This window comes from Chrysoperla carnea, chromosome 1 (assembly GCF_905475395.1).
Source record: "Chrysoperla carnea chromosome 1, inChrCarn1.1, whole genome shotgun sequence".
NCBI lineage: Eukaryota > Metazoa > Arthropoda > Insecta > Neuroptera > Chrysopidae > Chrysoperla > Chrysoperla carnea.
In genome coordinates, this window is record NC_058337.1 from 38,055,150 (window position 1) to 38,199,328 (window position 144,179).

At 29.3% G+C, this 144,179-nt stretch overlaps 15 protein-coding genes and 1 long non-coding RNA gene across 19 annotated transcripts; 9 read left to right on the top strand and 7 right to left on the bottom strand.

Moving 5' to 3' along the window:
- Positions 1–9,228: 9,228 nt before the first annotated feature.
- On the top strand, positions 9,229–34,967 carry LOC123304808 (flocculation protein FLO11). The gene is made up of 8 exons (XM_044886406.1): positions 9,229–9,263; positions 28,482–29,582; positions 29,642–29,829; positions 30,545–31,173; positions 32,195–32,431; positions 32,491–32,709; positions 32,773–32,989; positions 34,631–34,967. Exons 1-8 carry the CDS (start codon positions 9,229–9,231, stop codon positions 34,792–34,794), a joined length of 2,790 nt encoding a protein of 929 aa, XP_044742341.1. The 3' UTR covers positions 34,795–34,967.
- A 3,233-nt stretch (positions 34,968–38,200) lies between these two features.
- On the top strand, positions 38,201–41,029 carry LOC123305190 (palmitoyltransferase ZDHHC23-B). The gene is made up of 4 exons (XM_044886832.1): positions 38,201–38,484; positions 38,546–39,160; positions 40,522–40,698; positions 40,761–41,029. Exons 1-4 carry the CDS (start codon positions 38,354–38,356, stop codon positions 40,975–40,977), a joined length of 1,140 nt encoding a protein of 379 aa, XP_044742767.1. The 5' UTR covers positions 38,201–38,353; the 3' UTR covers positions 40,978–41,029.
- Positions 41,030–42,319: 1,290 nt separating this feature from the next.
- LOC123305680 (coiled-coil domain-containing protein 134-like) lies at positions 42,320–44,555 on the bottom strand. Its single transcript, XM_044887465.1, has 3 exons — positions 44,472–44,555; positions 44,135–44,378; positions 42,320–43,069 (listed from the first exon to the last, which is right to left on the bottom strand). Exons 2-3 carry the CDS (start codon positions 44,265–44,267, stop codon positions 42,504–42,506), a joined length of 699 nt encoding a protein of 232 aa, XP_044743400.1. The 5' UTR covers positions 44,268–44,378; positions 44,472–44,555; the 3' UTR covers positions 42,320–42,503.
- Positions 44,556–44,692: 137 nt separating this feature from the next.
- LOC123305120 (something about silencing protein 10) lies at positions 44,693–48,050 on the top strand. The gene is made up of 8 exons (XM_044886744.1): positions 44,693–44,778; positions 44,839–44,962; positions 45,234–45,402; positions 46,138–46,268; positions 46,332–46,458; positions 46,521–46,635; positions 47,326–47,836; positions 47,900–48,050. The coding sequence occupies exons 1-8, from the start codon at positions 44,747–44,749 to the stop codon at positions 47,987–47,989; spliced, it is 1,299 nt and encodes a 432-aa protein (XP_044742679.1). The 5' UTR covers positions 44,693–44,746; the 3' UTR covers positions 47,990–48,050.
- On the bottom strand, positions 47,976–50,883 carry LOC123305122 (INO80 complex subunit C). Of its 2 annotated transcripts, XM_044886748.1 has the most exons (5): positions 50,534–50,568; positions 50,304–50,440; positions 49,766–49,871; positions 49,640–49,707; positions 47,976–48,150 (listed from the first exon to the last, which is right to left on the bottom strand). In XM_044886748.1, exons 2-5 carry the CDS (start codon positions 50,325–50,327, stop codon positions 48,019–48,021), a joined length of 330 nt encoding a protein of 109 aa, XP_044742683.1. In that variant the 5' UTR covers positions 50,328–50,440; positions 50,534–50,568; the 3' UTR covers positions 47,976–48,018. The 2 variants fall into 2 exon arrangements, with proteins under 2 accessions (XP_044742683.1, XP_044742682.1); XM_044886747.1 differs by lacking the exon at positions 50,304–50,440 and having other exon boundaries at positions 50,534–50,883.
- A 44-nt stretch (positions 50,884–50,927) lies between these two features.
- LOC123305121 (triosephosphate isomerase) lies at positions 50,928–52,278 on the top strand. 2 transcript variants are annotated; one of them, XM_044886746.1, is made up of 3 exons: positions 50,928–51,057; positions 51,296–51,800; positions 51,860–52,278. In XM_044886746.1, the coding sequence occupies exons 2-3, from the start codon at positions 51,334–51,336 to the stop codon at positions 52,137–52,139; spliced, it is 747 nt and encodes a 248-aa protein (XP_044742681.1). In that variant the 5' UTR covers positions 50,928–51,057; positions 51,296–51,333; the 3' UTR covers positions 52,140–52,278. The 2 variants fall into 2 exon arrangements, with proteins under 2 accessions (XP_044742681.1, XP_044742680.1); XM_044886745.1 differs by having other exon boundaries at positions 50,942–51,113.
- Positions 52,279–53,584: 1,306 nt separating this feature from the next.
- Positions 53,585–54,248, bottom strand: LOC123305287 (RNA-binding protein 8A). Its single transcript, XM_044886963.1, has one exon. The coding sequence runs from the start codon at positions 54,169–54,171 to the stop codon at positions 53,677–53,679; it is 495 nt and encodes a 164-aa protein (XP_044742898.1). The 5' UTR covers positions 54,172–54,248; the 3' UTR covers positions 53,585–53,676.
- A 1,437-nt stretch (positions 54,249–55,685) lies between these two features.
- On the top strand, positions 55,686–58,036 carry LOC123304889. Its single transcript, XM_044886449.1, has 3 exons — positions 55,686–56,023; positions 56,083–56,150; positions 57,900–58,036. The coding sequence occupies exons 1-3, from the start codon at positions 55,686–55,688 to the stop codon at positions 58,034–58,036; spliced, it is 543 nt and encodes a 180-aa protein (XP_044742384.1).
- A 2,944-nt stretch (positions 58,037–60,980) lies between these two features.
- Positions 60,981–61,868, top strand: LOC123304018 (10 kDa heat shock protein, mitochondrial). 2 transcript variants are annotated; one of them, XM_044886326.1, is made up of 3 exons: positions 60,981–61,134; positions 61,344–61,508; positions 61,576–61,866. In XM_044886326.1, the coding sequence occupies exons 1-3, from the start codon at positions 61,123–61,125 to the stop codon at positions 61,714–61,716; spliced, it is 318 nt and encodes a 105-aa protein (XP_044742261.1). In that variant the 5' UTR covers positions 60,981–61,122; the 3' UTR covers positions 61,717–61,866. The 2 variants fall into 2 exon arrangements, with proteins under 2 accessions (XP_044742261.1, XP_044742260.1); XM_044886325.1 differs by lacking the exon at positions 60,981–61,134 and having other exon boundaries at positions 61,198–61,508; positions 61,576–61,868.
- Positions 61,869–62,998: 1,130 nt separating this feature from the next.
- Positions 62,999–63,694, bottom strand: LOC123305444 (39S ribosomal protein L20, mitochondrial). The gene is made up of 3 exons (XM_044887157.1): positions 63,534–63,694; positions 63,370–63,480; positions 62,999–63,308 (listed from the first exon to the last, which is right to left on the bottom strand). Exons 1-3 carry the CDS (start codon positions 63,618–63,620, stop codon positions 63,039–63,041), a joined length of 468 nt encoding a protein of 155 aa, XP_044743092.1. The 5' UTR covers positions 63,621–63,694; the 3' UTR covers positions 62,999–63,038.
- Positions 63,695–64,503: 809 nt separating this feature from the next.
- LOC123305403 (transcription initiation factor TFIID subunit 10) lies at positions 64,504–66,193 on the top strand. Its single transcript, XM_044887107.1, has 4 exons — positions 64,504–64,733; positions 65,456–65,520; positions 65,599–65,713; positions 66,071–66,193. The coding sequence occupies exons 1-4, from the start codon at positions 64,605–64,607 to the stop codon at positions 66,176–66,178; spliced, it is 417 nt and encodes a 138-aa protein (XP_044743042.1). The 5' UTR covers positions 64,504–64,604; the 3' UTR covers positions 66,179–66,193.
- Positions 66,194–67,308: 1,115 nt separating this feature from the next.
- Positions 67,309–68,057, bottom strand: LOC123304909. Its single transcript, XM_044886462.1, has 2 exons — positions 67,408–68,057; positions 67,309–67,345 (listed from the first exon to the last, which is right to left on the bottom strand). The coding sequence occupies exons 1-2, from the start codon at positions 68,055–68,057 to the stop codon at positions 67,309–67,311; spliced, it is 687 nt and encodes a 228-aa protein (XP_044742397.1).
- Positions 67,947–69,749, bottom strand: LOC123305455 (EKC/KEOPS complex subunit Lage3). The gene is made up of 3 exons (XM_044887168.1): positions 69,592–69,749; positions 69,391–69,519; positions 67,947–68,221 (listed from the first exon to the last, which is right to left on the bottom strand). The coding sequence occupies exons 1-3, from the start codon at positions 69,615–69,617 to the stop codon at positions 68,086–68,088; spliced, it is 291 nt and encodes a 96-aa protein (XP_044743103.1). The 5' UTR covers positions 69,618–69,749; the 3' UTR covers positions 67,947–68,085.
- Positions 69,750–70,685: 936 nt separating this feature from the next.
- Positions 70,686–75,982, top strand: LOC123304918 (solute carrier family 35 member E2A-like; the record flags this gene model as incomplete). The annotated part of the gene is made up of 5 exons (XM_044886473.1): positions 70,686–71,186; positions 71,263–71,398; positions 71,996–72,298; positions 74,275–74,481; positions 75,814–75,982. Coding segments are annotated over exons 1-5 (1,023 nt in total), but the record flags the coding sequence as incomplete, so codon positions are not given.
- Positions 75,983–78,316: 2,334 nt separating this feature from the next.
- LOC123291544 (adenylyl cyclase 78C) lies at positions 78,317–91,778 on the bottom strand. The gene is made up of 13 exons (XM_044871903.1): positions 91,640–91,778; positions 91,415–91,567; positions 89,521–90,260; positions 88,618–88,842; positions 88,185–88,282; positions 85,826–86,013; positions 85,237–85,528; positions 82,896–83,136; positions 82,699–82,825; positions 81,829–81,935; positions 81,304–81,766; positions 80,157–80,316; positions 78,317–79,153 (listed from the first exon to the last, which is right to left on the bottom strand). Exons 1-13 carry the CDS (start codon positions 91,761–91,763, stop codon positions 78,652–78,654), a joined length of 3,420 nt encoding a protein of 1,139 aa, XP_044727838.1. The 5' UTR covers positions 91,764–91,778; the 3' UTR covers positions 78,317–78,651.
- On the top strand, positions 86,963–96,306 carry LOC123291632. Its single transcript, XR_006534967.1, has 4 exons — positions 86,963–87,620; positions 90,539–90,540; positions 91,887–91,895; positions 96,293–96,306. It is a non-coding gene; the product is annotated as an uncharacterized LOC123291632 (long non-coding RNA).
- The last annotated feature ends 47,873 nt before the right edge of the window (positions 96,307–144,179 follow it).

A 144,179-nucleotide genomic window follows, 5' to 3' on the forward strand; every position in this document is an offset into this window, starting at 1 on the left:
ATTTGTTAAAAAGAATTTGAAAAGGCGTGGTTTGAATACTTTAAATATATTATAAAATAAGTAAAAAAAAATGCATAATTAAATAGGTATTATATTTGGATAATCTATGCAAGATTTTTATCGCGATTAAATAAAATCGTGGGAGGCCAAACATAACAAGCAATTAGAGTAATAAAATGTTTATAGAAAGCTTAAATCTATACACAATTTTCATTCAGGACGCCCTAAAATTTTATTTGAATCGGACCAATCAAAGCAATAATTCTTTTTTTTTTTTAGCTCACTGAATCGTTCTTATAATAAACTTCGTTAAATTTTAAAATTGTTTTTTGTTTAGCGAATAAAATAGTGATTCATTTTCCAGGATCAACATTTTTCCATATTTTTTCCTAGCTTTGGCACTAATTTTATATTGACAACAATTGAGATCATAAAATTGAATATTGTGTATCTTTTGTCACTAAAATTAAGTACTATATTTTAATTACTTTATACTTGAATTACTTGGTGTCTTTACTTCAAACTAATTCTAAAATTATTTGAAATCAAAATATTTTAGATTCATGTGTCACAAATATGAAATATTAGGTAATAGAAAGGAATATGGGACGCGGGGGTGATTCGTTGGTCGTCAGCTTCTTTCCACCTAGGAGCTCTCAAAGGAAAAGGAACTATTATAGCATCTAGATATGAAACTTTCATTGGAGGCTAGACTAAGGGTTTCTGGCCTTGGCAACATACCTATTTTAATTCAGTTGGAAATAAGCAAAAATATGTCCAACAAGCCCATGGTATTCAAATTTTCGTGTCACTATTATGACAAGGTAATATAATAATAATAAAAAAAAAATTTTATCAGCTTTAATTACTCAAAATTTTAGCTTTAAAATACGATCAAACATTTTTAATTTAATTATCTTAAAATTCAAGGAAAATGTCTTGAACTAAAATTTCTGCTTGCTTCATAGCTTTGAATAGTTTTAACTTCCTTGTTGCGGGAATTAATGTTTTGGTGAGGTAATTAGAAAAAAAAGAAACGTATTTTTTTTTTTTCCCAAAATTTAAATACTTAATTGATTCTCGACTTGCGTCGAGAACAAGAAGTCAGCCTCAGCCAAAATTCCTCGCAACCCCCAGAACACTCAGATTAATATTTACCATATCCAAAAAAATATTAAACCGTGTTACTAAAGGGAAACATCCCGGTTTGAAACATTCAAAAAATAAAAATGTGTTTAAGATTTTTACTAATGTTTAAAAAAAACCGAAACAGATCAATTTATGTGCTAGGCCCAAAGATAACGCCGAAGGCGATTACCCCCCAGAAAGTATTAACAATACAAATAAAAAGTCTACGTTTAAAATAAAAAAAAATATAAAGTTTGTTTATTTCATTAATTCAAAAAATATAAAATGTTTTACATAACGTAATTGAACTTGAAACTTACATGAAATTTCACATGTTGAATTTAAAGCCAAAATACAAAGTTTTTGAAAAAAACATCTTTCGATATAACTTTAGAAAAAAATTAACATATCTAAATATATAATAAAATGTTACCTGTATGTAGTTTGTGATCACAGTGAATACAATTCCATAAAATTACATTTTATAAGGAATTGTGCTCACAAAAAAAATTCTAAACGCCACAAAAAACATACAAAGGAAAATAATATAAAGTTACACAATTTTTAAATAATTACAGAATGTCTCTTTTACATTCTGTATAATTGCGTGTTTTCAATAAACGACATTTAACAAAAATATATGTATAAACTGTCGTATTCAAAAAATATAAATTCTTGATAAGAATTAAATAAATAAATTATAAAAATTAAATAATTTAATTATTGCCACACACTAAAGGTGTGTTAAAAAAAAAGAGTATCCATCTTGGAATAAATAATTTAAATTAATTATTCCAAGATGTTTTCCTTATGACGCTTAAAATTTAAAAAGGGTTATTTTAAATCAAATTGCACTGAGCTCTGTTCGGGTGACTGGTGACAATTTTTAGAACTAACAGTTGCAAAAAAATAAATAACAAAGTTGAAAAAAATAAAGTACAGTCACCGACAGAGTAAACTTTTCAATTCAGTATGCACCGTCACAGACAGATTTAAAGTTTGATATTTTACATTATTGTTGCATAATTTATTACTAATTAATTAATTATAATTAGTTTGCCAACAATTTGTAACACTCCCCCGCCCTAAAAAAATTCGAAGAATAAAGAAAAAGAGAATAAAGCGGAGAGAGAAAAAAAAAAAAATTAATTTTGCACTATTTGTGGTTGATAGGGCTTCAGATGACTAACATGCACACGAGATAAAGTATTATCATTCTCGTCAAAAAGCTCGACCGACACTGGTCCAGTAAAACGTAAAATTCTTTTTGGACCTGAATATCTAGGTTGAAATTTACTGTCAGTATCAAAGGTCGCACGATACTTAGGAAGCTTTACACAGACTATTTGATCCACCCTGTATTTAACATCTACAGTATTACCTTTACGTTTATTTATAATTTGATTCATTTTAACTAATGCTTGTTTAACCTCTTCATGCGTTGGTGGTTTATCTGCCGTAAAATAATTATAAGTTTCTAGCCCTAAATCCAAGGTGTTATTTAAACGTCGTTTAAAAAAAATTTCGACTGGAGAAGTTCCAATAGAAGTATGATAACTATTGTTATATTGAAAAGTAAAATATGGTAAAACTTTAGTCCAAGCTTTATGCTCCAAGGCATATTGCTTTACAATACATGCCATATTAATTTTTAAATTTCTATTTAATCTCTCTGACATATTAGCACATGCGTGATAACTTGAAATATAAGCTGCTCTAACACCATGATTGAATAAAAAATTTTTGTATTTTTGAGCCACAAAACATTTGGCATTATCACTAACAACACATGCAGGGTAACCAAATTGCATAAAGGTTTTATGAAGAAATTTAATAACAATTTCCGCAGTTGCCCTACGTGTAGAGTATGTAATAGTAAATTTACTAAATGAATCAAGAATAACTAAAATATATTTCATTCCACCATCCAAAGATGGAATTAAAGGACCGATAAAGTCTATGTAAAGCTTATCCCAAATACCAGTGGGAACCGTTGACTTTGTGTGCACATTGGTATTTTTATTATAAGGTTTAAATTGTTGACAAACTGTACAATTTTTAATAAATTCTACAACTTTTTTATATAATAAATTATGATAAAATCTTTTGGCAATTTCTCTATAAGTTTTAGTTACAGCACCATGCTGACCATATAAAGAATTATGATAATATTTAATGACATATTCAAGCATTGAATCTGGTAGAACTATTCGTTTCAATTTATTTCGTCCAACTTCGCGCAGCAAAAGACCGTCTTTAAGTGAAAAGTTATTAACATTATGGCCATTTTTTAATTGATCCATTATGAATTTACACTGATTACAATTCTCTTGTGCAAGCTTAATTGAAAGAAAACCCTGAGGTTCAGTAACTAAAGTATTTAATAGAAAAACCGGGTCGTTTTGTAAAGATTCATCCTTGACCAAATTATTATTGTCAACTAAAGATGGATCTTCACCCGAATAATTACTACCATTATCATTTTTTAATAAAAAATTATTTGTAGAGAAATTACCATTCGAAAACAATCTAGATAAACAATCTGCTGCAGTATTATCTATGCCCTTAATATGTTTCGGTGTAAAATTGAATTTTGACAGTGTCAAAATCCATCTCGAAAGTTTGTTAAATTTTTGTGGTGAATTAAAAAGATACACTAAAGCATTGTTATCGGTTTCTAAGAAAAAATGTCTATCGACAAGGTAGTCACTAAAAGTATTTAATGAAAAAATTACAGCTAAAAGCTCTAACTCATAAGCGGAATATCTCATTTCAGCGGGATTTAATTTTCTAGAACAATATTCAATTGGGTGTAAATTCCCATTAATATTTTGTAATAAAACGGCTCCTAGGCCAACAGATGACGCATCCGTTCTCACAACAAAGGGATATTTATCGTCAAAAATAGGAAATTTCAAAATTGGTGCAGACGTTAAAGCTTTTTTTAATTTAGAAATAGCCTCGACATGTACATCAGTTATTTTAAATTGAACATTTTTCTTTTTTAATTCATTCAACGGTGCAACAATAGAACTAAAATGCTCAATATAGCGAGCAAAAAACGCTGCCATTCCGATAAATTTTTGCAATTCCTTTATATTTTTTGGAATTGGCATGTCACAAATAGCACTAATTTTGTCAGGATTAGGACGTCTACCTTCTGATGATATAATATGGCCAAGAATTTTTAGACGTGCCATAAAAAATTTATTTTTATTTGGATTTAAAGTTAAATTAAGTTTTTTAAATCTACTTAATACCTGGTTTAAATGAATTTTATGATCATCAATCGAGCTTGAAAAAACTATAATATCATCGTAATAAATTAAGATACACACATTCAACAAATCGTTAAATTCTTTAATTAGAAAACGATATAAGCATTGAGAACTAATATTAAGTCCAAACGGACAACAAACAAAAGAAAATTGTCCCCATTGCGTATTAATAGCAGTAATATCTCTGCTCTCTTTACTCAAGCTACACTGGTAGTAGCTCTTTGACATATCCAAGGTAGAAAACACTTTTGCGCCTCCTAGACTAGAAAATACGTGATTGATCGATACATTTGAAATCGGATCAAACACAATTTTTTTATTAACGAACCTATAGTCAGCTACCATGCGAAAACCATCCTGTTTTTTAACAAAAAACACAGGAGATGCATAACTAGACTGGCTAGGAACTATAATATTTAATTTCAAAAGCTCATCCAAATGTTGCTTTAAGAGTAAAGATTTATCTTTTGGTAAAAAATATGCAGTTTTATAAACTGGTGTATCATCTTTAAGTTTAATATGATATTCATAATTTTTTGCTCTCCCAGGAATTTCAGAAAATACTGACTTATACTTTTTATATAATGAATCCATAAATTCTTTATCCTTTTCTGACAAATTTAGTGGTAATTCACAAATAATATTAACGAAAAATTGTGTGCAATTTTTTTTAAAAGGAATTTCAATATTTCTAAATGAATTAAAAAATACTTTGTTATTACATAAATCTAAAATCATACCACATTTGTTGAGAGACGGTGCTCCAATAATCATATCAAAAATGGATTTTTCCATTAAGTAAAATTCTAAATTCCAGCTGAAATTACTAATCTTGACGTGTAACGTAACCTTCTTCTTCATAGCTACATAATTTGATCCCGGTAATGTAACAGTAATTTTTTCATCTTCATAAATAACTTTCTTAATTTTTAATTTACTAAACATTTTTCTAGAAATCACATTTATAGTTGATCCCGAATCTAAAAGAGATAATATTTTAATATTGTTCACAGAAACATAAATTAAGGGCATCGATGATGCATTTATTGAAGAATTTAATGTGTGGCATGGTTCAAGTTTTTTGAACTTGATGTGTCTCTATTGGCTAATTTTATACATTGTTGAATTTTGTGTCCTGATCGTTTACAATAAACACAAAATATAGATTTACTTTTATTTAAATTTGATTTTGCTATCTGAACAGAAGCTTTTTTATCATTTTGCCCTGTAGTTTCAGGCTTAAGATCCTTAACATTTTGAACATTTTGAACATTTTGTTCAATATTAACCAAACTAGAATTTTGATCATTAAAACTATTCTGTATTCTATTTTGATACAAGTTAAATTTATTAAATGAATTTTCTCTTGTTATAATTTCTTGTAAATTTCTTACAAAAGAATTTAAGGAAACTAAAGTTTCAGGAATTGGAAGCAATTTAATCAAATTAAAGGTTTTCTGATTAACATGGGCAAATATAATTTGTATAACTATTTTAATGTCCTCTTTAGGCATTAGTATTTGCGAGTATTTCAAAATATCAGTTACAAAATCAGAAAACTTTTCATTTGGAAGTTGTCTTCTTCTAATGTATCTATCAATTGCAATTTGCAATTGTGCAGGAGATATATACTCAGATAATAAAATGTTTGAAATATAAGTCCAAGTTTTATTATTTGAAATTTGCTTTGACCAAAAGTGTTTTGCATTTGAATTACATTTTGTAATTAAAAATTTAATAAGAGAATTTTCATCAACTAAACTTAATGAAACAACACTATTGGTTTCAATAATAAAATTAATAATTGAACTTGTATCAAATAAATCTAAAATTTTAATGTTATTTGTAAGAGATTCAAATCTAAATTTAAAATCTTGAGATTTCTCTTTACTTATCTTGGTATTTAGTGATGAAATAATGTGTGTTAAATGATCTACATGAATATATTTTGCCGCTTGCGTATCATACGACGTTGATGGTACCGGATCAATTAAACATTGTATTGTCTCATCCTTTTGTTGAACTGATACTTGAACATCTTTGTCAACGACATTAAAATCCGTTTGTATTCTTTTGTTGTTGTATTTTTCGTCTTTAACAGGTTTTGGAAAACCACGAAAATCTTCGTCGTCAGACGACATTTTTCCCTTTTATTTGATTTCCTCAAAAAAAAAATTAACGAAACGAAAACAAAAAAAGAAATTAGTAAAGTTCAACAAAGTAAAAATTACAAACGTTTGAATTAATTTTGATGAAATATGAACTTGTTTCAAAATAAATATTCATGTAAATAAAAAAAAAATTTTTTTTTTTTTAAAAATAGCCAATAAAGAAACATACAAAAAAAAACTATGAAATAAAATTTGGATTTACAACTTAAATAGTAGACCAATAAAGGTAATCAAAATAGCAATATATTTTAAGATTACATAAAATGTGTAAAAAAACAAAAACAAAATCTAATTAATTCAAACTAGTCAATGTTATATAATTGGATTTATAATGTCAATTCATTGAACAAATACCAAAAAAAAATATTAGATATTATTTTAATAAATATCCAATATTATGTAAAAAAATTTTTTTTAATTTTCAAAATTTCAAATTTATATACGAAAATATTCAACTTACGTGATTCCACAAACTACATACAAGAAAACTTTACTAGTCAAAAAAAATTTAGAGAAAATTAAACGTAGATTTCTTTAAAGTAATGTAACCAGATATAACGCAAAAAACTAAAAAAAGTGTTACGCTCACTACCAAATGTACGAAAATCGTAGATCGCGGAGCTCTGCTAACAAGTGTTGCGTAAACGTAGATCTCGAAGTTACCATTTAACGCTCTACTACCAAGTGTTAACGAAATTGGTAGTTAACGCTCTCGCTACCAAGTGTTGCGGGAACGTAGATCTCGAAGTTACCATTTAACGCTCTGCTACCAAGTGTTGCGGGAATTAATGTTTTGGTGAGGTAATTAGAAAAAAAAGAAACGTATTTTTTTTTTTTCCCAAAATTTAAATACTTAATTGATTCTCGACTTGCGTCGAGAACAAGAAGTCAGCCTCAGCCAAAATTCCTCGCAACCCCCAGAACACTCAGATTAATATTTACCATATCCAAAAAAATATTAAACCGTGTTACTAAAGGGAAACATCCCGGTTTGAAACATTCAAAAAATAAAAATGTGTTTAAGATTTTTACTAATGTTTAAAAAAAACCGAAACAGATCAATTTATGTGCTAGGCCCAAAGATAACGCCGAAGGCGATTACCCCCCAGAAAGTATTAACAATACAAATAAAAAGTCTACGTTTAAAATAAAAAAAAATATAAAGTTTGTTTATTTCATTAATTCAAAAAATATAAAATGTTTTACATAACGTAATTGAACTTGAAACTTACATGAAATTTCACATGTTGAATTTAAAGCCAAAATACAAAGTTTTTGAAAAAAACATCTTTCGATATAACTTTAGAAAAAAATTAACATATCTAAATATATAATAAAATGTTACCTGTATGTAGTTTGTGATCACAGTGAATACAATTCCATAAAATTACATTTTATAAGGAATTGTGCTCACAAAAAAAATTCTAAACGCCACAAAAAACATACAAAGGAAAATAATATAAAGTTACACAATTTTTAAATAATTACAGAATGTCTCTTTTACATTCTGTATAATTGCGTGTTTTCAATAAACGACATTTAACAAAAATATATGTATAAACTGTCGTATTCAAAAAATATAAATTCTTGATAAGAATTAAATAAATAAATTATAAAAATTAAATAATTTAATTATTGCCACACACTAAAGGTGTGTTAAAAAAAAAGAGTATCCATCTTGGAATAAATAATTTAAATTAATTATTCCAAGATGTTTTCCTTATGACGCTTAAAATTTAAAAAGGGTTATTTTAAATCAAATTGCACTGAGCTCTGTTCGGGTGACTGGTGACAATTTTTAGAACTAACAGTTGCAAAAAAATAAATAACAAAGTTGAAAAAAATAAAGTACAGTCACCGACAGAGTAAACTTTTCAATTCAGTATGCACCGTCACAGACAGATTTAAAGTTTGATATTTTACATTATTGTTGCATAATTTATTACTAATTAATTAATTATAATTAGTTTGCCAACAATTTGTAACATCCTAGTCTAAAGAGAAGTTATTGTAATGGGTCTAATCAAAAAAATCGCGGTTTTCAACATGTCTTACAATATTCAATTAGAAATAGCCACCACAACATAATTTAGATGATTCGAAAAGAAGTACAAACGTTCGGTCCAGTCGTTTTTTGTCTAAACAAAAGACTGAAAATTATTAAATTCGGGATATTTTTGAAAAAAAAATTTCTGGTATGCTTCTCAAGGATAATTTATAAATAAATACTTTACTGACCTATAATCATAAACTACTTCAAAATATTAAGGGAACAAAATTTTCACACAAAATTGTACCTAAATTTCAAACAGCTGTATATCTCTGCGAAAAATTATCGAATATGGACCAGCAATCGCTCATTTGAAGACTTATACTTTCTCGTTTTGGAATCTATTGCTCAAAAATTTGTATCGCTCATTGCCGCTTCGCACGGAGGGTTGAAATGATGAGAAATGTTATCCCTTTTTATATGAAGCTTATAGAAGCGTCTCAAAGTTTTAAAATTAATATTACAACAAATTTGATATCAAATCTGTAGCAAATCTGTATCACAGATACAGCTGTTTAAATTTAGGTATAATTTTGTGTAAATATTTTGTTCCCTTAATAGTTTGGAACAGTGTATAAATGTGTTGAAATTATGGACCTCAATGTCCCCCGATCCACCAGATCCATCACACGGCTTGTTAGCTTTGTTTTTAAGACCAGAACATAGTAATCTATCAGAAATAGGAATGAATGTTAAATGGAGTAAAATTGTAATATTTTCTCCTATTTATAAAGCTAAAATTTCCAATAATTAATGGTGGAAACGTGGTGGAAACTTTCATGATAAACTTAGTAAATTTTAATACTCACCTCTAAAAAAAAATTTTAATAAAAAAAAAACGACGCTTAATGATCAATTTTAATTTGATTAAAAATAACGAATATGTATGCGTCAGTCTTTTGACGCATACTTTAAAGTTGAAAACAGTAATTAGATTCAAAGAATAGCTTAAAATGTAGAAATTTGATGGAATTAACTGTTGAAAGTTTTTTAATGACAATCATTAAAGCCAACCATCTCTGTATTATTTTTGCATACCTTTAACGATAAATGTGATATTGAAATGTAATACTAATTGCAAAGTATTTGTGAAAATGACTTAATTTGTTACTATCCTTAATTATTATGTGATTTATAAAGTTATGCGATTGACTGAAAGATGCTGAAAAAAATAATTGTATTAAAACTTGACTTCAACCAAAAAAATATATACAGATTTTTGACTACTTTAAAAGGAGAAAAAAGAAAGTTTTTTTACATATTATTTTAAGAAGATACTTAAAAAAATTCTCAATAACAAACTAATAGATTCAATCAAATCATATTAATAAAAAATAAAATATTTGCATGTTTTTTTTTTATTAAGTATACATACTATTATTTATTATTTTTTTATAATAGATTAAAAAAAAATGCTTCTCACACGATAACATTACAATAGATACTGTTGTTTGTAAGATTATTAATTGTTTTACATAGTCTATTTAGTAAATAGAATAATAATTATAAGAAATATTACAATATTTATCATTAATATGCATCAAATTATATTAACAGCGTGAAAACTCTTACAAGATGAATGTGCATCATATAAAAAAACACGGAAATAAATATTAATTGCAGTGTTTATTTAAAGTATTTACTATCTATTTTAACTTACATTTATAATTTAATAAACTATTTTATGTTTGAAAAAATAAATAATATTTAGATTCTCTAGAAATTCAAATTTTCTATAATATAGATACAGTGATGAGAAAAAGTTCAGTAACCCGCAAGAACCTCCTTTGGTGGTATTTTTTTTTTTGGCGCTTAATGTAACTTAAACAAGTAAAAACAAACAATTGACTTAGTTAATTATTGAAATATCATGTATAGAAAGTTTTGATTACTCTATCACATTACACATACATATATACATGTCACGCACATATAAGTGATATATCCATATAATACATACTATACAATTTGCGCATAATTTGTGCTCTCACGGGTTGGCAGTGATGTTTACGAAAAAATGTTTCAACCAAAAGTTGTTTATTTTTTTATAAGAACCATTTTTTACATTTTAACTTTTGTTCTATCTCTAACGGCTTACAAGATGGGTCCTGAGGACCCAAGCCCCAATTGACCTATGTTGCTTCTTTAAAGACTCGACCTCATTTTTACGTCCTCAGCACGCTATAAAAGTTGTAGCTTGATATCTCTTTTCGTTTTTGAGTAATCGTGATGGCAGACGGATAGACAGACAGACGACAGACGACAGACAGACAACCGGAAATGGACTAACTAGGTGATTTTATGAACACCTATACCAAAATTTTGTTCGTTTCATCAATATTTTTTAGCGTTACAAACTTGGGACTTAATTTAGTATACCTTAGTATATTTCATATTCATGGTAAAAAAGTACTAAACCGACTGGTAGAATATCCGTAAATTCACTTTTTTTACAGAATGAAGATTTTTATTAAGATGTTAAGAATAACCATCCTCTTGAGAATCGCTAAATTCAAAATTGTTTTCCAGTCAATTAAAATTATATTCGCTATCAGAGGATAGGCCGAGCAGATTTAAGCACAATCGACTTTAATCGTTTGTCTACTCAGACTTATGTATGAGGATTCGAATCCAGGCAGCGACAGTGTGAACAATTTTAATTAATGGGGCAGTAAAGTTGATCACACTGTCATCAATTGGATAAGAATGAAGTAACCGACTGTGATAGACGTATATGTCAGAGGAACTGAGGTTAAACCTCATTATTAACTAACACATTGTAATTCATATATTAAAACATATATTTTAACGTTAAAAATGTTTTAACAAATTTCATTGAAAGAAAGAGAGTTTCTCTGGGATGTTATCGAACTATATTAAGCAAAATCTACTTGAACGTATACTCTACTATTCTCTACTTAAAAGTCTAAACGACATAAGAAAGTTCAGTTCCTTTGAACAAATCGATTTGAGAGTGTAAAATTTCAAGCACGTTCATAGCATAACTTAAAGATTATTGCCAAAAAGTCTATGACCTTCTCTACTGGCGTAGGACAGGTAAATCGACCGCAGCGATGATATCTTATAATATTTGTAATAAATCATGCGTTTATTTAAAATATGACTAATTCTTGTAAATCGTATAGTAAATGTCAAATTAAAATTATTGAAAAATAACAATTAATTTAAATTATTGTTGCATTAGAAATTGTGAAAATAAGACACGAAATTGCATAAATAATATTTTTTAAATGTAAATTAACATAGTTATTTATTTAAATTTGTTAGGAAATAGTTAAAAATTTCAATGTAAAAAAAAATAATCTATAGACCATCCATACAATTACATTAATAAAGTAGTGTGTCGTTACTATGATAACTCCTGAAATATAACTCATTCACCGAGCGAGTATGCATTCTTGTAATTGGTCTATCCTATCAGATATCGTTGATCTCAATCTTTTTTTACAAGATATATAACCTGCAATAAATAACTATGTTTGTTCATTTGGAATCTTTCAACTTAATTTTGAAGCAAATAACTTCAAACGATTGAGATGAAATTTTGCATGCACGCTTAGTTTGGATATCAATGCATTTTTATGGTGAACCTCATTTGATTTTTCCATCGGTTCCACCATATTTGGTATAGTTGGCTTTATTAGTTTTAAATTAAAAATTTAAATAAACAATACTTTTTAAAGGTCAAGCTTTTATTACACTAAAAAGTAGAAAATAATTATTTCCTTGAGTCTTATACATGACTATCTTCAAAAGCTTGAGGCTGTTCGAATAATCCTTGATATTTTAAAGTATAAGTGACTCATAGAAATTATTATTTTCTACTTTTTAATACAAAATCAGCTTACCGTTTAAATATTGTTTTTATTTTTTTTGCCGTTAAATTTTATTTTTTTGCATTTTTCTTTGGTTTTAACTATTATAATATCGAGCTGTTTTAACTTTTGTTTATTCAGTTTTTATTTACTTTATTTTTGTATAGGAGTATGAACCAAAAATAGAAAAAATAATTTTTATAAATTCAAAAACAAGTTTGGTTAAAAATTTTCTCTTATTAATGTTATTGTTAAATTTAATCAGAATACAAGACAACACCACACAAATTGTGGGTTTAAACTTTTTAAATGTCTTGCATACTTTCATGTACGTATGTATATTGACAGTATGTAAAACATATGTAATATTATATGATATTAGTACATTTTAACTAATCAACGCTTTATAAATAACATAATACAAATTATACGTTCCAGTATAATAGACATAACAAAAATACTACATAAATTTAAAATATTAAATATTTAATTTGTAATAAAAGTAATTGTTTCAAATAGGTAAATTTTTTCTAAAAGAATGCAAAAAAAAAAGTTTCCGACACGCACTGAATGCATTGTTTAGCTAATGGCATTTTCATAAAATCTAATAAGAAGATATATAATATTTTAAATCAATACTAAATATAAACATATCATAGTTATCAAATTATATTATAAAATATAATAACGATGTATTTATTAAGTAGGTTGGTGTTGGAGAAATGTTTTAAGGAGCTAAAATTTGTGACATGTGTGACAATTGCATGGTTTATAAATGGTAGTTATTTTATATATTTTTTATTATATGTATATATATAAAATTATAAACTGATACAACACTTTTATTTCCTCTACATTTGGCTGAGGAAATCGGTGTTTCCGAAATATTCGGTTTTAAGCGGACCTCCTCCGGCCATGCGGTCAGGTAAAAATTTACTCCTTTTATTGATTAAAAGTCGCAACTAAAAAGAAAAACTGCTGAAAGAAGTTAAATCTGGCCATGTGGTTATAGGTTCATTTGCTACTCGATGACGTCTAGTTAGGAAACGAGACAATTTTTTTTAAATTTATTTCCTTCCAGCAGCCCTAAACTGAATATATAGAAAATCCCAGGTTTTCCAGCTAAGCGTAATAGAAACAAAAATCTTATCTATCCTCTATTACTCTATGCACGAAGATGTAAATCAGCACAAGTTGCTAAAGGAAGGCAGAAAGAGGCATTTAGTTCCTCCTTTCCAAAACATGCAAAAAATTTAACTCAGTGTCAGTAATTTATTGTGGGCTTTATAATTTCCGCTCAAACGATCGAACCTTGTAAGCCTTTTAGATTTTGCATCATTACTCGATTTCACGAATCCCTTGAATTGAATTAATAATAATTTTTGTTTGTTCGTCAAACTATACCTCTCTTAGCGAAAAACCCCCTTGTATCTGAACCGTAACTATGTAGGTACTGTGTAGTTAACGAAATAACAAAGTTACTTTACGATAAATTAAGTTTGAATATGTAGCAGTATTATAAAAAAAAAAAACTCTAAAATTAAAAGTTCTTACACTATCGACTAAAAAAAAAATTATACCGAAGATTAAACAAGTTCAGTTTAGGCAATTTTTTATTATTAACAGATTTAATTTTCATCTTGGATGTGGTGAACCTGAAACAGTTTTTATTTGGGAATATTCCTGAAAATTCTGTGTGACATTTCCTCCCACAGGATGATAGATCAAAACCAAAGGTCTCATGAACATACGATATTTTTTAAATATTGAAGGTGTTGGGCGATATCAAAAAAGTTCCCTGTACCATGGATATACATTTGTGAACCATTTTAATCTATCATGGCTAATAGCTCGTTTTGTAGTTATCAAAAATTCCTGAGTTTCATGAGGGACATCATGATCTGGCATGAAATTGGATCTAATTTTCCGAGTTGCTTTAATAGTCAATTTAGATCCTAAACGGTAAGAGATAAAATAATACTTTATTTTATTCAAAACATTTTTTCGAAAGGTTTGCCTTCGGAAGAAATGCGGCTAAAAATCTGTCATTAATTAATCGAACAATAGAAGATATTGTCCTATGTATTTTGGTCTACAATTATTGATAGACTCTTAGCATATTTACTTTCGATTAAATGCAATAATGACATATTTTAAATCTCATTTCCTCCGAAAGCTAAAGATTTTCGAAAAAATGTTTTAAATAAAAAATGTTAGTTTTATTATGAGGATCAACTTTCTAATTTGAAATGGTATTCTATCTCTTACAATTTAGGATCTAAATTGACTATTAGAGCAACTTCAGAGAACTAGGTCCAATCTGATGTCAGCACATGATGTGCCCCATCAAACTCTGCTACTTTTGTTTAGGTTATTTTTGATTGTTTATTAAAAACCGAGCTATAACCATAATATATTAACACAGTAAATCCCGTATACTTTTTAATACTAACTAATTTTAATTTTAGAATTCGAAATCTATTATTTTATAAATTTAAAAATCGTAAATGTAGTAATATTCAATTAAAACTTATCAAATTTAAAAAACTTTGTTCATTTGCCAAAATTTATTTATTTTAAATAATGATTTTTCATGACCCTTTTCGGGAACTTAAATCTTTTTTTTTCTCATAGGGTTATGATTCTGTGAATCAGCCATCGAGTTCTGTTGTGATTTTATGAGTCGACCAAGTATATAACAACTTATTGCACTCACAACCTTGGCGTTCTTAAGCTAAATATCTTATAAAATATCTATAAATATCTGCATATTATATTTATTCATCTTCGAAAGTCACAAATAAATATGTACGTGTTTTATTGTTTTTAAAATCTTAAACCTTAAGTAAATGTGTTTAAGAATGACCTCGATCTAGTTCCATAAGACAATCATTTTAATACATTTAATAAATTATGTCATTAAATTATTACCTGTTCGATTTTTTTGTTTTTTGAGTCATAATTGTTTATTTCTATCCTCTGAAGAATAATAAATTATCTTTCAATGCTATAGAAACGTTAAATAATTTTGCTTTTGATCATATAAGCTTAAAATAGAGGTGAATGAGAGAGTTAGAGGAGAGTAAATATAGATACTGCCTAAATGCGGACACTACTGTAAAAAGTGAACTAGCTATGAACTACCCGTTCTCTGGGCAACTGCAATTTTAAATACAAAGATTATTGTTATAACCTTCACTTCAAATACTGGCACTTACCCTCTTTTTGTTCACAATTTTGCTCACAAGACAAATCATCAAAATCGGCCCACGCGTTTGGTCTCTAGTGTGCCACATAGGAACACACATACATTATTTTTCACAATATGGCGTCTGGTGACCGCTATATTGATTTTCGTTACTGCCATATCTTCAGTAGCACTTGCAAGGTTTAGACAAATCGATTGATGTTTGAATCATCAAAATCGGCTTACGCGAGGGTGGGTTAATTTGGTCTCTATTGTGACATATAGGACGCCACATATACAGACTGATAAACAAATTACCACTCCTTTGCGTAGCTCAGTCGAATAAAAACAGAAAACTGAAGAATAAATCCATAAACAGCCATAAGAAGAATAAATCCATATGGCTTAGTATTTAGCCACGTCTCTGTTTTCATATTAAGAAGTCAAATTTCATTTTAGAAAAATTTTCGGGGAAACAATGGCCGCTATTTTATTCTACATGAATCTTTTTATTTTTTTATAAAGGTAAATAAGCACTGATATTCAACATTGTCTATATAGAGTATTTCAACAATTAATTCAATCAATTGGTTATTTTCACTTGTTTTTTTTATGTTGTCAACTAAACTTGAAACAGGATGTCGTAGCTTCCAAAAAATTATTATGCTACTTTACAATTATTATTGAGTGAAAGTTAATTTTTGTAAATAATAATAACTTGTTAAAGCATAGTAATAATTATGATAAGCTTGATAAAAAATTTGATTTACTTCATACTATTATATTGCAAAGCAGCATAATAATGTTTTGGAAGCTACGACTTCCTGTTTCAAGTTTACACTAAGCTACACATCTAAATATCAATATAATAATTAATGTTGAAGTAATAATTTAGCACTTATTCGCACCGTGCGTGAGTTTTATTGGAGGCGTTACCATGATAACGATACACTACTTTAATTATAGAATTGTATGGGTGCATATATAATTGTATTGATTGCATTTATGACTTACATTGAAAATTTAATATTATTGCCTCACAAATTTAAATAAATAATTATGATAATTTACATTTGAAAAATAATATTTGTGCAATTTGATTTCTTATTTTCACAATTTTTAATGCATTTAGTTTAATTAATTAGTGTTTTTCAATAATTTTAATTTGACATTTTCTATAACATTAACATGTAAAGAATTGCAAATTAGTCATAACAGCCTCCTTTATCGCCAAAATTTTTCACTGGAAGCGCTAGAATCGATTTTATTGTCCCTACCATGACTACGCACACAGCGAATGAATAATGGCAGCACTCACTTGAGCAGCTTGTTTTTTCTAATCATTTTCAAAAAATTTTGCTTTAAATCAATAAAAAATCAAATTATGAATAATACAAACAATAAAACACATACACAAATATACGAATATGAATCAATAATCAATAATAAAAATTGGGTTACATATATTATTTTAGTCACCTTGACAGTGAAAGTGAATAGGTATTATTACTTTTTACTTTTTATTAAGATTTATAAGTTAAGATTTTCTCTTCACATATCTAAATATGTGACGTAGATATACATATGTATGTATATGTATGTAAGCATCTTACAACTACATAATGATAACTTTCTTTTAAAAAGGAAAGAAATGGAGGAAGGAAGGTCACTTTTTTTAACAGTTTTTTTTTTTTTGTATAGGGTGTGTCACCAAGATGCACTTTAATAAAAGAAACATACATTTTAACTATGTTTTAATTAATTTTTACTACCAATTTTTTTTTATAGAGAGATATTCTATTTAATTGAAATGGTTTCAAATTTTAGATTTATATACAATTTTTATAACATTTTGATACATATTCGTCTACCTAATATTCTAAAAAATTGAAACATCCAATTTGGTGCAAGCGCTAGTAAATTGAATTAATTTTGAAGACTTGTTACACACGAGTACATAATGTAAATATCATAATATAGGTAAGATGTAATATAACAAGTGAAAACAAATAATTGACTGAGTTTATTGTTGTAATACCATGTATAGACAGTATTGATAATGGAATCGTTTGATTTTTTTACTTCATGTAAATAGATAGCCACACAAAACTGATATTCCCATATAAGACATACAATATAATTTGCACCTGATTTGCGCAATCAGAGGTAAACAGTGATGTTTGTGAAAAAATGTTTCAATCAAAAGTTGTTTATTTTTTTATAAGAAACATTTTTATATTTAAACTTTTGTTCTATCTCTAACGGTTTACAAGATGAGTCGTTCCGATCCAAGACCCAGTTAACCCATGGTGCTCATTTACGAACTCGAACTAACTTTTTACGTCCTAAGCACGCTATAAAAATTTCATCTCTTTTCGTTTTTGAGTTATCGTGTTGACAGACACACGAAGAGACAAACGGACAGACAACCGGAAATGGACTAATTAGGTAATTTTATGAACACCTATACTAAAATTTTGTTCGTAGCATCAATACTTTTAAGCGTTACAAACTTGGGACTAAACTTAGTATACCTTGCATATTACATATATGCACGGTATAAAAAGTATAATGTACTCGATATACGGTGCCTGTATTATTGACCTTGACTTTCAAAATCATTTAAAGGTCAACTGACAGATAGTGATGAAAAATAGTTTCAATTAAATTATTGTTCTTTAGTAGTAGAACAAATTAGCCAAGATTTTAAATAAGTATAAAAATAGTTTTCGGAATAATGTTTCCATTAGAAGATACATTTGTTCTTTTATAAAGACCAAGTTTATTATTTAAATTTTTTTTCTACCTCATTCTAGTATCACAAAATTTTGTTACTTCATAAACTTACTTCCACAAAATATTTTTGGATTCTATTTCTGCGGAATGTCTGCGTGCTTTAAGATATTCTGAACAAAAATTGTTGAGTATTTTTATGAGTAAAAACTCCTTTAAAATGTTCCTGTATGTCTTATCAGCTATATTCTTTAAACTCAACTTTTCAATTTTTTTTTTTCTAAAATCAATCAATTCTCGAGTTATTCAGGGATCCTGGCTGTTTTTTTACATTTTATATATCTAGGCTTGTAACCTCTAAGTCGTGAGATAAAACAGAATTTTCCATAATTAAAAATATAAAATTAAATACGCCTATCCTTCAAATAATTTAAAATAAAAGCAACTCAAAACTATTGATATTATCTAAATATGAAAGAAAATATTAAAAAAATATCTTTATTTACTGAGCTCTGGAAGATTTGTGCTAGCAAATCCTTTCCAGCCTTCTTGGTGTAGTTTGTTCAGATATTATTAAATAATATAGGATCAAACTACACCGACATCAAACCATCAATCTGTTTGATTTTTGGTATAGGCCACTCTGTATATGCCAAGCCCAGTAGTATCAAGGGCACGTTGTTTAACATAATGATTAAACTGCAAATTATTATAAACATTTCACTGCAGTATTGAATTCGTATTGATTATTAAACAGCAACTAAATAATTTTTTACTTTCATTTTTAGGAAATGATTTTTTTTCATTAGGCATGGCGAAAGCCAAAATGAAGCATTATCATTTTAGTTAATGAGTATATGAAATATTGAGGTAGTACTGTTTGAATTGATAGGCTTAGATTATTAGATTGTGTTATTCTTTTTTTTTTCATTAGCTATATTATTACACAACTGAAGGCATTTTTTTAACCCTCGAATTAAAAAAAGGGGTGTTATAAGTTTAACCGCTATGTGTGTGTGTCTGTCTGTCTATGACATCCTAGCGCCTAGCGGTTGAACCGATTTTGATTTTTTTGGTTTTGTTTGAAAAATAATTTAATGGAGAATGTTCTTAGCAATTCGTAACCGAAAATAACTAAAAATTGGCGATGATATTCCAAATTGGTTCAGTTTGGAAAAAGTTTTAAGGAAAAAGGCAATTTAATGAAGAGTGTTCTTAGATACGTTTCAAATGCGATTTTAGGGTTCCGTAGCCGAACAATTTGTCGGGGGTTTATTTAATTTTGTGAAATTCACTTGTACCTATTTAAAAAAAAAATGATGTAGGTATACGCCTCGTATATACTGTATAAAATGCTCAAAAATACGAGCACTCATCGCAAATGAAACTATTTTTAATAAAAACGAAAAATCCTCCGAATTATTTTCCTAAATCAGTATTCTCAGCATAACAACCTTAAAATAATGACCTGACCTCATAAAAAAACTATTTATTTTGGCTGAAATTTATTTTGAAATAAGATCCGAATATTGCGGTTGTTTCCTTGTGCCTCGCAAACAATTGACTGAATTAATTGTTGAAGTACCATGTATAGACAGTATTGATTACGCAATCGATTGTTTTTTTCCCTCATGTAAGTAAAAAAAGATAAACAAACACATACATAATATATGTATAAATTTAAAATATAAACAATAGGTTGCATATACATCCTATATAATGTTTCTAAACTAATTTGCGCCCTCGCGGGTAAATAGTGATGTTGACGAAAAATTTTTTTTTTAAATTTTTATTTTTTTAAATTTATTTTTTTATAAGGAACATTTTTTACATTTAAAATTTTGTTCTATCTCTAACAGTTTACAAGATGGGTCCTACGAAAGACCGTGACCCATGTTGCTCATTTACGAACTCTACCTCACTTCTTACGTCCAGTACGCTATATAATTTCAACTTGATATCTCTTTTCGTTTTTGAGTTATCGTGTTAACAGACGGACGGACAGACAACCGAAAATGGACTATTTAGCCGATTTTATGCACACCTATACCAAAATTTTGTTCGTAGCTCCAATATTTTTAAACGTTACGAACTTGTGACAAAATTTAGCATACCTTGATAGGTACCTTGATGTATAAACGTCAAAACAAAGCCTTTTCAAAAAGTGGGGTCAAGGCCCCATAATATTTACCGGTATATGGGCTATTCATTTACATTGAAGGTATATACCACTAAAAGTGTTCAAAAAAATTTCGGCTGAATAATTTAGCTTACGTTTATGACACAATAATCTGATTTACATTTCATTAAATAAAATCTGTTTATTTCGGGGTCAAATTTAAAATAAAAAACTGTATCAAACATTTCCGCAATTAAAAGAGTATGAATGAAAGTAAAATGATTATAAAAACTCTTAGCTCAGTGTCAACTAGATAGTAATTTCAATACTTGATTTGGTATAATAATTATAATAAGTAATCAACATAAACTAATTATATGTATTGTATACGATATAATACAATATTATGAGCATACAAGATCTTTCATTTTGAAAAAATCATAAAACAAGTGAAAATAAATAAATTTCGATTTTTGTCCCAATTTCCTAGATCAATTTTTTGAATTATATAAATACGTATTTCGACTACTAAGTAGTCATCATCAGTATGAATTAGCTGCTCATGCAGTCTGTCCCCAAATTTGAAACGAGCAACATACACAATAAGAGTAATTACGATTAGCTAATTCATACTGATGATGACTACTTGGTAGTCGAAACACGTATTTATATAATACAAAAAAATTGATCCAGGAAACTGGGACAAAAATCGAAATTTATTTCGAAATATCCTAGAGTTTTCCTTTATTATCTTTGATAATATTTATAAGTGAAAACAAATAATTGAATAAGTTAATTGTTCAAATACCATGTATAGACTGTGTTGATTACGCAATCGTTTGTTTTTTTACGTCATGTAATAAAGGAAAGAAAGATGGCCACTCTTAGATAGCCACACAAACATTACCGATATTCCTATATAATACATACTATATAATTTGCGCCTCATTTGCGCTCTCACGGGTCATGTTTATGAAAAAATGTTTCAAACAAAAGTGTTTGTTTATTTTTAATAAGGAACCTTTTTTACACTTAAACTTTTGTTCTATTTTTAAAGGTTTACAAGATGGGTCCCACGGACACAAGACCCAAATGACCTATGTAGCTCATTTATGAATTCGACCTCACTTTTTACGTCTTAAGCACGCTATAAAAATTTCAGCTTGATACCTTTTTTCGTTTTTGAGTTATTGCGTTCACAGGGGGGCGGACGGGCAACCGGAAATGGACTAATTAAGTAATTTTATGAACACCTATGCCAAAAAATTTGTTCGTAGCATCAATATTTTTAAACGTTACAAACTTGGGACTAAACTTAGTATACCTTGATATATATTACATATATACATGGTATAAAAATAAACCCATATAATTAAATCAGGTGAAAGACGCAAAAAATAATTTACCATGATACAAACTATTCTTTTTCTTTTTTTCTCGAAAAAAATATATAAATAATTCCTAATTATAGGTAAACAGGAAGAAATTTGAGATAGTGACATTCATTTTTGTATAAGCAGGTTGTTTGGCACTCACATCAAATTTTTAATTAAATTTATTGATATTGAAAATAAAAACTTGTTCTAATTATAGTTTTAAAAAAATGGTATTATTAATAATCATATTAATTTCCGGTTAATTAAAAATTTTACATATTAGAAAAATTACAATTAAAATTTTGGTTATTGAACATAATATATAGAAACTTAAACTTGTTTAATGGAAAACATTTCAATAGATGGGTACTTAAGATGCGTGATTTACTTTTAAGTAACTATCGAGAGTAAATGGACCTACTTGAAAGTAGCTATTGGAGAATAAACTTCCAATTCTCAGGCGGTAATATTATTTTGAGTTACAATTTAAAAATTTTCATGACTTTATATTCATATTTATCTGATGGCTCGAGGGCTTGGTTCTTGCATAGCGCTAAAACTTAATTGCATGCCTTCTTTTTGCGTCAGCGTTTAAAAACTATTTTCTTTAAAAAATGTACATTTTAGTTTTTATAGCATTTTTTTCGAAAATTTGGTTTTTCAAAAAAAAAATTTAAATTTATTTACCTTTAATTATAATTTTGTTATGGATGACATATCTAATACTTAAAAATAATCATATTTTAAACATATGTACATATTTACATTGTTTTAAGGAAATATCAAATAAAAACCGGAGATTATATAATTAGACAATATAATTTTATTAAAAAATGTTAAATGATTTTTACATAAATTATTTAATTTTTATGATAAATAAGTTATAAATATATAAATTTTATTATTTGTATTATTAAAAAAAAACAAAATAAAACAAAATAATCAAAACTTCTTTTTTGTGTGTTTTAAAGTTATTTAAAAAAAAAGGGAAAGTCATTTATTTATTTTATAATAAAATATAACTAATTACATCGTGTTTCATACATAAAACAACGTAATACAAAATTGTTTGATTAATAATTTTTATATTAATTTGTAGACGTTTTATTCAGTAGTGAATGCTTTTCCATCGATTCCACCAAAATGTTATTAGCTGTTGTAAATTAGTTTAATCCCAGCTTTGCTCAAAATGATAAATCAAAAAAACGGAAGCACAAGGCAGTAGTGTTAACAGGCTTTAATTTATCTTTATTTTTAAATAAACAGAAATTTTTACAAAATTGGCCTATTAGGAATTTTTCTGAAAAAAGTAAATAAAAATTAAAAAACAAATTTGAAAATCCGTTGGAATAGGAATTCCATAAAATCCGTTCTTAGTGGACGTCTATGTCACGAAAGAAGCAAGTATGCGAAATTTGAAATTTGAAGTTAATCAGACCGATAGTTTCAGAGATTTCGTGATGGGTAATATATATATATATATATATATTACCCATCACGATGTAAACATTTAGACATTTACATGTTAGTGATATAAACATTTTTTTATTGGATTCTAATTACCAAACTCTACATGCCACTAAAAGTTTACTTTGTATACAAAAATTTAATAGTTGGTGAAATAATCTATTTTAAATATATATATATATATATATATATATATAAATATATATGAAATTGGTGAAATAAATAGATTATTTCACCAACTATTAAATTTTTGTATACAAAGTAAACTTTTAGTGGCATGTAGAGTTTGGTAATTAGAATCCAATAAAAAAATGTTTACATCACTAACATGACCTCATCGTAATAATTTTGGACCTTTTCTGTCCAGAAAAATGTTATGTTGATTGCAAATATCCTTAAAACTGTTTGAAATAGAACAATAATTGTATTATCAATCATCATAAATCATTATAAATTGTCGTACTTTTCCCAAGAACCGTGAAAAGCGCGATCAAATATATGTATCTGACATGTATGATTAAGACAGTTAACATAAAGTTTTTAAAAATATTGTACGTTGATCGTTTAAAAAAACGCTCATACCAATCTATAAAGATACATATAATATACAGAATGTCCCATGACTCATGCCCATCGAGTTAAGAGCATTTTCTTCGAACAATTTTAAGTCGAAATTGCCTTATATCCTTCTGTCCAAAACCCAAAAGTCAAGAAGTTAAGGACACTATTAAATTTAATCATTAAAGTAAAGTAGTGTAATAATTTATTAATTAAAAATTTTCAGGTGTCAAATTTTCACAATGGCGTATCTTAGCCAATTTTGATGCTCGAAAGTTGATTTAAACGCGCAAATGTGCAGAATTACATCAGCTATAGCTTTTGTATGAAAATTTTTTATTAATAAAACATTACTACTTTTCCAGTCAACTTCATTGGTTAAATATAATAGTGCCCATAACTCCTTAACTATTGAGTTTTGAACAGAAGTACATAAGGTAATTTAGACTTAAAATTATCTAAAGCATACGTCTTTAAGGCATGCCCATCGAGTCATGGGACACCCTGTATATATTATATAATATAATTATGATGAATTGAATCACAGATATTAACAAATTATTATAATTTAAACTAACTTTTTTTTCTTCTGTCGTAAAAACAGTATTGTTAATGAATTTCAATAATATTTTATCGAAATAAATTATTTTTTGTTATTTGCAAATATTTGTGCATGATGACATGTAAAATCCAGCAAGGTAGAGCCGGATTAAGAAGTGTTTTGCCCGTAGAAAGTTTTAAAATTAAGAATTCACAACCCCCTCTCCCACCGTAATAAAAAAATATAAAAATAGAGACTTTTTCTTTAGTTCTTTAGTTTAAATTCTTTAATTTTTTAGAACATGTACGCTCGCGACGATTGTTAGGGGCAGTTCTTCGACTCGAGCCATCGTTGTTGAATAAGAATACTTATTTATAACTTCGTCTAAAAAAACAGACAGTCAAAAAAGGATGTAAGCCATTTCTGGCTATCAGCCATTAAATCGTTAACGATTACATTTCTCTATTCATAATAAATACTTACCCATATTCTAGTACTCTACCCATATTACTATTTTCGAATTGTTCTTACATTTAAAAAAAATAAGTAAAAACAAAAAATAAATGTAGGTACGTACCAATGTAAATTTCATGAAAAACATAATTTTTTCATTACCAAATTAAAAAATATTGTAAAAAATTAGAATAAATACAAAAAATGAAAAACATAAAAGCGGAAGAAAGCTTAAATTAATGAGATATTGATAAAAAACAAGATTTTTTAAATACTCGAATGAATAAATCTTTGAATTATAAATAACTTAAAATATTAAAAATGATTTCGATATTTTATACTCAAAAAAAATACATGGAAATTCTGAACAACTACCAAATGAAATTTAAAAATTTCAATTTTTACGGTTGCTTACTATATTTGCTATAATTTTAAGTTAAAACCACTTTTCCAAATGATTAATATTTTTTGTTTAAAAAAAATTTCTTAATATTTATATCATTCTGTACCAAGGTTGGTGAAATTTAGGTCACAAAATTATTATTATGGCCAAAAAAAATGTAATTTTATCTTAATATAATATTGATTAATGACTACTATCTTTTTCATTAAATTTTTTTAATTAAACATTGGAAAACAAACGAAATTATAAAGGCAAGTTCATTGAACTTAATTGATTCTTCCAGTGAATTCATTCAATCAAAATAATGAATTGTGTAGGTTTTAAACAAAAAAAAATTTATAAATATTAAAAGTATTTCAAATGATTTCAGACAGTTCATTTATAAAAAACCAATTCTAAAAATACCAATGAGTTGAGAGTCGATAACCTGAAACAACTTTATACCATCATGAATTTGCAATCGCCAACTTATGGGTAACTAAACCCACTGGAATTTTTTTTTAACTTCATTTAAAACACACATGATGTAAATTTATGAAATTTACATTTGAGACATGTTCAGTTTAAAATTTATAAACAATTTTTAGTGTAAAATTTATTGAAATTATTTGTAATTTTGTACACATTCTAATTGTAGCCACCGAAATCAAGTAGTAAAATTTATTATTAACTTTAAAGTTATAATTATGGAATAAAAGGTTACTTCAGGTATGTTATAAAAACCACGATTCTGAAGAGAAAAATTATTTTAACGAAAAATTTTAATAAATCTTCTGGATCGAATGTTAAATGAAATTAATTTAAAATTACTCTCGTTACAAATTTCAACATTCAAATCATTTTTTTAACTACCCAAGATGACTTTAGATGAATATTAATTTATTCATTTCAAACAACAAATGATCTTTTTTCAATTTCAATTAAAATGTCAAGTAGAAAGTGTAGACAAAGTTCTGATCGTTTTTTGCTATGTTTGTGGACAATTTACATTTTCAAAAAAGGAAGATTCAATACAGATTCATTAAAAAGTGCATGTCTTCATTATCTCCAGCGGTCACCAGGAGATTTTTTGTTAATTTTTTCTGGCTAACTTTTTCCTGAATAGACAATAGTTAACAAATTTCAACTGGGGTACAAAAACCTTATAACTCAAGTGTTATGAAAAAACCTCATTGAAATCGGTTTATCCGTGTAATACTTGCAATATCCTAAACAGTTATGTAGCAATAAATAAAGTTTATAAAAAAAACTTTTAACAAAAAGAAAACCGATTTCAAAAGAAAAGTTTTTCCAAAACAAATTAAAATGCACTAAAAAGTAAAAAAATAGCGATAATAAAATGTAGTTAAAATTATTGTTATTTTTGGAGTCGGTGTCAGCCACAGAAACAACTCTGACAGAACAGTTTGCAACATTAGCTTGGCTGACACCGGCTCCAAAAATAACAATAATTTTAACTACATTATATTATCGTTATTTTTTACTTTTTAGTGCATTTTAATTTGTTTTGGAAAAAATTTTCTTTTGAAGTCGGTTTTCTTTTTGTTAAAAGTTTTTTTTTTATTTTGTGATTTTTAGTGAATCTGAAGTGCACTAACTAATTTATCACTAAAAAAAAGAATCATCGAAATCGGTTGGCGTGATATTGAGTTATTCATCCTCTTGTCGTGCATACTGAATGCAAACTTAAGACTTTTATGATTTTCAGGAATATATCAATTTATTTCATGTAAGCAAGCATTTATTTGCGCCTCCGCCATATTCATTCAAACTTACATGATTGAAAGACAATAATTTAGTAGGGGAATGTGTAGTACCTGGAATCAAAATTTCCATTTATGAGTTTTTAAATTATTTTTTTAAACATCCCAATAGAAAATAAAATATCTTCTTATATAGAAGAAAAAAGTTAGTTTTAGGGGTGTTTTTCCTATTTTCGAAGTTATGATTAAGATATTAAAATAAATATAAAAATAAGTTATAGCCTATATCCTATTCTGATATACCTATATAACTATAATACTGTAAATAACCTAACCCTAACTTGAGAAATGATTACGTCAAGTTTAATTTTCGCGTCAAAATTATTCTATGTCCATTTTCAAAGTCCCATCTATCTCTAAACCGGAAATAATCAAAATTGGTTCAGTAGTTTAGGCGTGAAAACGTTACAGAGTTACAAACATAGTTTTGCATTTATAATATTAGTTAGGGTGTCTATCAAAATTTCAAATTTAGAGTAAATCAAGTATTACCAAAATTACGTATTTATCTTGCTTCCATTAGTGTAGAAATGTGGGAGTGTAATTCCTAAAAGTCCTACAAATTAAGTCAATGAATTAATATTATTCAAAACTTTCTTTGGTGAGTTATTTAGTTCAATAAAACATTGTTGACAAATACAATTTTAATGTCATAATGGAAAACCCCATTTCAAAACTGTGACTTCAAGGTAACGCCCAAACGGAATAACGCAATAAATTGATTCATTTCATCACAATGTTGAATTAACTTCTTTTGAGTAATACTATTAGACCTATTACCCAGTACCTACAGTACACAGTTTTGATCTTCCAGAACAATACAAAATTTTGGGCTTCTTCCTAATTTAAACATTTTTATAGAAGTGTCATAAACTGATATTTCAAATTATTGATTATAAATCTTTAAAAGATGGGTGTCACTTTAAGCGAGTCTATATTTTAGTAATAGTTTGTCACCAGGAGCCTAAAGAGTCATAATTTTACACTTTTGGCAAAAATTCGCCTTTTTTAGATATTTTACCTTTTATTTTATATGAGCGCAAAGGCGAGAGAAGCACTTTGAATAATTAACACTTTAAATAATTTATATACAAGTGTTGCTTCATTGCGCTCATACAATGAAATTCTTCAAGTTTCGTGGAATTTTTGAATTAATCCGCATTATTTTTCATTAATAATGGTTCTAAGATTAATATATTAAAAAAGAAACTTAGAATTTCTCGAAACCTAATTCACTTCTCTTATTCACACCTATCCTCTCTTCGTTGGGTTATAAAATTTTCTCATTAAAATTATCTTTTAATTAATCATTTCATCTAATGAAAATATACCTTTAATTTTACTTTTAATACATGTTTTTTAACGATAATTCTATGCAATTAGAGCATAAAAATAATAATTTTCTTTGTTTCTTGTTACAGATTAAAATTATTAATTATTAGCGCAATAATAGTTATATGTCTATCAGTAATCGACACCTCAAATGGGTCACCAGTAGATTCACAAATTATTACAGAACCAGAACCGGGCCAAGAATATGTGTTCGTTCAAACATCACAGTCTGGTGCGAGACCCATTAAACGTAAAGATAAGAAAACTGTATCCGAATCGAAAATAGAAGATAGCGAACGCTTTGAAACTGGTCACAAAATACCAACATTTTTAACGTTTCAAGAAAAAGAAAACGTTGAAAAAACAAAAGTGAAGCGTGCCGCAGTAGATATCCCGGGGGCAATAAAAATTGATGCATCCAAATTAATTGAAAAATATCGTGATATTTTAGAATCAACAACCAAACAAACTACAGATGTTGATTCAACAACAACCAATATAGTTTTGACCACGGGTGGACCAGCAACCAAACGCTCACTTGAAATTATCCATAGTAAAAACAAAAAGGGAGGAATTCTTGAAGCTGGTAGCGTTGATTCAGATGCAAAATTAACAGGAAGTGGTAGTGATAAACAAACTTCTAGAATTCAAATTAAAAAAGGGCCTAATGGTCAAGACTATGAATATGAATACGTTTATTATTATTACGATGAAGATGAACCATCACCTGGAAAAGAATTATCAAAAACTAAAGAAGAAAAAATAACAAACGCACATGATGGACCTGCAAGAAACTCGATAGCTCCATCTACATCACGTGGAAATTCAAATAAAAATAGATACCAAACTATTGACAGAAGTAATTCAAACTCACCCAACTTGAATGCAGAACCAGCTAGTAATGAAGTTGTACCAACAACATCAAAATCTCAATCAAAATCACGAGGCAGACAAGTCCCATCTGATGAAGATGTTATTTCTGAAGAACGCTTACCCCCAAATACACGTTTTCCACCACGTTCACGTAATTTAAGTACAACACCATCCTCAACAAGTACTGCCACCGAAGTATCAGAAGAACATAAACCACCACATATTCGCTCTAGACAACGAGGAAGACCCGCAGTTGTACAAGAACAAACTGAGGAACCAGCTACCGTTCCAAGTCAACAAACATCAAGGCAAAGGTAATTTGCAAAATTTTATTCACTTTATTTTGATTTTTCATATCATTTTTTGTTTTCAGAACACGACCAAACGTAAAGCGACCATCATTAGAACTAGTGGACAGTGCTAGTTTCAAAACTCATGCTAGTGACGCAAGTGTTAGCCAATATAAAGAACTTTCTGCTTCTCGTGATGAATTAAATCAAGCAAAATTATTAGGTGAAAGTGATGCACAAACCGCAACATCTCGTAGTTTTGATACTGCTGGTAAATAGTTTTATTATTCATATAATTTAGTATCGCCATGTAAGTTGATTCGCCTTTTTCCCTAAATACTAAAAAATGTTCGACAATTTTCAATTTTTGCAATTTATTGACTGAGTTAATTGTTAAAATTGTCATGTAAGTAAAGAAAGAGAGCCACTCTTACGCACAAAGTAAGATGAGCATCTCTCTTCTCACTTCCTGAGTGAACATTTATATGGAATAAACAAACACATACAATATATTCAATAAATGTATACTTGATACAATATAATACATACATTCCATATAATACCTTATTTGTGCCCTCATGGGTAAACGATGATGATTACGAAAAAATGGTTCAAACAAAAGTTGTTATTATTTTAAAAAATACATTTTTTACATTTAAACTTCTATCTCTAATGGTTTATAAGATTGGTCCGACGGATCCAAGACCCAATAATTGACCTTGTTACTCATTTATGAACTCGACCTCACTTTTTACATCCCGAGCACGCTTTAAAAATTTCAGCTTGATATCTCATTCGTTTTTGAACTATCGTGTTGACAGGCGGACAGACGGACTATCGAAAATGGACTAATTAGGTGATTTTATAAACACCTTTACCAAAATTTTGTTCGTAGCATCAATATTTTAAAGCGTTACAAACTTGGGGCTAAACTTAGTATACCTTGATATATTTCATTTACACATGGTATAATTAATGAATTTCAGATGATGTACCAAGAGCTCAATCACTCGATGACGATGACAGAGAACGCTTCGATTCCAAAGAAGAGAAATTGTTTGACAGTTCAACAACAGAAAATGCAATAATTTCAACTACATTGACTGATGATGAAATGACAGCAGCTATGGATAAGGTAGCCTTAGATTTGTATGCGATTTTACAAGGAACACAAAATATGATTCAAGAAGATGACACCAGTAGTACTGATAACTCAGATAGTCCCACAACTGAATTAGGTAATTCTGCAACTGAAGAAGGTAGTTATTCGACAACCGAACTATTAACAGAAGAACCAACCACACCGTCAACGACAACAACCACAACCACTACAACACAAGCAACAACTACCACGACCACAACTGAACCAAGTACTCCTCCATTACCAGGACGTGGTCGATTCAGAGGCCGTACAACAGCTTCAAGTCGATTTAGGCAATCTACATCTACTAGCACTACAGAAGCTTCAAATGATGTTACATCTAAAGGGTCTAGATTCAGTCCAGGAAGAACAAGTTTTGGAGGTAGAAATCGTATCAACGCTCGTACAACTTCTGAAAAACCAATTGAAAGTGAAATCACAAAAGAATCAGCTTCAGCCAATAACAATGCACGAGTAAGTCAATATTGGTGTAGTTCCCTCAAAAATAAATGAGAATACCCGATATTACGGTTTCAAATTTTAATGATTCTGTTAGAACTTGGCAAAGTTAGACGAAAAGGTTGAGTGCAATGTTACTTAGTTTTCGGGATATTGATGCTTGTAATTTGGGGCCATCCATAAATTGCGACTCACCTTTTTTACAATTTTTTAACCTTCCCCCCTCCCCTTTTGTCACAGATGGTCACATTTTTTAAGCTCCCCCTCCTTGGTGTGACGTCACATATTTTATAATTTAATAGAAATAATTAAAATAAAACAGCAGTTAAAAGTTTTTTTTTATACCTACCTTAAATTCTTAATAAAAGTCTTTAATAAAATCAACATCAAGACAAATATTTTAAACAATAGACGTAACAAAAGATTGATTCAGTTAACGATAAACGATTGATTACCTTAATAAAATCTTCAAATTTTCGTTTATAAAATTTATAGTAGGGGAGAATTTAGAAAGGGAGCATAATAAAAACTTGATTTTTATGGGTTAGTTTTTTTTTTACAAATAAATTTTGTGTTTATATTTTAAATTTTAACATGTGACGTCACGTTTCTTATAATAACCCCCCCCCCAAATTATCATGTTTATCAGAGGAGTACCAAGGGGCCAGAGTGCCAGCTCTCTATCCCTGTTCTAGAGATTGTCACCCTCCAGAACTTATTACGAATTACGATTGAGATAAACTAATTTGTCTCTCTTCTTCTCTTCAAGAAAAAAATATCCGATATTCCCTTTTAGGCCATTAACTGGATATGCCCCTGGTTGTTAAAAAATAAATCATTCATTTAAAAAAAAATCAGTAAGCTAGCCGTTTGTAAATGCAAACTTAAACATGTCAATTCTATAAATTTAACACCGTAAAAAGTATAACAAAGAATTTTAATCAGTGTTATAAATTCTTGTTTCAAAATGATACTAGTAAATGCAACCTTAATCACTCGAAGTTTTTCTCCAAAAGTAACACTTTTTCTATAATAGCCATCAATCGGAGGTAACCGTTCCCGATTTGGATCTACAAGAGGTCGTGGATCAACCACTACTACAACTGTTGCGCCAAATTCAGATTCATCAAACTCAGTATCTTCTCCAGTTCGTCCATCTTTAACACGACCAAGGCCTAATTTCAATCTTAGAAGACGTGGTGGACCATCGTCAACTACCGAAGCCTCTACATCTACAGCGAAATCTGGTGACGCTGAAGAATCTAGCACTGAAGTATAAAATGCATTTTAATTTTTACTATCATTTAAGTAACTATCATTTTATTTTTACAGGCACCTGAATCATCCTCAACAACTGTTCGATCGGTACGTCCAAGAATTAGTGGATCAGCTAGACCATTACGACCTGGACCAAGAATAAATATTAATTCACGTGGACGAATTGGTGCAGTCACTACAACACCATCATCGACCACAGCAGCCATTGTCTCTGATGATAACGAAAAAGTTGCAAGTGAAGAAGTTTCAAATGTGGAATCAGAAAGCAATGAAGTGGGTGCAAATAATGGAACTTGTTAAATTAATATTACAATCTAACAAATTTATTTCTAACAGAGCGGTGAAACTACTCCAACATCCACAACCACAGAAAATGCACTGCAAAGATTACGAAATCGAGCTAGAATCAGTGTGAATGCAAATAAACCTAAAGCACCAGCACCAGCTCCAGTTGTCCGAAGAACCAATCCATTACTTAGTCGGCGAAAACCAATTGGTGTACAAGCAGAATCAACTACAGAAGGTCATTCTAGCGAAGAAAGCAGTAGTGAAGGTAATTTAAAAGCATTTTTATTGTCATAAGTTTAAAGATGCGAAATATTTCCATAAAACAAGATTTATTAAATTAAACGACAATGTGATTTTTTCTAAACAATAATATATATTTATAAAAACTAACTGTTAAAGTTAAAAAACAAATTTTATATATTGAACAGTAGCATTTTTTTTACCTTGGATAAGGCCAACTTTTAAAAACAACCAAATACAAGCTTTACAATAATTTATATTTGAACGAAATTTTTCTTTAAATCGTGTAAAAATATTATCGTGTAAAAATATTAATATAGTATGCACAAAACGTATACTGCGACACTTATTCTAGCTGACTTTTTTTCTGTTTCTTTTGAGTGGGTATATTTCTTTTGATCGATTTTTTATTTCACTACCTATGAATCGATTTCTTCGAGCTTTTCGCTTTCACATTCGCATTCTGAAACAGTTCAATACAGCAAAAAGTAATCTTAAAATGAAAATTGGAATATTTTAAGTTCAATATGTAGAAAAATTACCCTCCTACGTCAAATATATTTTTGGAAATTTACAATTTTAGTAACAGTTATTATAAATACAGATTTTGTACATTTAGTTGATTGGACGTAAGAAAAGACGATGTAAAATAAAAAATTTCGCTTGAATTATTTCATCCGTTTCATCAATATTCATTAAATAAAGATGTTACACACCGATGTCACATTATTTTCAATAATGTACAAAACGCATTAATTAAAATCTGTTCATTTCAAAAATAGTCAATAATAAAAAACTTGTATGTTTTTTAATTTAATTTCTCTTCTTCGAAAATTTACTCTTAAATTCTAAGAAAAAAAAAATTCTGTTTTTTCATGTAATTTTACAATTGAAATGGCTTTTCTAAACTATAAATTCAAACGTCAGTGACGTCAACACATCGTTTTTCGCAACGCCATCGCACGGAGAAATTATAAAATAACATGTTGAGTAAATAAATAAATGGTTTGTTTCTAAACTTGATGTCAATATAATCTAACGTAATTTTCCATAGAAACAAGCTGCAAAATATGAATTTTTGCGTAATTCCGCTTGACTCACTGCCTCAACGATTTGTTTTTAATGGTCGAATAAGATAAATTAGATAAATACATTGATTAATTTTTTATAAATAAAATAAGTACCCACTCATGAAAGTATACTGCCGTCATAATTTAAAAGGCCCTACTCCAATAATTTTCGAATTTTTTTTAACGTTTCTAAATCTGTAGGTATAATTAAAAAAATTGTATGCCATTATAAACAGCTCAAATCCGATACAGTTAAGTTAGTTTTGATAAATTTTATGGAGGTTCTAATTCCAGTTTGAGATTGTTTTGGATGGTCCTAGATCAGTTTTTTTGTAAAGTAGTTTAAAAATCAATTATATAAGAATAATAACACCAAATTTTAGATATTAAAACAACTTTTACCCATCAAAAGAATTTGAAAAAATCAAAATTTTGTGTAAATAAGTAAAGAAATTTGTTTTTCTTATCTACTGTAAAATTTTGTTTTTTGAGATAGGATCTTTTAACTTTCGACGGCGATATATTATACTTTGCCGTTAACTCATCTAACTTAAAAATAAATCAAGCTAAAATGAAACTATAACTGATTTCTACAGATAAAGTACAAAATGAAGTAACAGAAAATCCACTAATTGAAGAAGCAAATTCAGAACAACCAGTTGAGATCTCATCAGTGTCAAGTACCACAGAAGCACGAGGTTTGAATGGATTATTAGCCGGAAGAAGGAGATTAAATCGCCGTCCAGGAACTATTTTATAAATTAAATATTAAATAACTAATTAACAAAAAACAAACAAATTAATTAAAAAAATTTTTCTACTTTCTCTCTCATATAAATATTTTGACCATTATATAGATAAAGAGAAACGTTTTGTGATTTCACATCCATTATAATTTCCTAAATATGTACTTTAAATATATAATTGTATTAAAATGATTTTAAAAAATAGATAATAAAATTCAAAAACATTTCCTTTTGGTTTTTAGAAATTTTTATGAGATAAAAATTTAAATATTATCGTTACAATTTGGTTTTCTAGTCGATAATTTTCAAAAATACAGATATTCAATAAAACGTAATTTTAACCATAAATGTAACGATCTAGTCTCATTTTAATACGAAATACTAATTAATGATGATGTGATTATTTTATGAGAGACAAATTGAAGTTTCAATCCTAATTGTCCGTTTTTTTTCTGTGGAAATTTCGATCAATACCTTTTCTCAAAATAAATATAAATATAATGTAGAAATATTTTGTATCATATAATGACATACTTTGGCATTAAAAAATATTTATTTTTCTTATATATAAATCAAATATTGTTTATATTAGACACTAAATGAATTTGAGAAAAAAAAATTGAATTTGTTACATATTTTTAAAATAAATTCGTTAATTTATACATGTTCGAAAAAAAAAATTCGTTGGTTATTTTTCCACCCCAATCTGTTGATCAATGTGCCATAAGCGACCGATACAAAATTACGCCGCTTTTGGGCATTTGATTTACCATAAATTTTTTTAAGAAACGTTTAATCAATTTTTACTTATGAAGGTGGAAATATAATCAAGTTTGTATTAAATTTTTTTAATAAAAAATTAAAATAAAAATATTTAAAAATTACAATATGATCTTATTATTATGAATAACCTTTCAAGAAAATCTCATTTTTAGGTACCTTAATGAAAATTACATCTTCTTTTTATTTTCCTGATATTTTTATTAGATTCATTTGTACATCACATTGTTAGCTTTTGGGCCACTCTAGCTATTGGCTCAAATGAAGGCAAAGCATAAGAATTTTTGTCCAAGACATGGAGTAAATCTGAAAATTTTGGCTTGAAAATTTCACAAATTTAACAGTGCCTATATTCATCATATCTTACAGAATTATATACACAAAGTAGTAACATTATTGTCGGTAAAGAAAGTGTAGACGAAAATAAAATTCCATTCCCAATTTCAATTTGGGTGTGGATATTCACGCATGAAATGGATTCAACATAGGCCCAATGATCCTAAATCAATAATATAAAAATAAAATCGAAAAAATAAATGAATAAAATCGTCTAGAAGTGTGGACAACATCCAAAATAAGGTGTAAATAACTTTTTATTAAAGCTTATATTTGGGAAGCAATATTTTTACCCTGATGGTTACTTTATAAAACACCACCCTCTGTCACCTCATTTTTTAAATTGAAATTGACATTAATCTATATTGACCCGGTCAATTTAAACATATATCCGAAAGTACAAAAGTTAGCACCCGGATGAATTTTAGTAGGATTGTTCAAAACACCATCATAAATGAAATCTAAAAAGTCCTCATCGATTCAAAGTGTGGAAAAAAATTTACGTGGGGTCAAAAGTCACAAAACAATAAAATTAGCTTAGACAAAAATTGTAGATCAGATAATTAAATATAAAAAATGACCACATACTTTTTTTCCTAAGAACCACCGTTTCTGAGATATTACGATTAACAAAATTGAAAAAGTAATCGTCATATTATGATGCACACGTTTCCACGCCACCTCATGGTCGCAGATTTCTGCTCTTTAAGATATTCTGAAAACGCATCTGCTCTTTCAGTACTTGCTTTGATTAGTCTTTTCACACACGTTCAACAGTCACAATTTCACCTTCAGTTAAAAATTTAGCACAAATAAAACGATATTCTAACAAAAACACGATAGAGGTAGTTTTTTTAACAAATCAGCTTTTTTAACGTGATTTCCCCAGAAATCCAGTTCTTCATTTGTTATATAACTGGAGGTGAAATTGTTACTGTTGAACGTGGTATGAAGACAATAATCAAATGCAAGTACTGAAAGAGCTGATGAATTTTCAGATATCTTAAAGGGCAAAAATCTGTGACCATACATGTGAAGTTTCGTAAAAATTATACTCGAATGTTTTCTATTGTTATTTGTTAATAATAGTAACTATTCAGAGGATAAATTTTGGAATACTGACATAATGTGTTCTACTGTTTTACTATATTCATCAAAATGCGCGAATAATTCAAAATGAAGTTCTGTCATCATATTCTCATTTTCCAATTATGTTTATTTGTATTGTTTTTTATGTAACCGTGCATTGACTATGGGAATCAGTGTAATAATATTCACTTAATGGCTGAATTTGGAATGTAAAATGTCAACTAAGAAATGGAAAATGTATGAAAATAAAACTTCGAATAACTAGAAAACGAAGCCGAAAATCAAAAAATTGTATCCTATATTTTCGTTTTATTTTAGCTAAATATATAAGAATCAGTTGTCAAACCGAGTCGCCGCAGTTATTGTACACTAGCCAAAAATATACATTGAATTTAGGGACAAAAAAACATCCATTGAATGTCAAATTTTCATTACACTAAATTTTTTACATAAAACATCTTGATTTCTCTAAACTTTTTCGCTTTTTGACTTAAATACTTATCACGTATCACTTTACATTTTTTCTAACGAATCTACAATGGATTTGACCTAAGCAATTATCTCAGATGTTGGCACGCTTAAAATCTATATAACTGATCTTTGACACTCAGTCTATATAACTGTAATGTCAATGGTACGAATGCACCTATACTGCGTGAAAACCTTTTCCAAATATACTAATTGGAATTGGAAACAGAGTGAGAACCACCTCTCAAAGAAGATTGAGATGGATAATAAATATATAATATATCTTAATATACAATATAATATCCTGGTGCGTATTTAAAACATAATAATTGCCATTTATATTATTTAATAATTAAACTTTACTAATCTGTGATACACGTCTACTTTAAAAATAAAAACATTTCTTGCAAATAAAACAATATCTAATCATTTTTTAGAACTTTAACACAGAATTAATTAAACAAAGAGTAATTATTGAAGCGGCTGATTTCCGTCAATACGATCATGCCAATTGAATACCATGCTCTGGTATAGTGTTTCTCTGTCAGCTGTCTGAATATTGTATTGTTGTCTTTGTTAATTTTTTCTGTGAACAAATGTACATACTTCGTACACTTTGGGCCTATCTAGTAATAAATGATCTAAGATCAAAACATGCATGTTTTATTGGTCTATATTTAATATGACTCTGTGGTATGACTAGAATATAACCACAGACCTATGATAAATATTTGTATGTAATGCACATGACCTGTAACTGTCAATATTTCTTTTCATCAGTATTTTTTCTGTTTTTTTACCTAAATTCGTATTTATTATCTATGGATCAAAATAAAAATAACAAGAATTATCTGTTACTATGAATTGGTTGTTGACTATGAAAATCACAAAATATTTCCAATGCTTACTATAGATTATTGGGATGACAATTCTCCACTATGTTGTTGTGAATACTACGATAAAAAACAACAAAGAAGTCATATTCTTGGATGTTGTTGCTACTGCGATGAATTAGATACCTTTACCGACAAGTATGATTCAAAATTTAATATAAAATCAAATTTGATAATACCAATTGATTAACTTTTGTAGTTTGCTATGCTGTAAAGGCGTTTCAATGAATCAAACACAATCCGTACTCTCCAGAGTACAAGATCGGCTACGTATACCATGGAGTGGAGGTGCCAGACAAATTTCATTGGATGCTGTAGCACCTATATTTTTGGTTCCCATATTATTATTAGTGGCTGCATATAACATTTGGATGTCTTTTGCCGTAATATTTTTCACAATAATATTCTTAATAATCGCTTATAAAATTCAAGTACGAAACAGCTCGACAACGAAATTTTTTGTTATGTGGACTGTAACATCAATAGCGGTCATATGGTATATATTTGAGTTTGAAGTTCAACCATTTTTAGAAATAACACTGGAAGAAAATGTTGTATTTAATATACTATTCAATGGAGCTATTTTCTGTATTTATAAAGCCCGGAGTGCTGCGGCTAAAGTGCCAAAAGATAATTTAACAGCTGAGAGTCATAATGGAGAAGTAGAAAGTGAGATGTTAATTAACGTAGAAAATGATTCAAATCGTGATCTTGAAGAATTTTGCCCGTTTTGCAAATGTAAGAAAACTGAACGCACTGTACACTGTACCACTTGTCAGCAATGTTATGTAAATCAAGATTTTCATAATGTTTGGTGAGTTAAATTAACAGTTAAAACTAGTTTAGTCATTTATTAATGTTTAAGGGGAACGCAAGAAGTTTCTTATAATTTACTTGTCAAATTGGGTTTTAACTCAAAAAGTGACATTATTATAAATTGGAAAGCGGTCGGCTCCCTTATCACCTTGGTTGAAACTTAAACAAATCTATTTATTAGTTTGTGAAAACAAAAAGTAAATTCTCTCAGGTGACTAATTTTGATAATGAATTCTTATGGAATTTGACGCAACTAGGTAAAAATTAAGAATATAAATTTTTAGATTAGATAAGTTTTCGTTATTCAAGAAATACTTCACCTTGTTATAAATCACGCTCGAATAGTTTTTTACTATTAAAAAAATTCCTCGTATAAAATAGCCAGAACTTCAAGTTATTTCTGGATTAATATTTCACTTAATAATCGCGTAACTCGTAACTTTCGGATCGACGAGAAACTCTCGCAGAACATTTCCAACTTGTATACCATTTTTAAAAGTTTGATAATACAAAGTAAGAGAAGCATAAAACACTTGTAAGCGTTGTTTTTATATTTCGAAACTTGTTAACCTTACAATAACCATACTATAATAACATATAAAACAAGTGAAAACAAACAATTGACTGAGTTAATTGTTGAAATACCATGTATAGACAGTGTTGATTACTCTGTCACATTACACAAACATACATGTCACACATATATAACTGATAATCCCATATTAATACATAGGTACTATAATACATAGTGTTGATGCGCAATCGTTTGTTTTTTTGACGTCACGTAAATAACAAAAGATATTCACTTTTAAATAGACACACACACAACTAATATTCCTATATTAATACATACTATAAAATTTGCACCTAATTAACGCCCTCACGGGTAAACAGTGATGTTGACGAAAAAATGTTTCAAACAAAAGTTGTTTAATTTTTGATAAGGAACATTTTTTACATTTAAACTTTTGTTCTATCTGTAACGGTTTACAAGATGGGTCCTACGGATCCAAGACCCAATTGACTTATGATGCTCATTTACGAACTTGACCTCACTTTTTACGTCCTGAGTACGCTGTAAAAATTTCAGCTCGATATCTTTTTTCGTTTTTGAGTTATCGTGTCCACAGACGGACGGACGGACAACCGGAAATGGATTAATTAGGTGATTCTATGAACACCTATACCAAAATTTTTTTCGTAGCATCAATATTTTTAAGCGTTACAAACTTGGGGCGAAACTTAATATACTATGTATATTTCATATATACATGGTATAAAAAGATTTATAAGTGTAAACCTTGTAAATATCAAAGAATTCACATTTATATTATTAAAAATATTCGTATTAAATTTTAGGTTTGATTGCTGTATTAGTAAACATAACCGGCGTTACTTTTTGCTGTTTTTAATACTCGGAGTTTCAGCTTTACTTTATGGATCAAATTTAACATTGACTACCGTATGTTACAGTTTTAGACTATACAAAACCATACTTTTACCAAGTGATTGTGGTGATGTTTACGAAGACCTGGAGTAAGTCTTTCGAAAAGCCAACTTTTGTATTTTTTTTATTTTTAATTTTTATTGATTTTTAGATTGGCTGCCTGTTTTGTCTGCGGCTGTTACGCTTTAGGTGCAGCATTATTTTTACTTTGGTTTTTAATTCAACAGTGCTGGTTTATATCATTAGGAATTACCGGCAGTGAATGGAGACGATTTTCAAATCGAAATCGTTATGGTATATTTATGGCGCATCGTCCATATTCCAAAGGATTTTTAAAAAATTGGGTGGCATTCATCCTTAATTATTAATTACTTAAAATAGAAGAATATATTTCATTTTATAGTAGATAAATGCGTATTTATTTTAATTGAAATAAATACCACGACACTCTAAATAAAATTTTATTGTATATTAAAAAATATTGTTAAACAAGTGAAAACAAACGATTAACAATTGAGTTAACTATTGAAATACCATGTATAGACAGTGTTGATGACGCAATCGTTTGTTTTTTGACGTCACGTAAATAACGAAAGATATTCACTCTTAAATAGCCACACACACATAACTGATATTCCCATATTAATACATACTGTAAAATTTGCAAATAATTAACACCCTCGTGGGCAAACAGTGATGTCTACAAAAAAATGTTTCAAACAAAAGTTGTTTATTTTTTTATAAGAAACATTTTTTGTATTTAAACTTTTGTTCTATCTCTAACGGTTTACAAGATGGGTCCTACGGACCCAAGACCCAATTGACCTATGTTGCTCATTTACGAACTCGACCTCACTTTTTTCGTCCTGAGCACGCTATAAAAACTTGGTACTAAACTTAATATACTATGTATATTTCACATATACATGGTATAAAAACAAAACAAACGGAGACACAATTATTTATTATTTTTTGAAGTCTTCGTAAAACTACCTGGGGCCCCCAACAGAAAGTAGTTCTTTGACCAAAAATTTGCCAACTTCTGTGAGCCCTTTGTCCGAGAAAATTTCTTTTTTTTTTGTGAGTAAAAATTATAAAAATTTCTACTTGGTGGAGGCTCTTTTTTGTGTAGATCGCTTAAACTGTCTAAATAGTAAATGCGTTACTGCAACAGACTTAGACCTCGCTAAAATTGATATTTTGATTGAAACGCAATCACCGTCAGTGGGTAAATTGATTCGAATAACAATTTACAAAAAATCGTTTATAAATATATACCTCATTACCAAAGTTAAAATAACACTAATAAATACATAAATTATCACAAAATCGAAAAAATTAATTATCATGACCAAAAAAAGGTTGTTTAGTGCAATTCAACATTTTCAGCCGTGAGGCCGATTCATATCAGAATTGAAAGTATTATATGTGTTGCAATCAACTCAATTCTCATTATACAATTTCGTAAAATAAATACAATCGTGGTATTTATTTTAATAACTATGTCTCAACTCGAAGTTAACAAAAATTATTTCTATGCGTATTTATTTTTTGTTCGTATAAAATGTACATTCGAATTTAAATAATTAAACTTGTATGACAAACAACTAACTTGATATTATTAGTTACTGCTTTCAAAGATAATTACCTGTATTATCCTCTTCCTTTTGTTTTATTATATGAAGGGGGTTAAAGGTTGCCCAACGAGAATCCAAATAGAGGCAGCTTCCTTCGAATCTTTAACAGAATTTGCAATTTAATAAGATCCGCTATCCACAATTACAGTATAAACAAATACAAAATGTCCACATTTCACTCGAATTTTAATTTGCTGGGTTTTAAAACAAGGTAACTTAATACAAAAAAAAATTTTTCATCAAATAATATAATTTATTTACAATTCAACTCGAGAAAGAATTGGTCCTTTATGAAATTTTTTACGTTCTTTTTTCATAGCTGAACCGTTATTATTTACTTGACTAGAGTATTTAACATGATTTTTGGATATAACCCGATACGGGTTATGATAATCCGGTTTCCTAGTTGTATAATTTAGTTCCTGTTGAACTAAGTCCATTAATTTTAATGTTGCTTTATCAATTAAATAATGATCCTCGTGTAAAAATGTTAAACACCATTGATAAATTAATGTCCAATCACGGTGTAAGCGCATTATACGAACGGCAATATCAGGTAATCGTAGCACAATCTCACCAAATAATGCAGTATTTTCTAAAACTAATGCTAATGCTATTTTTGTTTCTTCATCATTAGGAAAACTTGATACACCAGGTATGTAACCAGAACTTTCTAATTGTGTGCGTCCCATTTCTAACATTGAAAATATATCTTTACTTAATATTTCTACCATTTCATATTGTTTTTCATAACTTTTAAGTCTTTGAAATGCTTTCACAGCTTGTAACTGTTTAGCTCTGCGATGCTTGTACATTTCTTTGACTATATTGTAAAATTTTATTAAGGAAAAATTCTTAAAAAATTTATCACTTTATTTTTCTTCTTATGGTTATAACTTTATTTTTTAATCCCATGAACCAAAAAGAGGGGTGTTAAGTTTGACGTTTGTGTGTGGCATTGTAGCTGCTAAACGCATGAACCAGTTTTTATTTATTTAATGTTTGAAAGATAATTTGATGGGGAATGTTCTTAGCTATGTTTCAAGGAAAGTTGTAGAGAATTACCAAGGAAAAAACCGCATTTGTAGGGGTTATTTATTTTATAAATTTCACTTGTTTAATATTTTATTAAAATATTATGAATGGCCAAAGTGAATTATTTTAAATTGTTAAAACTTTTAATTTGAAATAAAATATAAAATTCTATATCATTTTATTTCTAAATAGAGAATTGCCATCAGAATAATTTATCATTTTCAATTTATTACACTGCTTATACAGCAAAGTGCTGCGCCAAACGAAAATTCTGCGTTTCACGTGGAATTTTGTAGTACATGTAAAATATTCGATTTATTAATAATTAATTACAATTACAGAAAAAACTATTCATTATTTCTACCTTCTTATAGCCTGTCCATTAATATCTTAAAAATAGTGCACATTTTCCAAGTTAAGGTTTTTGCGGACTTTCTTTCCTTCTTTCGAATGACATAATTCGTTAGTTTATCACTTTAAAAACCTTAAAATTGAAAAGAAACTTTGGGGTTTCATTTTGGGTTTTCCTTCCAATATTATTTCTGTCAATAAATAAATAAATGTTTTTTGAACGTTGATGAGGAAAAAGATTATATTGGTTTTTCAATAATGATTTAAAACCATTAGTTAAATGATTTCAGTCATAATTAGGATTGTCCGACTTAGATGACGATACAAACCTATTCATTGTCAAAATCCAAGTAGGAAACAAAGAATAACGATTATATCGTTATCCTTCACTTCTTATTATAAGAAGCGATTTTTAGGTGAGTTTACGATACTTTAGAAAGTTGCAGAAAGACAGCAGTCAATATTTACGAGTTGGTCTAATCAGTTTTTTTGAAAAGGATACATAATGTTTCATCATAAAGTGCAGGTTGTGATTTCGTAATCTCAATATCATCAGTAGTATCCGTAGCTCCAAGTATAACAAATATATTTATTACGATGATAATATAATAAATCAAATTATGGAACTGTTTCATTCTTAAATCACAGCCAAAAAAGGATGATCATAACATTGAACATAACACTTTCATATTAAAATATTTATATTTTCTAATTAAAACTTAATATGGTGATCTCAAATTGTGATACTAAAACAAAATTATCCGCTATTGTATTTCATTTTATTTCAATTAATTTCTGTTATAAATATTGAAAGATCATAATATTTTATTTTCATATACCTGTTGTTTTAAAGTCACCTTTTGCGCAAGTCTCCAATAATCTAATCTATTTTTGAAAACAATTTTTTAAAAATTATTAAAAAATTATAAATTTTAAACTTAAAATTGTAATTTAAAAACTTAATGTTTTGTTTGTAAGCTTATATTATTTTGGAATTTAAGATAATTAAGAAAAAACCATTTTATAGTTGACATCACACTTAACCAATTTTGTAAATCAAATGTTCCAGCATTTGAACTGGCATAATTATTGATAAACACGTGTTATTTATTTGATGGTTAGACTTAAAATGAGTAACAAAATTAGGTAAATATTATTTTTTTAAACTTATATAGTTTCACATTATTCTAAACATTTACTATTCAGTTTTCAGTCTGACAATGAAGATGATAAATTTGACATATCTGATTCCGATGATTTTTATTCCGATAAAGAAAAAGCTTTGCTAAAAAAAGCATTAAAACAGCGAAATGGTTACGAAGATAGTGAAGTAAGTCTATCTATTTAAAGCGAAGTATCTATTGACACATCTACGGATCAATCCTATCCTTCTACTAATTGCTTGCCCGGATCTGTTAGCCACTGATACCCCGACTTAATTAAATCCACGAACTTTTATTCACTGATCCACTAGTTATCCATACCTCTAATGTGGTCGAGTTGCCCGGATCTCTAGATACATCCGTGGATGGTGTCAGTAGCAAGACCGATTTATAAATGTTATTATGATTGCTCAAAAATATGTTTCAAAATTTTTCTAGGAAGAAATATTCGAAATACATTCAAGTTCAGATGAGAACAATGAAGAAAGTGAAGAAAACGCTGATAGTGACATTGAAAAAGTTGATGATAATATACCAGATGATCGAGCATGGGGCAAACGCAAGAAAAGCTATTACTCTACAGATTATGTAGATGCTGACTTAAATGGTAATGAAAATAACAAGTGAACCTTGTAGGATAATCCCTAAAGAACAAACTAAGCATTGTTTCATTTTAATTTAATGAGAAGTGTAACTCTATCTCTATATATTATAAATGCGAAAGTAAGCATGTTTGTTTGTTTGTTACGCTTTCACGCTTAAACTATCGAATGATTTTTAATGAAACTGTACAGCAATATAGCTGAAATATCATAATAACACATGAACTATAATTTATAAAGATATATTTAAAAAAAATTTAATTTAATTTGACATTTGACATTACCATAAATTACAGATTTCTGTAAAAGTAGTCAATGGACATTACCATAAATCACAGATTTCTGTAAAAATAGTCAATATAAAATATTTCAAAGCCATCTTCTCTGATATACTCAATGAATAATTGCTATTATACATTTAAAAAAATAGAAAACCATACATATATTTTACCTGTGTAAAACAATCCTTGCCATTATTTCGAGTGTTATAGAAAGGGGATAAACGAGAGCAATCTTTATCAATCATTACTTTTAAACCCAGCTAAGTGGGTGGGTATCACTCTAGTAATTTATACAAATATACCCAGAAAACGCTTAGGATTCCTAACGAAAAGTTAATTTCATTATGTTATTTTATATACCTGAAATGTTACGAATGTTGATAAGAAAGATCTAAATACCGTGTGCTATTGTATTCAAAGACAGAAATTCTGTTAATATATTTTATTTCAATTATTTAGCGTTTAATGCAAAAGATGTTGATGCAGCTCAATTTGAAGAAGACGAAGCACGTAAAATTCAACAACGTCTTTTGGATCAATTTGACGAGGATGATTTTTCATTAGATGTTTATAAATCTAAATCAAAGAAGGTAAGGATAGGAAGACATTCAAAATATCACACCGCAATATGTAAATAAATGTAAAACTTTTAGAACGTTGAAGAAAATCAAGTGGAAACTAAAATTAAAAAAGATTTATCCAAATTTTTAGACTCGGAAAAACGAGATTTAATATTAAAAGAATCACCAGAATTACTTGGGCTTATAGAGGACTTCAAAGGTATTTGAAATTGTTATTTAATTAATTTTTTTGTTTCCTAATTATGTGTGTATTTATTTTAGCTAAAACGAAAGAAATTTCTGAAACATTGGGACCACTTTTAGATATATTAAGAAAAAATAACTCGAATGACAATTTACTTCAATATATTACTCTGAAATACAATGTATTAATGCGGTAAGTTTTATTCCATGTGTTAGTCAAACATTGAATAACAAAGTAATCTGAATTCTCAACGTACGTGATCGGCAGCGACAAGCGAACTGTTCACTAAACTGTATGAAATTATGATTAATGTTTAAAAAATTTATGCATCGTTCATAGCTTCATAAGTTCAGTGGTTAATCTGTTAATACTCCCGTATCATGCTGATTACATTCCGATTATTCCGAAGTCTGAGAAAATAAATATAGTAATTATTTACTTAATATTTTCGAAAATACATTATTTGACAATAAATATTACGTTCATTCAGCAATAACGCCACTTTAATGAAGGAATCTAGAGGTGTAAGCAGAAAAAGCACGACTTTGTTATTAGATTGTAAAGATATCAACATCACAGTGTTAAAAATATAAACCAATATTAAAGGTGTTAATCAAACACCTGTTGTTATCAAAATGCGTTATTATAAGAGTGTGCTAAAATAAATTTCGATTTTTGCCCCAATTTCCTAGATCAGTTTTTTGTATTTTTAAGATACGTATTTTCGACTACCAAGTAATCATCATCAGTAAGAATTAGCGTAGTGTGCTTTTGTCAAGGAAATTCAAAAAACTTGTATACCATTAGATAGAGTATCTGTTAGTTGGAAAATCGAATACTTCAATCACGAAACTTTAAACTTACCTAAATTTTTTGTTTTAGGTATTTAACTTACGTAAATTTTTATGTTTTATTAAAATCTGAACGCGTAAATGTGAAATATCATCCTGCAATTAAACAAATAATAAAATACCGTGAATTATATAACCAATTAGAAAGTATAAATACTGAGGCTTTAAAAAAGAAAATACATAAGATTCTAACAAGTAAAAAAATGATTACTAAAAAACCAGTTAAAAAACAAAAATCAATAACCACAGAAATAAAACCAAAAACACCCATTAAAAAAGAATTATCAAAACAAGTACACTTTGATGTAGAAGATAATTTGAACAAAAATGAGACAGATAGTGAAGATGAAGGTGTGGAGGACTTAAACGCACAGAACGGTGATATGGAAGTGGATAGTATAGCAGAAAATGGAAAACGTGCAATCACTTATGAAATTGCCAAAAACAAAGGATTAACACCGCATCGTAAGAAGGAACAACGTAATCCACGTGTCAAACATCGAAATAAATATCGGCAGGCAAAAATACGTCGTAAAGGAGCTGTAAGTAGCAAATTAATTACTCAATTGTTAATCGATTTTCTAAACATATTTTATATTTTACAGGTCCGTGAAGTTAGAAAGGAATTATCACGGTATGGTGGGGAAATATCTGGTATCAAATCAAATGTTACAAAGAGTATTAAAATTAAATAAAAAAAATTTTATTACTAAAAAATGTGTTTTTATCCTACAATACTACTTGCACCTCTTATAGCTAAATAACCGGCTGTTATATCCATTGGAAGACTAATTATGGTTGAATATTCTTCAATTGTTGCGTATTGAAGACGACTTTGAGGATCAGTGTACGGTGCCTATAACAATGAATTTAAAGGAATTAAAAACTGCTACAAGAATAAACAAATGTTAATGAAATTAAATAAACTCTCTATTTAAAATATTTGATGATCCTAAAACAACTTAATATTCACAGAACCTATCTACAAACCACTCCGATTAAACGAAACTTCATATAAGAGACGATTCAATTTTTAAGTAAACGTTGTTTAAATTATGGAGTGTAGAATAAAAGGAGAACCATCTCTATATATAAAAAGTGTCTGTCGTAAAGCATTAAATAAGTATGGGGCTGCTGTAGCAAAAGTGTACATTTTAAAGATATGCTCAATAAAGCATAGATATATATTACATATAGATAGAGGATCCCATGTATTGAAATTGGTCTGAATTTGAAGTTGAATTTGTGATATATTTGAGATATTAGCGTCACCAAATAACTGACTGCAACATATAAAATATGCCTTGAATAGTTTTATTTAGTTGCCAGTCACTTATACTGAGGCGCTGTTTTACGCCATACAGATCCTCTATATGTTATATATCTATGGCTCAAATTAATAAGAGCAAAGAGTTTATATTTATGGAGAACGCGAGGGATTTGCAAGTCTGTAAGTGGATGCGATATGAATACGATGTACGAGACAGAAGACTGCCAGTGCATTTCCGTGTGTCCTTGTCATAATCATATGATGCATAGAGATTTTGTTTCTGCTATTATATTTGTATAATTTTTTATATGTAATCTGCAAGGACCCAGGGGAACTCACTGGCAGCCTTCTCTCTCGTACATCATATAGCAAGTTTTGAGCCCTGGCGTTCTCTATGTATATAAACTTTTTGAATAAGAGTAGGATAGATATCTAAACAAAGTTATTAGAGAAGGATAGAGAAGTTAAAATCAAACACCCTCTTGCTACACAAGCGCCATTATAGCCACTTTATTTAATGCTATTTTGTGGACACTTATTTAGTCAAACCGCCATAAGAGATGGTACTCCTTTTACTCTACACTTCATAGTTTAAATATAGTTGAATAGAAAATAAGAACATTAAAATATTGTTTAGTACCGATCATGGTCTCTCAGAATCAAATTCTATGTTTTTAACTGTTTCTCGTTATATTAATTTTAATATCTTACGAAATAAGTTCTCCATATTATACACATTGTTTGGTTCGATTTTGTGAAAATATTAATAATAATAAAATTCCAAAAGTTGTTGCAGCAAATTGTTATTAATAGCCAATTATTTTTTATCGATTAAAAATTATGCGATAAATTAAAAGAATATGGAAAATATCCAATTACTCCCATTCATATGACCATCCCTACATTAACCAGAAAATAACTTGACTATTTTTAAATGACTAATAATAATCATTACAATTAAACTCGCATTGAAAAAAGTCTATATGAATTCATTTTTGATTCCGCGGGCAGGCAAAGATTTCAAACTTATTAATTATACCCGTATTTAAAATTAAAGTTAAAACCCTTTACTTACAATTAATCCTGAAATATCTGAGTACTTTTTTGCTGGACGAAATGAAGGCGGAGCATTTATGGAACTATCTATAACAATTTAAAAATAAATAAATTTATGTTAAGACCATGTCTATTTTAAACTTACAATGTACAAAATTTTCTGGCCAATTTAATGCTCTTTCCATTGTAATAATTTGTTTTAATGAACGCCAAGCTTTCTTTTTATTATTAGAAGATTTTGTAGATGCGTGCTAAAAAAGAAAAAAGCAAATAAATCTTTATAAGCATCTTGAAAATGAAGCAGGCTCGGTAAAAATTGTACGAGTATACGTTTGAGACTAATCAGAAGGACACTTTAAGAAAAAATTTTAATAGTGATTTGTAAGTTTTAAAAACATTTAAGTACTGTTTATAGATTTCTGATATTTAAAAAAGAGAGCAACAACACCCTTAAGCCTTCTAATAATTGAGCAAGTGGCAATTGCCAGATAACTCTTCAAGCTTAATGTTACTTATATGGTATCAAATATATGTACATTCGATTTCTAGCAAATCGGTATGTTTTCGTATATATGATTCGAGCAAAAACTAAAGCTCTTCGAAAGCTGCAAAATTCTTCACTCCTCTAAATCTTTATCTTGTCTCAATAATACCTTAAATAATTACTCGATAATTCTGCTAACCACAATGTTTGCAGTGTATCTCATAGTTTTCGAGAGTATCCATGTACTTTTAGACCAAATACCGTTTCAATTACTAAAATCAAATTCGAAAAGCTATCGTGCCGGTGGGTTGTATAAAATAGGGGTCATTTGCAACACTTAAAGTGGTATTTGTAAAAAAAAAAAAAACATTATACGATGATGACATACTAACATTAACTTTGTTTATATTCATAGAGTTAAAATAATACCTGGAAACTGGCAGTTTTAAAAATGAAACGTTTATCATTTTTTTCATCATTTATATTCGCCATTGGATAAAATTCAAAATTATTACTTTATACAAATAAAAATTTAAAAAACTGGGAAAAATGGGTAAGTGGTTATTGCCCTTTTACGAATTGAACATCATTTATAAAGTAATAAAAAATGACCCACAAGTTTATAAAACTTTACGGCGATTGTGTAATATTCCAAGAGATTGTAAAATTCCTTCTCTAGAATCAAAGACAAAACGTAGGTATCGTTTCTTGGCCATTAACTTTAGATCTACGTTAAATTATTTTATAAACTTGACATAAACATGCCTGACATAAGTCATGTGCACCTATGTCCTATGTGCAGTATTACCAATAGCTTTTTTATAAATAATGTACTTTTAACTTTGAAGAAGGTCAAATAGGACAATTTCTATCGGTCTATGCACCTAGATTACCTAGAAGATTAAAATATTTAAGTTGATTTAGTTATTGGTTGGATTACCTTTCGTTGAAATGTGAGTGGAATTCAAAGTCTTAATGTTATTAAAACTTTTATTCAGAAGTTTTTCTTGTAAATTTAAAATTGATTTAACTAGAGAAAAAGTTATTTGTTTTTATCTAAATATCATTGTAAAGTTCAAAAATATTAGATAAGAGATTTATTAAACTAAGACCGTAAAATTAAAGATAACTTTTTCTTGGTTTAAGTTAAAAGTTCTGTTTCTAAAACTTTGATTTTATTTTGTTTTATAGCTACTTCAAAGCCCTTTAAGTGTAGCGCAGTTAAAGCCATGGGTCGTAAATTTACTGTTGGTGGTAATTGGAAGATGAATGGAGACAAAGCAACTTATGATGGGTTAATCGCAAATTTAACATCAAATTGTTTGGATAAAGAAGTTGATGTTGTAATAGGGGCGCCAGCATGCTATTTAGAATATGTACGTACCAAATTACCATCCACTATTGGTGTGGCTGCTCAAAATTGTTTTTACAAAAAAAGTGGAGCATTTACCGGTGAAATATCTCCTGAAATGATCTTAGATAATAAGTGTGACTGGGTTATTATTGGACATTCTGAAAGGAGACAAATTTTTGGTGAAACAGATCAAATGATTGCTGAAAAAGTAAATTATGCGTTATCGGTTGGATTAAAAGTGATTTTCTGTATTGGAGAAACTCTTGAAGAACGTGAGGCTGGAAAAACTCATGAAGTATGTTTCAGACAAATGCAAGCGGCTGCTGATAAAGTTAAAAACTGGTAAGCAAAATATAATTACAAAGAATGTATTAGTTTTAATTTTGTGGTCTTATTCAAAGGGATAACGTAGTTGTTGCATATGAACCTGTATGGGCTATTGGTACTGGTAAAGTAGCCACGCCCGAACAAGCTCAAGACGTACATGCTGCTTTAAGAACATGGGCTAAAGATAAATTAAGTCCTGAAATTGCTGAAGGTTTACGAATTATTTATGGTGGATCAGTTACAGCTGATAATGCTCCATCTTTAAGTAAACAACCTGATATTGATGGATTTTTAGTAGGAGGTGCTTCATTAAAACCAGAATTTGTTAAAATAATCAACTGTAAAAGCGACTGAATATGTGCCTTAATTACGATTTTAAGTTATGTATATTATCAACAACCATCATATCCTATAAATAACATTGGTATTATTATCGCTTTATGATGTAAAATATATACACTTTATCTTGAATATACAATATTTTATTTTTTAACATGTTTATTTTTTTTTACAAAATACTTAAAATCTCCGCACATCGTATGGAAATTAAGAGCTCCCCATATCGTATGGAAATTAGGCTTAGGTCAGATAGGATCATATTGCATTAAGCGCGTTGGAATGTCGATAATTCATATACAGTGTGTTCATTTAAAAAAATCCACCCTTAATAACTGATTTATGTTTTGAGTGAAAATATGTCGATTTAGAAATAGAGGGAGAAGTACCTAGAATGGTACTGGAATTTTAGGTTTCATCCCTTCACCTCTAGCCACCCCATCTTTGAAATTTTAAATAGCACTCCATACCTTGCTATACATCATTTGAAAGGAATTCTCTATTCATCATGATTTAAAAAAATGAAATCCATCGAGTGGTTTTTAAGATAGAGTATACAGAAATTGGAATTCATACATTCCATCTTCTGTGATTGAAGAGACAATTTTATGCCCTTTCAAATGAGGTATAACAAGATAGGGGGTGTCGTATCAAATTCCAATTTTGTGTTAGCTGGGGGATGAAAGGATGAAACTTGAAATTCTCCAGGTACCATTTTTGAACTTCCTTCTCGATATCTAAATCGGCGAGTTTTCACTCAAAACAATAATAACATCAAATAAAGAGTTATTAAGAGTGGATACTTTTGAGATGAACACACTGTATATTAAAATTTTTCTTGACAACGAAATCGAGTTATTTTTTTGAAGATGGTGCATTTATTTGGAGTGTACGTAATTATGCGAATTTTTTATCCATTTATCTTTGAATTTTCCTTCTAGCTACTAAAAAAAATAATAAGGAAGACTGGGAGTTTAACAATTATTTAAAAAAAACACATTCTATGAAGTCTTAACTCGATTTTTTGAAAAAAACTCTTTTGAGTAAGGAATTGCACATTTTTCAAATCTATATTTTGAAATCAAAGTCTATTTTCTCAACAAAACAGCTCATTTATTTAAAGCGATAAATTTATCCTTAGCAACTAGTTTTATTTCTTAAAAGCTTTAAGTACACTCGTAACTTTTAGCTTATTTGTATTTTTTGTGATAGAAAATGCCAAAATTACTGTACGACTATTAAAATACTGGAATCAGCTATATTTGCTCCATTAATAATTATTTAAAATATTTCATCGCTGTTTATCAACATTTTTTCACGCACTGTTAATTATTATCGTTTTAAATACATATATTTCCACATTTATGAAAATTTGAAATTGGTTGAATAAAAAAATAAAATTACACAAATAACATATTATTTATTCTGATAAATCAAAATATTTCACATTATTTTATAAAAAGAAAATGAGTCGACTTAAATCAAAGTTTAATTACTTAAAATAAAAAATGGGTTGATAACACATATACACCCTGAATACATATAAATAAATAGATTATCGCCTTTTTTTCCTATATGACTTTTTAGGTCCTTTAACGAAACACCAATCTACAGTAATCTGTTGTCCCAAAATCTCTTGTCCGTTCAATTCTTCACGTGCAGCCAATGCTTCTTCATATGTTTCATACTCCACTAAAGCATAACCTTTCAGAAAACCAGTACGTCGATCCAAATTTAAATGTATGTTTTTTATAACACCACAATCAGAAAAACGTTCATGAATATCTTCTTCAGATGCTTCCTCATGTACACCAGTCACAAATACAATCCAACCTTCAATAGAACGTTGTGGAGCTTGATCTTGATCATCACCTCCATGGTCATTTCGTACTGATTCGTATTGGATTACTTCACGATCTGTACTGTCACCATCGAATCCACGACCTTTACGACGATTTCTTGCCTTTTCCTTTAATCTGGCAATCGCTTGATCTCCATCTTCATCAACTTCAAATTCTTCAGAATTTTCAATATCTAAAACATCCGCCATGTTTAGATTAATAATAATAATTAACAGTTCGTGACGTAAGTCCGTAAGTGAAAAATACTAGTCAAATGGTAGCTATTTATTTATTTAATTTAGATAATGAAAAATAATGGAAACGTTTAAACGTCGACATATGTAAAATAATTATTTTTGCATAAATTATAAACTATCAACCACGGAATGCATTAAAAATATTTATTTATGTTTTGTATCACAAACTTATATTAAATATAGACTGAGAACATTCGACTTAGTCACACAGTCACATTATGACTGTGGTCTTAGCTTGGCAGATAAATCGTTGGATCAACTTGACGTCAAGTTGGAGTCATTAGCTGTTAATTTGACAGTTAATTTAAATAAAACAATTGAAAACAAACAATTGACTGAATTAACTGTTTGAATACGATATATAGACAATGATGATTACGTAATAGTTTGTTTTTTACGTCATGTAAGTAAAGAAAAATGGCCACCTTTAGATAGTCATACAAACATATATGTCACATACGCACATTACTGATATTCCCATAAAAAATGTTTCAAACAAAAGTTTTTCATTTTTTTATAAGGAAAATTTTATTCATTTAAAGTTTTGTTCTATCTCTAACGGTTTATAAAATGGGTTCTAAGGACCCACGACCCACTTGACCTATGTTGCTCATTTACGAACCTCAATTTTTACGACCACCTTGATATATTTCATATATATATATATATATATATATGGTATTAAAACTGATCCGTACCTAAAATTAGTTTTGAGAAAATTTTGGTAATCTATTTGACATTAGGGGGAGCCGATATAAGATCAAAGAGATTTGTAGGACAACTATGGTAACAGCAACAACCTTCGACTATGAATACACTTTGTATTCATAGCTTTCTTAATTACTTTTTCGCTATGGTTAGTCAACCATACTCTAGAACTTTCTTTATATTATGGTTGTTTCTGTCACACACATAAACGGCCTGCTTTACTTTATTCGAGAACATATATTCATCCTTTTTATATATATGTTCGATTGTTTTCAAATGAGCGATTTACATTTTTTATTCCAGTATTCCAGATATTTCTAGCATACTATATAAAGCAGAGCAGTTATCTTATCTAAAAGCAACGCTTTTAGATAAGATAACAATACAGACTCTTCAAGTTAACTACAGTACAATATGTAAGTTCATTTTAATCAAGTTAACAATCAAAATTAGTGCAAGCTCTTGTGAATCAATTTTTGTAGTGAAATATGTTAAACGTCAATACAAATAGTTTTTAATTTGTGATATAAATTGTTCACTACAGATTAAACGATTTTACTCACATAAAACATGATAAATCCTATACATATTGCTGGTCTACATTTTTTATTAGGTCTGCTATTAATATATACTTGTGCTACCAAATTATTTGTTTACTTTTGTTTGTAGCTACCAAACATAAATAAAATATCTACCAAATCAGGTTAGATTTTCAATGTTTTTCCATTTCAATTTAAAATAACGGTTTACTGTTTAAAATGACAAGCAGTTACAATTTTCAAGAAAAAAAAAGATTAGGGAATCTCTTAATTGAATTAGAAAGAAAAATTATAAATAAAGAAAATGAATTTCAAAATACTTCTAAAAGATGTGAAGCCGAGAGAAATAATTATGAATTAAAGTACAATGATTTGCTGGTGAAACAAAAGAAACTTTCAGAAAGTGGTGATATTCAGAATCAATTGAAAATTGAAAATCAATATCGCGATGAACTAAAAACTTTAATGAGAAACATTGAAGAAAAAGAAAATGTTTTAAAAAAATTAGAAAATGAAAAAAAGAAATTGAATGAACAGGATAAATCGTATTTTGTAGAGTAAGCTATATCATGTATTTTATATTGTTATAATTCTTATTTAATAAAATTATTTGTAGGAAATCAAAAATTGCAAAAGAAATCACCGGCATTAAATGGAATCAACAAACTAAACAAATTCAAGGATGTATCCTTTTCATAATTCATATTTTATTACTTTTACGGTCAAGTTAAACATCCGAAGATATAAAAATTTGCATCCGGCTGAAATTTGCAAGGATTGGTCAAAACGCCATCATAAATGAAATCTAAAAAGTCCTCATCGATCTAAAATGAGGAAAAAAATTTACGCGGGGTCAATGGTCACAAAAACGGGTTTTCCGCAATTTCAGCGAAATGCTTAGTTTTAAATTTAATTTTAAATTAGTTTAATATTTTCTAGGAAATTTAAGGAAGTTCCCTCACCAGTAATAGAAAAAAATAAATTAGTAGATAATGATCCAAATTTTTAGTATGTTGTAGTTAACGATACATATTATTAAATAAAAAAAAATTTGGGTATCTTATCAATCAATTAAGAGAGTAATTAATTAATAGTGTCCGACCGAAGCTTCGGCTTCGGCCACCTTCGGCCAAAAAAACCACCTTCGGTCCAACATTCGGCTTCGGCCTGACTTTGGCCGAAGGTTCTTAGCAAACGTCGGAATTGAACGATTTGTTCTAAGTGTTATTATTTTGAAATAAATTTCAAGGTAATTTTTTTAATCATCTTTAGATTGACTTCTAAATCAACTTCTCAAGATCATAACCCCTAAATCAACTTCTAGAGATCAACTTTAATATTAAAGTTTTAAAATCATGTTTTTAAACCTTCGGCCGAAGGTTGTGGCGATAGCCGATTAATCGGCTTCGGCTACGGCTTCGGCCAAAAATCGACCTTCGGTCGGACACTATTAATTAATTAAAAATACACTAAATAACATAGCATGATGATTATGTTAGCTATGTTATTTAGTGTATTTTTAATTAATTAATTACTCTCTTAATTGATCGATAAGATACCCAAATTTTTTTTTGATTTAATAATATGTATCGTTAACTACAACATACTAAAAATTTGGATCATTTTCTACTAATTTATTTTTTCTATTATTGGTAAGGGACCCTCCTTAAATATGTACGCATGTGAATTGATATATAAAAAATATTATTTGTACAATTCCGTATCTTATTTTCACAATTGCTAATGCAACAAGTTTTATTAATTGCTATATTTCAATAATTTTAACTGGGCATTTACTATACCATTTACATGAATTGACTATACCTTGGGCATTTACTAAACCATTTACATGAATTAAAAATAGCCATAACAGCCATCTTTACGCCAAAATTATCCACTGCAAGTACTGGTGTCGATTTGATTTTCTCTACCATGATTACGCACCCAACGGATATATGTAAGTAAAAACTATATATATATATATATATTACGCTGACTGATAGAAACATATTTTACTTGTATTATACAGCTTCAGTGATGTACGTGGCGTACCTACACATATTATGACGATTGCAATTCTTTTAAATTTTTGAATCGTTATATCTCAGTAACGGTGGCTCTTAGGAAAAAAAGTTTTGAGACATTTTTATATTTAATTATCTGAGCTACAATTTTCGCCTGAGCTAATTTTATGATTAAACTTACCGTTATGCTGAAAATCACGAAAAACCCGTTTTTGACCCTGCATAAATTTTTTTACACGTCTCGGATCGATGGGGGCTTTTTAGATTTCATTTGTGATGATGTTTTGAACATTCCTACCAAATTTCAGTCGGTTGCGAATTTTTGTACCTTCACTTAAATTTTTTTATTTAATTTGACCGAGTAATACCTACACACTGATGATGAATTTTTTCTTAACTAGTTTATTAGTAATTAAAAATAGCAAAAATTCATACTTGAAGTTTTTTTCAATAAAGAATGATGGAAACTCGTATGTTACTGAGAAATTATACAAAGAAATTCAGAAATCTGCAACTAAGTGGGATGATTTTGTTAATGAAGCATGAAAGACAACTTGCTATTTTCAAATCATAGTATTTAAGTTATTTATATGTTTATATATTTATTAAGTGCGTTAATAAAATAAAATAATTTTTGATATCACTGTGTACTCGGCTTAAAAAAAAAATTTCACGCAAGTCAGATGATAATATAAATTGAAAATAATTAAAAACAAGTGAAAACAAACAATTGACTGAGTTAATTGTTGAAATACCATGCATAAATAGTGTTGATTTCTTTATCACATTACACATACAAACATGTGACACATACATAACTGATAATCAAGTATAGTACATATGTAAATGACTTTATAGGTTTCTGCATTACCGACCGACATTTAGTGTATAGTTTGTACACATATTATAAAATTTCCGCCTAATTGGCGCCCTCACGGGTAAACAGTGATGTTTACGAAAAAATGTTTCAAACAAAAGTTGTTTAATTTTTGATAAGGAACATTTTTTACATTTAAACTTTTGTTCTATCTCTAACGGTTTATAAGATGGGTCCTACGGACCCAAGACCCAATTGACCTATGATGCTCATTTACGAACTTGACCTCACTTTTTGCGTCCTGAGTACGCTGTAAAAATTTCAGCTCGATATCTTTTTTCGTTTTTGAGTTATCGTGTCCACAGACGGACGGACGGACAACCGGAAATGGACTAATTAGGTGATTCTATGAACACCTATGACAAAATTTTTTTCCTAGCATCATTATTTTTAAGCGTTACAAACTTGGGACTAAACTTAATATACTATGTATATTTCATATATACATGGTATAACAAGTGAAAACAAACAATTGACTGAGTTAATTGTTGAAATACCATGCATAAATAGTGTTGATTACTCTATCACATTGCACATACACATACAATTTATATAATACATACTATACAATTTACGCCTAATTTGCGCCCTCACAGGTAAACAGTGATGTTTACGAAAAAATGTTTCAAACAAAAGTTGATTATTTTTTGATAAGGAACATTTTTTACTTTTAACCTTTTGTTCTATCTATAAAGGTTTACAAGATGGGTCCAATGGTCAAGACCCAATTGACCTATGTTGCTCATTTACGAACTCGACCTCACTTTTTACGTCCTGAGTACGCTGTGGAAATTTCAACTTGATATCTTTTTTCGTTTTTGAGTTATCGCGTCCACAGACGGACGGACGGACAACCGGAAATGGACTAATTAGGCGATTTTTTGAACACCTATACCAAAATTTTGTTGGTAGCATCAATATTTTTGCATTACAAACTTGGGACTAAACTTAGTATACCTTGCATATTACATATATGCATGATATAATGAAGACTGATGAAAAATGTATTGAAATGTATTGACACTTCCACAGCGTGATCTTTAGGTATACATTAGTGTCTGGCCGAACAGTATTTTTAGCCGAATCCGAATCTTCGACCTCGGTCTTAGTTTCTGCTGAAACCGAAACTTATCTAGAGATTATTTAAAATTTCTATAGTATTTGAAATTAGCATTCTAGAACATGCTGAAATTTGTGCGCAGCAAAACTCCATCAAGTAGTCATATTTCTCCCCATTTAATGTTTCTCACTGTTGATGCTTTCCATTGAAACATAATTTTTGTCTTTTGTAAAAACCATGGAATGTCTTCAAAAAAAATTTTAAAACACGATTTTGTGGTATAAAAAGAGAGTTGACTGAGGGGTCTTAAGAAGTTGACAATCTCACAAGGCATATCCTAGACACTAACCCAACCATCTCGTTTCAACTCTCTACCTCAATTTGGAGAAGCTGTAAAGGTGTGCGTAAACAATAAAAATGTCGACTTTTAAGTTTCTTATGATTTTTACATTCGTTGATTCACAGTGCCGATTCCCAGACACTATAATTTTGTCACTTGTAAGTTTATTTGAGTTGAGTTTCAGTACAACCGAAGTTTCTTAATACAGTTTTTTTTCGGCTAATTTTTGACCGAATCTTCGATCGGTATTATATTAAGTTGAACCTAATAAGCCGGTTTATTGAATCAGCCACCATTTCTGCATAGGCTGAGTTATCTAGAATAGTTGAGTGGAAAGCATTCACGAAAAAAAATTGCAGATCTAAGAGCTTGTGACCACACAGTTAATTTTTTAATGAAATCTTGTTTGTTCTTTTACTAGTTTCTACTGCATAATGCAATTTTTACAATGCCAATATAATATTCAATTTAAAAATCAGCAGGATATTGATATTACGTTTCTCGTAATGGTAACATTAGGGCTACAACGATCGTGCACTTTAGATCAATCAAACTTATTATTTATGGGCCGCGTTAATAAGCTCCTTCTATTAAAAGTTATGAGAGCAACATTCTAGAGATAGATTCATCCTATCTCAAGTTCAAACGGGCAGAACGTAACCTGATGCCCTTCCCTCGATACGATCATGACCCTTAAACATTTTATCTATGCCGTTAAATCTATTTAATATAAATATAGTGTTCATGTCCCTTTAGATTAAGTTTTCCTCATTTATCAATAGACCTTTTTAATCGATTTGCTTTTGTTTCGGACAGTCAAAATACTATTCAACCTACGAAAGTTAAATATATTTTATCTTTTTCAAACAGTGCTTTTTGGCAAGGATAGAAAATATAAGATATGGCGTTACTTGATTGAAAACAGTCCGAAACAAAAAAGAATCATTTTGTAAATGAAAAGCTGTATAAATTAATTTTAATAATGAATGAATAATCTTTTGTTTTAAAAGAGATCAATCAATTTATTTTAAAGATTTGAAACTTTGGTGAAAAAGGTTGAATGCGATAAATTGCGCCATGTGTACCAGGCTTTATTAAAAGCAAATATGTTTGTATGTATATCCCTATGTATATTGCATCATACTAAAAAGAAATAAAAAATCATTAAAAGCATATGCTTGAATAAGGATGCATGATATAACTAAAAATTATAATAACTGCAATACGATAAAGACGAGAGAGTACAGACTTTGTAAGTTTGTAACACCGAGCTAGTTCTAGAAAGATCTTTGAATTCAGAATATTCATTGTGCCACCCGCGTGTTCGGTTTTAAATAAATTCAGCATTTTTAATCATGAGTAAATTGGTAATTATTTTTTAAATTTTAAATTAAAATAGAATCAAAGCAATCCTTGAATTAAATAAACAAAATAAATACGATCAATATTCTAATAAAATTTATACAATCGTCAAGTGTACATCACAACGTTATAGCTTAAAAATATTTAATTATTTTGATACATAAATTAACTAAAATTATTTTAATTAACAATGGCTGCCGCTGCATTTCCAAAGGCTGTAAAAGCAATTTCACGGTTAATTCCTTTGGGAGATCGTGTATTAGTACAACGAGCTGAAGCCATAACCAAAACTAAATCCGGTATTATTATTCCTGAAAAAGCTGTAGCGAAAACATTGAGAGCAACTGTTATTGCAGTAGGACCCGGTTCCAGAAATACAGTAAGTAAAATTTTTAAAAACTTCGTTACTATACAGTAAGTAATTAACGAGTTAATTTCATTTACAGCAAGGAAATCATGTGCCCATCCAAGTAAAACCTGGTGATGAAGTTTTATTACCTGAATATGGTGGTACCAAAGTTGAAGTTGAAGATGATAGAGAATATCATTTATTCCGTGAAGCCGACATTCTCGCTAAACTAGAATAGTTACATTTTTATTGATTTTTTTTTGTACATATTTATATATAGTATTTTTTTTGTTTGATATTCAAATGTATAAGAAAAATACTATTCCACAAAATTAACGATAGCCAAAAGATTATTTTGTAGTTTTGTAAAATTTTAAGTTTGTTATTTAATTCCCAGTATGTCAAATATTGTAATTATATTTTTGACGGGAAGATACAAAGATATTGTTAAATTTTTTCTAAATAAACAAGTTTAAAGTTTTAATTGCATTGTATTAATCCTGAGTACAAAGATTGATTTTGGTAGTAAATCATCAATGAAACATTATGAGTGCCTCATTTCTTCGCTTTTTTCGAGACGGTAATTTTACCTGGAGATTCGCAGAAGTTAATGTTCATAAATTCACTTTCCATAGTATTGATTGGCAGAATAGCTAGTTTTCATCATATCTTTATTTCAACCACTTGGCAATAGGGCTTTTGATCTAAAAATTGATTCCTTTTTGTTTCGGATAGATGCCAATGAAGTAAAGACATATCTTCTACCTTTGTCAAAACGCGATGTTTGTCGAATAAATTTTGACAACTGTGAGAAAAAGGCAAATCGATAAAAAGGCCTGTTACAATGTCATTGCAAATTGATATATATTTGTCGACATAAACTAAACAATGAGACTTTTTTGACCTCATGGTAGAATTCAAGTATGACCTGTTTTCTTACGGTCTATTTTGAGGTACTTTGTAAACGTTTTCAGAAAAATACAATACACTTTTGGGTTAATTTCTTGTACTCCTTCAAGTAATTAACCCAAAAGTGTTCTGAAAATGTTTACAAAGTGCATCAAAATATCGCATATTCAGAGAAAAGTAAGTGATAGAGAATAAAATTAAATTAGATAAGAAAATTATTTTAGTTATTGAATCTGATGCACCTTTAAAAATATAGGACTTTGTAACTTAGCGTTTAAAATTTTAAAAATTTCTCTTAATATTAGTAAAAATGTAATTTTTTAGGACAAGTTCCAGCCAACGTTGCTCTAACGCTACGTTACGCTAAAATATGAAATTTACAACTAATTAGCGTTTGTATTTTAAAACTTTAAATATTTCTGTAACTAACTTACAATTTCATAAATCTTAGGTTTCACAGGCATAATATTTTTCTTCTTTAATCTCGAAGGGGTACATTTTCATTAAAAGCTGTCAATAGTGCTAAACTTTAATTCAATTCGAAAAATCTATAATTTATTTAACAAAATATACAAAAGCGATTTATATTACACAATTAATATTTAAAAAAAAGAACTAGTATATAATAAGTATTTGATTTTAAAAATAACATTAATCGCTACTAATTTTCGATTTGAGCATCCCTCGTGTAATAATTCCATTATTCTTAGTACCTAAATCATTAATACTATTGAATCCATCGTTTACAGCTCTTTGGTAGGCAATATCAGTTAATGACTTAAAGGATCTTGGTTCCCAAACAGCCAGTTCACTAAGAACCTTATTGTTCAATACAATATTGCACTTTTGTAAAGCATTTTTAAATGTCTCGAATGTCAAGTTGTGCTGTTGGCAAGCGGCTTGTACTCGGGTAGTCCACAACTAAAAATTTTTATTTTATTAGCGCTTAAAAAGTTTTTCATTTATAGACTTATTGTATTACTTCTTTCATATCTTCCTTTTTGAGTTTACGACCTTTTGTTGCATAAACCAAAGCACGGTGGACATTTCGAATCGTTACACTGTAACAATTACGTCTTCTACCCCTGTAATGCTGCAAATTAAAAATTTTTTATTGGGAAAATTATGCGTTTTTCGAATAAATACCGCTGCAAGTTTGAAGATTTTTCTTTTCCGCCAGAATTCATCAGGGCCTCTACTGCGAGCAAATAATGTAATTGATTTGAAAACCATTTTTTATTTTTTGTATTGTGTTATGTAAAGCTTATAAATTAACCTCATACAAAATTTAATAATGTGTTTGTATTATCAGAAATTTTTTTTTAAACGACTTTATTCTTTACTCGTTTGTCTCTTCTTAAAGGCTCAGTTACATCGTATCTTATCATAATTGCTTGAACACGGTGGTTGCGCATGCGTTTATAACGTGTGAAAAGGCCTACGCTAAAATTATAACCTTCCATTATCCAGTGCTTTATTACAATCAGTGATGCACGTTAAAAATTGGTGTATTTTTAGGCACTTATTTTAATTTGTGTGATGTCCAAATAAACTTATTAATCATGACTGTGATCAAAACAAAACTATTGCCTGTTGGTCGTGGCCCGTGGTTAATCTCACGAACAGTTGCAGTTGAAACACAGCTATACTAAATTGTTAATACAAAATTATTGAGATCAAAATCAAAATTCTTAAGAAATAATTTGTTTTATAATATAAATTACATACCATGATGATTATACCAAAAAGATTGTTTAATTTTGATGCAACAAAATGTTAGAATCACTTTTTTCTCATTATGTGTACGTGAAATATTGATTTTAAAAAAATTTTCTTCGCACAGCCACATGACTGAATTAAAGCTATGATAGACATTCTATTTCTAAGCGACGGAAAATAAACGAAAGAACTGTATTAATTAATTAAATCATAATTTAGATTTAAATAATAAATTATAATTGAGAAATCTATGGTTAAACCATAGATAAAAGATTTAGTGGGTTAAACCATGATTTCATATAATTCATTGGAATATCTATCACTCATCGCAAAAGGCTCTGATGTGAATTAAGCATTAGACTCTCTTTCCTTTATCATAAAGCCATTTTAGCGATTATTGTGTGGACGTTTGACATTTAAAGATAGCCTGATAGATTGACATTTTCTGTTGAATTGTTTTGATTCACGGTTGACATTTTTTAAGAATAAAAGAAAGAAATGAATTCTAATAATCAAAATATGTCGCCTGCATTAAGTAATCAATCTGGATCAGATCGAGATGATATATTGATCCAAGGCCAACCTTTAAGTGATTTTGTAATGCAATTAGAAGATTACACTCCTACGGTAAGTACTTTTTTAAAGTAGCAAATAATTATTTTGAAACTTTAGTCATAAAGTCTAACATGTGTTTATTTCTGAAAACATTAAAATTTTTTTCTCCTAAAAGTGAACATTTTGAGGTGAATGAATCAGGTCACAAACAGTATCAGAAAATTTGGAAAAAAAACTAAGAGGCCTAATACGCGTTTTTCTTTAGAAATAAGTACTTTTGATGCCAAAAATTACAAACTTCAAAGATACAAATAATCTTCAATTTGATGGGTGTTTCTGTGTTATTTTTATTTATTTTCTATTCCCATTCTCTTATTTATTTGAACCAATTCCTACACAATACCCATATTTTTTTCGACGCTTTGAATGGAATCGTATCCTCTCTTCTCAAAATTAAAATTCAAAGCCTCACTTTTATGATAAATAACTTAATTGCTCTAGGAAAATTAATATATAAATTTTTTTTCGCTTACCGTTTTATTGATTCAACGAATTAAATCAGTTAACATTCTCCAAGCTATGGGCTGATACTCATTTTGACATTGGAGAGAAATTAGATTTGTAAATGAATCAAATTAAGTCTTAGCTGAAGCAGTTAAAACCATAACATTACTACCATAAATTTTATTCTCGATTTATGATTTGAAAAGTGACCCAAAATTTTTTTTCATTAAAAAATTTATCAATAAATTTAACGGATGGAATTCAAAATAAATATTATTTCATTTTTCTAGATTCCGGATGCTGTTACCGGCCATTATCTCCATTGCGCTGGATTTGATGCATCTGATCCACGAATGTAAGTCGAATAAAACTTAGCCTAACAAGTAAAAGTTTTGTTTTTACGTTAAACGTTGATAATTAATTTTTATTTTAGTGTTCGTTTAATATCGATAGCTGCACAAAAATTTATATCAGACATCGCAAATGATGCATTACAGCATTGCAAAACTCGTTCAAGTAATACTTCTAGTAGTCATAATAACTCGAAGGTAAGTGAATGTATATTGTAGTAATCAATTAATTTAATATTATTTGTAGTTATTATTTATTTTTATAATTTCTGTATCAAGTATACTATTTTGGTTTCTCAAAAGTAATTTAAAAAAGGATGCAAAAGATTATTTCTATACCTATAAGTAATAAATTATTAAGCGATTTTAAAATAAACTTATCCTTGTGCTTTTCACAACAAAATGAAAGTAATAACAACTTTATATAATTGGATTATCCGTTAGGTATAGGTGATTTTTTTTTCTTGGGCTTTCTGCCGTAGCATAACAACTTGCATGAGAAATTTATAGTAAAATGTATAAGCTATGTAATTAATTAATTATTTTTTTTTATAGAATAATAAAAACTCGAAAGATCGTCGTTATACATTAACTATGGAAGATTTAGCTCCTGCACTTCATGAATTCGGAATTACAATTAAAAAGCCACACTATTTTGTTTAATTACAAAATTTTTACTTCTGTATAATTAATTTAAAGAATATTTTATTTTATTTTATGATAATTTTACCAATACTTTATGTGAATAAAATTTTTAATTAATTTTTAGAAAATCATTAACTTTATTTACTTACCTCGTAATTTATCTATTTCATTATTATAATAAGTGAAAACAAACAATTGACTATTGAATGTCAGTGTTTGCATTATTTTAAATAAATTAGAAAACCAAAAAAAAAACCAACAAAATTATGGGGATCATTCAATTTGCTTTTCGAAAATTTTCTAGAATTTTTTTTCGTTTTTTGAGAATCTTTCACAAGACAACTAGTTCAAGCTACCTGAAAATTTTCAACTGCCTATCTTTTAGGGTTTTGGAGAAAATGGACATAGAAGTTTTGTATTAATTTGCGATCTCATAGATAAACAGCGATGTTTACGAAAAAATGTTGCAAACATAAATTTTTTCATAAGGATAATTTTTTACATTTAAACATTTGTTCTATCTCTAATGCCGGTTTTCCACTAAACGGACAAACAAAACTGAAACTCGAGTCAAAAAAACTTTTTGAAGACTGGCAATGTATTAGCCAATGGCTATTACATTTTCAGTTTTTTTTTTGCTGCAGTTTGAGTTTTGTTTTTATTCATCTGTTTAGTGAAAAACCGGCATAATGGATTACGATTTACAAGATGAGCCCTGCAGACACAAGATCTAATTGACCTTTATTGCTGATTTACGGATTCAACTTTACTTTTTACGTCCTAAACACGCTATAAAAACTTCAGCTTGATACTCTTTGTTTTTGAGTTATCGTGTTAGAGATAGACAATCGAAAATGAACTAATTAGGTGATTTTAAGAACACCTATACGATAACTCAAAAACGAAAAAAGATACCAAGCTGACATTACACCGTGCTTAGGACGTAAAAAGTGAGGTCGAGTTCGTAAATGGGCAACATAGGTCAATTGGGTCCGGGTCCTAGAGAATGATACTTGTTTTCTACTAGTTTCAAGAAAATTTAAAGTTATGTAGATGCAAAGTGAGATTTCACAGATATAATTAATTTAAATATCTTTTATGCTGATTTGTTTGTTTTTGATTATGAATTTTCAAATTGGTAATTCTCCTTAATGTTCATACAAAAGTAGTTGTATGAATACAATTCTTGAAATTATAATTGATAAAAAATATTTTTAAAATATAAAATTAACATTTATTATAAATACAAATTTTTACAAACATTACTTATATGTATATCTTGCAACGGTGGTACACTATAACTTAACAATGTTTGATGATGCACTTGAGCACCACTTTGAGACATGGTATCATCTAAATTTGTGGTATTTTTTGACGATGATGATAATCCTCGATGTTTATTATTTGTTGTTTTATATAAATAACACAATTTCATATATTTACACGTACATTTTTTATCTTTCATAGACCAATTATTTAAATAATTTTTTTTGTCTTTATTATAACCATTGATAATTTTTGATTGATTTAAATCAGTCTTTTTATTCAGTTCCTCTGTTTGTTGACTAAGTGCTATTGAACTTTTTTTATTATTACGTCTTGAATTTTTTGCACAATTATCAGTGATTGTTTGCAAACTATCAATTGTTGGCGTTAAACATAAATTAATGCCTGGATATATAAAAAATGCAAAAACTGCTGTTAAATTTAGAACTAAAATTGGTATAACGATTGCCCAATGTTTTTGAGGTATATATGATATGTTTAACATTTCAAAAATACTATCTGGTATAAAAATCCATAACAAATATATAACAAAAAGAGTCTTTAATGTTAAATAAAGCACAAATCCATAAACTGCCCGATTAAACGTTGGGCACGGTGTATGTTCGGGCATTATAACTACACATAGGTACTAATCAATTTCAACCAAAATAATGCGAATAACTTTCACTAAGTGGTGATCCAGTTAATTCCATTGTTTGGAGTATTAATTTTATATTATCAAAGAAACCGTTTAAAGCTACACGCAGCTGCCGAGCATCAGGTGCTGATAATTTACTAAAAAATAAAAATTAATTAAAATAAGGAATAATCTAATCTGAACGTAGAGATCATTTTTATACTTTACGATATTAATGTATTCTTAAAATTTTTTTATATCAGGTTTTTCAAAAACAAGTATTGCATTATAGACTAAGATCCGTCATTAGAAAAATGTTCCCTTAACTGTTAATTGATGAAAATAGCATTGGATAGCTTATTACTACTCCTAATTACTAATAGGCTGTTTATTACTGCTACCTGTAGCCTTACTTACCTGCTTTTAGTGTAATATTGTTACTTTTGAAAATTCTATTAACAATTTAACATGCAAAAGAACAAAATTATAATATAATTGATTGTTAATTAATTAATTAATATTAATAGCAACAGGGCTACCCTGACAGACATTACATTCCTAAATTGTTTACATTGTAATCAACCTATTCAATGCTATTTTCATCAATTAACAGATGAGGGAATATTTTTCTAATTGTACTATTGACAAGATAGGGTCTTCGTTAACTATATAGTTTGTAATTTTAAGAATTTCTCGATTAATATTATACTAGTTTATTAATAACCAAAGGAAAAAACTGAAGGAAAAAAATTTTTCTGCAATATAACTTTTTAGCATTTTTTTAACAGTTATAGATAGATATATTTGAGTTTAAAGTACAGAAAATTTTGTGATAAGAAAAATCGTTTTAAGCAACTGCTGTTGCCAATATTTTAGAATATTACCATCAACCTTTTTTTAATGTAAAAAATTTGAGGATGGGAAGTCTTACAAATAGCTTTTGTTAAAAAACTGTATTCTTCAAAAAAATTCTCAAAAAGCAAGGCTGTGACTGTCTTGCACGTTTAATTGTAATTATAATAAAATTTTCGTTAAAAATACTCATATGCAAAAAATGGCAGAAGTAAATTTTCAGCTCTATACACCCGATAATAACTAGTGGTTGAATAACAGATAAGGCAGAAAAATTACAAGTCATTCAAACTTTTTAGAAGATGGTGAATTTTTTATCATCTTTCGCAGGGTAAAGGTCGATAATGTGGAATCTTAATGGGAATCTATACAATCACAAAAAGGTGCATAATTCCATATACACTTTTTATTTCAGAATTTTTTAAGGTAGACTCCAGACAGGAGATAACTCCTAAATTTAATATAAAATACTTACAGTTTCAAATGATTGGTTTCAACCAGAAATTCTTTTTTGGCAGTACTTCTTTTCGGCTCAAGATCAACTCTTAAAACATCGAACGCAATTTGAGCTAAACGTGGATTTGGGAATGGTAAACTAACCTCACTGATAACAAAATTATTAAGAAAAAAATTATCAAAAATCGCTTTAAATATAAGATAAAAATAAAAAGGATACATTAAATAATTTTTATTTTCCATCATTTTATAAAAAAAAAAACTATTTTTTTAATATTTCATGTTATTATACCACATCTTTGTTATGGTAAATTTTGTAGAGCTAATATTCTATTTTACACTTGAAGATAAAAATTTTTAGTTTTATTATTTCAATGATTATTTAATAGAATATTACAAAATGTGGTATATTTTATTGTAAATATGGTAAATACTATAATACAATACAAATAATCTACACTGTAATTATTATAATCATTAATTAGTCATATTATTTTTAATCTTTGTAGGTTAAGTCAGAGCCGGACCTTTATTTAAGGTATTTCTAAAATCGTTTCGTTTCTTTTGTATTTCACAAATCACAGAGCTTGATATTGTATTTATACAGCCACTTTTTATATTTGTGAAATGTTTTAGAAGAAGCAAGTTGAAAAAAATGCATTATTTAGAGTATTTTATTGAGTGCTTTACTTCAATATTTGTGACGCGGATAAAATGTTTTTTACAAATGTTACTCAATTATCAATTTTATGTACTTTATTTTTAGAATAATTTTGCTGGTGACTAAAAATTCGGTATAAGAAAGGCTTTTCTCAAAAATAAAAAAACAGTTTAGACTCGTCATATGAAATTACATTCGAGTTTTAGGAAAACTTTTATTTCATTAATATGACCCAAAAGCTAAAGATTTTATTGCTAACTGACTAGAAGTATGTGTTAAAAGTAAACATAAGCAAATTTTCATTGAGTACAATATTCTACTTGCAATTGTTTTTTCATTCAACTTAAATCTGCAAATTTCAATCGGTTTTCAAAAACATACTTCTTACAAAATACTTAATTTTTTTTAATGAAAACCTATTTTATGATGTGAATTTTCCGTGTATGTCAGAAATTGAATTTAAATATAGAGTTCATATAAATATAAATTGATTTTTCAAATATAAATTTTTAAAAGGAACTTCTATAATTTCAGGATTTTTGTTCGGAATAAAAAATTGCCTGAATGAGACCCTGAATCTCATTTGAAAAATTTAAATTTAGTACTGAAGCCATAGACTTATACTAAATAGAAGCAAGTACAATAATATTTGAGTACATATAGTAGACGTAGCGGTAGACGTCAGTGCAAATTACGATCGTTGTAAATTCGTATATCTTCAACTTATGTTATGTTAGTTTACTGATTGTAGTCTTAGATTTGGAATTGTGATTAGAATATCACTTGTCAAATTCTATCATGCGGAGTGTATTTGATTAATTGCCCACGTTGACACTCATAAAAAGTGACATTTAAGTGGCCAAATGCAAAATCAAATACAATTATTAACAAATTCTAGAATCACATGAATTATAAAACATAAATGTTGTGATTGTTTATAAGAAAAATGACCGGGGGTGTCATCAATCAAGTAGAATATAATAATAAAACACAAAACATAAATAAAACTGATACTGTTTATGTAAATCGCACAAGAAACTTTTTTACATTTCGTGCTTTAATATTTTTATTATTATGGTACTTTTTCAGTGGGTGTACATTATTTTTAAATAAATATATACTGACATACTTGGATGGTAATCCAACAATTTTAGGTAGGTATATTTTATTAATGAGTATATGCCTTAATTAAAATTAATTAATCTTTATTTGGTCATATTCTGTTAAAAGGCGCGTGTCAAATGTTAACTACTACAATATGTGGATTTATTCAATTATATTATCCTTGTGGAATGTACAAGAGTGTGAAGAGGCTTGTTCAACCTCCAGGATTTTATAAACATATGATTTTAGTAGGATGTACAAGGTAATTTAAGATTTCTAAACTACTTTCCTCGTGATGTATATGAGCGCATTCGTTAGAAAAATTTTCTGGGCTGCTGACTTTTTGATTTTCTAGAGAGCTATATGAAAATATATCTGTTGGCGAATGAAATTAAGCCTATCAAGTTATTTAACTATTAGCGACTTAAAATTATTTCTGTTACATTTGCGCTTGATTTTCAGCAGTACAAAATGTACACGTAAGCTTTTCATATATTGGTCCTTTGCGTAGTACATAAAAATTCCATCATTTCACAAGTCTTGAATGCTAAAATACTTTCGTAAATGACAAGTTTTTAGAACTAACACGTGGAAGCTAAGATTAATATAGCGAAAGATTAATTTTTTCAGCGAAGAATGTATTTTGGAATTTTTTCTCAGCACATTAAAGATGCTTTTAATTAATTATAGAAGTTTTAAATTGAAATTAGTAAATAGTCCTGTCTAGGACTCAGGAAGTTAAGACAGGATGGTTAATTTAGATTTCGTAGGAAGTCTTTAATATAAAAAAAATTTGCTCACAAATGTAGCTCATATATCTTACACTTACATGAATTACAAATTATGCTTAATATTTCAGGTTTTTAACGGTATTGTTAGGTTTAGTATCATTAAATTATGTTGCAGTAAGTTTTACAGAAACAATAAAAAGTTCAGCACCATTATTTACTGTAATAATATCAAGATGTTTATTGGGGGAACATACAGGTCTGTTAGTAAATTTAAGTTTGATACCTGTAATGTCTGGTTTAGCATTATGTTCAGTAAATGAATTGAGTTTTCAAATTTATGGTTTCATTGCTGCAATGGCTACAAATTTAACAGAGTGTTTACAAAATGTATATTCAAAAATGCTCATATCGGGTGAACAGTTTAAGTATACGTTAGTATTTTTTATTTTACTAAATAATTTTCGTAAGTGTTTAGTCACACCTTTGCGTGAATGAGTTTTTACATTTCCGAATTGAAAGAATTAGTCAAAACTATAATCTAAAATTTCAAACTTGATATTTTTGGGTTTAAGCTTAAGGGGGGAGATCAGGATTAGGATTATGGAATGTATAGATAATTAGAATGTTACCAAAATTTGTATAGGATTTTAAAGTTAAGATCTCAGCGCTACAGTGGCACAATTTAAACAAGCAGTATTAACCAAACACCTGTTATTCTGATCAGTTTATCTTGTGCTTCTGACCAAGAAAACATCAATTGAAAATATATTATTAATTTATGTCAAATAAATTTTTTAATTTTTTTGATAAATATTTAGAAAAAAATAAGTACTCTCGATTTCTCAGGGGACAACAAAAATTAAAAAATCAGAAGATTTAATAAACGATTCACTTGTTATTGTAGTTCTTATTTTAATTGTTAGATAGATTATATCTTAGCTAGATTGTCCAATAATTAAATGCATATCAAACTTCTTAGATTATAGCTCATGAAGGTAACTTCCCCAACTGGCGTTCAATCTTAAAAGCGACATTCTACAAATTTACATTTTCAAACTAAGGTTAGTGATAAAAAAGATGTGTGTTCTTTTTTACGCGCGTTCTCATTAACTTCTTGTTATACTTCTTCTGCGATAACAAGTATATTAATTTATAAATGTAAACAAATAATACACATTCCAATTAATCTATTTATTTGTTCACTTAATCTGCCACCCATCTATCCTTGTCTATTGTGAATAACATTTCGTTTATCGACTAACTTAATGTTGTTAAAAAATTTTAACTAACTTCAATATGTAGTTTTCGCGTCACCCTGTTTGCGCGGGTCACTCTGATCATTAAATGAGTATAACTTTTAAAAATTTTTGCTCAATCGTATTATAGTTATTAATGCTACAAGTGGGATAACTAGCAAATAATCTGACAGTCGTGGTGTTGCGGCATGAGCGTAAGGTTATGAGACATTCTTATGAAGACGAGTGTGGTAGATGTCGCTACGAGCCGTAGGCGAGTTGCGACAACCACACGAGTCTTCATAAGAATGTCTCATAACCTTAGAGCGAATGCCGTAATCACGACTGTCATATTTGCTAGTTATTCCGCAAGTAGCATTCAATACTTTTTACAACAATCGCTCGGGAAGTTGACTTTGAGAGAAATTTATCAATTTGAGAAATGATTTATTTACTTATTTTAAATTTAAATTTTATTGCATACAAATTTTTATTGCTCGTTCATTTTAATTTCAATTTTTAATTTTGTTTTTTTGTATGTAACACTCGCGTTTGACACAATCAGTGTGGTAACTTTAATAAATGAGGGTTAAGATTGATTACTTATTTTTTTTTAGTACAGATGGCGTGTCAGTAGTACATACAATTATGTAGTCTATAACCGAACATGTGCGTTTATGAAACACCTATAACCGAACATGTGCGTTTATGAAACACATATAGTTAAGTATGCGATTATTGTGTATTTTGAAGGTGACATACAGCGCTCGAAAAGTCTACTTCCCGAGTGGGCGTTGTAAAAAAATTTTTAACACATTTCCAAGCTATAGCCTCATAAGGAAGCTGATATATTAGTAATCCTACCTGATAATGTGAACGTTAAAAATTCTGACGTTAGTGGGAAAAATTAACCCGTTAATTAAAGAATTATTTTTTAGTAGGCATCATGCGTACTATAAAATTAACTAACAATTAATTGGTAGAAAAATATTAATTAAATATTAAATTATTATTATATTAATTATAAAATATTAGTTTTTAAACATCTAGTTTGAAGTTGTTTGAAGAAATACAAAAATTTGTTTGTGTTGTGTGATTAAACATGGCGTAAAATTTAACATACTTGAAATATAATAACATTATTTAGTGATAATTTTACTTTTCTTTCACAGTCCAGCTGAACTTCAATTTTATACAAGCTTAGCAAGTATAATTGTTCAAATACCTGCAACATTAATACTTGTTGATGTATGGGATATTAATTTTATTGTAAATAATAAACAATTAGTGATATTATTTATATTAAATGGTGTGTTTTTCCATTTTCAAAGTATTACGGCCTATGTTCTTATGGACTATATTAGTCCTGTCACACATAGGTACGTATATTGTAATATTTCACAATTTAACATAACATACCTACATGTTTTAAGTACTTACAAGTTGCAAGCATTGGTATCACAACATCTTTTTGGGTTTGAAGCACTAAAATACAGTGTACTACTAAGTACAAATAATTTAAGGTTGTTAAGATACAACATTAGCATATTGTCAGAAAATTCAAAATTTTTGATACCTATTAAGGATATAGTACAGTTACCATAAAAATTTGAAGTCGAAAAACCAAAATCATTAACCGTTTCATTGTCGAGACATTTTAAAGCAAAGTTCAACAATTTTATTGTTGAAAAGAAATAACTATACTTAGAGTATTGTAGTTGAAGAAAAATAACCATATGAATAAGAATTTTAAACTCATGATACAATTGCTATTATATGTAGATATATGTACTATTACCGTGCCTATAATCCAAAACTTTTTTACAATATTGTAAGAAGACAAACACCTTAAGAGTATGTTATTGACTATTGAGAAAAATTTATGAAAAGAGGTCATAAAAACATGTTTGCCAACGCTTCTAATAATCGTAATATCAATCTAAATATTTTTGTGAAATATGGTACACCTCTACTATGCATCTGGTATACTTACTTTGAATATCATAGTTTGCGGAACTGTTTTTCATAAAATTTAAGTATATGGTCTTATATTTCTGTAATTATTATGTACTTATTTAGGAAACACTCTGTATAATATAATAGCTATGTCATTCGAATAATATTATAAATACAAAAGTATCTTTGCCTTGATAAAAATATTGTCATTTATTTGCTATTAGAAGGACAATTCTCTACTACCGTAAATTAAATAGAAGTTTTAATCCCAATAACATGACGTCCGGCTGGCGTGGACATTTTTATTCACCATATTCTGCAGTGTTGTCCGAATGTTCGTTCTTTTTATATGCCTATACTCTGTTAGCAAAATCATCCGAACAGATTTACATAAAAACCAGTGCTCGTGAGTACTTAAATCGTGTAAAACCTCAAGAGAAAAATATGAAATGTGAAATTATAAATCGGGTGTGCGCATGTTTTGATTGAAATTTTATGCATTTATTGGTATATTTGCAATTATTAATTTAATGAATTTTCGCCATATTATAATCTTAAAGACTTGGAAATTAAATGTAAAATCTGAATATTTTTATTTATTGATACTAATTATTTGGGAATAATTGTTAGGCACTCAATTCACCCCGGCGTGTCTTTAACTTAATAGGTAAAGGAATTCTTCCAATATAAGTAATGCGCATACCCAATTGTTTGAATTTATGAAATGATTGTAATTGTTTTTGTTCTTTTTTTAGTGTGGCGAATACTGCAAAACGTGCATTCCTTATAACGTTATCAATACTATTATTTGGTAATCCAATTACTTTATTAAGTGGTTTAGGTACTGTTTTTGTAATTACTGGTGTATTTTTGTATATAAAAGCACAACAATATGATAGCATGAGAAAAAATAATTTATCACCTAAATTAAAATTTACTAAAAATGTTCGTGCTATTTAATAAAAATAATTATTTTCTATTTACTTGTTTAATTTATTGAACCATATTGATGAAAAATACGTTATTTGAAAATAACAACTAATACGCTATTTGTATCAATGTTTGACATGACCATACTCAGCAAAGGATGGCAAATCAGATAATTTTAGCCAAAAGTTTTTACTAAAAAATAAATTTAACAGCAGTTTGGCATAAACACATACTTAGACAACTAAATCAATGATAAACCCAGATCCAGAGGGGGTAGCTACGTCTATACTGATACAGATTTAGTATTTATTTTACTCATACTTCTTAGCCTAAGTATAGTTTAGCCTGGATAGTGAAAGATTTCTCTGAAACTTTTGCATGTAAATACATTGTGTGATAAAGAGGTGCCAAGAAGTAAATAAAACTCTTGATATAATATTAACAATATTTTTTAATATAAATGTACATATATAATATATTTTCTTTAAAATAATAGGTTTGGGATATATAAATTTTATTTAATATTAACCAATAAATAAATAGTTTTCATATAAAATTATATTCGACTAGAAAATAAAAACAGTTTTTGACTTTATTACATGGTCCAAAGATTTTATGTATTTTAATAAAATACAATTACATTCAGTATTCATATAGCTTCTGTTCCAAAATCTTGTTGATAGAAGCATTATGTCTTGTTTATATAATATTATAGACCGAGCTATTTTTTAAGATGGAATGGCAGAAGACACTCTGCCCTTTTGAATACTTACAATGGAGATAGTTTTTATTTTCGAAGTGCAAAATTTAAAAAAAAAAACGATGAGGGCTAAAAAATAGATCATGATCGTAGCTCTTAAGAGAGAGAAATAATTTCTATGATAAGGTTATTCTTAATAAAGTAACAAACAACTTTTGTTCGAAAATTTTTCTCCCTGAATTTATTCAGTTAACTAAAAAAATTGTTTGTTATTTTGTAAAAAAACTAACATAGAAAACTAATTTGACTCTATCTTTTACTACCTCTATTACGAATGAGCAACACCCACGATCGCATAAAATTTCACATTCAAGAGCTTTCTCTACTTTGATTATTTAAAGGGCAAATTGTATTCTGTTGTACCATTATTTCTATTAAAATCGCTTGGGCTAGAAGCATAAATCTAAATCAGAATAACTTTCTGTATTTGTCTTAAGTTGTACTGGTCGCCTTCAAGGAGTTCTATTTAATTTGAATAATTGAAAAAAAAGGATGAACCTCTAATTTCTTTTCGCAAGATCTGCTTGATACTCCAATAAGCGAAGAAAAAATGACGAAATCTCTAAATTTCGACCTATAGCATCGATTTCGATGTAAATTTGGGATTAAGCTTTGTTCACCCTCTAGAACAAAAGTTTATATGGTGCCGAGCGAGTGGTGCTTTTGTCTTGAGGGTGGAAAATTATATGTTGAAAATAGCAACGGGAATCGATAAAACGATGAAATCTAAGCAAAAAATGTCATTCAAATATATATCGAAGTGTCAATACTTTCCGAGCTATTGACGATTGAAATTCGGAGTATTTAACGTTAAATAACTGAAAAATTGGACGTTTTTTGAGAAAAGTATATCATAAACATTTTCAAGTACCTACTGTAAAAAATGAAAAAGGTTTTTGCACGAATTTGCAAAAACAAAAATTTTCTCGTATCTTTTTTATTATTTTTATTATGTTTTATTCAGCACAAAAATTGATGACTTTACAACAGAAACTAAAATTAAAGCTTGGCACTTTCCAATTTACTTTATTTAGGTACTGACAACGTGCTCAAAAAGTTTAAACAGTTTCGGATATATATTTTTTTAAATATTGGAATAATATTCTGCGGAAAAAGAGCTCTATTTATTCCCTCTAAACTTTTTTTGTAACTTTATTACTTTTCGAGTTATTTAACAATGAAGAAAAATTTTGTGCATTTAAATTGAAATATTTCGTAAACTATTTATCCGAAACGACTTGAACTTTTTGAGCATGTTGTCAGTATCTATAAATAAAGTAAACTGGAAAGCTTTAATTTTAGTTTCCGTGGTTAACGCATCAGTTTTTGTGTTGAATAAAACATAATGAAAAGGTACGAGAAACTTTCTTTTCATTACAACTCCGTTAATTTTCGTGCAAATGATTTGAAACTTTTTCCATTTTCTGGTTTTTTATAGTACTTTAAAAAGCGTGTGGTATATTTTTTTTCAAAAAATGTCCAATTATTCAGTTATTTAACGTTAAATAATCCGAATTTCAATCACCAATAACTTCAAAATTATTGACTTTTCGAAATATACTAAAATGACACTTTTTGTTTGGATTTCATTGCTCTATTTCAATATATATTTTCCATCCCCTAGGAGGGTTGGTTACCCCACCTCTTGGGCAAAAGCACCACTAGGCACCATATAAATTTTGTTTTGGAGTATGAATAAAGCGTAATCCCAAATTTTCAGGTCAATCAAAATTTTCAGGTCAAATCAATATGAGCTATAGGAAAAAATTTAGAGGTTTTAGCCTCGTTTACTGTAATATGAAAAAAACAACTTGAAATTCGGTTATCTTTTGATCAAATAATCAGATTCAGTTAAAATATGTAAGTGTATTAGCTTTAAAATTCTTGGACTTATGTATTTTAATTATGTGGTTAAATGGCGTTGGTCAGATGTATTTTTTCTAAACAACGGAGATCGTAAACTAAATCGCGATTCTTTTGTTGTTGTTGATTTGGGTGATGAATACAAGGATAGAGATGTAGTTGCTTGTGTATGAATTGTATTATTGCTAGAATTACGTGAATGTGATTTATCTGTTGATGGTGTCATGTTATGAATTTCTTCTTCATTTGACGATGCAATACTGTTATTTTTAAATACTGGAGATAAACTTAATGTTTTTGTTGTAACTGTTGGTTCCGATAGAAGTCTTGGTACGTAATTTATTTGTGACGAACTTAATTCTTCTAATTGTGATGAGACACCTCCACCACCGGTTGGCGTATGTGGTGCTGACTGAGTTACAGATATTAGAAAATTATTTGTATTTAATTTATTAACATTTGTACAGTCATCCATGATTTTTGTTTCTGTATTTGTTGAAGAAGATGACGTTGAACCTATTTGTCGCATATTTGGTTGTGATCTAAAATAAAAATGTGGTTTATTCGCAAAAACAGTTTCTGTTTGAAAGTATATAAAGATGGGTTAATATCGATGCTATGATTGTGTTATGAAAAAATTAAAATCAATGTGGTTGATATCTAGCTACTTAAAAGTCACATTAGGTAAGTTTGGTAAATTATGTAAATTTTTTGTTTTTTATTTTGTTTAGTATTCTTTCAATTGTTAGTAAATTATTATTTTACTAACGGGGGTTAATAGAGTTCAAGTATTATGAAGAAGTAATGTTTCGTAACATTTCGTGTTTCGTAACATTAATATTTGATATGAAGGAATTCATATGAGGAATCGAACTAATGACCTCTGGCATTCCAAGTTAGTACTTTGCTTCGAGATCACCATAGAACCTTGTCACTTAAACTTGTCACTGTCAAATATATAATTCAAACATCGTTGTAAAGAATGTAAAAATATAGCCACTTACATTATTAGTAAGATTATAACCTAGGAATATTCACAAAGATACGGTAAGTAAATGGTAGGATACAATCAATATGGAGCACAATACATTTTTAGTGATAGTTAGCCGGCGTTTTGCCGAGATTCTTGTGGCTTCGCGAGGATTTTTGATAAGTTATCGAGAGTTACTGAGACTACTTTGACGATGTCTTTGAATTTTCGGTGGAATTGATTTCTTTTAAATGAAATGGGATATAGAGGATCGTTTAATACATTAAGCATGTAGATGCAAAAACAATGAATGGAACACAATGGAACACTACTTTTAATGTAAGCCATGTAATAAATGTGCTGAAAGCTAATATATGCGCAGTAAATGAACATAAGCAATAGATGAGCATTTAAAACTTTTAAATGAGGTTGTATTTTTGTAATTTATTTAATGATATTTCGTTAATATCAGAACTACGAATTTTCTGTTTAATTATTGTCATTCGAAACGAAGGCTAGGGAAACTCTTGAAAACTACATACAAATGTTAAAAAGTATATAAAATAATTATTTACTTGGCGTGTGCGCATCTATTTTGTGCACGCGTTGTATTACGTCGTACTGGATTTGTTGGTGTCCGATGTGGATGACGCATTGAACTGTAGTTATTTAATTTGTGAGTTTTATCTCCTTCATTTTTGATTTGTGAACGAGGTCGTGATATCATTGAATATCCTGACAAATTTAAAAAACGAATTTGTATCTTGTTGAGTTTCTGAGTCTCTGAACAAAATATCAATCATAAAACATATTTTAACAAATCATTTAATTTTAAATTGAGAGAAGTAAAATATAAAAGCTGTACTACTTTTTATTGCCTTTCTTTTAACTCGTGGTGTCTGCGCGTCTGTTTGTCTGCCGAAAAAAATATGGATCGATTTTTAACCATTTTCCCGAGGTTTAATCGAGCTAAAACTTTGCAAACAGACTCGCGAAGACGATAAAAAAAATTTTAATTTAAAATTATTTTTATTATAAATTTTAAAATTTTCGAAATTTTTACAAAGAAAGGGAGTATAATAAAAACTCGTAGAAAGAAAGCGAGAATTTTTATTAATCAATATAAAAACTGAGTATATAATCGGCTAACATAAAACACAAAATACAGAACGCGATTTGTTAATAATGGGTACGATCGACACTTCTATGGAAGCAAAATGTCACATCTTTTGTTTGTAGAAAGCAAATTAGAAAATCAAATCTTTTTAAACATATGGACCGAAACTTCAGTCCAACAGATGAAACTTCTGTTGCTGGATATTTAATTTTGAAAGACAATGCGCCAGGTATAGCCAAAGCAATAGGATCACCACTGCTTACGTAGGGTATATTATGTAACAAATTTAACGGGAATAAGCAGAAAGGTTAGACCAAAGTTGGGAATAATTGTGGGCGTCGATAAACGTGCACGAATGTTAGACGAGCGAAATTTAGATGTAATTTATGTCAAAATAAGCGAGAATGAATTAATGCTATCATGACGATTAAACCTCAATATGTGTTATCGTTGATTAAAAAATACAAGAAAATTGAGAGTTTGAAAGAAATTGCGTTTGAGGACGCGGACGCATTTATAGACATATGCTTTTGTATTACATTCAAAATGTTTAGAAAATTTTGCTCAGAGACCATCTAAAATATCGTGTAAATAAATTAACTTACTTGTATTTAATTTACGGCGAGCTTGGGCCATAGCGTAAACCACCGCTGCTAAACTTTTACATTGACTTGGTTGACGATTACACCCTTTGACTCGTGATGGACATAAACCTAATATAAAGTATGTTTCCATTTTACCTTTGCCTTTCACGTCAATAATACCTCGTAATTGTATTTGGTAACCACGTGCAGCTAATAATTCAGCAGTAGCTTTTGGCACTTGAATATGGCCCATGACACCAGTGGAATCCATACGTGAAGCTTCATTCACAGTATTTCCCCATATATCAAACACGGGCTTACGTGCACCAATGACACCACCAACAAGTGGCCCACATGAAATACCTACACGCAATCCAAATGAATTGAATGAATGGGTGTTAACATTATCCAACCGCGTTTTCATTGCAAATGCAAAATCCACCAATGCACATAAATGATCTAAATGATCGGCGTGTTTTCGTTGCTAGAAAAAGGAAATATTTGTTAAATAAAAATTATTTTTATTTCATTTGCAATAAAACTTACTTTTTTACTGGGATTTAAACCAGATGCTGCCATATACGTTGATCCAACCGTTTTTATTTTTTCGATGGAATCAAAACGTTCTTCATCCAAAAGCTCGTCAAAATCGACTATATAAAAAAAAAAAAATTTCTTTATAATTTGTAAATATTTCGAGTTTTAGTATAAAGTAGTCAAAATAATAGGTAAAAGATAATGCTCAAAAATATTTCTAGCTTACATAGATGAAAGAGATTATTGCGGTTTCGGAAAGTGAATTCGTTACTCGATAAATGAGAGCATTCTAGATAGAAGATCTAACTTGAATTTTTCCCAAAAGCCAAAAAAATTCCTTAATCTTGTGCTTGTTAGTTTATGTAATTAAAAGACAATTGCACTCCAAGAAGAGAGAGATATATAAGGATGTAAAGAAAGTGGAATATGCCAGTTTTTAAAGAAGACGGTGACATGCTGAATTATCGTGACGACTTGCCGTATCATCTACGAGATATTGTATTTTGTTTATAAATCCTATAAGTAACAAAAATCTACGCTTATATATAGGGACATTTCAGGAATCATTTGAAATACAACAAGGTCGTAAACAGCAAAACGTACAGGCTTAAATTCTTTTCAATTACTAATCAATTCTTCAACTCGAACACATTTTATTGCTTATGGAATTGTACATTAAATAATTGTTTCCGATTTAATACCCGGATGAGCTGAATATTCGCGGAAGAGCATTAACGGGATACAGGAGCCGATCTAGCTATTTAGCCGCTCGCCCTGAGGGGATAGAGCAAGAATCGTTATCGCTACAAAATTAAGATAAATATATCGGATTGAACATTAAGTATGTTGGATAATTAATTAAATGAATTAGTAATTTACCAATAATTTCATTTAGAAGTCGAATGCATTCCATTCCTTTGTTAATGTCTTCCGAATAAAATTCAGTAAAATTTGGTATACTGGCAAACATAACTCCAACTTCATCACGCCACTGAGAGTACAATTCCTTAAAAATAAAAAAACAATTAAATTGTATTATTGGTATAATTGATGCTATTGGATTCATTTGTATTTACATCTGGTTGTCGATTGGCTGTTAAAAAATGGTTTGCTACATGATCAGGTAATATATTTTTTAATAATTGACGATTGTTGTGTCGTGTCTCAATCATATCTGCCAATTCTTTTTCAGCTTGCTGTTTCCATAAAAAATCTAAACGCGATGTTACTTCTACTAATCTGGCATGATAAATCACCATTGTTAAGAAAATTGTTAATAAGATTAACATTTGAGCTGGCATTGGTATTTGACCTCCACTACAACTGTTAAAATAATATTATTATTATTATCAAAATATTCATAAACTTAATGCATTAAATCAATATTATGATGAGGAAAGTTAAGAAACAAACATCAAAATAGATTATAAAAGTTTACTCTCCGTTGGAATTTGAGAAGACGGTAAAAAATAAACGCAAATTGATAGAGAGAAGAGGAGCATTTTATTAAACCAAATGGTTACTAATATCTGTTCGGATAGTTCAGTGTTGTATACAATGCTACTTATTCGCTCCGTGCGTGAGTTTCGTTTCCATGGTAACGATACACTACTTTAATTATAGAATTGTATGGATGCATATATAATTTTATGGATTGCATTTAAGACTTACATTTAAAATTTAATATTATTGTCTCACTTTAAATAAAAAATTATGATAATTTACATTTGAAAAATAATATTTGTTCAATTTGATTTCTTATTTTCACAATTTTTAATGCATTAAGTTTAATTAATTCGTGTTTTTCAATAATTTTAATTTGACATTTCTATAACATTAACATGTAAAGAATTGCAATTTAGTCATAACAGCCCCCTTTAACTCCAAAATTTTTCACTGGAAGCGCTGGCACCGATTTTATTATCCCTACCATGACTACGCACACAACGAATACCTTAATTACACAGGCAGATAAAATTTTTGTTGTCTCTGTAATGATTGTAAGGCCCGTGTGCACGAGAGGGGGTGGAGGTCAAGCCCCCCCCCCTCAGAGAATTTATCCATATAAATTTAAACTAACAATATAGCCCTGTAAATGCAGGCATTTATGAAACGCATTTCCACTGACTATAGTTAGCTGTTCAATCTGTTTCGATATTTGTTAACATTCATGACATTCTGTTGACCATGGATATTTGTTCCTTTTTTTTTTTTTTTTTTTGTAAAAAACCTTGTTTTGAAATTATTTAATACGAAAATATGAGTATAAGGATACTGTTAAAGGTAATATGATAAGAATATCTGGAGAAGAGTTCAGAAATATTTTCAAAACCTTGAGCGAAATCTGCAACGAATACGAAATGGAATTATTTGGCGTAAGCCAAAACTCACATCAAAGGATCAGACTTAACGCTCGAATTTTATTGGCGAAAATGCATTGCCGTTCAGGACGTCATAAATTATCTCGAGACACTCGATATTTTCAATGAAAATGCGTTTTCAAATATCTACCAAATACTTCGCGTTCTGGTAGTTTCACTTGTAACAACAGCGGCGAATGAACGCTCCTTTTCAACTTTGCATCGGCTCGAAACATACCTTAGATTGACAATGTCTGAAGATCGGTTAAATGGTTTAGCTCCGCTCAATATACATCGCGGTGTAGAGATCGATGCGCACATAGGTTTGGAAAAGTGGAAAAGTGTTTTTGCACTTCGGAGAATTAACTTATTGAAAAATAGTGATTGAAAATCACATTTTGACATAATAAAGTGTTCTTACTCGAAAAAATAGTTTATTGTTTTTATTGACTTTATGACCTAACATGATGAAGAAAAGTTTGCTATACCCCTCCTCCCCGTTTTTTTTGCCCATTGCAAAAAAGGGATGCGGTGTGTCATGTATTATTACCAAGTAGCCACTCATTATTTCGGAACGGTGTAATATTTACATTCCTCCCCCTTTTTGTTTCGTTTGATTGGATTAACCATATGGATAGGTCTATTAAATACATTGGCGCTTAATCTACAGTTCGCAATTTTTCCCTAAATTTATTTTCTCCTATGTTTGTACAATATGTCTACTTAAGTTGGCTCCATATGGAAAACTTTTTATTATAAGGTTTACAGAAAAAACTTATTCTTTATAAAAATCTCTACTTTCGAAAATATTAACATTCAGCTATTCACTTTGTTTCTTAAAGGATTTTTTTAGAATTGACAACAATAGCTTACGATTCCAACAATGGATACGATTAATTTTTATTTTTGTTTTGTTTGTGTTAGGTCAATTGTATTTTAAGAAAGATCAGGTGAAGGGTACTTAAGGACAAAGAAGAATATTATGTGATGAAATTAGTTTATAAAGTTGGATTAGCCCAGTAAAGCGGACGCGTTAAGGCTTCTAATATATACTTACGAATTTTTATTTTCAGTATCTTCAAATACACTCGGATACAGTTGCAAAATTAATAACGTATAAATTGAAACCATAATAATAGCTAAAGCAGTTTTAATCAAATAATATAATTTCAAAGCCGTAGCTAATGCAACCAAACATAAAACCCATGTGAAAACAATATATTCAGGATGCGAACAACCATTACAACCCATGTGGTTTTTACCAGTAGTAGTTATGTTTGATGTATCATTGGTATCATTTGTATCATAAATTTCAAATTCTGTTGCCATTTTAATTAATGATGCTGATCCTGATGCTGATGAATCTGCAGATGATTCCACATATGATCGTATTGTAATATTATTATTTGATTGATAATAATCAATAATTGTTTTTAATTGTACAATACGTGTTGGTGTTACATTATTATTATTTGTTGAATTATTTGATTTTATAACAAAATAAGATAATGCTTTATATAAATCATTGTTCTTACTGGTTGCAGTATCAAACACAGATTGTGTACCAATTAAATCCAATTGATGTGTCTCACTCTCATTTTTACTTTGTGTTTTGGCTGCATCACATACAGATAAACTGATTGAACTGGCCGCTGCCATTAATATTATTACACAACAGATGAATGCCGTACGACAATTTCGATGATGGACAAGCATTGCGGAGGCTTTTTGTAATGTTATTGGTACTTTGGAAAATTCTTCAGCCATTACTAGTACTGATGTGGCTGTTAATAGTAATGTCGTTACTATTAACCCGATGGAGAGTAATTGATTACTGAAAACAATGCAAAAATAGTTTTATAATGCGTGCTTAAAGTGTTAGGTGAAGAGATGTACACTTCACCTAATGGTTAGGTACGGAATGCCATATCACCTAATTACTAGATGAAAAGCAATAGCTCAGTCATGCCTGTTGAAATCAAGAATATATGTTCTCGAGGAGACATGAGGACACTGACTCCAAATTTTTGGGTCATTTGGTACAGTATTCCGTAATTATTTCAAGGGAAATAATAGTTGCAGCGCTGGTTTCCCGGAAATTGTCGCTGGAATGTTTTATCAGTGTGTTTAAGCCTAAAAGAGCTCATAATAAAGATTTTATCTATAATTTCTCTGAAACGAAGCCAGAATGACGTCTTAAAAGTGTTCACGGTGAAAAATTTAACAATTTAAAAAAATTCTTTAATCAAATTTTCTTAAAAGTGAGGTCGGTAACTTGCTTAGACCTGAAAAAGTTGTCTAAAAGTCTCCATTTTAAAGTAATCCCAGCTCGTATGCTGTCTAGGTAGGATTATCCATCTTAAGATTTGAGCACATTAAAGATCTCGTTCATGCTTATTTATAATGGAGAGGATATTTGCCTATTTACTTTTTTTACCGCTACAGGCTGATGACCTTATTTATACTATTATGGTAATTTGAGCATCCGTTGGCACGGTAAGCTCTGATAAACCGCTCCGCAAGGATTTATTACTAAATAGATACTTTTCGAAAGCTACCTGCACGGTAACTGCGGTAACTTTAGCCTTTGTACAGTATTCGATGGTTTACCTAATATATATCGCCAAACTTTATTGTGTTGCTTATGTTTTTGCAGAAATTGAGTTTTATTATTTAGCTTGTCTTCAGCGTAAAGCGAAATTGTCTATGTTCGGGAAAAATTAATGAGATTCTAACTGATGTCAATAACAATAACTAGAAATTGGATGAAGAATTGTAAAGTATTTTTTACAACGCCCACTCGGGAAGTAGACTTTTCGAGCGCTGTATGTCACCTTCAAAATACACAATAATCGCATACTTAACTATATGTGTTTCATAAACGCACATGTTCGGTTATAGGTGTTTCATAAACGCACATGTTCGGTTATAGACTACATAATTGTATGTACTACTGACACGCCATCTGTACTAAAAAAAAATAAGTAATCAATCTTAACCCTCATTTATTAAAGTTACCACACTGATTGTGTCAAACGCGAGTGTTACATACAAAAAAACAAAATTAAAAATTGAAATTAAAATGAACGAGCAATAAAAATTTGTATGCAATAAAATTTAAATTTAAAATAAGTAAATAAATCATTTCTCAAATTGATAAATTTCTCTCAAAGTCAACTTCCCGAGCGATTGTTGTAAAAAGTATTGAATGCTACTTGCGGAATAACTAGCAAATATGACAGTCGTGATTACGGCATTCGCTCTAAGGTTATGAGACATTCTTATGAAGACTCGTGTGGTTGTCGCAACTCGCCTACGGCTCGTAGCGACATCTACCACACTCGTCTTCATAAGAATGTCTCATAACCTTACGCTCATGCCGCAACACCACGACTGTCAGATTATTTGCTAGTTATCCCACTTGTAGCATTAATAACTATAGTCGTTAGTAGGTAAAATATTATTACCAAAATTACCACTTTAATCAAATAGTTATTTACGAAGTGTGCTGTGTGGTAAGAGCATTATTATCACTTCCACTACGATGAGTGCGTAGCACGAGTGAAAATGTGAAAATAAACGATAGTTATTATTTAAAATTTGTCATGGTTTATTGAGAAAAATAGAAAATTAGAAAAGTTGCTATAGTAACTGAAATTATTGCCGCCCTAGTGCGGAAATAAATTCATTATCACATTAGGGCAGTAATGATTTTCAAAGCGTACCTACTAGATGCGAGCTTACATACTTCAAAGTGGGAAAATAAATGGACTAATTAGGTGATTCTATGAACACCTATACCAAAATTTTTTTCGTAGCATGAATATTTTAAGGCGTTACAAAAATTTTGGGGCGTTTTATTTACTAAACTATTTTCCCACGCATACTGTGTGAGAAAAGTATTTATTTTCTAACGGGCGTAGATAAAGCATGTTAAAACACTCCATTTTGTAAGCTTGATGTAAAAAGATGATATTCGAGTTATAAATTTAATTAAGTACTTACCGAGGTAAAATAATACTTTGGCAAATTACTATAAAAATCCATATAATAAAGCAACATAACATATTCGATTTGAACATATCTTCCCTCAGTTGACAAAACTAGAAAAATAATATTTAATTAAATACATTCGTGGATAAGATTTTTTATCTATTAACAACATTGTATTAACAAGCGAAATAAATAATTCATTGCTGATACAACTCAGATTTCTCCTGAAAACTCCAACATTTTGAGAATTTTCAAAACGTAGGTATCTACTAGATGCGAGCGTACATACTCCAAAGCAAGGTGGAAAAATGTTAGAGTTTTGTTCCTGAATAATTGTTTACTGGTTTTAAGTTAATCAGCAAAGCCAGTAAAAAAGTTTTTGATAATATAATGAAGCTACTAAAATTTTGGAGCGTTTTACTTACTGAAATTACGGCTATCATACCTTTTGCTCAGTTGATTTATCCTTGAATTGTAATGTCCATGGATTCACGTGTGCATCGCGGATACGTTTATTACTATCGATTTCAATTGAATGGTCCATTATCTCATCAACTTGTTCAGCGGGTGATAGAACTGTATGTGATTTCCCGCCTGATTCAGGATCGTGCCAAACATGCATTTTATATGTCCTATTGTCCAACTCGTTTGATATCATAGTAGAATTTAGCTATAAAAATTATTTGTATATAGAAATTTGTATACTAGGACTTTTAAACCATAAGCAACGGATTTAAAAGAGGGAAGTTGAATCAACTCCAGAATTATTTGTTAAAAATTAAATATATAAAATATATTGTAAAATACAGTAGATCCTCGTTAAGTTAAAGTAATCGGGAAGCGTTAAAGTAGGGTTTTAATTTAAATAAGGTTCTAGTTAAAGAGGGAAAGCTCATATTTCGTCTTTGTTAGATATCATTTATGTGCTTTGGAACTTTAAGAAGATAAGTTAAATGGAAATATGAAGACCTAAGCATAAATAATTCATTCAAGCTGTATGGTGTAGGAAACGAAGAAAAGAACTTAATTTTTAATTATTAGAAATTTTTACAACATTTTTTACGAAGTAACAACGATTTTACTTCGAACAAGTTGCTAGCTTCATTTCGAGATTCCAAAAGGATACTTTTTCGAATTTTTGAATTTGCTGCTTTGAAAATTTTCTAGTTTTACTTATGTCAATCGTGGTTCTGCATATTTATTTCCAAATCAGGTAACAGCGTAACAGTTTCAATAAATTTAGTGAAACTGTTAATATAGTAATTATTTAATTAATTGAAAACACGCTTGGCTGATAGTATTTCTTGTTTTATATATAGGTACTAAATAAAGTATAACAAAAAATTACATTTTCAAAAGGTATTTCTGGTGTCCAATCAGTTAGATTTTCTTCTTCAATGATCAAATTATTACCAATAGTATCACCAAATATACAATCTTCATCATTTTCTCTGTTGACTTTATCAGACTTTATTAATGTAGGACATATTTTTCTTGGTGAATTTGATAATACAATCGAATATTTTTCTGCATCCGCTTTTGGACATAATCGTGGACGAAATGTACGTTTCTTATGCACTCGCAATGGCTCATCTTGTTTGATTAGATACGTTTTGATATTATGATCACGTAAGTATGGATTGCGTTCATGGCCATTCCCTGGTTCTACTTCATATGCGTGATTTAAACAATTTAATGTTGCTTCAGATATGTGGACACGACCAGGTATACCACCTGCTTCTAAATAATTTGCTAATGTAACGTCATACGACCATACATCAAACTGCCATTTTCTCAGGCCTAATACACCACATAATACTGAGCCGGAATGAATACCAATTCGCATTGTTAAATCGACATGTGCATTACAGCGAATATCACCAATTGCTTTTATCATATGTAGTCCCATCTCAACACAGCACAAAGCATGATCTGAACGTGGTCCAGGCAAACCCGATACACAATAGTAACAATCTCCTAGTAATTTTATACGTAAACAATAATTTTCGGCAGCTAATTTATCAAATCTTGCAAATAAATCATTTAATAGTTTTACTAATTCTTGAGGACTACACTTTGATGCTAAAGCTGCAAGAATTAATATTATTTTATTAGAAAATTATGACAGATTTTCCATGGATGATTTACACAATACGCCAGGTACTAACTAATCAACAGATCAAATTCTATACAACTAGCAGTTAGGGTCCCTAGCATAGGTCCCTAAAGGGAGGCAAGCTTTCTGACCCTTAAAAACCGTTAGCTTTGAAAACTTTAAGAGAATATACAAATAATTTTACATGCTTAAAAGTAAAAGTTAAAATTAATATAGTTAAATTAGATAAAAAGGAGCCCATCATGCTCAGATGTTCGCATCGCCAAAAACCTATGCATTAGATTTCGTGAGCTCTTTAGTATTGTCTATGCCAACGTCCGATATAATTTGACGTTCCACGATCTTTTTATACTAAAATGACATAAACGTCTGCTTCTGCCGGGTTTCCACTTAGCGGACAGTTGAGTTTTTGTTGAAAAACAAAAACAAATCTGAAACTGTAATGGGCCTTACATTGCCATGTCTTCAAAAAGTTTTTAAAAAGTTGTAGTTTTGTTTTTTTGACACGAGTTTAAGTTTTGTTTTTGTTTGTCCGTTTAGTGGAAAACCGGCATTATACTTTGGGTATTTAGGTACTTGGTCATTGAGCTGTATTTCAGTTTTTTTTTAATTTTTAAGAATTAAGATGAGCAGGAACGCATAGGGTTCGTTTGTTAAGCATTTTTCCCTCGTTTTTTAACCATTTAACCAAATTATGGTATTTTTATGTCAAAGTGATAAAATAGTGAGCTTCCGTATGGCATCATTTTTTGTTCTTAGAAAATTTCTGGATTTTATTCACCTTTCACGCTTATTTAAATTTACAGCGATGCAATGATTAATATTAGGCCAAGCCATATTTTTGAAAGGGTAGTTTAATAGCTGTGGATTTTCGATCACTTGGACTGAATTACCTTTTGGGAAGTCTATCTTATTGATAGTGTCAAGAGCTTCCCTAAATTCTTGTCTACATATAAATTTTTTACCGAAGAAATAATAGCTCATCATTAAAAAAACCGATGAAATGTCTAGTATGTTAAACTTTTTTTACGACCTGTTAAACAATTTTTTCTTAATAAACTAATTAAAAATATCAAAAAGGATATTGTTTTGAACACAGATAGAGGTACGTACGCAAAATGATTACCTGTAAAACCTTTAATGTCTGCAAATAAAATGCTAACATTTTCATAACGATGTATATAAATTTTGTGAAATTGATGAGCTTCAAATTCGCCACCTTCTTCTTCTTCATGAGCGATATCTTTTACCATTTCCCTTGCGACAAAATCTGGCAACACTACGAAAAAATCAAAACTGGTATAAATCACACAGGCGTACAAACATAATAATGTTAAGAAAATAAAGAAACCTGATAATAGTAATTTTTCTTGACGTTCATTTTCTTTCTGAGTTTTATATCGTGTTTCCATTGATCGATGCGTTTCTAAAAATGCTTTACGTTGACTACGATCTGTTAAATATTTAGTATACATTCCAGCATAATTTACAGCTGCGTATAGCAAGGCATTCGTTATAACTTGCGAGACTAAACATGGCACAGTCTGTAAAAAATTTATTGATTAGCAGTAATATTAGCCAAAATTATTAAATTTAAGATACATGCTGTATAGCCTAGTCAACAAAGCATTACTCTTAGGATTTCATATTACACGCCAGAGTTTTAATGAAATCGATTAGAATTCCCTTCCTAGGAGGTTAAACGGGGTCAAGCTTGGGTCGATTAGTCGATTAGGTATGTAATCTATGGGTAAATGTTTATTGTTATTATTATAATTACTATTATATTTTAAGTTTAATATTGGAAAAAACAACGATTTTCTTATTTTACTCTGTTTTGATCGAAGCTAACCAGATTTGGTCAATTTTTATTATATTTTGCCCGTTATTGGGTCCTAGGTTCCTCCAAACTCTTTTCAGAAAGTTTTAAACAATTTTCCACAATAATTTTTTTCAAATTTTGTAATTTTTGTTTGTTTTTTTGGAAATAGTATTTTGCATAACTTTGGAAGTTTATTTTTTCTATCAAATGAACGTGGCTCCGATATACCACTTACGACCATGCTTGTGTTAAATCCAATGGATTTACGAACAAAAGTTACTTCTCGTTAAAATATCTTTAACTTTTGTTCGAAAAATTTGTTTGAAACGCAGTTAATATCTAATTGGTTCCATTCTAATAGAATGGGACCCACAGTCATACATGGGACCCAAGTAGCCCCGTTTAATGTGCTAGGATATCGTAAACAATTATATAAACACCCGAAACAATTTCACCAGGTTTCTTTAAAACTCTGACGATTTATAAAAAATCCTAGGGTTTGGAGTTTGGTCATTTTCCGGCTAACAAAAATTATTAAACAAAAATTGTTGAACGTAAATGAAATATTATTTTCTAATGGAGATAATAATCAAAATGGATATTCAATGCGTTTTATAGCACTATTGAGTTGCTATACATTCATGGGTATGAGAAAGTTAATATGCACCTACAATGTGTATAAGAAAGATATACTATTATATGTTTCTGTTTACTCTTCAGTTCTTGTATCGTATCGTACAAAAAAACATATAATAGTATATCTTTCTTATTCACATTGCATGTACATATGTTTTGCCTTCAATTCAATAGCTTATTGCAATTATTCATCTTAATATATCCGTGGCGAGGGGTAGCTTGAAAGCCTAACACTTTTAAACGTTTTTTGCCTCTTGAAGCAATTTACAGTGTCGTTTATTATACCCAGGTACGTATACTTACTTCATCTGTCTGCACAATTTTTGCAAAAATTGTTATAAATATATGGCTACAGCCAGATGTTGCTCCGGCTAACATACACCATCGTAGCGGTAATGGTAACATGGCATAAGGTACAAATACAATAAATAAAATATACCAAACGAGATGATCATTTGAATTAAAACCAATTCCATTGCTTATATAACCTTTAATTAAAAAAAATTAATATTATTAATAAATTAAAATTATTAAAATATAAAAATATTTGAGAAGTTCGACAACCGGTATACATGTACCATGTATATATGTAATATATTATATGAACCGGCCGGTGAACTCAGCAGCCACAAATTGATCCAAAGTTCGCCGAAAAACGCCCAATGAATCACGAAGGCAGAGTTTCGGAACGGCCCAAAGTTCAGCAGATTTTCTGCCGAAACCGAATCTTAGGTCGGGCACTAGTAATAATTGTCAAGATTGGCGATATTTTTATACCATGTATATGTGAAGTATAGCAAGGTATATTAAGTTTAGTCCCAAGTTTGTAACACTTAAAAATATTGATGCTACGAAAAAATTTTGGTATAGGTCTTCATAAAATCACCTAATTAGCCCATTTTTGTTTATCTGTCCATCCGTCTGTGAACACGATAAATTGAAAATGAAAAATAGATATCAAGCTAGTAAATGAGCAAGATAGGTCAAGTTCTTGGGTCCGTAGGACTCATCTTGTAAACTGTTAGAGATAGAACAAAAGTTTTAGGTAAAAAATGTTCCGTATAAAAAAATAAACAACTTTTGATTAAAACATTTTTAGTAAACATCACTGTTTACTCGTGTGGGCGCAAATTAGCATAGAAACATTATATACTATATGTATATACAGGTATATATATAACAAACATGTACTTATATGTATGTGTTTGTTTGATTATCTTTCTTTAGTTACATGACGCAAAAAACAAAAGAATGCGTTATCAACACTGTATATGCATGATATTTCAACCATTAATTCAGTCAATTGTTTCTTTTCACTTGTTTTCCACTAATTTTTTTAATTTAATCTATGCCTCAGCCGCAGTTCTGAGTAGATATGTTTAACCCAAATAAAAATTTCTTAAAAATAGCGAATCGATTTGGTATGAAAAAAATTGTGTGTGTTAGCTCCAACGCTCCAACTGTATGCTGTCAGTTTCAAACAATAGATGCTTTGTTCGTTATTGTTATACGTACTATGCAAGATAATTTATATATGGTAGTCATTCTGTATCGGTGGGTAAAAACTACACTGTGTGCTGTGCCTTTCAGTTCATTGGCAGTTTCGTTCAATGGATGCTTTGTATGTTATGCGTATATATACACGAATTACTAAAAAGTGAAAGTTGCGCACGATAGGTTCCAACTCATATTTTTTTTCATACCAGCCGTCTTAAATGAAAATTGATTCTTAAGGAGTAAACTCCTATAAAGTTCAACAAACTAGGTAACAGCTAGTACCGCTGCCAGTGGTGTTTTATTCGATTCCTTTTTAAAAGTTAACAAACTTGGCTAGAATCTTTTTAAATTTTTAAATCGATTTCCAATCATTTTCTTTTTATAATTTGTGCATTTTCGAATATAGTTGCAATCAATTTTTTTCCGGACTCAAAAGGCCTAAAGCTTTTTGTTCTCCTCTTCAAATGTTTCTGATTTTAAATAAAACACAAAATCAAACTTATAAAAAACATTTCTTTTACTTTTTATTGATTAGAGTATAATATACCTGCATAAAAATAAAATTGCTTACAAAATAAAACAATATAACGCTAATGATAAAGCACTCGTTGCAAAAGCTAGAGATGCAAAATTCAAAGTATTACTTCGTAGTTTAAAATTAATTAATATAACTAGACAGGTACTTTTGTTTATTTTAGTAATCTTTAATTAAAACAAACAGATTATCAACGAAATCTGTTTTTACAGTGATTAATAATTTAAATAATTAATAATTAAAATAAAAAAGAAATATTTTAGATAAACATCAGTGATTGTACGCAGTATCTTTGTTCTTTCAGATTTACCCAAGTATCCTTTTAAAAGCTTTTTAATTAGCTCCGTATACTCAACATCTAAGGTTGTTTGTTATAACTATAGCTGTATTATATTATATTATCATATAATGGTATTATGGGTATTTATAATCATGTATGCTTATTATAGGTATATTGTTCTTTAACTTCTTTAGTAGTTACTTACATGTTTGATGTTTAAAATTGAGATTTTTCAAGACAGCTCTTTTTAGAATTTCTTTATACCGTGTTATTGCACAAAAAACTTAACAATGTTATGGTTTTGTTATCAAAGGTTTTTAACCCCTGAACTAAAAAAGGGTTGTTATAAGTTTGACCGCTATGTGTTTGAAAGGTAATTTAATGGGGTGTGTTCTCAGCTATGTTTCAAGTGCAAGTTTATGGTTCCGTAACCGTAACAACTAAAAAATAGGGGATGATCTTCAAAATTGGTTTATTTTGTTCAAATGTACAATTAAATTCAAAAATACGATATAAAATAGAAATATGGCGGGACAGTCGTGAAGAATAAATAAAATTAAATATTATTGCCATGCTAGTTAACATCTAGTCGCCCTATTAGGTCAGTTGGTTAAGGCGTAACCAATTCCGTCCGCGATATGCTTAAAGTAGCGGGTTCGATTCTCGCCGTCCCAACAAAATTAATTTAATTAATAGTTGTGATGGGTTGGCGTAGTGCATGGTATATGCATATGAAGGAGGTGCACTCAGCCTCTGAAATTGAAGAACTAATAAATGAAATTATCAGCGGAAAGGTGGTAAAACACATATATGGTACCACAATGGGCTCTATAGCCTAAGTGTGTCGTTCGTGGGCAGATAATATAACCTAACCTAACCTAGTTAACATATCTTTGTTGATGTTTTAGGATTTTTTTCATATGTATATTCTAAATATAGGAGTAAAACAGTTTGTATATGTATAAAAAACTAAAATATTTCGAAAGATCTCTCTTTCTTTTTCAGACGTGTATAAAAAGTAATAAAGGTGTTCCTAATTGAGTTTTTAACTTAAAAAAAGCATGATTTGTTATTTTAGTTATATTTTTATGAATCGAGTATTAAGTATATTCCATTTTATATTAAAAATGATGTCAGCCAAACGACCACTTCTGCGGCAGTTTGTTCGTTCGTTCGAGGTAATTTTCTATGACTTTTCGCAAGTTTCGGTGGGTGATATTGACACGGAATTTAGACGCTCAAAATAAAGAAAACCACACAAAAAGAAATCTAATTATTTATTTTTTGTTGAACGCACGCTATGCTGATACATACGGCTTACCCTATCTCCAAGGCAAATTTTCCCCTCACTAGGACGATTAATTAACACGGAAGGCCATAGTCCCGTAAAAATCTACACAAAATTGTTGTTCTTCTTACAAAATTGTTATTTGTGTTGAACAAAATTTGAGCTTGGTTGGGCGTTAGTTAAACGTTAAATATCTTAAATGGAATGTTTCAAACTAACATTTGGCGACGAAACAAGCGAAATTATTCACAGGAAGCCTTTAAAAAATCACTCCTCGCTTATAACTGGTAAGTGATAGGGACATAATTTATATTGGAGACTTGCTCGTCGTAACAAGTCTTACCTGATTTGTTCGAAATATTTTTTGAAATACGGATAAGTTCTGCAGAAGTTTGACGCTTGTTATTTTATTTAAATTGTTTAAAAGTTGTTAAACATTTAAAATAAGTGAGTGGATTGCAAAACTATCAGACACTTCATATAAAGAAGAGTGAAAACAAATTTAATGAATGGTATTCGATTCGTTCAAACTTTTTATGTGAAAAATGAATAGATTGAAAGCAGATATGGGAGGATAACGTAATAACCTACTATTTAATAAAGTTCCAGTTCTATCTAGCCTCTTATCCTTATGCTATATGATATACTAATATAATAGGATATGTAAAAATTACTACACTTTTTTTTTACATCTATATACAGACAGGACTGGATTTAGCTATTTAGGCGCTGCGGGCAAAATAAATGACGAACAAAAATAATGTTCACCGCCCTTTACACTAACACTGTATAAGTCATGAGGTTGTTATTCCAAAGATGGGATGTTATATGTGTGATATCGTTGAAATTGTATAATATTCAACTGTTAGTCTACTGGGGCTTCTGAACAAGTATATACAAAGTTCATGAGAGTATGTAGGGGAAAGTGGTATTTAATGATCTCTCAGGGTAAAATGATCCCCCGTTGCTTTAAGTAAACCAGTAAAGCTTTCTAGTATATTTATCGATAGATGGTTTCTGCGCTATTAAATTAATCGTTCAACAAAGACTTTTGAATCACCGTCAAACATAAACGAAAGAAAAAGGGTTAACAGTTCAGAAATATAAAATCGGTAAAAAAATCGGGATAATTTTTGAGTACTCTCTATTTAAAATTTATACATATTGAAATAGTTGGTTTCCATCTTTCCTATTTAGGTTTGTTTTCTTATTTCTTTCGGCTTGTGTGTCTTATAATTTTTTTAAGAGAATTAAAAAAATAAAGACATAACATTACTTTAAAATTTGTTGGTCTGTGTAAGGATTTAAAGCTACAAAAGTAACATTTTTTTAAAGAGAAACTTTAGAGTTGTTAATCTTGATAATTTCAATAAGACTTTTTCTTTACAAGAGAAAAAAGCTGAGGATTCTGTGGAATCGCCTGACGGTCTCATTTTTGCTGGTGTGGGTATTTGTCCGGCTGGCAATTTTAATCTGGTGGCACAGTTAACTATTTTTCCTGTTTTTGAAAGTACGACTTAGCTTTCTTGCTTAGACTACCGTGTTGGCAGGCTGTGAGCCAGATCTGGCTTTATACGTAATATTATAATATGGAGGTTGTGCGGCGTTCGCATGATCTTTTTATCTATATGTCTGTATATATATTTGTGTCAGTGATATTTTTGTAAGTGAAGGATATAATAAACTTGACTCACGCTTTTTGTGTGGATGTATGATCTATTTTTAATATTAATATCATAAAAAAACACACCTTAAAAGACTATGTACAGAGTGGAGCATATGTAGATATACAGTTTTAATCCTATTTGATTCCCAATGTACTGTATAATAAATAAAAAAAATGAACTCTTGTTGCAGTTATGTCAGTGATATTTATCTTGTAAGCATTGTAAGGTGCAATTTTTTTTTAAAATTTCTTTTGCATTTGTTTTATATTATTGGATCAAATAGCATTGCAACTGTATATACTTATGCCCTACTCTGTACGTATTTCTACGTTGTAATTATTTATTTACTGTGTGGTTTCGAAGGTCGTAAACAAGTTGTAAAGTAGAAGGTTGTATAAGCCGTTGTTAAAAGCTAATATCTTATTGGTTAGAATTATAAATGTTGTCTAAGATTACATATAAATTATATACGGGGTATACTTTTAAAAAATGTAATTACGTTTACGTAAATACTTTCTTAAAATCTAGCTAAGTTTAGTTCTCGTTCAATTCATCATTTTAGTAGCAGTGACGTAGCCTTTCTGATATATATTGAACGAGATATGTATACACGTTAAGGCTGTACAAATTTTAAACATTATAAACTTTGATTGGCGTGAAACTTTTTAATTTTTCTAAGAATCCTCTTAAATATTCATTGGTGGAAAAACAATTTTATAAAGAAAAGCGGTTTTCCAGATAAGAATGGTTAAAATTACAATTGAATTTCAAGCACTACGATTATACCCATTTCTCTATCGCTTTGAAATTCGAATATGTAATAGGTATTAATATTCTATCTGGGTACTTTGGTTTTTGGAAAATCCTGTTATTTTTTCTTTTTCATTTTTCACACACAGTGGAATAAGAAATATTTTTATGAAGAAGGATAGAGAATATATTTGTCTTTGTGAACTTAGTTTTTTAAGCACTGCATCTAAAGGAAAAAAAATTTTTCGAACTTTTCTTTCACCATTTTAATGGGAGAGTATTTTTACCAGCCCTGAAACTGCAGGAATATTTCTTATTCCACTGTACCTGGGTATGAAAAATGAAAATTAATTAAATTTTCGAAAAATAAACAGTATTTTAGAAAAAAAAGGACTAGGGCAGGTAGGATATTAATAGATAACCTACAACATATCCAAATTCCAAAGCGATAGAGTAAAGGGTATAATCGTAGTGTTTGAAGTTCACTTGTAACTTTAACCATTCTTTTCTGGAGAACCACTTTTCTTTATAAATTTTTTTTTCCACCGATGAATATTATGAGGATTCTTAAAAAGTTTTACGCCAATCAAAGAATGTTTTAAATTTGTACATAACAGTCTTAATATTCACGTTAATGACATCTCTCAAAACGGATGAGGTTTTTTATTCTTGATATTTCTTACCTGTTCTTATTATAATCTTTGGGAAGATTAGAATATATGAATTTCTACATTGTTAATTTTAAAATAAATTACTTCTAAGCGTTCGATTTCATTAAAGAAACATAAGTATTTTTAGTTCCTGGTGCAAAAGTCGAGATTTTTTTATAATTTTTTTGCGAATTTCATTTCTTATAAAAAATTGATAAATTAATTTTAACGGATAAGAGACGAATGACTTATTCGTTTACGTACCATTATATAAATATTAATATAATATTAAATACAAGTGAATAAAATTAAAGTGTATGTCTATTAATTTTTTTGGGAGTAACTTAGGCCATAATTTATTTACCTTGCTACGATAATGTTGGCTTGTTTAATAAATATTATTAAACCATTATACTTGTACATTCTAAACTAATGTCTACACTAAGTTCCAAGAACAGCGAGCTTCGAATGCCGAAGTCAGATATAAGGCCGTACAATTGTCCAAGAGGTGGAAGTAAAGCTGGTGTTTGAGGAGCGGGTTGAACGGAGGCAAGGGAATTGAATGATAGCATGCGGTGGTTTTGTTTTTAAAGTTGGCATTGTCTGTATTGCAAGTCCTGTGGAGCAGGGATAAGTAAGGGATTTGTTTTTAAAGTTGAAATTGTCCAGCGAAAAGCGTGGTTAACTATTTGCTTAAAATAAATATTGATGATGATATACCCAATTAGCTTTAAAATAAATATTATTCACGTATTTTTTTATTTCAAATTCGATATCTATTTTTTGAGATATTTGAAGGGTACACTCTATACATGTTGTGAATACACACAATTAAATTTAAATTGAAAATTGATTTCAAATAAATTTATTAGCATCATTATTCTATTTACGTTTGTTCTTTTATATACCCTGTGCCTTCATGTGCACAAAGCTAATTGCATATAATCCATAGACAGGAAATTGGCCACGTTTATAAGAAATGAAGAAATTTCGAAAATTTTTCTAAATAAAAAATGTTTCAGGCTCGTCAGAATAAAGCCACAGGCAAGGTGTCAAATATGGGATAATTCAACTATCACTAATACGTAGTAAGCACAAACTGGTGACTAAATATTTATTAAAATCTTCCAAATTTAATATTTGCCGGCCAAAACAAAGTAAATGTAATTGGTGTAGGGCCAGGCATAGCATTTCATAGTCGTTGCGTGTTGAATTTTTCTTCGAAAATTATCTCAGAAGGGAGCTCTTCTATCAGAGTGCCAGGAAAATTTCTAATTTCGCTTTAAGCTAAAAATTTTTAATATTCTTTCTATTCTTAAAAAAAAATTGCGTTAGTGAAATGTAATATAGTTAAAGCCAGAGGAGTTTTATGAAAACTTTCGTTAAGCAAAAAGTCTAGGCCTAATTTTCACCAGCATCTAAACTTATGATTGTTTATCATATTGGATAAAATTTTATTACACAGGGTACATAAAAAATAATTGAGTTTAGTCAATTATTATCCTTCACTTGCTTGATTTAATTAAATAGTAAGTTGTGAATGTTACACTTTTATACATTTGTTGTGGCATTGAAAATCAAGTGGCAACTATAGAAAAGTAGATAGAAACAGACATGAACTCACCGAACCGGTTCGATGAATATGTACGTCGATACATCACGTACGAATCTTAAATCAAAAACTGTTGTGAGTGAAAAGTTTTCATTAAAAAAACCTTGACTTCCATATAAATTTCTAGTTATTTTGTAACTTTTCCAGGAATTAATTCTCGGTTATCGAGTAATCGAACTGAAATTACTTAAGATGAAACATCATAACACATTTCCCGGTTTCGGAGAGTTAAGCTTCTCTATATTTTTTTGCAGTGATTTGTAACAATGTCGTAAGTTAAGATATCTGCATTTGGTAAAGAAAAATCGCATCTAACAACTTGTAGCACCACTTGATTTTTAGTAGAAATGTAGTAAGTGATCGATCGTGTTTTCGTGCACTTCGAAATTTTTTTGGTTAATTTGATTTTAGAATGAGAGGAGTAACAGTTTGATTTAAGAATTAGAGGTGAAACCAAATCGAGTTCGTTGATTTATTTACTTGCATAAGTTGAACTCGATCCAATTACTTTCTCTTCGGTGATACACGGTTTGAAATTTTTTTGTACATTACTAGATCAGTATCGATGTGATGGCCATACTGTAAACTGTATTGATGGAATAGTAACATTAGCAATTGTCATGGCGGACGAGCCAATGCAGTATGGACGTCAGGCCCATATTGGTTAGCGAACGGCACAATACTTCCGGTAGATAGCCCTATTCAATACTGTAATATTACTTATGCCAACATAGATACTATAGTACAGTGCTGGGCAATGCCCACTCTACAGAGCATCTCAGTTCTCAAGGTAGAAGCAGGGTCTCTCAAAGAGTTTCACCCATCTCATTTCGGAATATACATACAGTACATCATACATGTTACTTCGAAACATACTTCTTTTGCTAAAAGTCACTACGAGCACAAAAAAGTCACAGCCTGCCCACCAGTGCTATATATACAGCCTGTGTTTGAAGCATCTTGGGATATAAATATGTCTGTAGTATGACTGAATACAGAATACATTCGTTTAGTAATGCATCTAAAAGAGAGGTATTATTCATGTATTGTAACACTACAGATACGGTAAACAGATACGATAGGACAAGCTGTTGCGTTGTATGCATGCAGAGAGTGTTGTATGTATGCATGCAGTCATACTACAGACATATTTATATCCCAAGATGCTTCAAACACACACTGTATAAAATGTTAAACTTTTACCTTGTGTATTTAATAACAGCCATGTACCAATTGCAGCCCAATGTAAATACTTGTTAGCAAAACACCGCCACCATCCTAAAAAACACACAGCAACATTTGCTACCGCACATGAAACTGTCCAACTAATCGATTCTATGTCAATTTTATCCGTTGATTTGTTATAAATGATCCAAATAGCAGCAATTGTTAGCTAATGAAAATAAAATGTATTAATATTTTTCTATAATTAATGTTGTAATACCGTTCCTGACCGTAATGATTGTCAGTCTAATTATTTGACAGCTAATATTATAAAGTGATTCTATCGACTAGGCTTACCTTCTTTTAGTGTGCATTTTAGAAATTTTCAATCAACCTTGGAAATTTTACGTTTGGATTTTGAATTACGTCAAAATAGTTTTGGCTGAGACAAGAATCAGATAGAGTCCTTGGCACATAACAGTTTGGGAGTAAAAAAGCTAATTTTTGATGCATAACAAAAGAGTTTCAAATATTTTAGTAAAATCATAATCATTATAAAATTCGTTCGAATCATTTTTGGTTAAGGACGTTAATCGGGAAGGACAGAAAAAATCTCGTTTACTTAGAAGCATCTTTAAATCGTGTATATGCATTCCCATTAAGCAGATAAATTTTTTAATACTCCCTATTTTGTTAAATTTAGGTATAGATTTGGGCTGTTAAAGTTTGCGTTGAGCTGTTAAAAGACTAATTTTCTTAAGAAAAATTTCAAAAACTCATATTCATTAGTTGTAAGCATGACAAATATTTTCCTGTAAAGAAAATTTTAGCAAGCGGTAGGTACCCGTTTTTCAATAAAATACATTTAAAGAGATGAAATCGCGTGCATTTGTGTGTTATTTCTTCTCTAAGTGATTTTCTCTAAATTTTTAGGCATCAATATTTTAAAAACTATGGTACATTTCGAAAAATTTTACTTTTAATTTTCGTCTAATTTTCAAATTTTTTTAAGTTTGAACAGAATTTATAAATAAAATTCGAAACAGAAGCCTCAAGTATGATCATACTTGCACTTTTTGAGGAACTACCTTAATTGAATTCTGAACTAATGTCAGCCATGTTACGTCCATTTATAACAATAAATAAGCTTATGTAAAATTTTCAATTTGGAAAAACATACCCCCTCACTTTCTCTTCACTTCTTTCAAAATGTCAGCCAAGAATATTTATGTATATTTTGGGACTCCAATGGGGACATGGAAATAAATTTTTGAAAAAAACCGTGGCCTCGAAAATATTTCTCCAAGCTTATTGGGGTTTGGCAGGCATAGTTAAATAACAAAGCAGAGTAAATCAATTTGTACGGTCAGCAACGGTGCGATTGAATAAAAAAACATTTGATATACTAACTTTTAGTAAAAAATCAACAATATTCACGATAATCAATGATTTTTGACGTTGACGATGTGAATATCGTAAATATGCGAGTTCTAAATGGCCATCTTGAAAACTATTTGTTAAGCTAGGCCAATAAATACCTTTGTACATCATACCACGTTTAAAAAAGATGCTTAAATCTACGGAATAAAAATTTTATGTTTGTACATATGATTCTAAAGAATTCCATAGAATCTTAACGAGAAATGGTTTTCGGTCAAACTGGCTAAAAATTTGCAAAAAAAATTGTTCCTCAGGATGCTGATCAAAAATTTCAATGGGCACAAAGTCTGAAAATTTACACTTTCCGAGCTGTTTTGGGTTACAACTCTCTGTCAAGTATGTGCGAGTACATTTTACCATGAGGATTAATTCCTTCATACCGAGTGCACAAAGGAATTCTCAATAATTAGGCGTACATCTATTGCAGTTTATTTTTGCTTTCTAGATGAAATATGAAATAAAACAGAAAATACTTTTGTTTATAGTACGTTTATTATGTTATTAGTCAGTGAAGATTTAAATATGGTATTTTCAGCATGAATATACTTGTCGTCAGATTTAGTCTATTTTTTCACAGGATCAGAATAAAGTTAGGTGTGAGATCCCGAAGTTGCAGAATTTTTGGTCGTTTTGACCGCGAGATAATCAAGTGCATAGTTTGCGATTTTCCCATTCAATGAAAACTCACTGTCCTTCCAGCTAGTTTTTACGACATTTAAGTATTCTCTAGACAGAATGGAAAAAAGTAGGAGAGTCAAAAGAAATGTTTTTAAAATAAAATTTAAAAAAATTTTTAGATATTAATTTTGACGTAAATTGGTCAAAATTGGGAACGTAGGCATAATTATCTCGTGTTTTAAACGTTCCAAATTTCTAAAACTTTGGAATTCATTCAATAGTAAACCCTATTAAGTTCTTGAATTTAATTTCTCGTATAACTCTATTAAAAAAAACTGTAGCACAGCTTTAGCATAGGAACTGTAAACACTATGCTGGAAATAATACCTGAAGGAGATATTGGATATGTTGTTTTTTCTCAATATATTTACTTGATATGCAGAAATTAACTCGAATAATTTAGAATACCCGTATTTGCTTGAAAACACCGTTCAAGAGGTACTTTCGATTCCAAATATCTAGCTGGGCCGTTTTCAAAATTAAGATTCATTCAATAAAGTTGAATCCAGTTTGCCTACAGAAAACTATTTTGCGCAAAGATACTAAGGAATCTGTTTTAACATCTGAGATTCATACCATGCTGTGTTATTGACGGTGTTTCATCTCTACATTTTCTAACATTTCCATTTTGTAAACTACAATTGTCATTGTTGCTATTATCTTCATTTTGCTGCTGTTGAATTGTTACAGTTGTAGTAATGACTTCGTCGTCACGGGATGTTGCACTTTCACCATCGGGTGGTAATCGTTCAGTAATTTTATCCTCCGATGTAATGACAATTGTATTCTGCAAAATTTTTTAATTAAATATGTTCAGGAACCTCCCAATAAAAATTTATTTAAAAAATCTGGATTAGTGAAAACTATAGTTTGTAATAAGTTTTTCTAACCATCTTGTGATTTTATTGCAACGATCAGCGTTGTGACGACCATTTTTCTTTCTAAAATTATATTATTCGACCTAGTAATGGTCACCAAAATTATAATTTGAAATTCTATTTTAGTGTCTCGAAGGCTAGGTGGCCTTAACCCTCCATAAGAGAGAAAAAATTATCAATCCTTGTGCATTCGCTTATCCAGATTCGAGAAAATTTTTAATAATAGTTACCTCTTGCTGTTTTTCGTTAACTTCATTTTTAATTTTATGTACACTGCCATTTCGTCTGAAAAATATAATAATCTAGTTAAAGTTAAAAATATAAAAACAACTTTTTTATATTTAGCAACAAAAGTGTTAAATTAGTAAATGTTAATTGCTTTAATAATTTCTGTTGAATTAAAAATATTATAATTTAAAAACTTTACATACAAATGAAAACTCTGTTGTAAAGCTATGGCAATTACATGTATATTATAAACAAACCACTTCTATTCATACGAAAGTATACAGCGAAAGGTATATAGGGTAAGAGGTTGTACTAAGCGTCTAATTTTACACTTTAGTTAAGTTTTTAATTTATCGATACATATTGCTGTCTTAGAGATAGCAATTATGAAAAGTTCAGTTGCTAGAAAGCAAGCAACATAGAAAATTGTTATGCTATATTTCAGTTTTAAATATAACGTAAAATGTTGAGAAGGTATTTACAATTTGAAAAGGCGTACCGTGATGTAGATCGCATCAAGTAACGTATTGTACCACGGTTACATGATAATAGATAAGCACTAAATTTTATTAATATTTTTTCTTTTGTATAAGGTTAACATCTGTAGGTTAGCGTAATAAAAGTGGGATGGAGAAGTTTCATTCATGCTTAAAAAACACATAAAGGTAAAGTTTAATTCTAGGTACTACATCTTCTACTATATTATTTATTTAAAACTTTTGATATTCGTTGCGTCGAGATTTGTTAAAAATTATAGACAATATTATTACATAAATGAACTTCTGTACATAAACTCATAATTTGTATAGGTGTTCGAATTGATAAAAATATTTGATTTATACTACAGTAAGTTTATACATTACAGTCTGCATCAAATCCGGTAGTTCTGATATTTTACAGACTTGTTAATGATGTTATTCCACTGAATAATAAAAGCTTGTGACCTCGAGCGCCGAACGCAACTTGGTCAAAAATCGAAAAATCAGTGAAAATTTCGGATTTTGACGATTAGAACCCTAAAGGACTAGTTTTTTAATCAAACTTTTTCGAAACATTTTTAAAGTAGACTAAATTTGCTACAATATGAGACTAGAATCGTCACTGAAGACCCAATAGTTTTCTAGATAAAGCTGTTCAAAATTCATAATTTTTTCTAACTTCGCAATTTTTTGCAATATTTTTGATGCCACTCGGCCTACTCAAGCGGGAGATAGTTCCACTTACTTCTGACGGAGTGTGCTAGTGTTGTTCAGGGTCAAAATTCATTGAACGGGTACTCCAAAGTTTCGTCGATAAATTTTGAAAAGATTTATCTCGAAATGTATTGGGCCTACAGAGTCCATTATCTCGTATCATATTGTAGCAAATTTAGTCTACTTTAAAAACTAGCCCTTTAGGGTTATAATCTCCAAAATCGAAAATTTTCACGGATTTTTCAATTTTTGACAAAGTAGCGTGCAGCGCTTGAGGTCACAAACAAGTCATATCATAAACAAGTCTGCAAAAATTGGAACTACCGGATTTGATGCTGACTATCCCGTACTTTTAAATGACAAGCTTACTGTATTATTACTTCACTTGTGTTAATTATATTTAAGCATTGAAAATTCTTAAAAACAATATCTAAAGAATAAACTGTAGATATTAAAGGTAGATTATTATTTAAATAAAGAGTATTAAAAATTTGTCTATCGACCTCATATATTTGAATATATAGTATAAAGCTATAAATATTGTATGTCGAGGTGGCGCCAATTTTGGCTCTGTTGCTTGTACCAAACAAAATATTAAAGGACCGACTGCTACTAACAAAAATTTTGTTTCAGGTATCAGGTTCAGGTATCGAATTGTTTATACCTTTTAAGATATTATTATTGTCAGGTATTGATTAAAGATTACTATGCATTTAATCTCAGTCTTAGAAATAATCCTTAACAATTTTCAAACTTTCTATGCCCTACAAGACCGTGAAAGAATTGCATTATCATATTACAATTTGATGTACAAAGGCCTGATAGTGAGGATGGATTCGAGAAATATTTGGCTTTCCACTGTCCCTTATCATTCATTCGAGTTTTTGCACAACTTCGTACCTGAAACAACCATATTTAACGTATCGTGATCAGCAAAATAAGTTATGTAATTGATTTGGCTGTCGTTAACACTTTTTGTAACCGTAACGAAGTCGAAAGCCTTAATCATTTGTTATTTATTTCCCCTGTGTATGAGTATGAGCGTGAAAGTTTCTTCAGAAAATTCCAATACTTTAAACTTGTATGACTTGCTATACATTAAGAATATTTCCCATATTAAAAAGGTTTTTTAGTACCTTCGAACAATTCTGATGATGAGGTCGTTCCTTCTAAATGAATAACAGGTTAATGCTGTAGGTAAGTGTAGTTATTACTGAGTTATTTTTATTTTCTTACTATTTCAAATATTTTTCGTTTTCGTTGATTAATGTAGGAACTCTTTGTAAAAAGATTGTAAAGTCTTGAATCAAATAAAAATTTAATATTATTATTATTTATTATTAATCTCAGCCTTAGCATCCAAACATATTTTTTGATTTTCGTATTTTGTCAACACAAGAAACAGTTACAGGAATTTTGCAGCTTTCGAAAGTATTGACGATAACTTTCACGTAACATAGGCCGGCAGCATCAAAACTTGAAAATCGAAAAAGCGATTTGGTCTCAAAGTTGCAATTTAATAAATCTCAATCATAAGTCAGTACCTTTCAAATGAAGATCAAACGCTCTTTTATTGACACAAAATTTTTGTTAGTAGCTGCCGGTCTATTTACGTATATTATATTATTTATTAAGACTACCATTACATTTTAAATAGAGTGGTAAATATATTATGAATAATTCTTTTATTAAATGCTGCTTTATTAAAATAAAGTGAATAACAGAACTTTATTACTAAAGTCATATTCCCTCTTCATTAGGCGCATTTTATTATTGAATGTTTTTTATTGAAATGAAATTTTTGTCTTTTCATCATTTTGAAAAAAAGAAATTTTTACATAGAAGTGTTAGAAGAAGGTTGAGGTGTTGAAACAACCAAAAAGCGTTGCCAAAACTTAGATAACTATTTAAAAAATGCTCCTGAGCGTAAAAATGCAAGTTGTAGGTGGGTAACCCGGTAGGATATTGTTAAAACTAATTTTTTTTAAACAAATAAACAATATTGACCGAATCGCTTCGGAAAAAATTATCATATAATTGGGATCAAAATTAACAAAAAAAAGTACTTAGACATTTTTCTCTAAGCTTTCTAGTTTTGGAATAAAAAATTCCTGAGATTTGAAAAACGCGATTTTTACGATTTTCATCCCTCAAAAAGCGCATGAAAAAATTAGATTTTTAATATGTATATAATCTTTATTCTCTTTATTTGACATAAAAGAAATACATAAATGTGCATCATAATTTAATATTGATCATTATATGTATACAAATTAAAAATACAATTAGTTATAAATGAAATTGAATAAAACAAAAACCAAAATCAGAAACGTAATTGATAAATTCATATAAGTGAAGTAAGTAAAAAAAAGAAAAAAACTATAAAAGAAAGCGACCTGTGTTATGGGGTCATGGAAAGGTTAAGCTTAGATATGATTTCCTCGTTTCGTAAATATGCCGTAGGAAGGCAATTGTTGGCTTAATATGCTCTGGCTTTGAAATATTTTAAATGTCTAAAGTGCTGATCAATTGCAATCTAACCAGTTCATATTTTTTGAGCCTGCATTTTCTGGACAGTCCTCTATCAAATGCCGTATACTCTCTGCCGCATTACAAAGACACTAAGGCTCTCTTTCGTTCTTATATCTTCCAATATCTTACTGAACGCATGCATTCTCTCATATTCCCCATTTATCTCATTTAGTCCTCTCTTATTCAATATTTCATTCAAATTGTCTAACGCTCCGTCATTCATACACAGTATTTGCAACCCTTTATATGAATTCGATAGCTTTTTTCGGTAGTTAAAAGCCTTTTGTATACATCGGTACTCAACACCCCTAGTGCCCAGCTCTAAATCAATGGCATAATTTGAAATGGATATCGATACACCTAGAACTTCTTAAAAAAAAATTGTGCATTACAAAATTGATGTTTTTAAAGTGTTGTTTGTAGTAAATGCTGTTACTCGCCCATGTTTTCCTTGTATCAGAATTAGTAATACCAAGGCATTGCATATTTTCACTATCACACTTATTGGGAAATTTTCGTACTTAATTAAAACTCTTTTACTCTTATCAATCATACGTTGCTCATGTTCATTCCATCTCTCATTATAGCTTATCACAACGCCCAAATACTCGAATTATTTCACATTCTCTATCATACATTTTAAGTGCTTAATTGTTAATTGTTAAGATCATTTTTGGCGTAAAATTATCCAAAAAACTTTGGATAGCTTTATTTGATTAAAAACATTCTCTTTTGACTGTTTCTGTGGAATGAGGGAGGTATACAAAAATAGAACCAATACGGTTTCTGGCAACATCCGGAATTTTAATCTATAAGCTTTTCTGAACAAGAATCAATTGACAAAATGAGGTCCTCGATTTTTGCATACTCAACTCTATCTAGCGCCTGCTCTATCACATGCAGTGGCGTGCTCATATTGGTTTTGGTTTATTGTCATTGTCAAGAAGTAAATAATGATGTAGGTATTTGTAACCACAAATACCCATAGATTGGCTGATTTTATAGACTTTATAGATTAAAATTAGATAATAGCAGTAAAAATATGGTGGTGTAAGTATACGGATTTTTTTCCAAAGATGTGATACTTCAGGGCAGCTGTTTGCAGACAGATTGATCGTGTTTTTTGCGGCCGTAAAAAATTATGAATATCGTTGTAACCGGTGTCGTTCCAGACAGTTTTATGTAAATAGTAGAAAAGGGAAACAAAACAACCAATTGCTGTGTTTGCAACCTGTCAGCCAATAATATGAATCAGATTGTTTTGTATTGAATTTACGATTGACTTTACCTTTAGTTTGTATTAATTGCAAGTCCGGTGTTCAACAATTTTTAACGATTACTTGCCTTTTGTCATCGAAAGATAGTTTTGATAACGCAAATTTTTGTTTTCTTTACACACGCCATCTGAACAATGAATTGTGTAATGGATATTATCCATTTTTCTCTATTATCGACGTTAAAACTTTAAACACTTGATATTATAACCATAAACAAACCAAAATAATCAATATTGGCGACTCGACTCAGTATAAAAAAAAAAAACAATAAGACGCAAAAGTAATAAAAAAAATTAATAGCTTCATGATTGTAGATCATTTATCGTTATATGAATTACGGAGATTAACTGATGAATCAAACTTGTAGGTGTAGGTACTTAAATGAATAAGAAACGAAATTACTTCAGCAAATCTCGTAATTTGTCGTGTTGTGAAGAGGCAGTGACTATTTATTCACATATAAACATTTAGGCACGAATAGTTTTTGCTAAGTTAAAATTGAATGAACGAGCTGGCATAATCTGTTTGACATATAGAATTATAGATGATACCCATTCAGATTTTTTGTTTATTGATAGTACTCGTAGATAAATAATATTATATATCAGAACAAGATTATACATATTCATCTGAATTATGTAGGGTAGGCAGTGTCTTTCTGTCTATATGTAAGGCACGCCACTGATAATATGAATAGCTTGTTTAAAAAAAAATCAATTCTTCAAAACTTGGTAGAACTAAATACGTCATTTACAAAATATCATTAAATTTGCATAAATTTTTTTATATGAAGACAACTAGAATTGTTCTACTAGTTATATAAATTCAATTAATGTTTTTATGTTATAAATATTTATAACAAAATTGAACTCAACACATATAACACTTATTACGTTAAGAAGTTTTTCTGGAATATACTACTAAATTTTATGTAGTTTAAATTATGTATAAACAGCTTTTATTTATACAGCTACAGTAGAATAATGTATAGTAGATATATAGTTATATACGGTGCTACGGTGATCAAACGTTGAGTCGTTGTCTTATCTACTGTTATATCATGTCGAGTACATTATAACAATGAAGTGTATGGTACTCATAAATTTTTATAGAGATAGATATGAGAAAACTTCCGTCTTCTCAGCTCTCAACAATATTTAAATAATTTGATATAATGGTGTTGAATATAGTAGAAGGTGTTTAATACTGGCGCCAGTAAGGTGGTCAAATTTTACCTATTTAAATGGACTTACCCAAGTTTTTAACCGACTGTCAAGGACTGACTATGTTTTTTGCGCGTATTTTGTATGTATGTAAGTATATTTGTTTGTAAATTTTTTATTACCTCGTATCTTCTAAACGGCTCAATGGATTTCAACATTTAAGATGTCATTATATTTGTCTCAAAAACCCAAGTGTTCTTAGATAGGTTTTTAAACAATTTTTGGTGCAAAATAATAATATGTTAATAAAAAAAATTAACCCAACCTATCGATTAGGGTATCAAAATAAAGGAAATTAAAATGGGGTTTCAAAAATATGTATAAGTTCAAATTTAATAACGAATAATAAATTGGTTTAGAAAGATGTAATGTTGTATATAATAAGAGGGTTTTTTTAGTACTGGAACACTACTAAGTCTAAAATAAATAAATAATTAATAAAATAAAAAACCTGATTGTGATAAATAAAATCTGAAAAGAAAGAAACAAGTCTAGTAGTTTACATAGCGATTTTAACAGTCGGGATCCATTAAAATCTAAAGCGACTTAAATTTTCCCTTTAATGTAACTGTTAAAGCCGCTACGTAAACTACTGGACTTGTTTCTTTCTTTTCATATTTTATTTAACACAGTCGGGTTTTTTTTTAATTATTTATTTATTTCCAATCTATTTACTTTTTCAAGTTTATCTTAGACTATTTTTTTTTGGTTGAAGTACAAATGTTGGTAAAACGCTTATAAATATAAACAAACATACAAATAGTAAAAAATAGTTTTCCAAAATAATACTTGAGTTGTTTGATAAATTTTAAACAAACAAGTATTATTGTCATTTTTTCGATTAACGTTTATTTTTCGGGATAAAAATAGGGTTGCCACATCGGTTAGGTCTCTCGTCCGGCACATTATGAAGGTGGTGTTGTGGGGAGGGAGCGATTGCAGTGAGAAGAGGGAAATACAAAAAAGTCCAAATTCGTCATATTTAATTCATTTCAACTACATCAAAAATACAAGTATGAAGTAATGTAAATATATAAAAAATTTGGACATTTTGTCCATCATTTTGCACGAAAACTATCAGTCAGTTTGTTTTTGGAAATAATCCTTAAGTATCTATCAACTTATTAATCACAAGGTAGAGATATAAAAAATTCACACAAGCATGACTCGAACAAAACGAACAAACATGAAAATTCTACACGAACGTGACTCAACGAATATAAAAGTTTAACAACTGACTTTTTATTGTGATAACAACAAAATAAGCTGAAAAGTTCTATAAACACTAAAATCATGAACAAAATCAATTTTCACTACTCTAGTTGCTGAGGTCAAATCCATCGTGGTGGCGATTCAGAAATCACAATGGTAATTCTTGCTTGTTCGACTCTAACCACGCGGTGGCCCGGCAAAACCTTCTTAGCCCGTCATTGCCTTAGGCCTAAGTAGGTCGCAACCCTAGATGAAAATATGTCCAAATCCTATTTTTTTAGAGCTTATAAAAGATGCTAGACGTAAATTTATCGAATTGCAGTTAATACTAATTTGTATGATCTGGTTTTAAAACTCTTAAACATCGTTGAACGAATTATAATATTTTCTCAATTAAAACTTATTTAAATCGAAAGTTAAGCATTAAATTAGTAGCTAATTAATAAGAGCCCGTTATTCGCTACAAAAAAGATATCCCTACAGCAGCGGCTCTTAATTTTTTTGAGATGTAATATTTAAAAAACATGAATGTTAAACGGGTACTCAAAACAACCAAACCCTAGTATTTTCCTAACTGTTTAATATCAGGCAGATAGAATCTTGAAGATATATGTCACGTTCAGCTTCCACTCTATTGCTCATTTTCAACTATTCTTAGTAAGTATGGAGAGAAAATATAACTTTTATAAAACCAATATTTTTACAAAACTTAAAATTGTTTTTGTCATAATAAATCATATTTGATTATAACTATTTTCTTGGAAAAAAAAGTTTACCAATAAAATTTGAAAAAAATTCGTGTCTGTATAATAAAGAAATATTTTGAAATGTAGGTATTATAATTTCAAATGCAAGTATCATTTACCACTCAATCTTAGTTTACTTACATTACTCATTACTATAATGCCTACAACAAATATTTAACTATGGATCTCAAATTCAGCATTTTTTTATAGCTACCAATAAGAAATTAGAGCCAGATTTAAAAAAAAATTTTGTGTGTCTGTTCCGACGTACAACTGGAGTTTATACTCCATATGTGTTATATAGTGTGCTATGTCCGTCAGGTTATTTTCAGTTTTAAACAGTAGATGCTTTGTCGACAGCACACAAATAAACAAGTTGCACACGCCTTACTAAAAAATGAAAGGTGCACACGATAGGCTGCGCACCAAAAACGTAAAGTGGTCATCCGATCACTAGATTATACTCTTCAAATGTTTTTCATAACGGCCGCTTTATATGAAAATCGTTACTTAAGGAGTAAACTCAAAAAACATTTTAGGTAAACGTGAGAATTTACGGCCAAACGCTTACTACGCGAGTCGTACTCGCACTTTATCGAGTTTATGAAATCCCCACTAAAGGAAGTTATTGTAATGGGTCCGATTTTCGAAATCGAAATTTTCAACATATCTTTAAGTTTCATGGTTAGGATAAGGCATTAAAACTAATTTGGAGAAGAAGTATGTGTGTGTGTGTAAGTACGTACGTCCGTAGTCATTTTTTTCGTCATCAATGCGTATTAAAGGCAATATGATCCGAAAAGAATTTCAAAACATTAGGCCCAGCAGTTTCGAGTCCGGCGAGCTTTTTCTTATATTTTATTCTGATTGATATCGCGAGAACAAAAAATAATATTGGCTTCGTTTAGGTGTCGATTTATGATAAAGGCTAACATGATCCGAAAAGAATTTCATAACATTCGATCGAGTCGTTGCGAGTCGAGTTACGACTTCGTTGAGGTGCCGATCGAACCGTATTAACGACAATATGATCCGAAGGGAAGTTCTTCGGGTGCTGCTCAAGGGTTGCACCAGCCTCTATCCATGACTCGTTTCTTTAAAAAATTGATAAAATAATACACCATTATAATTTGTTATAAATATTGTTTAGTTTTTTGTTCATTACTATTAATCGCTTCTCAAATGAACTTCTATCCAAAAACTTCATGTTAAAATGAACGAAAAATTTGTGTACATCTAAATAATAACGTTTATTTGTTACCTTATTGGCGCCAGTATTAATAATATAGTAAGTTGTACATTCGTTTCACTATTCTACAATTTATGAACACATTAATTAAAAAAAAAATAAAATCAATTTCGAATGCCTTGTAATTGTTTACAGTTGAATAAATAATCAAATTGTATTTAGAACATTTGTTGTAGCTGCAAATGATAAGAATATGCGATATATAAAAAATTATAGATATATTTTCTTCTAAGCTTTGAGTTACGATAAATATTTTGGGATTAAACGGGAACTTGCTTTTTAGAGTTGAATACAGATCGCTAAGATGATTATAGTAAATTTATTTTCTACAATTTTTAGTTCAATTTTATAGCTCCAAAAAAGACCTTAATAATGGTATATGCAAGAAACGCTCAGCTTGAATTGGGTCGAATCTTAAGAATACCTACTATTCACTTTTTTTTTAAAGTTTATTAAATGAATAAGTATAAGTATTTTTGATTAAGTATATTAATTATTGAGTAAAGTATAATTAATACATTTGTACAAATTAAATACAGATGGTGGAAAAGTAATGAAATTATGTATCATATCAATTCTTACTATGTACTGTGGATTTATTTGCGTTTCCACCATATTTATTAAATTGACTTGTTGGACAGGTAGGAAAAAAACCAGTGTACAATTTTGAGTGTTTAAGCCAAAAATTTGTGTGGGTGTCATTATTAGGTAACCCAAAGAGTAAGCGTAATATTCAGAAACATTATAAGTGTGGACTCGGTAAATTTTTAATTGCGTCATCAGCTTAAAATAGATTGTATATCCATTTATTTATTTATTAATTTTTTTATTTTAATAAGGAAATGAATATAAACTAAATGCAAACATATTTAGATACTCGACATAGTTTAGTGCTCGAAAAAATTGCGTATCCGCAATCTAAAAGTTCAAAAATTACAATTTTCAACTTTCTTAATTCCCTTACTTTTAATGAATACACCCTATATGAGGCAATAAATATAGAATTTTCTAAAAATTTATAGAATACATAATGCTCAAAATTGCACCGATATTACATTCATAAAATTCAAATAAATATTTCATAAAACGCATGTTATTATTTCAATGTAGATAACTTAGTTTTGCTAAAAGAAGATCGACAACAATCTTTGAATGCTTAGGTATAACGTCTTCGGTTTTTAATCAATTTTAATTTCACTTTCAAATTTTGTCATGGTATCAAGCCTAGTTTTACATTTTTACACCTTATTGGTTAGGTTTTAGCCAAATGTGAGCTAGTAGGGTTTACAGATATTACCAACCTGTTGTTGGCCTAAAATTTGCCCTTTGAATCCAACATTTTGAGAATGCACACTGATTAACTATCCTCTACGTTTCATAGTTTTATGAAACGCATGGTAAGAAATTTTTTGTGAATAGCACTTTGCCAGTATCGGTGTGAACGCCAAACTGTATACTGCATTGAGGGAATAGTAACATTACCAATAGTTATGGCGGACGAGTTAATACAGTATGGGTGTCAGGCCCATCGTACTGATTGGCACCCCTTTAATATCAAATAAGATATTAAATAACAAAAACTCGAAGCTCGATATAAATTTCCAACTTTCTCTCGATTATAGAAAGCCTCTCGTATAATAGCTCTGGAAATCCTCATAATCTGTAACGTAAAACCTCATTGTTTGAGTGAGTTAAAGTTTCTTTTCCTGACTCAAATCGTCTGTAAAGTTCATCTTTGATGAGTTGATAATTTTCAGCGTGAGTGTATCTATTCATATAAAAAACTAAAACTAATGCACCATATAATTTGAAAATTATAATAAAAAAATTAATATTGTCAATAATATTAAATTGAATGACATAAAATATAATACATAAAAATCTGTATATCAACATGAAGCTTTTAACATCTATTTAATTAAACTTTTTGATGTCAATTTTATAACATTTATTGCATTTCATATACTTTAGTAAAAAGTTTTTATATATAATAGACTCCTAGACCGAAAACGCTCATCGAGCCAAAAAAAATTTATTCGCGAACAAGTAAATAATATTATTGGCATTATATCCACTTTTTATACCACGTTCTCTAATAGGGTAGATCATTTTAATATGTTATGACTAATAGCTCGTTTTGTAGATAACGAATCAAAAAATACCTTTAAAAAAATGCCAGAGTTTGGTGGGGAACATCAGGTTCTGGCTTCAGATTGGGTCTAGTTCTCCTGGTTGCTTTAGTAGTTTTTTTAGGACATGTGATACTTTTTTAAATTAGAAAAATGATCTTCAAGAAACTAACATTTTTTTTATTTAAAACAATTTTTCGAAAACGATTGGCTTTCGTAGGAAATGCGATTTAAAAATATGTTATTATTGCATTTAATTGAAAGAAAATAAGCTAGCATTTGAAAAGTTTTTTTGATCAAAAACAATAAAGGTCATTCGTCAGTATTAATAATTTCTAAGTGCCGGACATAGGCATTTTAGGCAAAAGTTAGTTTTTTTTATGAAGATTAACTTTCTACTTTGAATTTATCATTTACCTTTTAGAATCTAATTCGGCAATTAAAGCAACTCGGAGGACAAAATCCAATCTGATGTCAGAACATGATGTCCTCCATCAAACTCTGCAATTTTTGTTAAAATTATCTTAGCACGAATCGGGACAGTTTTGAAGAAACTATAACATATTGCGGGTTTTTTATGACCATTGAGCGTTTTCGGTCTTTGAACCTAAATTTTTAATAAGAAAGATAGCCAAGATAATTTTATTTTATTTGTAGATAATGCTACTATGTGAAATACAATAGGAGAAGAACCAAAGGGGAAAGAATAATCAAAGTAAAAAATATTTTTAAGGCAAGCTCTTATTTAATACGATAGACTAGAAATAAAATTTGATTCAATATAAAAATTTTAATCAAACATATCTAATTTAGACAACCATTCGAGTCAATCACACTTCAAATACCATTATTAGATCGATCCATCCGTTCGGAAGCTCAAATCATAACAAGTGAAAACAATCAATTGACTGAGTTAGTTGTTGAATACCATGTATTCGCTCCGAGCGTGAATTTCGTTTCCATGACAACGATACACTACTTTAATTATAGAATTAATGGATGCATATATAATTGTGTGGATTGCATTGAAAACTTACATTTAAAATTTAATATTCTTGTTTCACAAATTTAAATAAATAATTACGATAATTAACATTTGAAAAATAATATTTGTACAATTTGATTTCTTATTTTCACAATTTTTAATGCATTAAGTTTAATTAATTAGTGTTTTTCAATCATTTTAATTTGACAGTTTCTATATCATTAACATGTAAATAATTGCAAATTAGTCATAACAGCCCACTTTATCTCCAAAATTTTTCACTTAAAGCGCTGGCATCGATTTTATTATCCCTACCATGACTACGCACACAACGAATAGACAGTGTTGATTACTCTGTCACATTACACATACATACATGTCACAAATACATGTATACCCATATATTACATACTATACAATTTGCGCTCTCACGGGTAAACAGTGATGTTTTCGAAAAAATGTTCCAAACAAAAGTTGTTTATAAGGAACATTTTTTGTAAGGAACATTTTTTAAATTTAAACTTTTGTTCTATCTTTAACGGTTTACAAGATGGGTCCTACGGACCTAAGACCTAATTGATCTATGTTGCTAATTTACAAACTCGACCTCACTTTTTACGTCCTTAGTACGCTTTAAATATAATTTCAGCTTAATATCTCGGACAGACAGACGACAGGCAGACAGGCAACCGGAAATGGACTAATTAGGTAATTTTATGAACACCTATACGAAAATTTTGCTCATAGTATCAACATTTTTAGGCGTTACAAACTTGGGACTAAACTTAGTATACCTTGGTATATTTCATATACATGGTATAATTACATTTGAATTCATCATTTGGTAGGTGGTTTTCACCCCCCTTTTATTTGCTAAAACATATTGACTTGTGTAAAGTAAAGCTTGAAGATCAAGGTCAGATTCAAGGTCACTTTCAACTTAACAACTTTTATATGAAAGAAGTTTCTATGTCTATCTTAACCTTCAGTTTATTTTTCATTAACGGTTAAAACACAATTTCGTACATTTTTTCAATAATAAGTCAATAATAGGTATGATGACAATAGGTATTAATAAAATGTATGTTGTATAAGAATAAAATTTTATTAATTATTAAATAAAATTTTTTTTTTTGTTAATTATTTTGACATAAAATAAATTCATTAAATAATTAGTTAATTTCGTAATTCGTTAATTTATGATTCACGGATTAACGACTAACGACAACAGGCTCTTCTATAGACTTGAATTATAAGAAGTTAATTTTTCATTTGTTATTTGTTGTTATGAAGTTTTTATAACTCATCAATAAAAATATCTTTTTTTAGGTATCCTTGACAAAATTTTAGTATCCAATCAGTGGCGGATTTACCAGCAGGCTGAGTAGGCTGGAGCCTAGAGCGGCAAATTTTAAGGGGCGGCAAATTTAGTTCATAAATTTTTTATTTCGATTGACAAAATTTAGAAAAAATTATAATACACACACAAAATACGAATTTCAAAAATTATAGAGGAATTAAAATATTCAACAAAAACCGAAATATAGTCCTATATACAGTGCTAAATAATAAATATCTCAAAATCTCTGCATAAACAATTGCTAAACGCTTTTGATTATAATGTAATGATCATGAATTTTTAGAATATCGCAATAGCGATTCCATATTATAGTCTGGATTATTAAAAAGTCTGTCTTTATTCCTGCGAGATCAGAATCTAGGAAGCATTTATCCAAACTTGGATAGAGTACTTCGTATGGCTCTTTGTACACCAGCGACAAATTGTTCAGGTGAAAGAAGCTTCTCTTGCTTGAAGAGAGTAAAGAACTACCTCCGATCGACTTTAAGTCAAGAAAAGCTAAACGCTTTAGCTCTCTTGTGCATAGAGTCAGAGCTAATAAACAAGATTTCGTACGACGATATAATAAATGATTTTGCGAATTCAAAGTGTCGCAAAATAGTATTGTAATGCTTTTATAATTTGACTTGAATTATAATACTAACAAATAATTAAGAAAGGATATATTTATTGTGTTGTTTTGTAACTGTAAGTGTAATAATAAATATTTATCAACGTTCGCCAAATCTAGATTTTTTGTGTAAGCTTTATTCCTATTACATAAGTATTGTATAGTTTTAACACATACCTTAACTTACTTTAAAATTGGTACATGTTTGAGATATTTTTTGCATAAAATATTGTTTTTTGATAATTCTTTGCTGTAAAAATAATCAAGGATCTAACACGGTACCATAGTTCTCGATGATACTAACCATACGGGAAAAGTTGATGTACTGAGGATAATGGAGCACAAATCATAAAGTTGCAATTTTATTGATAGATAATTGATATGATTGTGAACTAAGATATCAAAATTTAGAGGCGGCAAAAATTGAATAGCCTACGGGCGGCAAATCTCTAAATCCGCCACTGTATCCAATCATTTGTTATAGTCTACAAAGGTCAATATCAAATAAACATCATAGAAAGTTAAAAAAAACAATTGAAAAATAAATAAGATACTTTTTTGGCATTTCAATCACGCTCACAATTTGTGTTATGTCGATAGGTAAAGTTATAAATATATCGTTAAATCGATTGTTTTCCAAAAATCCATCAAACAAAGGTTATTTAAAAGTTATTCAAATAGTTTGTAAGGGATATAATAATTGAAATAATATAATGACAATATTTTACTATGCATTTTTATACAAATAAAAAAGTTGCATACTGAGCTTATATTTTATTTATTTGCTATCATATTATATGTAGCGTAATGTGTTGTGTCTTTGGAACAATGAGCCTCTACAATATGCTCTCTAATTTCTTAAAAAGTATTGCTCTCTATGGACTAAGATAGAGACGTGTTCTGTTCGTGATCTGTAGTTCTTCCAATGTTGTTGGCTTTATGTAATGGGGGTGTGTGGGGACCCTTTTCGGCAATGGCGGATAAAATCACTGATGCGGGGGTGGAGAATGCAAGGGTATTTACAAGATGGAATATTGAGTTTTGTATTATAAATCACATTTTGAGTTTTGTATTATAAATCACTGATAATTGGCGAGTATTTTGGTGTGCCATATTGAGGGTATAAAGATGGATAAGTCACAGCATCATTTACGTTGGCTCAAAAAGGTACTATACCACTGATCAATGACTATAAGTACGTTTTTTATAAGTTAGTATACATATGTTAGCGTTGTAAAATTTTCAATGCTTTAAACACATACCTCCTGTGATACTGTTGCTTAAAGTTTTTTTTTTGTGACGGCGGGAATCGAACCAGCTACCTTAGACATACCACGTACGAAATTAGAAGCTACTAGGGTTAACAGATATTACCTACCTGATGATGGTCTAAAATTTGGCATTTTAGCCCAAAACTGGAGGCTTCATACTGATTAACGACACTCTACGTTTTATAGTTTAGAAGAAAACTTCTTCATAGTAAGAAATTTTTGTGGATATCACTGCATGGTGCATTATGATTTTGTGCTATAGATCAAAAATTTATAAAATTTAATTAATTGTTTCTATTAATATCCGTTTATTGTTTAAAATCTTAAAAAATATTGACATGTGTTAAATTTGAACTACATTTCATTGATATATTTTAAAAACTTTCATTTTAAAAAATATAATATTAAATTTTTCTGCAAGGTACAACACTTCCCTCTATAAAAAGCAATAAAATTGTGACGACAATAACAATACAAAAGTAGTAAATTATATTTTTCAATGTTAGTTATTGAAATTACAGTATTGATTATCATGGCGAATGAGATATGGTTGATATATTATAAAAATAAACTGAAAGGCGATAAAGGTTTCTTAGAAAAAAAGTGAACTCGAATGGATTTATCGTCGTTAACTAAAGTTCAAAGCTTGTAAAAACATCTCATCAACGAAGATTTCAAATAGAAAGCGAAAAATTAAGTTGCGGTATACGAACATACATTTTAAGCAATCAAAAATCATGGTAATAATAAAAAAAAATGTTGCATCTTTGAAATTTTGTTGTTTGTTAGGTCAAATTGAAAAAAGACTATACATCAAATAAAAGAAAGAGTTCAGATAACAATTCTAGTTGATGTAATTGGACACATTTTTGTTTATTTTTCGACTTTCTAGCTCCAAAATTGTTCCAGATATGTCAATTTTGTTCCAGATATGTCAATGGTGTATTTTTTGCTCATGCAATCAAGATTGAACAAAAGTTTAAATATAGTTATTTCTTATAAAAAAATAAACAACTTTTGTTTGAAATATTTTTTCGTAAACATCACTGTTTACTCGTGAGGAAAATTTCGAAAGTATTTTCTAGAATTTTTTTTTTGTTTTTCGTGGATGTTTCACAAGGCCACTAGTTGAAGTTATACAAATACATATTTCAACTTTATATCTTTTAACTAACGATTTACTGGATATTTTGTGGATACATTTTCATTTAATTATACATTTATATACAACTTTCATAATTTAGAACTCATTAAATATCTTCACAACTAGGATAAAAGCTGAACAGTCATTCTTAAAAAAAAAAAAAAAAAAAAATTGGCATCATAGGGACTGCCGATAGAAGTGAAAACTTAGAACTTTTAGTATTAAAATTTGAAATTTCATATTATTTGAATTAAAATTATCAACATCAATCTGGTTTTCACATCTGTTGACACTCCGAGCAACAATAATTATATGCATATTTATGTGGTTTTTAAAAAAATACTTAAACCATAATGAAAATTATGATTTTATGTAAGTATAGCTACAGATATACTATAAGCATGTCGGTGACGTGAACGCACGAGATTTCACCCATTAAAAAAGCGTCTCACGAGCAAAGCACACAGCTGTTGCGCATGCGCCAGTCATGAGCCTGTCGGTGACGCGAATCCATAACATTTTCCCCAATCAAAAAATGCCCAACGTCGCTAAAGTAGTTTTCAAAAAACGCGCTGAAATTGGTTCCTCAGCTACAAATGGTTTTATTTGAATATTGAAAAATGTTACAATTTCCTACATGTAATACCATTTAAACCAAACTGAATCTCATTTACACACTCTCTACAACAGCTATAGTTGAATTTTTACAACCTCAGTTATTTTATATATAGTAGAAGAGTCTCGATAATCATGATTCAAGTGCACCAGAGCTGTTCAGTCTCGATAATCATGATTCAAGTGCACCAGAGCTGTTCGGACTATTGGATTACTGGAATTGTATAGAAAAATGCATGTGTAAATATGTATGTTGATATATCATTTTTAAGTGATAGCAGAAGAAGAGTCCGAACCCTCACTAAATGTTCCCGATTATCGATTATTTGAATTATTGAAATTTTACTGTAAATTAATCGCTTTTTGGACATTCTTGAATGTGACCACATATTTTTATAATTTATTTACAATTTTAAGATAGTTTTTTCTTTATCTGTAGCAACTAACAAGCTATTAGAGATTAGAGCAAAAATTTCAGTAACAAAAATGATTCTCAATTGAGAAATCTGAAAGAAATATCCCTAGCTCTGCAAATTAACACCGGTAGGTTCTTAAGGTCGCGTTGTGATTAAAAAATCATTTAATATTTGCTAATTTTTATACCATGTATATATGTAATATATATCATGGTATACTAAGTTTAGTTCTAAGTTTGTAACGCTTAAAATATTGATGCTACGAACAAAATTTTGGTATAGGTGTTCATAAAATCACCTAATTAGTCCATTTCCGGTTGTCCGTCCGTCCGTCCGTCTGTGGACACGATAACTCAAAAACAAAAAAAGATATCGAGCTGAAATTTTTACAGCGTACTAAGGATATAAAAAGTGAGGTCAAGTTCGTAAATGAGCATCATAGGTCAATTGGGTCTTGGGTCCGTAGGTCCCAATCTTATTAACCCATCTTATAAACTTTTAGTTTACCCATCTTATAAACTTTTAGTGAGGGCGCAAATTGTATAGTATGTATTATATGGGAATATCAGTTATGTACGTGTAACATGTGTGAATGTGTAATGTGACAGTGTAATCACTACTGTCTATACATGGTATTTCAACAATTAACTCAGTCAATTGTTTGTTTTCACTTGTTCAACAGGAGTTTAATTTAAATTTGTTTTTTGATTAGGTAAACTTAATAGTTCAGTACAGTATAGTAAAGTTTAAATATAAGTTTGTTGATGAATTTAAGGATAGAGCTTTTAGAAGAACATGTTGTTTGTTACATAATAGAATAAATGATGTTTAAAATTAAATTGCTAATTGTAATTTAATTAGGTGAAAAAGTTTGTTCATTATTTGTACGGATATTTTATCATATCTTTAAAGTGTACCTTTGTGATGTGGGATATAATAATATTTATTTATTTATACCTAATGCAAATGAGAGTTCAATGTAACGGCTGAGTTCTTATATAAAGGGTGTTCCGTTTACGATGAATTATTTTAAATGTAACGCTATTTTGGTGTTTTGTGCTACACGGTCATACTGTGTACTAGTGAAAACATTCTGATTACCAAAAATGATGAAATATTCCATTGAAGTACGTGTGTGATTGAAGCAGGTCCGTAGCCAGACGTAACTAGAAGTACGGGCACAAAGGCACAAAAGACGGGCAGGATTATTTTTATTTAAATTTTTACACTTTTTATACACTTCGGTCACACACTATACATCACAACAACATTTTCGTATTTTCACGATACTTTTGAATGCTTGATTTGAATTTGATTATCGAATCATATTATTCTGAATAGGTATTGTTTATCACCGTTTTTAGAAATAAATTAATACAAAACATGCTCTTCCTCGACATTTTCTAAATCTGTAGGCTCAAAAATAAGCGTTCCAAGTAACCTCAATGCTTGATATTTTTCTACACATTCGTTTTTTCTTGGATGGGCTATAACAAGTCGCTAGTATACGTTTTCAAAAATTTTATAGCTTTCTCCAAAACTAATCGGTGGAAATTAAAAAAAAAAAAATTTAAATTAAAGTTAGTAAATTATTTGAAACAAAAAAAACCCGTTCTGCTCGACTAATTTAGGATGTATGAGCACGGTAGTGGGGACACAAATTAAAAAAAATACACAATTTTGATAGTGAATTATATTATAACTTGATAATATAAGACGAAGACCAAGACAGATATCGAAAAATTGTATTCTTATTATACCATGTATATATGAAATATACATGGTATATTAAGTTTAGTCCCAAGTTTGTAACGCTTAAAAATAATGATGCTAGGAAAAAAATTTTGTCACAGGTGTTCATAAAATCACCTAATTAGTCCATTTCCGGTTGTCCGTCCGTCCGTCCGTCTGTGGACACGATAACTCAAAAACAAAAAAAGATATCGAGCTGAAATTTTTACAGCGTACTAAGGATATAAAAAGTGAGGTCAAGTTCGTAAATGAGCATCATAGGTCAATTGGGTCTTGGGTCCGTAGGTCCCATCTTGTAAACCGTTAGAGATAGAACAAAAGTGTAAATGTAAAAAATGTTCTATATCAAAAATTAAACAACTTTTGTTTGAAACATTTTTTCGTAAACATCACTGTTTACCCGTTAGGGCGCCAATTAGGCGGAAATTTTATAATATGTACTATACTTGATTATCAGTTATGCATGTGTCACATGTTTGTATGTGTAATGTAATAAAGAAATCAACACTGACTATGAATGGTATTTCAACAATTAACTCAATTGTTTGTTTTCACTTGTTTTTCATCTACATTCATGAAATTATAACAGAATTCATCAAAGTTGAAAATAAGGTACAAATAAGTTAAACCCTATATCTAAAATTTCTGTGGTGCTCGTACTGCTTAAAATGGACGCATTAAAAAAAACGAAAACGGAATATCCTTGTAAGCTGTTTTTAAGTCGTTTTGATACCAAAACAAAAGTATTACTTCAGTACTTCTGTTTAAAATTCAAGTCTACTTCAGTACGGTTTAGGAGAAATTAATGATTAAAAGACGCAATAAATGTTGGTTTTTTAGTCAATAAGTGCTTATTAAAATGTTTTACCATTTACATAAAAAACTTCTATCAATATTCCTCATGGTTTAAATTTTAAATCATTCCAAAATTAAAAACTGTGCATAAAAATGAAAACCTTTTTTGGTAAAAACTTTCTCCTAAACTGTATACAGAGAATCGAAATGAATTTTTCACAAAAAAGTATAAAAGGATGATTTATTGATTAAAATCATTTTAAATCTTTGGTATCATTTTCAATATACGATATCGAAATACCTTAGAGTTGAAATGCAAATTTCAACTTTTAATTTAAAACTTTATTTACCAATTAATCTTCCTTATAGTTTTGTGAAATCATTCTTTTGTGAAAAATTAATATCGATTCTCTGTACGGTTTATGAGAAATCAGCCCTTTTTTTGGTAAAAAAACTGACTTTAGTTAGTCAGTTTCTCCTGAGCCTTTCAGAGAATCGATTTGGATTTTTTACAAAAGGAATATAAAAAAAGCATGATTAAATGAATAATAAGTAAATTATATATTTTTTTAACGGAGAAAGGATAATTCACATAGATTGACTTATTGTCGTCGATTCTTATCCCGTAATTTGAAAATAACATTTTGAAAAATGATTTATTATAATCAGGAAAATCATTTAGTTTAATAGAATCCGAGGGCAATATGAGACTGAGAAAACAAAAGAAAATAAACAAATAAATGATCTAACTTCAAACACCTCAGTTTGTTCGTCGTAAAAAGATATTCTTTTTGACAAATTATACTGTTAATTTAAATTTAATTAAGAAAGAAAGTTTTCTCATTATTTGTATGGATATTTTATCATATCTTCAAAGTGTGCCTTTGTCATATGGGATATAATAATAAATATACCTAATGCAAATTAGAGGTCACTGTAACTGAATATGATAATCAAGTTTCAACCAAACATGTTAAATAAGTAAATTTTATATGGATGGGATTAGAGTCAAGGTCAATTTACATAATATAGCGACAAAGCCCTTGGCAAACTAAAATGCGACTAAACATATTTGTACTTTTCGTAATCTTTGGACCAAAAAGAATCAATTGGAAAAAAAAATAATTGTGTGCGAGTGGACTATTAATTGTTATAAACAAATAAATTTGTTAACGAAACAAATAAACCAAATACTAAAACAAAAAAAAAACAAAACAAAACACTTTTTACCCTTGTAATTTTTTCCAAAAAATTCGATTAAAAAAAGTTATAACAATTTAAAAGTCAAAAATGGCTCAAAATGGCCAAATTCAAATTTTTTTCTCCTTACATCTTAAGCTTTAACTAACTATTTTTTAAATTAGAAATGTACATTTTACAAGCTTTTGTTTAGTTTCACCTATCCCGATGTATGCATACACATTTTGCATACACATTTAGTTTGGATGACAATGCATGGTAAGGTTATGGCGTCCTGATTTTCCCATCGCTTCCACCATATTTGATATAGGTATATACATTTTTCGACTTATATATTAAAAATTTTTATAAAAAATACTTTTTAAAGGACAACCGTTTATCGTAATAAAAAGTAGAAATAATTTTATATATGAGTCACTCATACCCGACTATTTGTAAAAGCTTGAGGTGCTTAATATCAAGAATGAATCGAAAAATAATTAAGCATGTGGAGTAGATGAGGTATTCCGATTCATTTTTGATATTTTAAATTGAGCGCCTCAAGCTTTTACAAATAGTCGGGTATGAGTGATTCATGCATAGATAAAATTATTTTCAACTTTTTAGTACAGTAAAAGCATATCCCTTAAAAAGTATTTTTTATTAAAATTTTTCTCATCGGAAAATCTATATATGTAGCGTTTCTTTCCTAGTAAAGATAAATTATTATACGCATGCAAAGTCGCGTCAACTCGTAAAAATGATTTACTATATGTTTTTTGGCGCCGTTTTCTGAAAATCGAGAAAATTCGCCGATTCTTAATTTAAGGAAAATATTACGAGTTCGCTTATATAACTATAATCCATTCTCATCCAGTAACTTGAAAATATTATTCTCGAAGATGATTCATTATATAAATATAAAATTCAATAGATAAAGTAAATCGAGACTAATATGAGTCGCGGAGTAATGGACTATAAGCTGGTGTTTGTAGTTTGTAAGCACGATCGAATTAAAAATATACTTTAAAGCAAATATTCAGTTATACATCATTTTGTTCGCCGTTAAAAGATAGTATCATTTCTTCTCTTGTAAAATTTAATTGTTAATTAATGAAAATAATAAAGTTTGTTTATTATTTGTAGGGATAATTTATTATATCTTAATAAAGGTAGATAGATACATTTGTGATGTGAGATATAATAGCTTTATTAAATTATCATGCAAATTACAGTTCAATGTAATAGGTCACTGTAGTGGCTGAGCAATATAAAAGCTATTTCCTCCATAGATACTAAATAAGCAAATTTTGTATGGAATGGGGAAGGTTAAAGGTCAATTCACATAGTTTGTAACTATCATTAATTCTCATCCCCAAATTTGAAAATATTATTTTCAAAGAATTTATATTATAAGAAGCAAAAACAGAAAGATATTCATATAAGGAAAACTGAGGACAATATGAGACACGGGTTCAACGAACTATTAGCTGGAGACAAACAAAGAAACATATAAATGTACAAGCTTTAGAAAAAATTGAATTTAATTGAAGTTTTAAAAATGTTTTTTATTTTTTATTTCGATTTTTGGTGCCTTAATGCCATAGGTTAGATATGTTAGATGCTTGCTTGATTTATTTTGATATAAAATTGTTTCGAACCAAAGGTATTTGTATGAAAACATTTTTGGCCATTTAAACTTTTTCTTTGACAGATTGTGAGAGATACCGACAAATAATTAATGAAACAAGTTGAAAACAAACAAGTGACTGAGCTACTTGTTGAGATATCCTGTATAGAAAGAGTTGAATGTCAATGCTTGCATTATTTTTAATTAGAAGAGTTTTATAGATTAACGAAATTATGACGGACTTTCACTCGCCATTTGTTTTGGTTTTCGAACATTTTGAAAATTTTCGAAAGTATTTTATATAATTTTTTTTCGTTCTCCGAGAATCTTTCACAAAACTACTAGTTGAAGCTACTTGCAAACTTTCAACTGTATATCTTTTATAGTTTTTGAGAAAATTGATACCAAAGTTTTATCCTAATTTGCTCCCTCACGGGTTTCTAACAAAAGTTGTTTATTTTTAACACTTTAGTTTCATACGTATGTTAGTATGTAAGGGAAACTTGTAACATGATTTTGACTCTTTTCGAAACGTCATATTAACTCGAAATAATGCTTATCAAGGACCGATGACAATACAATAATTTAATAAGTTTATTTGGTTATCCTGAGAAGGATTTTAATGTTGGAGTGGAAAATGACTTAGTAAGAATGTTCATGGCATCATCATTTCTAGCCTTTTGTTTTAATGTTTGGCTGATAACCTAGTAGCACGCCTTGCACTTCAAATAAAGATTTTAAGCGCGTGATAAAAATCTGATCTAATTTATTAAAAATTTATTTAAAGTTTATTAAAAATTGATTAGAGAAATCAAAATCGATGTTTCTTGTAAGCGCACAAAAGACATAATGAAGAATAAATAGGCACGTCGCCATAGATACTAACTTAATTTTAATTTACAGTTAAACTATGTGGTATTGAATAAGCGTACAAGGGCAGTACTACACAGTGATCTCGAGAACGAAACTTGAAATATAATTACATATATGCATGGTATAAAAACGCTTTTATAAGGAACATTTTTAACACTTCTACTTTTTTTCAATCTTTTTACAACAGGCACGATATTATCTATGGCGCTCATTTACGAACCAAAACTCACTTTTAACGTCCTGAAGATGCTATAAAAATTCTTTTTTTCGTTTTGAGTTATATAATTAGATGATTTCATGAACACCGACACCAAAATTTTGTTCATAGTATCAATAGTTTTAAGCGATACAAACTTGGGACCAAAATTAGTATACCTTGATATATATTTTATATATTAAGAGCATAGAAAATTGAATAAAGCGTTAAAGATAAAGCAAAACCGAATATCAAAAATGTTTCTCATAAAAATATCAACAACTTTTGTTCGAAACATCCCGAAAACGCAAAGGATTCAACACGCTATGCAAAATTTCTAATACCTTTACCTATGAAGGGGAGCGTTTCGGGACACATGTACCATATTCCAAAATGAATTTGGTATTTTAATTTCCCTCTAAGTTATTGACCATTTATTCTGACAAAACCCGGTATTGTGAGAAAAAGAGCTGCGACGTACAGAAAAATACACAAGTAAACATTAATCACAAGAGTTTTATTCTGATATTTTTTTAATCCAACTCCTCTTGATCTGTGACAAATCTGTGAGTATGTGTTGCACTTTTTATCTTTTATACATACCTCTTAATTATATTATTTTGAGCTCCGCAGGACAATTAGTTTCATTTGTTTCATGATAATAAAAGAAGCACAAATAAATATAAATAATGATTTGTGATATTTATTATTCAAGTTTATTTTTCACATTTGTTACAGAAAATAATAATAAACAAAATAGCAAATAATTGAATAGAAGCAAATAATGAATCAACCACATGTTGGCCTTTTTTTATCCCATGTATATATAAAATATACATAGTATAGTAACTTTAGTCCCAAGTTTGTAACGTATAGGTGTTCATAAAATCACCTAATTAGTCTCTTTCCGGTTGACTGTCTGTCGTCCGTTTGGCCGTCTGTCATCACGATTACTCAAAAACGAAAAGAGATATCAAGGTGAAATTTATAGCGTACTAAGGGCGTAAAAAGTTAAGTCAAGGTCGTAAAGGAGCAACATAGGTCAATTGGGTCTTGGGTAGGACCCATCCGTAGGATCCATTTTGTAAACCGTTAGAGATAGAACAAAAGTTTAAATGTAAAAAATGTTCCTTATAAAAAATAAACAACTTGAAACATTTTTTCGTTATAATCACTGTTCACCCGTGAGATCGCAAATTAGTCGCAAATTGTATAGTATGTATTATATGGTAATATCAGTTATGTATGACATGTATTGGTATATTTGTAATGTGACAGAGTAATCAACACTGTCTATACATGGTATTTCAATAATTAACTCAGTCAATTGTTTCTTTCACTTTTTTTTCTTTTTTTTTTTTAAATATAATTTGTTATTTTACTATAGTTTACATACGCTTTATTTGCATTGAATGTTGTTGTTTTTTCGTATTTTATTGTAATTTTTTTATACAAACTGTTGTAGTCAAGTCGAAAATGCTTTTCCTTCTCTACAATTTTTACGTTTTGTATTAAGAAATACGTAGAATACTAAAATGGAAAAAACATTTTCTTATATTTAGTAAAGACATCGATTTATCTCTTATTCGTATTACTCTAAGGTTATGTTTTTAATAAATGAGAATTTACGGGAATGAAAAAGAAGAAAGTATCCAAGGAAGCGTGCAGGTAAATTAAATTAGAGGTCATTCGAATTAAAATTGCCTTAGAACGGCTGTTTTGTAGCGACCAGTTTGATGTATTTTACAACCTTTCCTTCAAAGGTGCTGCAGGGATCATATAGAATTGATGTATTGACTATTGACTTCCAGGCATTTACTCAAAGTGAATTGTTTTAAATTATTAATGACTTTCTGCTTAATCGTAATACAGTAGAGTCTTGCAAATCCAGACTTAATTTAAACCATAGGGTTTTGGATTTCCTTAATTTGTTCGGGTGACTGGAATCTTATAGAAAAATTAATACGTATATAGATAATGATGTAGGCAGCGGTGTAGAAAGAGCCGGCAAAAGAACTTGAGTATATATTTTTTAAGCTATGTGGATAAAATAATACCTCAAAAAAGACTCAGTTAACAAAAATGACGGGGAAAATTTTGACTTTATTAACAAAGATTACGTATAAATATGTTTAAGTTGAAATATGTTGTTATGACAGTCAGCCCCTTCCTAAGAAGTAAACTTACAACTTTTCAATTGGGTACTTTTTTTCAATGATAAATATTTCATTTTCAAGAGTAAACCTTCAATTATTGCCTCGGGAGAATATGCGGTAGCCCATTTTAACAACCCAATTTTCAGTAAATTTGTAATGGTTTGATCCTCTGCTAAGTTTGAACATAATTAATTGTCCCTGAAAGATGAATATAACATTTTTATTAGACTTACCCCAAATAATTGTCTAACGGATTACAAGTTTACAATGTTACAACGTTAATTTTTTCACATTTTGATAAGTTTTGTTGGTGTAAATATTGAATTTCTGTCACTTGAAAGGCGACGTTAGAGCACCGAGTGCTTTAAAAAATGTAAAAAAGTGTAACAAAAATGCTTCATTCTTGTGACAATCCAGATATTAAATTTTCATATTCGTAAGACATTCCCAACGGCACTAAATATAATACTGAACTTTTGTGTAATGTTTTGTTACGTTTTATCTATTGAGACATGAATATAAAAAAGAAACAAATAATGAATGATAAAAGTACAAAAGAAATTGATGTTATTTTTCTATTTTTTACTATATTTGTATGTCATTTAATACCTTCTTGCTACATATTAACTTTCAACAACGTTTTTGTATTGTATCTTTATATATCTGAGAAACAGTGGCGTAACGGCATATGCTATATACTGTCACGGCTATTTTAAACAATTTAACTTTCATAGATTGTAGGAGATAAACCTACGCTGATTGGTGAGGAATAAATGAAAAGTCAAATATAACTAACGTTAACTTATACCCCAAAACTGAGAGTAGCTGTTTGTTGGAGTAACCAAAACCACTCAAGTAATAAAAACCACTCAAGAATTAATATTATCTGAGAATACGCATAAAACTTAAGGGGCAATGAATTTTTTATAGGAAAATTGAGTTTTACTTTTCTGAAATTTGAACACTAAAGTTCTTGATTAGTTTACCGACTACATGACTTTTTAAATTTCAAAGTTTAAACATAGGATACAATTCCTTATTACAGTAACTTTATACATTACAGTCTGCATCAAATCCGGTAGTTCTGATTTTTCACAGATTTGTTTATGATGTTATTCTAATGAATAATTCAAGTTTGTGGCCTCGAGCGCCAAACGAATCTTTGTCAAAAATCGAAAAATCCGTGAAAATTTCGGATTTTGCCGATTATAACTTTAAAGAACTAGTTTTTGATAAAGCCTTTTCAGAACGTTTTTAAAGTAGACTAAATTTGCTACAAAATGGACTATGTAGACCGAATACTTTCCGGGGTGGAGCCTTTCAAAATTTATCGACGCAACTTTATACATCAGAGCTAACGTCAACTCCGGTAGTCTTTTTGATATAGTTTTAAAGTAGACTAAATTTTCTTAAATATGAGACTAGAATCGTCACTGAAAAAACCGAAATTTTCACGGTTTTATTCGATTTTTAACAGAGTCCATTCTAGTCTTTTATTGTAGCAAATTCAGTCTACTTTAATAACGTTTTGAAAAAGATTTATAAAAAAACTAGTCCTTTAGGGTTATAAGCGCCAAAATTTTCACGGATTTTTCGATTTTTGACAAAGTTGCGTTCAGCGTTCGAGATCAAAAACTTGGATTATTTATTAGACCAGTACCATAAACAAGACTGCAAAAATTTTACTACTATTTTCAAACGACAAGGTTACTGTATTATCTCTGAAACGATCCAGAATTTGGTTAATCTTGCCCTTGCTTGCTTTTCATAGTAACAATTTTTTAGTCAAGGTCTCATTGCAAGATCTCAGCATGGGGTAGGTCAAACTTATTAGCATGTTTGCTGCTGCCTAGCCCGTGACATGTAATCGCAGATTTTAGAGGTATTTAGAGAACATTAGAAGTCTTGCAGTCTGTATATTAATCTAATTTCTCGACACCTGAAACAATTGTTATGTCCTAGCCAAAATATTTTAACTCGCTCTCACAGAAGTCTAATGTCGTTGAATATCTAATGTTAAGATTCTATGCATATACCGTGCATGCTATTGCAGTCTGCATATTAATGTATAGAAATTGTTACAAATATGTCAGAATATCCTTGAGCTATTTTGTTCTATATAATTGAGATAAATCATTTGCATCCTACCTACATTGTTGACACTAATAAACCCACACAATTGTTTAATAACCACATATTTCCATTCATTGATGCTTCTTCGGCTTTATGTTTGAATTTGAACGCTACTGCCATGTATTTAGTATATTTAACTTCATTAGATTCATCAGTTTGTTTTCGTCAATCGTTAAACATCCCACGATCAAACTAGAAAAAACTCCGTAGATCAACCTCTATCCACAACCAATATTATATTTTGGCGTCTGCATGTCTATTGTCTGTTTTTTCTCTGACAATATTCAACGATTTATATGTACAAGTTTGAAAAATGTTTTCTCGGAAAGTATAATAACATACTCTTAGAACAAGAGACGGGTATAAGGTCGATCATCACTCATTTGATAACCAAATGAGGCATTGAGAGATTTTTTTTAATGAAATTTTATTGATTTTTCCTAACACTCCTATCATAGTTTTTCTATCGAAAAATTTGCATGGCTATAATGAATTAATTTAATTTTAATCAATTTTAAGCAAGTCTAAACCATTCTTTTCGTAATAAAATTAGCTTTCTTCCGATATCCATTTCGATTGGTTAACAAATTGGTGTAGATCTGTTCATACTATATGATCAGGTAATGCAATATAGGTAAATGCACCGATCTGTTATTCAATCAAAATTGGTATCAGAAGAAAGATAATTTAATTACGAAAATAATGGTATAGATATGCCTGAAAAAAACCGGTAATGATAAAAATTTAGTTAAAAATAGAAAATGAAAACTTTTCGATAGTCAATAGGGGTGTTTAAAAATCAATAAACTTTCATAAAAATATGTCGCGTCTGGTTATCGGATGGGTGAAGATCGATCTTAAACTGTTTCTTAGACCACCTGTCTAAACAGGGTGTTCCCTGCCACTTAAGGAAGTTAAATAAAACCGGAACTAATTATTATTTTTTATTAAATTAATAACTAAAAAATATAAGACTTTCTTTTAATAACTTCAGGGCTTTGAGATCATAAATAATAACAGATTTGGTTATTAAAAATTAAAGAAAAGTGAAATTGACTCACATTCAATGACGTGGTCGGTAAAACCGGACGGTATAATTATACCGGTGCAAAAGGTATGAGTCAGAATATAACCATGGACCGATTTGAATGTCAAGAATTGTAAGCGTGTTGATGAATTGAATTATTACAAAATTCAACAAATTCATAGTTGTCAGTGTAACTTGACATATCTAATATTTATCTTCTACACACATATATTCTGTATTATTTTTACTTAACCTTCTTTGGAGGGTAAAGACTTTTCTTAGATTGTTGCTATACAATGAATTTGCTACAATTTTGAAGAAGAATAGCTATAGAGAAAATACATTATTTAAATTATTTTCAACAAATTTAAAATTATGAATAAAAAACCTCGAAATTGCTGTTATCGAATATTAAACTATTGAAATAATTTGGTAACAAAACAATTAACGAGAGTTTCTCACCGATACGTGCTCAAAACTAAAAGTAAATTGTTTCTGTGTCATAAGGTATCGACATTTCATGTGCTATGAACGCTTCGTGTGCGTATTAGGTAGCCTTATGACGGGTATTATCATCTAAACGAGACTTGCTTCTATCTTAATAACTCGAATAAAAGATTTACATCACTCCTAAAAAAATTACATCACCGTTGGGACTTGCATATGTGTGACTTTGAATTTTAGAATGACAGCTACTGTTTGGGCTGCCTTGGAGGGGACGGGGTGAATGGTTGGTTTAAACCATCCGTATTTGCCCTTTTTAGATGCCAGATGCATGATCAGCGATCCAAAAAACCCACTAGAGCTCATTTTTAAGGCAAAATATTGATTTATTAAATTTTAGAACAACAGTTACTTTTTGGGTGCTTTGGGAGAGCGTGGGTTATACCCTACATATTTCCTCCATTTGGACGCCGGATTTGTGGTCAGCGATCCAAAAAACCTATCAGAATACATTTATAGGCAAAATATCCATTTGTTAAATTTTAAAACAATTTAACGCTTTGGGGTGTTTCAAAAACACCCCCAATAATTCAGTTTTTTCCTGAGGCAAAGGTTAGTAGGATTGAATGTTCCAGGGGGTCTAAGGAATACGTACCAGCAAGAATTTTAGAAATCGGTGATTGTCTGCAACTTTTTCAGATTTTACAGTAATTTCCGGCTTATAAACTACACTAAAAATATTCGGTATTCAGCTAAATAAATATTAGTTCACGTATTAGTATTGGGTATATGTATATACTATATGTTTTTGTATATAGCTCTTGAACTAAAGTGCACCGAATAGTTAAAATGAAAAAGGTCATTGACTAAGTATTTATTATACATAGTCATTTATATAAAGTGTCATTTCTATGATGTGAAAATTAGAAAATTCTTTTTATCACAATATATAGAACGTTGACATTAAAAAGAAAGAATTTGTGGACACCTTGAATGTTATTAAAACAAATATTAATGGATGTGAAGTAACGAGAAAATGTGTAAATATAATTTCATTTTTTTGTTTGATTTCTATTTTTGATAAAATTATTTCTACAAATTATATTCGTGTCTATATACTTAGAAAAAGAAAAAAGATGTCTTTGTATGTGTATTTAAGGTAAGAGTGGATCATTCCAGACATCAATCTAACACAAAAATAAAAAGTAATAGATCCTCGGAAGCGTTATATGCAAGCACATGGAATGACCATATCTCATACCGTAGAAACGATTTTTTTTTTAGTTTTGAGCACATTAAAAGAATTACACGAAACATTTTCTCTGTTTCTATCTATTTTGAGAATTTTAATGCAAAAACTTATTTCCATTCGGGAATAGATAGAATTTTAAATTCTTTTTCTGCCGAACCTATTGAGTTCAAAAAAAATGTTTCGAACATTAGTTGTTGGTTTTTTTACGAGGATAAACTTTCTAGTTTAAAAATTCTCTCTATCTCGTTCTAGTTCAAAGTTTCAGTTCACTTCGGAATGACATTGAAAGCCAAAATCACCTTCATGGTCTGAATTTATACAGCTGCATTAGCTATTTAACTCTTGTATGGAACATTTTCTTCTAAAATCACTATTTTCTGAGTTTGGTTCATTTCTAGCTCCCGGTATCTTAAACATGCCATATCAACAGTACGAAAGTGACTCTGATATCGATGCCGAACTCGAAAAGAAATTGGTTTTTTGTAACGATTACGGACATGACGACAAGCCTTGAAACCTTCTAACTTCCCAGTATATAAAGTTATTGTAATGGGCCGATTTTCGAAATCGAAATTTTCAACATACCCTTACGTTTCATAGTTAGGGCAAGCCTTTTACACCAATTTGGAGAAGAAGTTTGTGTGTGTGTGTGTGTGTAACCGTACGTAAGTACGTATTTACGTTTGTCGTCATTGTTTTCGTCATCGATATCGCGCGAACAAATACTGATAGCAACTTCGTTGTGGTGTCGAGCGAACCGTATTAAGGAAAATATGATCCCAAAAGAATTACATAATATTCGATCAAGCCGTTTCGATTCGGTCGAGTATTTATTTATTCTTTAATTTTTATTACTATTTATTATGCTGTAAAGTCATTCGAATGAACTTCAAGGGTCGCACCAGGCCCTCCTCATGGCTTGTTGAACTTTGAAATTACTTATCGGGCCCGAATATGCCAAAGGAGTTACATTACGGACTTAAACCTTAATCGCCTTTGACCGGCATTAATATCAAAAGAGTAAATCATTATAAAATGGATTCGGTTTCATTTAGCTTTTTTCTTAAGTGACCGATAATTCCCTGTTCTACCTTATTTGTGTTTTGAAATTAACATTGTTTATTTAAGTCCACTTTCTTGCTTTCTCGAAAGAGCCAAATTTTTTTATTTAATGTCGTGGGTATTTCGTTTATTCTAGCTTTTGGCAATGTTCTACTGCTTTAGGTTCTATCTACTTGTTGACGTTTAATGTTTCTTTTGATTGTTAGTTAAAGCGTGTGTGTGTGTATAAGCACGACTTTTCTCATTCGAGTAAGGCACATTTGAAGGCTGAAGTTATCAAAACATCAAAATGCCAAAATGATTTAGAGATGCGTACACATATAAGTGAAAAATTTTCTTGATTTGCGATTCCAATTTTGACAAGACCATTATCCATAGTTATTATTAGAAATGAAATGATGCAATTTCCACTTTTAAGTAAGTATACACATATTACTCAAAACATTTTCATGTTACGTCGGATCTAAACAGAGAGGCAAATATATTGTGTAATTTAGTTGTGAATATTGATTTTAATGATGATTTTGGTGAATATTGACGATTTTTCGTTTAGAATGATGTAACTAATGATCAATAAAAAAAAACGATAAAAAATTTGTTGTGAAAATGTTTATGGTTAGTTGATTGACCTTGAGTTTCTTCAAGTTAGTAAATTTCACTCTGTATATTTATACTTTCCTTGAAAATATAGACTTATGTATTTTTAAGTTGACATATGCTTGAAACTCAAAAAAGTTTTATCGATAAAAATGCTTCAAGAAAAAAAATGTGGGATGTATTTGCGCACATCTTACACAGGCATTAAATTCGATCTAGGTTTTCAGGATGAATGAAAGGCTCAGTCTACTCCATAGTTCTTAATAGATAGATGAACACTTTAAATTAGAAAGTAGTTATTGATTAAAAAAGTAACATTTTTGTTCGAAACATTTTTCCGCGACCGCATAGTTTAGAGGAAAACGGACTGAAAAGTTTTACCCAAAATTGTTTTTCGTATCAAAATTTGCATTTCTGTAACCATTTCTGCGTAATCTAACCACTTTTCGAAAAATTTTTCAACTACGGTAATTTGTTTTTCTAAAAAGACCCTTTTTTTGCAAATTGAAACGCGCGAAAAGCTAGATTTTAATTATAAATTACTGTTTAAACTTTTCGTTTTACGAAAAAATTACTCATAGAAAAAATGCTTGTGTCTTTTTAGAGAAGACATAAAGAAATAAGAAGAATTAAGATATTTCTAATTTGAAGTGTTCATCTTATGTGTGTCAGTTATGAATCAGAGTGAGGTTTTAATTGAACCTGAAAGCTTAGATCGAATTCAGTATTTGTATAAGATGTGTGCTTTTGAAACTAACATTTTTCGTTTGAAGTATTTTCCTCGATTAAATTTTTCGAGAGGGATTTTATGAATTTAAACATCAGCCTTTCCAAATTGAAGTAGAGCTTTTTATGTCGAAATGATCTCTTCAAATAGAGCTGGAGGGTTGAAAACAGTAAATATTGCATATTTTCAAAAACAGGAAAAGAAATAGGAAATCCCATTTCTATAAAAAGCATCTTTTGATAAGAAGTATATAAAAGGGAGAAATATAACCTTAATGATGGTGCCCTGCTGCTCCCGAGCTTTTTTATTATTGTTATATATTATATGCCTATTTCTAAGGTCATGTGCTTTATACAACAAACATGTGAAATTTATGAAACAAGAATGTATATTGAACAAAAGTACCATATATACGACTACGAGTATAATAAACAAGACAACATTTTGATTTACAACGAATACACTTTAGGAAATCGTTTTTCTATATAGCAAGTGTTTTCTTTCCAATTACAATCTTTTTATTTCTTCTACTCACGTTCTTTTTGGAAAAATTCAAACAAACATCAAAATTGCTACATTCATAATTAATGTTCTTTTTTGGTTGGTATGTATGTTGAGAATAATTCTATGAAGATATTTTCGATTTAAAAATTATCTTTCTATTCTCTTAGGGCGGTTGTCAAGAATATTCTTATTTGAATTGATTAAATTTTTAGTTATATATACAAGAAATAATAAGTTGTATATACAAAATGTTCGATTTACATCTAGGCATATAAATATCACGAGTATGACAGAGTACATGCGTTAAGCAATGCATCTAAGTAAGAAGTATTATAGGTGTTATATGAAATTGCAAAAGTGACTTGTATCGTGGCTTATCTGTTGTAGTTCATCTATTCAACTAAGAAACTCCTACTCTCTAAGCGTCTTACAACCATCTAATCTCAACGCATATCGAAACTTCAACACGTGTATATAATACATCTAACTTAGATGCATTGCTTAACGCATGTATTCTGTCATACTCGTGATATTTATATGCCTAAATGTAAATCGAACATTCTGTATAAGAATTAAAAAGTATGGGGTTCTCTCTTCGGGCCTTATTATAATTAGTCCACCCAAGAGATATTGCACCCCACGTTTTTTAATATTTAATTTTAAATTAAAATTAAAATTGCTTTGCGCTGCCTAATTCATTTTGCAACAACGGTTATATGTATTTTAAAAACCTTAACTGAATATATCCTGTGACCCTGTGACATTAAAAACTTAAGGGTATGTTATGAGAAATATATATAATTTGTTTTTTTTTCAAGTATAGTTTAGGAAAAAAACTAAAATTGACCATTAACCCTACCCCACCCTTATTAGGGAAAGGATTGAGTCTAAAATTTTTAAAATTTGAGCTAAGTGTTTCACTCAAAGTTTACAGGAAAACTATAGGAAAAACTAAAAGTAAATTATTAAAGTGGATATAACTTTTTCAAAGTGTATCATGCGACATCTTGTGAAAACGCTTTTAATGAACACTACCGATGTATTTTCTTAAATTTTAAAAAGTATAATTTGTTTTTTGTTTAGAAAAATAATAAGAATTGACCACCTTGTGATTTGTAAATTATGTGAATATAGGACCTGAGAAATCGACATTTTAGACAATTTTCTTGTGAATCATAACCATTTATAATATTTAAATATTAATGTATATATGAAATATACATAGTATATTAAATTTGATATAGGTGTTCATAGAATCATGTAATTAGTCATTTTTCGGTTGCCCGTCCGCCCTTTCCGCACTCAGAACGTAAAAAGTGAGGTCTAGTTCGTAAATGAGCAACATAGGTCAAAAGTGTCTTGGGTCAGTTGGACCCATCTTGTAAACCGTTAGAGTTAGAACAAAAATTTAAATGTAAAAAATGTTCCTTATCAAAAAATAAACAACTTTTGTTTTAAACATTTTTTTTGTTAACATCACTGTTTACTCACGAGGGCACACATTAGATGCAAATTTTATAGTATGTATTAATATGGGATTATTAGCTATGTATGTGTGACATGTATAGGTATATGTGTAATGTGATAGAGTAATCAATATCGTCTATACATGATATTTCAACATTTAAGTCAGTCAATTGCTTGTTTTTACTTGTTTTTGTAAAATATCATATATGAGATTATTTAAATATAAATTCATTTCTTGCATATGGAAATATTCAATTATTCTTGACACAAAAGGAGCACCCAAGCACAATGATATTATGTTGTATTAATCGAAATATTTTTATTTATAAAGCGACAATATTACATTACAAAGATGTCGTTTGGGAAAATTTCATATATTTCACAGGTCACATATCATCCACTGTATAATAAAACTTTAATTCTTGTATTATTAAATCTTTGTATGTTGGTAAAACACAATTTTAAAATATTTTATATTCACTCATACCTTTGTTATGAAAATTTCAATCTAAATAATTTATTTTTATATCTACAAGGTGTCAACCTTGTATCAGGGAAATCAATACATACAGTGGCAGATTTAGATGTTTGATAAGTTTATCATATAATAAAGTTGTTGATATAATTATTTACTAAAATTAAATAACGAAAAATCAAGTATAAGATTTTAAAATTTGTATAATTTTATGAATTGTCTGGAGCTTACATTATTACTTTTTATTCTTTCATTATTAAAACTTCAAAAACTTTATCATTAAACTTCTAAATTTTGTCATTCCTGAAAGTTTATGACCTCTACCGATATTAAACATACATACTTTCAGTTTTAGTTTTACTATCATATGGATCTTTATCTAAAAAATTCCAAAACAAATGCTCAAATCGTTATGAGTACGTGAAAACCTGAAGTTAATACCCGTTTATGATATGGAAAGACACGCGATGAAGTCTGTGTCGATTTTAATTTACCAAAATCTACTCTTTATAGAATATTCCAGAATATAGATAAAATTCAGTCACAATGTTTTGAAGGACAAGGAAAACTAAAACGTGCACGTTTATCAGAATATCCTGAACTTCAATAGTGTTTACTAACATGGGTCAAGCAACTTCGTAACAAAAACGTTCCGGTATTCATAATTTTTGTAGCAGGAAGGATATTGATAATACGTTATCTTATTTAATGCACTGAACTATAATTGAAATAATCGTTATTCTGACCTCTTTTAATGAAACCCTCTTTAAATGAGACAGATATTTATTTATACCTGGGTAAGTGGAATACCTCTATAAGTGGCACAATTTGCAGGTTCCTTGATTTCTCACTGAACCACTGTAATAAGAATATAATCGATTCTCTGACACTTAACAAAGTGGTGAGTCTGTAGTCCAACACTTTGTAAATTGAAATTTTAAAAAGTGTCGGAAACGGAGCATAAGAGCAAATGTACATGTCCAAAAATTTTAGGCTGGCGACACAATTAAAAATTTGATAAGTCCATATGTTAAACAGAACTGCTTGCTTAATAGCGCCCTTGTTCAGTGCTGCTAGATTACCTGAAGACTATGTCAATCCAAGTTTTAACTTTTTGCAAATAAATTCAAAAAATGTACGTTTTATTTCTAAAACTATTTTAAGAAGTCTCTTGAAAGGTGGTGACACGTATGACGACATATGATTCTAACGCTTGTTCAATATACAAATATTTTCAAGTCATTTTCACTGTCGAATGTACAAAATGGAATTTTTTATTTTAAATCAAAGAATTCCAAAATTCATGTAAAACAAACACTTAACGTCTGGATTACATTTGAAGTATGTAGTATGGACGAGAAGTGAAAATATTAAACACTAGAGTGATACCCACCGGCTATATTGCTGTACAGTTTCGTTAAAAACCATTCGCTAGTTTTAACGTGAAATCGTAACAAACAAACAAACAAACAAACAAGCATGCTTACTTTCACATTTAATATATATAGGAATAGAGATATAGAGATATCTATTTCCCATTAAATAATACTGTTGGTTTTTTGAAGAAAAGCACAACTTACTTATATTATATATCTTGATAAATTATTTTCTCAAATTACATACATATTAACATGTTGTAACATATATCAAATATGTTCTAGACATATTATATAATATGAGCTTTTTATAAATGGTGTAGGGTAACATTTTTGATGGTTATAATAAAATGCTTTGATATACATTTATGTCCGTACCTTGACAAGTGAATAAAAGAAAAACTGAAGATAAAACTTTGTAATGGAAACAACACAGACGATTTTATCAAAACAAAACCCTTCATTTAATAATACCTTTATATTGAGCCTTCAAAATAACTGGGCCCTGGGCCTACCTCAAACCACAGAGAATTTTTTCTGCATTAAATTACAGTTTTTTTTATTTTTATTTTAATAGGTTCAGTATCACGTTCTGAAAGTAAATGAACAAATTCCTTACAAAATAGGCAGGAGAAGTGCCTTCATTTTAAGGAAAACCGTTTTAGGCTATATCTCCATAACCGTGTACTTTAAACCAAAAATGGTAATAACCTTTATTGTAGATAATTAAATTACCTACCTTTTTTGTAAACTAATTTTTTTTGTATCACTAACCGTTTATGACTTATACGACTATTTCTAAAAATATATTTATTATAACGTACTGAATGTAAATATACAAAATCGTTACAAATTTGGAGGGGGTAAGTGCGCCATTTTGAGAAAAACTGTTACGACCCACTAACCCGCAACCGTGCACTTTAAGCCAAAAATGGTAATAAGCTTTTTTGTAGATAATTAAATTTATTATCTTTTCAGTCTATTTTTTTTTAAATCTTAAAAAAAAAAATATTATTTATTAAATTCAAATTATTTATTGCTAATTATGAAACTAACCATGCACCCGGTGATTGCAACATTAAACGCGTTTTAACTTCATAAATATTTATTTTAGAAAAAAAAGTTTACAGTAAAAATTTTAGGAAATTTGTAGATTTAA

Bases quoted from the DNA above. Each gene is read 5' to 3' on its own strand.
- LOC123304018 (XM_044886325.1), top strand. From the start codon at position 61,320: ATGGCTGCCGCTGCATTTCCAAAGGCTGTAAAAGCAATTTCACGGTTA. The intron at 61,509-61,575 runs GTAAGTAAAATT...TTTCATTTACAG, and splicing joins GACCCGGTTCCAGAAATACA to CAAGGAAATCATGTGCCCAT.
- LOC123305121 (XM_044886745.1), top strand. From the start codon at position 51,080: ATGTTATTAAAACTTTTATTCAGAAGTTTTTCTT. The intron at 51,114-51,295 runs GTAAATTTAAAA...TTTGTTTTATAG, and splicing joins TTTATTCAGAAGTTTTTCTT to CTACTTCAAAGCCCTTTAAG. The intron at 51,801-51,859 runs GTAAGCAAAATA...TCTTATTCAAAG, and splicing joins GCTGATAAAGTTAAAAACTG to GGATAACGTAGTTGTTGCAT.
- LOC123305403 (XM_044887107.1), top strand. From the start codon at position 64,605: ATGAATTCTAATAATCAAAATATGTCGCCTGCATTAAGTAATCAATCT. The intron at 64,734-65,455 runs GTAAGTACTTTT...TCATTTTTCTAG, and splicing joins TAGAAGATTACACTCCTACG to ATTCCGGATGCTGTTACCGG. The intron at 65,521-65,598 runs GTAAGTCGAATA...TTTTTATTTTAG, and splicing joins GATGCATCTGATCCACGAAT to TGTTCGTTTAATATCGATAG.
- LOC123305122 (XM_044886747.1), bottom strand. From the start codon at position 50,596: ATGGCGAATATAAATGATGAAAAAAATGATAAACGTTTCATTTTTAAA. The intron at 49,872-50,533 runs GTATTATTTTAA...TTTCTTTTTTAG, and splicing joins TTAAAACTGCCAGTTTCCAG to CACGCATCTACAAAATCTTC. The intron at 49,708-49,765 runs GTAAGTTTAAAA...AAATTGTTATAG, and splicing joins GCCAGAAAATTTTGTACATT to ATAGTTCCATAAATGCTCCG.
- LOC123305680 (XM_044887465.1), bottom strand. From the start codon at position 44,267: ATGAAACAGTTCCATAATTTGATTTATTATATTATCATCGTAATAAAT. The intron at 43,070-44,134 runs GTATCCTTTTCA...TTTACAATATAG, and splicing joins ACTTTATGATGAAACATTAT to TCAAAGAAATGTACAAGCAT.
- LOC123291544 (XM_044871903.1), bottom strand. From the start codon at position 91,763: ATGTATACTAAATATTTAACAGATCGTAGTCAACGTAAAGCATTTTTA. The intron at 91,568-91,639 runs GTTTCTTTATTT...ATTTTTTCGTAG, and splicing joins AGAAAAATTACTATTATCAG to TGTTGCCAGATTTTGTCGCA. The intron at 88,843-89,520 runs GTAATTTTTTGT...TAATTTTTATAG, and splicing joins CAGAAATACCTTTTGAAAAT to CTAAATTCTACTATGATATC.
- LOC123304909 (XM_044886462.1), bottom strand. From the start codon at position 68,057: ATGCCCGAACATACACCGTGCCCAACGTTTAATCGGGCAGTTTATGGA. The intron at 67,346-67,407 runs GTATTTATAATA...TATAATTTCAAG, and splicing joins AGTAATGTTTGTAAAAATTT to AATTGTATTCATACAACTAC.
- LOC123305287 (XM_044886963.1), bottom strand. From the start codon at position 54,171: ATGGCGGATGTTTTAGATATTGAAAATTCTGAAGAATTTGAAGTTGAT.
- LOC123305190 (XM_044886832.1), top strand. From the start codon at position 38,354: ATGCTTACTATAGATTATTGGGATGACAATTCTCCACTATGTTGTTGT. The intron at 39,161-40,521 runs GTGAGTTAAATT...ATTAAATTTTAG, and splicing joins CAAGATTTTCATAATGTTTG to GTTTGATTGCTGTATTAGTA. The intron at 40,699-40,760 runs GTAAGTCTTTCG...ATTGATTTTTAG, and splicing joins GATGTTTACGAAGACCTGGA to ATTGGCTGCCTGTTTTGTCT.
- LOC123305444 (XM_044887157.1), bottom strand. From the start codon at position 63,620: ATGGTTTTCAAATCAATTACATTATTTGCTCGCAGTAGAGGCCCTGAT. The intron at 63,481-63,533 runs GTATTTATTCGA...TTTAATTTGCAG, and splicing joins AAATCTTCAAACTTGCAGCG to CATTACAGGGGTAGAAGACG. The intron at 63,309-63,369 runs GTAATACAATAA...AAAAATTTTTAG, and splicing joins AAAAGGAAGATATGAAAGAA to TTGTGGACTACCCGAGTACA.
- LOC123305455 (XM_044887168.1), bottom strand. From the start codon at position 69,617: ATGATGGAAAATAAAAATTATTTAAT. The intron at 69,520-69,591 runs GTATCCTTTTTA...TTTTGTTATCAG, and splicing joins GAAAATAAAAATTATTTAAT to TGAGGTTAGTTTACCATTCC. The intron at 68,222-69,390 runs GTAAGTATTTTA...TTTATTTTTTAG, and splicing joins GAAACCAATCATTTGAAACT to TAAATTATCAGCACCTGATG.
- LOC123305120 (XM_044886744.1), top strand. From the start codon at position 44,747: ATGGTTAGACTTAAAATGAGTAACAAAATTAG. The intron at 45,403-46,137 runs GTAATGAAAATA...TCAATTATTTAG, and splicing joins TGTAGATGCTGACTTAAATG to CGTTTAATGCAAAAGATGTT. The intron at 46,269-46,331 runs GTAAGGATAGGA...TAAAACTTTTAG, and splicing joins ATAAATCTAAATCAAAGAAG to AACGTTGAAGAAAATCAAGT.
- LOC123304889 (XM_044886449.1), top strand. From the start codon at position 55,686: ATGACAAGCAGTTACAATTTTCAAGAAAAAAAAAGATTAGGGAATCTC. The intron at 56,024-56,082 runs GTAAGCTATATC...AATTATTTGTAG, and splicing joins GATAAATCGTATTTTGTAGA to GAAATCAAAAATTGCAAAAG. The intron at 56,151-57,899 runs GTATCCTTTTCA...CTAGTTTATTAG, and splicing joins AACTAAACAAATTCAAGGAT to TAATTAAAAATAGCAAAAAT.
- LOC123304808 (XM_044886406.1), top strand. From the start codon at position 9,229: ATGTCCCCCGATCCACCAGATCCATCACACGGCTT. The intron at 31,174-32,194 runs GTAAGTCAATAT...TTTCTATAATAG, and splicing joins CAGCCAATAACAATGCACGA to CCATCAATCGGAGGTAACCG. The intron at 32,710-32,772 runs GTGGGTGCAAAT...TATTTCTAACAG, and splicing joins TGGAATCAGAAAGCAATGAA to AGCGGTGAAACTACTCCAAC.